The 144,179-nt window shown below is 41.9% G+C and overlaps 1 protein-coding gene across 5 annotated transcripts; it reads left to right on the top strand.

The window, feature by feature from the left end:
• The first annotated feature begins 31,296 nt into the window (after nucleotides 1-31,296).
• On the top strand, nucleotides 31,297-103,321 carry St6gal2 (ST6 beta-galactoside alpha-2,6-sialyltransferase 2). 5 transcript variants are annotated; one of them, XM_078028906.1, is made up of 6 exons: nucleotides 31,297-31,465; nucleotides 70,263-71,241; nucleotides 80,388-80,485; nucleotides 81,841-81,942; nucleotides 84,003-84,177; nucleotides 98,437-103,321. In XM_078028906.1, the coding sequence occupies exons 2-6, from the start codon at nucleotides 70,320-70,322 to the stop codon at nucleotides 98,706-98,708; spliced, it is 1,569 nt and encodes a 522-aa protein (XP_077885032.1). In that variant the 5' UTR covers nucleotides 31,297-31,465; nucleotides 70,263-70,319; the 3' UTR covers nucleotides 98,709-103,321. The 5 variants fall into 5 exon arrangements, with proteins under 5 accessions (XP_077885032.1, XP_077885028.1, XP_077885030.1 ...); XM_078028902.1 differs by lacking the exon at nucleotides 31,297-31,465 and adding an exon at nucleotides 31,746-31,885; XM_078028904.1 differs by lacking the exon at nucleotides 31,297-31,465 and adding an exon at nucleotides 31,963-32,230.
• Nucleotides 103,322-144,179: the final 40,858 nt, after the last annotated feature.

Here is a 144,179-nt window from a genome sequence, read left to right as displayed (position 1 = left end):
GTCCTCTTAGCACCCAGTGCCATTAGCTCCATTCCATAGGTGAGAGGAGTGAGACCCACGAGAATCAGTGTGTCCAGGGAAGCCAGAATCCATGTGGAGCAGGTGTCTCTTAAGAGAGCTTCCACTTGTCTTCTACATGTCCCTGAAAATCTGAGACAGTCTCAGTCTGAAGCCTTCTGCAGAGGGACTACCCTTCATCAATTCAATAAATGACACTTATGAATGGCTGTCCTTTACGAAGGCTCACTGTGTAAGACACTGCCCTGGGTGCTTCATAGGCACTACAGTTCTGCATCGCATTACTTTTCCTACATAGAAAACTGAAATCCCACAGGTTAATTAACTTACACAAGGTCACAAAGCTGCTAAACAGAGGAGACTGGCTTCACGCTCTGAGACTAAAGTCCTGCATCAAGTGTTGCATTCAGTAAGCATCACCTATGTGCACATGGCGAGGTCCGGGTCAGGTGTCAGAGATGCTCCTTGCCACAGAAGAACTAAGGATGAGTTGAGGAAGATGTACATAAACCAATAACTAAGATGCCTTGACATGGTTGTTTTAATAAAATATAGCAATAGCAAAGCACCTCATACTCAATGTGGCACTTCTGCCCCTTGAAGGGCACATAGGAAGTTAATTGGCAAAGTGATGCCAGGCCACAGGCAAATAAGGGCCTGTCATTAATAAAAACCCAGTACTACTTCTTTGGTAAGACCAAAAAATAGATGAATCTGTGGTAAATCACAATAAGAAAAAAAATGAAAAGATATGAATAATGTAAGGAATAAGAAAAGTGAGAAAACCTAAATGATTACTGTGCGTAACTTTAAATAAACACAATGACCATGTTTTAAGAAGAATACGATATTATTATTTGGAGTATTGACTACCAGATGATGTCACAACTGCAAAAGAGTTCTTTCACAAGAAAACACATTACATTACAAAGCCAAAATATTTGCACTAGCATGCACCATATCATGGTCTGGAGCAGAAATTCCTACCTCTCTCCACTTTGCCATCCTACTACCCTCCACTTCTACTGAACCTGAAGATTCACTGTTCCCAGGGCAGATGGAGATCATACCCTCATTTCAGGCAACACTTATCCTACTAAGTCACACTGGTCTCTTTCCATCTCTGTCTCACCCATTGGACGGAAGCTCATATGCACATCAACCAAGGCTCCCAGCTCCTGCACCTAACACCTGTTGAGCAGGCAGCTGAGGGGAAGCTAGGGGAAGAATGGAGCCCAACCTGCTCATGCCCAGAGAAGCTAAAGTTGCTCCCTTCCAAGTAAGCAGGGAGTCAGAGTCAGGGGTGGGACTTCGTTCCTTGCTTCCTGGTCTAGCTTTCTCTCCATCACAACACATTGCCCCAATTTAAGCAGAGACCGGTGATCCCAGTACAGACACACAGCCATCACGTCACTGAACTAGGACTCTGGCCATTTAGGTGGCCAGATTTCCTCTGAGGAGAATGGAGTTCTTTTCTACTATTTCTTTGCAAGTAATTAAGGTTCTCTATGGAGCTGATATTTATGGTGACAATGATGAGGAGACCAGGGGGACGCGGTGAACCATAGGAGATGGTAACATCAGTGATCAGTGTGAGAACTTCCCAGGTGAGGGGAATCCAGGGGCTGCACCCTGTGCTGGTGGCTGTCCCAAAAAGTCAAGGTCAAGGCCAGGTCTGCACACCTGGTTTCCCCTCTAGAATTCTCCTCTAGATGTAGCTGGTCTTCTTCTAAAGATACCTGGAAAAGGCGTCTCTCTCCTGAAAGCCTTATCGAGGTAACTTAAGATGTCCACATCAAAGGATGGTAAAGAGGTTCCCAGTCACCAGTATGCCCTGTCAAGAACTTAGAGGTTGTCACTTTCAATGTGACAACCACAAAACCCTGCAAAGTGAACATCTGCACCTTTTCTTAGATCTGTCAGGGGAGACATCACCTGAATTCTGGAAAGGCTTACAGACACACAATCAGAGCTTACCACGAGCAGAAGCTACTGGAATCACAAGCTGATAGGAAGAGTGAAACGGCGATTGATGAATTGCTGAAGCTCCATCTAAATAAAAGCTGGAGAGATAAATGTGGGCAGTCACACATTCGTCAGTTTCATTTCCAGAAAACTCATCAGATTCTTCCAGTGAAGACCGGGAGAAAGTAGCCGATTTGAAATATGCGAGAACTTTGGTCTTCTTAACAAATGCTTTTCCCAAGGGAAATTATCTCCCCCAAACCTATAAGTCATGAGGTTTTTTTAAGAGTCCGAAGGAAGGGAGCCATGCAAATCTGGCTTCTCTTGTCATTCTGTCCTACAGAAAAGAGAAGAAAGCAGAAAGCAAGGTGCCGGACCAGGGCACAGGCTCACAGAATGATTGAGACCTGATGGTGGGGTTGTAAAAGGTCTCCTCTCCACCAGCCACCTCACAGCACCTGTGTGGGTTTCAGGTATAACGACAGGGGACTGCAGACCTGGTTTAAGGGGTCTGTAAGGAAACCCAGGAAACACCACCTACCCCTGAGCTGGATAAACATAACCCTAATACCTAAAGCCATTTAGCTCAGTTCTTTCCCTGGACATAATGTGTTTGACAGTCAAAAAAAAGAATTGCAAAGCATGATGACAGACAAAAACACATTTTGAAGAGACAGGGTGTTTTAGTAAGCTTTGCAGCACTGTGGACAAAGGACCCCACAAAAACAACTTAGAGAAGGAAAAGTTTATTCTGGCTCACAGTTTCAGAGCTTCAGTCCATAGTCAGCCAACTCCATTGCTCTGGGCCTGAGAAGAGAGAGAGAGAGAGAGAGAGAGAGAGAGAGAGAGAGAGAGAGAGAGAGAGAGAAAGAGAGAGAGCGCTCAACTCACCAGTGACAAAATATAAACCTCAGACCCGTCCCCAGTGACCAGCTTCCTCCAGGCACACCCCACCTGCCCATATTCATCACTGAGTTAGTCTGTATCAGTGGACTAATGCCCTGATGGGGTTACAGTTCTCGTGATCTCATTAGTTCACTTCTGAACATTTCTTCCACTGTCTCACAGGAGCTTCTGGGAGAAACCTCATATCCAAGCCCAAACACAGGGCCAACACCAGAACAGGCTGAGACACAGGAGAAATGTAAAAAGTTCTTTGTGAATTTAAATTGATGATTGATTTGCTAAGGGCTCTCATAGGCAAGAACAGATGGGCAATGCAAGCAGGAAGATGGGAACTCTAAGAAAAAGTGGAAAAGGTGTGTTTGTCAATGAGTACATAGGTCCAAAGAAAGAGTTAGTGGGCTTTACCATATGTCAGTGGGAATTTCCCAAACTGAGAAATAAAGATGAAAGAATGAAATAAACAGAATAGAATGTTTAAGAACGATTTTAAAAAGGAGTGATCTATGCATAATGGGATACAAATATAAGAGAGAAAGGAACCTTAAAAAACACTTAAAATAATAATGTCTGACCATTTTACAAAAATAAAAACAGACATTATGCCACAGATCCGGGAAGCTTAAAGAACACCAAGCAGGATAAATATCAAAAAGCCTAGACCTATATCTCTCAAATTCAAACTGTAGAAAATCAAAGACAATAAGAAATTCTTTTTTAAAAAAAATTCAGTTGAGTGGGTGGAATACTTAACCTGTAAAGGATGGGAAGAAGATGGTACCAGAATTCTTTTCAGAAACAGTGCAGGCAGGAAGAGAGTGGCATGTAGTATTTAAAGCACTGGGAAAGACAAACCTATCACCTAGAGTTTTTCAAAATTTTCATCAAAAGTGGAGGGGAAATAAAGATAAGTGAATTTATCACCAGTAAATCTGCTTTGAAGGAAGTGTTAAAAGCAATACTTGAGAGAGAAAGAAAATTACATGGATCACTAACTCAGGTACACATAAAGGAGGCCTCTTGAGAATGAATGAATATAGATACCCCCTCCTTAGTCTTAGGTGATCTAGCAGGTAGTGTTTTTTCAAACAAAAGAAATAGCAATGATGATGATGATGATGATATACTGTTCTGGGTGATAACAGTTTGGGGATAAAATAAATGAGTGACAGAAATGTCATAAGTGTCAAGAGGAAGCATTTGAGAATTCTCAAGTAATGATGTACAGTGTTATTTGAATGAGTCGTAAATATATTTTGCCAACTGAAGGGCAATCACTTAAAATTTTTTAAATAGTATAATTGATATGCTAAGAGAAGAGAAATCGGAGTCATATAAAATCCTCATTTAAACGAAAAAATAGTGGAAGAACAACAAAGAGTAAGTATAACAAATAAAAAAACAGTTATAATCTGGTAGATGTTCATTTGACCATATGTGTAATGATTTTACATTGTTAATGGTCTAAATACACCAGTTAAAAATGGTAATCAAAACAAAATTGGCATAGCTATTAAATTCAGACAAGCAGATATCAGAACAAGAAAAATTATCAGGGGAAAAAAAGTGAAAATTACATAATGAAAAAGCAAACAACTTTCCAAGAAGACATAGTAATCCTTAATCTGTATGCACTTAACAACAGATGCAAAAACAAGGTTGAAATAAGTGAGGCAAAAATAATAATAATTACAAGGAAAATGGATGAACTCACTATTGTGACTAAAAATTTCAACATATCTCTATAGTAGCTGATAGACCAAACATACAAAAATAATCAGTAATGTTATACTTGAACTGAACAACACTACCAATCAAAGGGATTTAATTGGCTTTTATAGCATATTTCATCAAACAACAGTCAATTATACATTCTTCTCAAGCTTACATGTAACTTTCTCTAAGATTGAGGTCATCTTAATATACAAACCACACATAAAAAAATAGACATCATTTAACAATGGAATTAGAAATCTATATAAGATAGCTAGAGATCAATAAAAATAGGTCAAAAATTCCAAAACATTTGGAGATTCAACAGCCTACTTCCAAGTAAAGTATGGGTCAAAGAAGAAGTCTGAAGTTAAAAAAATATATATTTTAAATGAAAATATCATTTGTGAAATGATGTAGAATGCATAAACAGCAGTATTAAAGGGAAACATAGGATTAAATAATATGTTAGGAAAATATAATTCTGTCTATGTATAAGTATAAGAAAATATCAAATTAAATATAATATATGCAAAAGAAAAGGAATAATATAATTATATTAAAAATAATTAACTTTAAAATAAGAGAATCAGAAACAGAAAATCAATGAAAGCAACAATTCGTTTTTTTTTTAAAAATAAAATCAATTATGGCAAACCTTGAAAAAAAAAGTAAAGACACAAATCACAAGTATCAGCAATAAAAGAGGGCCTACTGATGGATAAATAGATTTTTTAAAAAAGAAACTATGTATCATATGCATATAATGGAATAGTATTCAGTCTTCAAAGGAAGAAAATCCTATTTCCTGCTACAAGATGGATGGACCTTTAAGAAGAAGTAGTTAAAAATGATAGGTGCAATAAGCCTCCTCCAGCCTCAGTACTGTCTGTCTGTCTGCCTGGCTTTCTCTATCTTTATTATTATTTATTTTTCATATTGTGGCTTGAAACCAGGGCCTTACACTTGCTAGACAAGCATCCTACCACTGAGTACTACCCCAGCCCCTTTAAGATTTTTTTTTTTTTGAGACAGGGTCTTACTCAATGGTCCAGGCTGGCCTTAAACTTGAGACCCTCCTGTCTCAGCCCCCTTCTTGTGCTGTTTCTTCAAAGCAGACGGAATTCATGAACATGAAAGATGTTCTTCCTGTACTTGAAATATCAACGACTCTTTTCATCCAGGATGGAGAAACTGAGAGTGAAGGCAAGCCTGTTAATGAACCCTTGCCTCCAAGCCTGACCTTCACTTGCTCATATCTTCTCCCCTCACTCTTCTTTATCCTATTGAGCATATATTGAGTTCCTGGCTTTAACTGCTTTTGGGGGGTTCTCATCTCCTTTTGAAGGCTCCTGTGCCACATAAAACGTCTATGACAGACATCTGTATGCTTTTCTCCTGTTAACCTCTCCCATGTCTATTTAATTCTCCTGTCCAGCTGGGACCCTAAGAGGGTGCATGTAAAGTTTGGCCTCCTGTACAAGGACATTATTCTAAGTGAAACAGACCAATGCAAAAAGACAAAGAGTGCATGGCTCCACTTACATAAGGCATCTAGAGTAGATAAATTCATAGAGACAGAAATTAGAATGTCATGGCCGGTTCCAGGGATGGGGGAGGGAAAATGGAGAGTTCCTTCTGTAAGAGGAAAATGTGGTGGAGGGCCATACACAGCAGTGCCAATACACTTCACCCCAGTACTGCACATTTAAAAGTAGGTGATACGGTAAGTTTTATGTTTTAACTAAAACTTTTGGTTGCCAAAAGTTGGGAGGGAGTGTGGAAAGGGATGAATAGCTGTAACAGAGGGGATGTTTAGGGCAGTGATATTCTGTCATAATATTATAATATCATGCATTTGTCATTATGCATTTGTCAAAATTCGAAGACTACAAAACACTGAGAGTGAACCCTTCATGTTAACAAAGGACTTTAGTTCACAATAGCATGTCTGCATTTGTTCATTAGTTATAACAAATACACCACACTAGTGCAAAACGTCAATAATAGGAGAAACTGGGGAGGAGAGGAATTACAAGGGACCTCTCTGTACTTTCTGCTCAATTTTTCTGTAAGCTAAAACTGCTCTTGAGAACAAAACCTATTAATTAAAATTGATTAGAGAAGGAAGCAAAGATACAAAGAATCTCACTTTGAATTCTGTATCTCCTTGCTGCCTTAGCTTGTCTCTCTCCCTTACTAGATCCCTAGTTTTAAAAGTTCCTCTTGGCAGTTATACTTACCTCCCCATGCATCTATGTACTATTATCTACATCTTAATTTCAGCTTTGTAGAACCTTAAAAATCACTTCATGTTGAAACCCTTGTACGAGTTTACATTTGTCTCTGCCTACATGTACTATTTTCTACTGTCTCTTTCCTAGCTGTCTGCCCCCTTTACTAGGGTTTAATGCACCCAGGGTCATAAGTGAGCACAACACTTTTGCTCCAATAATGGAATTAGCATCTCTGTAACAATGTCCGTAAGAAGATGAAATATTCCACTGTAGCAGGTTAGAAGCAGGACTTCTCAAGGGTGTCTGAGTCCCATTAGACAGAACCTGTGTTTTCTAAGTCCTAGGTAAGTTGGTGTTGGATTTTTTTTCATGACTCCTATATATAAATGTACCTGAAAATAATTTGAGGACCATGCATATTTTCAACTCTTCTCTCCCTCTGCTCCTATTTCGTATGCAGCTCTCCTTGCTCAGTTATTAACAGCACTGAATAAATGGAAAGGGGTACAGGAAAAGTCAACAGAAGAGAGGAACTCTGGTAGTGACTTTATTCACTGTGACTTTGATAACTCATACATCTTTAAATATTAGCAGGTGGTATATTTACTATGTATGTGTTTTAGCCTTTAATATATGAATACAAGTTGCTTTATTCTAAGCATAAGATCTTCCAGTTTGACCTTTTGGAGAAAAAAAACCTGTATTTCATTATAATGTCCTTTTTTCAGATTTACACAAAGAGAAAATTACTTTTAAATATTTATGCCATCATCAGATTTTCACAAATCTTTCATACAAAGCTCCCAGAACAGGAATTTATGTGGGCTATTGACCTGGGGAAGGAAGCCATTCCAACTTACTATCATCAACTGGGCAATGATACCAAGGGAGCAGGAAGAATGTTAGAATCACGGAACATGAACAGTAGTATCCTTTCTCCCCACCTGAGAGAGAGGCAATACCCAGAATCATCCCCAAAACCAGAAGAGGGGTTGGAACCAAACCCAGCTACCCTTGATACTTGACATCTCTGAATCTGCTAGTGTGTGGTTATAATGCTCCTATAACTCAACTACTAAAACCCAAGCAGCAAAAGCAATCACAGAATCAGAACGCTTTGAGCTCTTGCTTAAACAATAAATTAATTTACTATACCATGTGATGAGGAATCCAGCCCTCAGGGAGTTTGACAGTTGGCCAAGCGAGAGTCACAAGGAATTCCTCAGATTCTTCCCTCCTTTGGTCCTGCTATTTGGTGAGCTTTTGCCCTCACGATTGTCTTTTCACGGCTGAAAGGAGGCTGAAGCCCTTCTCCACCCCACGTCTTCACATAGCAACGTCGGAGGCCTGGAGAGGGCCCTTCTAGATCACCACTGTTTAATATGGAGAAAAACATTTTAGAGACCACGCCGCCACTACTGCCAACCAATGACAAATTCTTTCAGGTCTTTGGTCCACTTGAAAACTTGGTTATTTCGCTAACAATAGTATATCTGCATTTGTTCATTAGTTATAATGAACAAATGCAGATATCCTTTCTGCTGTGCTTTAAGAGTTCTATGAATAAACTGGAGACCTGTCTTTGTCAGCGTGGCGGAGATTTTGTCCCATATCCAGGGACATTGTCTCCACCGTAGCGTCACTCACAAACTGTTCTATTGACCCATCGTGTTTATTTATGGATCATGCTTTTGGCTTTGCATCTCAAACGTCATCGTTAAATTCACTAAGGCCACCTACATTTTCCCCTACATTATCACTTAGTCTTACAGTTTTTACTTTTACGGTTATGACGGTGCCATTATCTCTTACGAGTAATTGCTGTGGGAGTGGGCAAAAGTACATTTCCATTACCACAGAAATCTCTGTTGGCAAGAATAGAAGCAGCACAGTTGGTTTCAGCTATTGATTATCAAATTCATTCCAACATTGGAATCATCCCATGTATTAGGATTCCCTAAAGAAACAGGGGGAAACAGAACATACGTGAAGATTTGTTATAAAAGATGATGCATGATTAAAGAGTCAGGAGAGTCCAAAATTTGGAACATGGTCTTTCGGGCTGGAAACCCAGAAGAGTCAATGCACTTACAGCCTAAAGGCAGCTAGAGAGAAATTTCCCTCTTGTTTGGGGATGTCAATCTTTTTGTTCTGCTCAGGTCTTCAGCAGACTGAACAAGGCTAACCCACATTATGCAGGACAATTTGCTTATTCTAAATTCACTGATTTAAATGTGAACTTCATCCAAAAATATAATGACCCATCACAAGTCCACCCTTGGTATCCATTTACCTTCCTTATACCACACTTAACCTCCAAATAAAGGCAAAATCCAGGTCATACTTCAGCCTATCCTGAGCACATGAAAAGTCCTAGGGATTGTTTCCAATTCAGCGACTCCAATTCCCACAGAAAGTTCTGGCCAGTGGAGAAGAGCAGTCACAGAGCCTTCTGAGGATGCTCAGGCTCCCATGCAAGCCCATTTCTCACGGTTGTGGTGAAAGCTGTGTCTTTGGAGCCTCCCAGGAAGAATCAATGGATTTTAAATGACCATTAAAACATTCCAACCCTGTCCTTTGTTCCTTCCTCCACATTTGATCATGGTGAGTTGGGTGTTTCCATTTGCTTACTGTGGGCCACAATTGGGTCCGTGTGGGTCCTAAGGAGAATTAGCACTGTATCATACAGCATCCACCCAAGAAGAGGGCATTGAGCGTTTGCTCAGGTTAAATCTCTCAGGCAAGAAAGGCCCCTCCTGTTGTAAGGAGGCATGCTGTTGCCACTCGGGGTGAAGTATCCGCTTCTGTTCCACTAGGAGCGGGGAGACTTCTTCCACTAACAAAGAGGACTCATTTGAATTTAGGGACTCAATAATGTGAGTTCCATTAGAGTTTTTTTACTACCTACCTCTTAAAATATTTCAGACCCATTTTTCTCCAGGAGGTATGAAAACAATACAGTCATATACTTTTAAAAATGTCTACAAGGAAACAGAGGGACTGGGGTAAAAGAGACATCCTGGGAAGTCACAGTGGCCGTGTCTGTAAAGTGTGACCCCACACTCTAGCCCTTATGTAACAGGATGAGGAAAAGTCATCTTCGAGAACTGTCAGTGTAGGGCTGGGCATAGAGCTGAGTGGAAGAGCTAGTTTGATCCCCAGCACCACAAATAACAAAAGGAACTGTAAGTGGGAATGAAAAGCACGAATCCTGACATTTGACCAAAACTGGTGGTGTCAGTGCTCTCTTGGAAAGCTCACAAAACATGTACGCATGCAACCAAAATCTAACTCTTACCGTTTATAAACAAGCAGACCAGGACATTGCTTTCGCCCTGCTGCCGACACCAAGCCCCGTCAGCAAGCTGCCTGGGAAGTTCATCATGACAGTGCTGCTCAGTGTGCATAGCATCAGTGGCTCCACTTAGGCAGACAGCCCAGGTGTTCTGGGGTGCCCATGGTCATAGAAGTTACTTTCAGACTGTAAATAGTCTAAGGAAATGTAGCTTTAACAAGTGGAGAAGAGGGGCAGACGGTGGGAGTTCATTTGTAGGTCAGCTAGGGAAATATGATTTTCCTTCACTCTTTTTGTGGTCCCTGGCCCAGTCCCTGCCACCAGAATCTCTACCCAAGGCCTGTTTTCAGAAAAGGTAGCGCTTCTTGATTTTGCCTGCTCAGCACTCTTGCTCTCCTGCAGGGACCCAGATGGCTGATGGCATAGCCCTGACCTGCTGGTCTGACAGGAAGTGACCAGAGGCCTCTGACCCCTGAGGTCCTGGGGCTGACTTCATTCGATTCTTGAAGCTCTGCGCGCTGCCTGGGTGGGAAATGCTCCTCACACCAGCAGAGAACGGCAGGCACTGGAAAACTCCCCCAGGATTTGTGAGCGTTGGAGCGGACAGCGTCTTCTCAAAGAGCAGAGATAGTGAGAGAGGGAAATAAGAATAAAGAATGAAAAGGCGATTGCTTTTCTGATGTAGACTTGATTTTACTCTAATGTTAATTCTATGAAATACAACTTTAAAAAATAATAATAATAAAGCCTGCTGAAGTGGATTCAACGGTGGTCCCTAAAAATACGTGTCCGTGTCTCACCTCCTGCCACTGGAAAGCAAGCCTTTGTTTGGAAAGGTATTTGCTGATGTAATTACGCTAAGGAGCTCAAGTTGAAGTCATCCCCGATTGTCCAGGTGGGCTGCAAATCCAGTGACTGGTGTCTCTATAAGATAGAAGCAGAGGAAGGACAAACACAGAGGAGGATGCTCTGTGAAGACCGACGAAGGTGGAGATCAGAGGTATGGAGCCCAGAGGAGAAATACCTGGAGCCAGGAGAAACTGAAGGAGGGAGCAAGGGTGTCCCCCTGGAGACTAGGAAGGGGGACAGCCTTAACAAAGCCTGGACTCTGCACTTCAGACTCCCAAGACTGCAAGAAGATTAACTTCTATTATTAAAGCCTTCAAATGTGTGGCCATTCCTTACAACAGCGATAGGAAACCTAAAAGAATACTATATTAAAACTTTGGCTTCAGGAAGATGTTGTGGCTTGGTTACGAGGTGCCCCCAAAGCTCCTGTGTGAATGCAGGAATGCTCATCAGTGAAGTGGCTGGACTGTGGGAGGTGAGGCCTGATCAGTCCATCCTCCTTTGAATGACTGGGGGATGGCTGTGATCCAGTGGGGTGTGGCTGGAGAAGGTGGCTACTGAGAGTGTGCCCGGGAAGGACACATCTTCCCCTTGGCCCCTACCCCAAACCCCTCCAGCTCCCGCCTCTCCTCACCCCCATCCTGGGCACCGTGAGGGGAGCAGCTCCCCTCCGCCTCACCTTCCCCACAACAGGCCGCCTCACCTGACACCCAGAGCCATGGAGCCCGCCATCTGTGGACTGAGACCTCTGAAGCCATGAGTCCCAAACAGACTTTTCCTGTCCTTGTCGGGTATTTTGGTCACAGCAATGCAAACAGCTAACGAAAACAGAGATGTACACCTAGAACCAGTTTCTCGTTTGTATTAATTCTCTAACAATAAAATCATAGCAAATAAAATGCTTGGTATTTATCCAAAAAATACTTTCTTTCAAACTAGGCCCGATTTGAGGAAAGTCTTGGCCTGGTTTCACAGACTCGGATCCTTTTTCTGAAGTCGAAAGCCACGCTGTTTTTGAGTGCCACTAGGGGTAGCAGAGAAAGAGATTTTAAAAGGCAGTCTCTCTTCAAATGAATTTCAGACTTTCTTATGTAGGGTAGGCTGTTTGGAACCGTGTGAGTATTTGGACAGATACACTTGGGGCATTTAAAAGGGCTTTCATTGTCTGGTTCTATATTCTTACATTTCAAACCGAGATAAAACATGCAGGAAGGGTAAAATTGCTATTATCCTTCAGGAAATAGGGACACAGCCTCCTCCATACATGTAAATTGCCTCCTTCGATTTCTCCATGTTTCTCAAGCTCGCAGCAACTAAAGAGCAGAAATGGCACTTCCCTTTGATAAAGCACCATAAGGTCCCCAGCGAGGGAAGAATCCCATGCCATCATAGGGAAAATTAGACAATTATACTTCCAATTGATTCTTACAATGCCCTAATGTGGCAGTTCGATACTATTTCCTAACTCTTGACAGACGAAGAGGCAAAGTGCGAAGTGATTTCCCCCTGAACCATTCAGAGTTTCAGGAAAGAGAGACCTCTGCCTCCCGGGCACATCTGCGTGAGAATGCCATGTCCTCAGTATTAATTCACTCATCTTCATTGTTGACCCCATCAGATCCACAGAGGGGTGCTGCTCGTCCTGAGTCGAAGCCAGAAGTGGACGGGTCCCAGCACAGCTACAGAGAGCCACATATTAGTGGTTGCTGCTTGTTGTCAAGGGCACAGGAAAATCAAAGCTGGCCTTCCCTCCCACCCAGGAACGGGCAGTCACTCTCAGGATTGTTCACCAGATTCTCATTTCCCTCTGAGAATTTAACTCAGCCTGGAGAGGTGGAATATTCAATGGCTCACATCTCCGCCTGGGCTTGCCAGTGTGGTCTTAGAGAGATGAGACGTGGGGTTGGTTGCCTGAGAGAGCCTGGGGCTGTTCTGGCGGAGGACTAGAATAGGGAAACCGCTCAAAGAGGTCAAGGAAGATGCTGAAACAAGGCCTAGGGATGATCAGCGTCCCTCCTGAACAACGTTCCTGCAACGTGTACAGAGGCAAGACTCATGGGGAATGGGGTTCATCTAAAGGAGGAAAATTCTTTTCACCCAGGTATTTTATGCTGGGTACCAAAATGAGGCCATGGAGCATTATAGGTGACTTCTGGGCACCTGCTTGGTTAGTGTCACCGCTGCCCTTGGTGCTCAGCCCATAGTCCTTCAGGCTTTGTGCTGTCATACACCCGGCTGACTTCCAAATACCTTCATTTTATCCCTGTGCCTTCAAACTGGAGTGTGCCTGGCAACTGGAGCCTTCTCAGCCAGCACCAAGAGTGAGCGCTTACCCCCACCCCATGCAGCCCTTGAACAGAGACTAGCAAGATCTGGTGCGTAAATACCGCAGCTCCTTTGTACCCAGAGTGGCCCACATACTCCAGCAAATGCACGGACCAGTCATGGCTTCACAATGCGCTCTTTATTGGCTGCCTTCCTTCACCATTCCCCTTCCCCTCTGTGTTTGCTGGGATCACCTCCAAATAAACATGGACTTGTACTAAGGTCTGCTTCTGGGGAAACCAAACTAAAATGGTTGGCTTCGTGGTTTGTAACCAAAAATCTCTTCCCTGCCTAAATAACTGCTGGATTTGCATTTCCAGAGTCTTGCTCTATCCGAGTGCTTGCTAATTCATCCCCTCAACAAAGTGTCAGCCAGAATAGTTAAATGGTCTAAGGGCATGTTTTCTTTCTTGGCTTAGGATTCAACTGTTGAAACAGAAATACTTTGAGCTCTACCATGGTTAATATAGAAAGAATACGGTGCCGGGAGGCCAAGGTGGCATCAGCAAAGGCCTGGGGAAGGAACTGAACTCCCACTCCCGCCTGGTACTACCACGGAGTCCCCCGTTGTTTCCAGGTACCCACAGATGCAAGTGGAGAATGTGGATGGCCACCACCTTGGGAGTCATGAAGCGGCATTGACTTTCCTTGGTGAAATGGTGCCGTAGAAGCCCTACCAAAGTACAGGGTTTAAATCAGACCCTGAATCTTGTAATTCTCAAAATAGCTAGCTTTAAATAAAGATTATCTTGTCATAAAAAACTCCAGAGAGCTTTTAAACTAAAAGGAAACATAAATGAGACAATAGAAGCCAACCCCGAGATGGCACTGCTGTTAAAATCATCTGAGAAGAACTTAGAGCAGCCGTCTCAAAATGCTGCCATGGACAATCCAGATTTTTCAAACAGAATTTTACAACAGAACGTCTTGCAAAATAAATAGAAGACACAAAGAGCCAAATAGAAACCTTAGAACAAACCAATGGAACATCCAAAATAAAAGGCTCAGTGTTGGGATCATCAATGGAATGGAAAGGAAGGAAGAATAATCAGTAAAGTTGAAGACAGAACAACATATATTCCAAATAGGAACACTAAGGAGAGAAAATTAACAGTCAAAAGGGGAAGGAAGGAAGAAAGGAAGGTCTTTCAAGAATTTATGAGATTATGACCAAAAAAAAAATCTAATCTTTATATTTTTAGAATCCTAGCAGGAGAAAAGAAAGAAGATGTGGATGAAAATACATCCAAAGAAATGATGGCTAAAAACTTCTTGAATTTGGCAAAACCCCACAAATCTGCAGATGAAGAGGTAAGCAATCACCTGAATTCCAAAAGAGACCCATATTACAACACAATGTGATCAAACTTATGAATATAATAATAGGAGAAAAACACCTTTAAAGCAGGCAGAAAATAAATGACAGACAACCAGAAGGAAAATGATAATTAAAATGGCAGAGAATGTCTAGAAAGAAACCATGGAGTCCACAAGTAAGCGGCATGACATTTTCAATTGCTTAAAAGAAAAGCACTGCAAAGCCAGAATTCTATATTTATTAAAAATGCCCTTTAGGGATTAAGATGAAATGGGAAAGAAGTCTAAGATAATTTGCCACCAACAGATCTGTCCTGGGAAAAAAAAATGTTAAAAAAAGTGTTATAAAAAGAAGCAAAAATGAAAAAAAACTTGGAATATCAAGAAAATAAAAGATGTTAAGAGCACAAATACAAGTAACTGCAATGAACTCCTTTTCTCCTCTTGAGTTTTCTAGATAATGTTTAGTAGTTGAAGCAAGATTAAAACACTGCCTATTGTGGTTCTCAATGTATGTTTGAGTTAAGATAGTTAAAAGAAAAGGGAAAGTATATGTTTATAAAGAGAATTCATAAGTATGTATCTATAATGTGGTACCTAGAACAAACACTAAATAAGCTATAATTGAGGCAAACTCAACACTATACATAAAGTCTAAAAAACTTTCAGTAGCTCACAGAAATTAACTAAAGATAAAACAAACAAACAAAACAAAATATAAATGGTAGACTCAAAAAGATCATGATTACCTTTAAATGTAAATGGTCTAAATATACCAGTTAAAGGGCAGAGATTAAAAGAATCATTTATGCTCTTTAAGAAACTCATTGAATATAATGACAGTAACAGGCATAGTTTGATTTTTTTAAAGAGTAAAAAATAATATTCTATATAAATATTCATCAAAATATTTGGAGAAATACTACTGAATATTAGATAAAATGCCTTTCAGAGCAAAATTTAAAAAAATTATCAGGGTCAGTGGAAGACATCACATAACAATAAAAATGTCAACCAACCAAGAAAAAATAATTCCGGACACAATGGTGAATGAATGTAATCCCAGCAGCTTGGGAGGCTGAGGAAGGAGGATAGAGAGTTCAAAGTCAGCCTCAGCAATTTAGCAAGACCCTAAAAAAACTCAGTGAGACCTTGTCACTAAATAAAATACACAATAGGGCTGGGGATGTGACTCAATGGTCAAGTACTTCTGAGTTCAATCCCAGCTACCACTCTCTTAAAAAAAAAGAAGAAGAAGAAGAAGACATAGCAGTACCAAATGTGTGTGAATCAAACAAGAGGGCTGAAAATGTGTGAGCTTAACTGAAAAGAGAAACAAAGAAATTCACAAGGATAATTGGAAACGTCTCTAAAATTGATAGAGTAGTGGAACAGAAAGTCAGTAGGAACGCAGCTACACCACCAACCATCATAACCAAAATGATACTAGGCCACTTTGCCTACTAAGAGCAGAAAACACGTTTTTTCGAGCCATATTTGCAAATGTCATGATGACCTATCTATAAAAATCCCAGAATAGCTACAAAAAGCTCCTAGAACTGATAAGTGAGTTCAGTAAGATTGCAGAATAAAAAAATCGACCTACAGGAATCAATTTATTCCTATATGATAGAAATGAACTCATGAAAACTGATATTTAAAAACGGAAAAATGACAAAGACTTTAAAGGAGGTTGTATAATTAAAATCAAAAACTGCCAGTGGAAAAAAGTCAAAGAAGTTGTAGGTAAATGAAAAGACATGACTGATTCATGGATTGGAAGATTGAGCATAGGAAAGAAGTTAATCCCCTACAAACTGATATACAAAAATAACAAAATTTCCTTCAAAATCCCAGGAATAATTTTTATAGATTTAAACAAAATTGCTCATGAGTTTAAGTGGAAAAGCAAAGGAACAAGATATAAAATAACTAAAAAAATTCTGAAAATAAAGTGGGAGGAATCAATGCAATTTTGAGACTTATATAGCTACAGTAATCAAGACCATGTGGTACAGGGCATGTAAAGACATGTAGGTTGAAGCTTCAGACCAAAGAAACTAGAAATAGCCCCACATAACTACAAACAACTAATGTATCTTTTAAAATATTCTCTAGTTGTCAGATGACCTTTATTCCATTTATTTATATGTGGTGCTGAGAATTGAACCTAGTGCCTCACACATGCTAGGCAAGCGCTCTACCACTGAGCCAAACCTCAGCTCCAACTAACTAATATTTGACAAAGTTGCTAAAGCATATCAGTGCAGAAAGCAGAGTTGTTTCAACAAATGGTCTGAAGTTTTAGATATCTGTAAGCAAAACATGAACCTAGACCTAACTCAAAATCTATTTAAATGTAAAACATAGCATGCTTAAACTTTTTGAGGATATCATAGGAGAAATATTGGAGACCTAGGTCTCAGTAAAGAGTTCTAACAATAAAAACATGATACATAAAATAAAAAAATGTTGGTAAATTGAACTAAACCAAAATTTGAAACTTTTGCCAAATCCCTGTTAAGAAGACAAAAAGACAGGACAATATTACCAAATGCATCTGTGATATAGGACATTTGCCTTTGCTATATGAAGAACTCTCAAAAATCAACATTAAAAACATGATCCACTTTAGAAAAATGGTTGAAAAGCTGAAGAAATACACAGAAAATGAGCATACATGCTGATGTTCAATATCAGTAACCATTAGGAAAAATCAAATGAAGAACATGAAAAAAATCCATTCCTATGCATGTATTGAAGCAAATACAATAAAAATATGGTAACCATACCAAATGCTGGCAAGGACAAAGTTGTTGGTGGGAATGAAAAATGGTCTAGCAGCTGTCAAAGAACATGTGTTCTTTTGTGTTTGAACTATTTCACTCAGTGCTGTGAGACCTACTCCTGTTACTGCATGTAGCTTCCATTTTTTCATTTTCATTGCTGTATTATATTCCTTCTATGAATATAACATGATTTATTTACTTTGTATTATGACTGAAGGAATTTGGAATGATCCTAGTTTAGGAGAATGAAAATAATACTGCTAAAAACTCCTATTTTGTATTATTGCCATTACCAGTCTTATATTAATTTTAGTTATTCTGTTGTATAGACTAATTAAAGATAAAATTTTCATACCTCTGATTCCAAAGGAAGTTGAGCACCCTTTTATGTCTATTTGTCCATTTGTATGCCATTTTTTAAATTTTCTGTTTGTTGCTTATTGATTTGTAAATGTTGCAAGTGTCTTCTCCCATTTGGTGAAATGAATTTTCTCTTAATACAGTACTTGAATGAACACCCCACCACCATCACCATTTTTTTTTTTTGATAGGGCAGAGAAATTTCCAATCCAAGGGAAAGGAGAGACTAATGAGCTTTTTTATCTTTATTTTTAGTATTGAACCTAAGGGTGCTTAACCACTGAGGCACATACACAGCCCTCCCCCTTTTTTCTTAAAGACAGGGTCTTGCTAAGTTGCTGAGGCTGGCTTTGAACTTGTGATCCTCCTGCCTCAGCCTCCCGTGCTGGTGGAGTTACGGATGTGTGCCACTTCACCCAATGCCTGGCCCGGTGGGCTCTGTTGTTTCCATAAGAATAGTGTAGTTTTGGAAGAAGAATGAAATTTACTTGTGTAAGGGTGCTCCCTAGGTTCCACATCGGTGAACTGAGGCCACAGTAACCAGTGTCCTCAAGTTGCGGATCAGCTGTAGTGTCCACAGCAGCACTGGCCAAAGCAAACAAATGACACCTTTTGAACACAGCTGAGACCCCACCTCTCCATCCATCCCTCCCCACCCACAGGGGTCCTGGGGATAAAATGGGAATGACTGAGACAATCTAAAGCAACTACAAGTAGGGAACCACAAAAAAAAGCTGGCAAAATTCTATTTGTCACTGTTAATGGTACGAGGTTACAGCAGCCTGGGGGAAAAGAGATGGACAAAAATAAAATATCCCCGGGTTTCAGGATTCTATATCTCATGACAGAGGCGGGTCTTTTGTACTGTGATAAGTATTGACAGGAGAGCCAAAGGGAGACAAGACCAAGTTATCTAAAGTTGACTAAAGAATTCACTGCAGCTATTTGAAAAATAATGCCTATGAGTTGAAGGGGGGAATGCCTTTATTTCATTCTTAAATGCTAAAAATTTCTGAATAATGGGTGTGTCCGTCAGGCACTGCACAACTTCCTGGAGCCGTCCAGTAAGAAGGGGCCTCCACATTGTGTCGGGAAAGAGTAAGATACCAACCACTCGAGGGAGCGAGAGAAAGACTCTAAGGCAAAGCTTGTCAGACTTTCTTGGTTTACAATGCCCTCTGTGACTCAGAAATGTCTGAAGCTGCCTCTAGACCAAAACACTACTCCCACTACCAGTAATAATAACGTCCCATGTATCAGTTAGTTAAGTCCAAACAACTTCAAATGTATACATGTTTTAATGGCTTCGTGTAGTGGAGCCTCACGGTGACCCCAAAGTCAGTCCCAAGATGGTTTCGCAGATCATTCAGGGACATGGCACAGAGCAGTAAAGATGTTGTCACCTGATTCGCGATCCCAGCTCAAGTGGGACGCAGGGGTGCTCTGTCTTGTGAAAACTCACGTATTGTAAAGAAATGTCCTCTGAGTGGCTTATCTAGTGCGACATGTCCCCCATTTCTGTGCTTCTCATTTAAAATGGGCCCCTAAGCATCCTGCTGAAGAGCCGCCCAGGGTTCCTAACGGCAGGAAGGCTGTGATGTGCCCTATGGAGAAGCTTTCCGTGGGCCTGGGTTATAGAGCTGTTGCCCACGAGCAGTTCAGTGTCAACGAATCAACAACGGATCTAAATATCTTTCCACAGAAATGCACCTGAAACAAGGTTACGTGTCGAAGGTTGATGAAATGAGTCCTACGTCTCCTCACTGGTAACGGCTCAGCGTTCTCTAACGCAGTGTTCAAGGAGATGTCATAGAGCACAACTACTCCTAATAGTGAAAATCAACTACAGCTATCTGAAAAAAAAAATACATATAAGTTGAAGGGGAGAAAAACACCTTTATCTCATTCTTTAATACCCCAAATTGTATAAAACTGTGGGTGCTCGTTGGACACTGACTAGCTTCTCAAACTCGGAGTCAGAGTGGACACCACCACCTTTCTTTATGGCTTGACGGAGATTTTCACATCATGCTCTTCACCGCGATAACTCCCGGTTACAAAATTTCAAGGAGAAATGACATCATCAATAACAATGCTGCATGATCTAATGTAGAGGCTGTCAGAGTACATTATCCCACAGATAGATCAAGGGTTCTGTGCTCCTCTTAGAAATTTAAAATGTTCTGCAGCATTGCAGGAAGTTTGCTATGGTGCACTGGGTACTTCAGCATACCATTTGGGAAATTCAGTCTAATTAAAGAAAAAACAAAAACAGAGTGTAACTGAGTATTTTAAGGAATTGCTGATATGGCTATTTTACAATATGGAAAGAAACTGCATATTTATAAGAAATGGCAAAAATATAGTACAGCTGAAAATGAGTTTTGATTGGCAGATAAAGATTTTGAAGACCTCTTTGTGTGAGTCTGCTTTTTTTGTTAGTATAACAAATACCTGAGAAAATCAACTTATAGGGAAGAAAGTTTTATTTTGACTCGAAGTTTCCGATGTGTCAGTCCATGGACACCTGGACTGGCTGCTTTGGATCAGTGGCAAATACATCGCAGCAGAAGCACATGGGAGAGGGAGACTTCATCTCACGGAGGCCAGGAAACAAACACAGAGAGACAGGAAGGAGCTGTCGTCCCAATAGCTTCTTCAAGGGCCTGCCTCCTCGGTTTTTGTTCAGAAATTAGGTGTCCCCATAAGCTCATGTGTGAGATAATGCAAGAAACATAGAGATGAAATGATCGGGTTATGAGAGCTGATCCCATCAGGGATTAATCCACTTGAATGGATTAACAAGGTGGTGACTGTGGGCAGGTAGGATGTGACTGGAGGAGGGAACTCACTAAGGGCATGCCTTCCGGGTCTTTGTCCCTGGTGAGCAGAGCCCTCTCTCTGCTTCCTGGTGCCATGTCCTGAGCTGCCTCCCTCCTCCACTCCCTCCCACCAGGATGTGCTGCCTCACCTCAGACCCAGAGCAACGGCGCTGGCCACCTACAGACGGAGACCTCTGAAACCCTGAGCCCCAAATAAACTTTTCCTCCTCTGAAATTGTTCTCGTCAGGATTTTTGGTCACAGCAATGAGGACAATAAACTGACGAAAAAGTCCCAATTACCTAACTTCCTCACACTAGGCCCCACCTCTTAAAGGTCCCACCTGTCAATAGTGCCCGAGGCCTTTTGTGAACACTTTCAAACTACGGCAGCCTTTAAGAGGATTTAGCTGGGCTGGGGATGTGGCTGAAGCGGTAGTGCATGCGGCCTGGGTTCCATCCTCAGCACCACATACAAATAAAGATGTTGTGTCTGCCAAGAACTAAGACATAAATATTAAAAAGACTCTCTCTCTCAAAAAAAAAAAAAAAAGAGGATTTAGTTTTTATTCTGAAAGTAGTAGAACCAAAGAACATTTTGAAGAGGATAGGATAGATTGACATAGACTTGTTTATATGATACAGAGGTATATTTATGCACAGAAAGTTAAACTCTGTGTGTGTGTGTGTGTGTGTGTGTGTGTGTGTGTGTGTGTGTGTGTTTAGCACAATAAGGTGGTCCTGAAGGCAGGATTGAACTGGGGGGAAATTATAGGTACAAAGAAAAGAACACACACTCATTTCAGTGTAAGATAATATGAACCTGATCCAAAGCTTTAGAAGTGGGAGTATTTTAAAGAAATGACGCAGATTTAGAATTTGAAGGATTTAAATTAGACATCAGGGATACAGAGATGTGTGCCTATTCTTTGACCCCAGCTGGCCACTATGTGGAAAGCGATGCATTTAACCAGGTTTATCTTGAGCTGCCTTTAGGATTCTTTTCATTCATGTTGACTGAGAAGGATCAGTTAAAACTCAGTTTTCATGCAATCCATGTTCCAGGTCAACTTTGGCAGAGGGGTTGGAGGGGAAGGGAGGGGCATGGGGTAATTAATGGTGGTGGAATGTGATGATCATGGCTATCCAAAGTACAGGTATGACGACACGAATGGGGTGAATATACTATGTATACAACCAAAAAAAAAGAAATTCAGACAGATTTACTTTCTGTGTATAGATTCATTTAAACAAAATCGTATTTTAAAACACTTGGAAAACTCCTGTCGTACCTATTAAAACATTCTCTGATTTTTACCTTGGACAATAAATACTGCTGGTGTCCATCCCAAAGGGGCCCCAGCAAACTTCCAGCTGCCAGCAAGCTTCAGACTGCCCCAGCAACATCTAGCTGATTGGCTCCTCTGCGGTGATGTTCATTGGGCTGTTTCCCTGCCCTTCAGACTGCCAGCTGATGATTGGCTCACAGCAGCCCCAGCAACATCTAGCTGATTGGCTCCTCCACGGAGCTGCTCATTGGGGGACTTCTTTGGCTCTGCCCACGCAACCCAGCCAATCGGCCTCAGGAGCAGGAGGATTGTGGGAGGTGGAGAGGCTGGTGTGGGGGAGAGAGGCTTGTGGAAGCCGGTGGTGGCAGTTGGGCTCTGAGGGTTTTTCCCTGGAGCTGTTTTGTTTGGCGTTTGTAGTTCTAAAAATAAAGTTAGTTTCTTTTTGACAAGTGGCTCCTGATTTGTGCCAAGCCAGACTTCGGCATTCAGTGCCAAGCCATGTTCAGTACTGATGGTCTGAAGCACTGTTGCTTTCAGAGTTTGGGCACCGAATCCTAGATATTCCGGGCTCTTCTCAGATTTTGTTTTCAAGTCCAGTCTGATGAGGTCCACCCTATGTTCCTTGCTACATGCACAGGGGCAAATTTCCTAAGATGAACACACAGCTAACAGTCAGGGCTCACCCTCCCCCAGGACCCCAGGCACTGCCCATTCAAAACCGAGAAGTGGGGTGAGACTGGTGGGATCATAGGTTTGACCACAGTCAAAGCTCAGGGAGGCCCGGGTGCCCGGCAGACCTACTCGGGGTCTGGCCTGAGGTCAGTGGACATCCCAGACAGAGGTACATCATCTCCCAAGAGCCAGGCTGTGTGCCTGCTGACGAAGGCTAGGGAGACCAAGTTCACCCTTCCTGCAAGAAGCACCCCTTTGTGAGATGGCTGATGGGAAAGGAACCACAGAGAGACCAGAGAAGGAAAAGCCAGATTTTACCAGCAGAGAAAGTGTAGTTAGATGGAAGCCCAATTATGCCCAGCTGGAAAGTGAAAAGCACAGTTAGCGGTAATCATCCAGCACACACCAACAAATATTTAGAGAGCAGGGAACCCACCTGGTGACATCTTTGCCTTTATGATTTAAACAGGGGAAAGAGACTCCAAAAATATATGTGAATATACTTTAAGATACATACTTTCTTATGTCATTTAATCCATAACTAACATCAATACGGTTTCTTCCCTGCCCTCCTGATATCCTGGAATCTGCTGAAATTGGGTTTTGCTCACTCACCTTCTCAGTGAGGATTTCTCTGATTGGTCCTTTGAATAATAATAATAATAATAATAATTATTATTATTATTATTATTATTATTATTATTATTATTGTAGTAGTAGTAGTAGCAATGCCCCAAATCCAAGCAGTCTCTATTTTCGTCCCTGTTTTGGTTTTCTCTGTAGGTCTTATTATCATCTGACATACTATATAATTTTTGTATTTATTTCCTTATCATCTGTTGTTCCCCAACCTGCAGCAGAATATCAGCCCCATGGACTCTTTTGATGGTATTTTCCACTGATATAGGTGATCCTATATGTATTTATACTTATGTAATATATAACAGTATATAAGTACATATAAATAACTTACACATTTATGTGATATATGCATATTTTCTTAACCTGAAATAGGTTCTGGCATATTGAAATCACTTAATAATATTTGTCAAATATAATTGCACTTTTGTTAAATTCAACAGGAGTTAGAGGGCACTGTAAGCCATGATGGTACATTTTAAAAGGACTTAGCATGACTTGAGGTGTCACTGAATTTCCTCCAGGAGGTTGGGGGTTAGGCTGAGGTATAAAGGGTAAGAAGACATGATCTCACGGAGGCAGAGAGGATGGACACAAGGCTGAGAGCAGGATGGAGCAGGGTCCAGGTGGGAAGGCCCTGAGAAGAGGTAGCATTAGGAAAAGGCAGGAGGACCGTTTCTTGCAAGTGCTGGGGGATAATGGTAAGGGTTTTCATCAGCTAGTGAGGAAACTGAGCGGAAATGAGCCTGGTGGAGCCCGGTCTGTTGGACTAGTCTGGGATTACCACCAGCTTTTAGGACATTTTCATGGCAAAATGTACTCCCACTCTCAAATATTTGGTTCTCCAAGTATTTCATCTCAGGACTTCTTCCTACTGTTAAAACGACTGAGAATCCCACTTTTATTTATGGGGGCTATCTCTACCAACCTTCACCACATTTGAAATTAAAACTGGGGAATTTGAAACTGTTTAATTGAAAAATAAGAATAAACTAGTACATGGTAACCTAAATCGCATATTATTGTGAAAAAAGTAACTATCCTTTAAAAATGGGGTGAGATGAATTACACTGTTCCATGATCTGGCAGATTGCTTTCATATCTGGCTTGAGAGACAGATGGATTCTGATAGCTGCTTCTGTAAGCAATGAACTGGAATATCACAGGCCACCCCATCTTCAGAAAACCCCACTGTGTACTCCATAATGAGAGCGAAATATGGTAGTGGTCTCTCTTAGCCATGGAGATTATGTTCAAGACCCCCATGGATGCCTGCCTACTTACTCCCAGTACCAAACACTCCATGTAAAATGTTTTCCTATACGGACATGATAAGGTTTAATTTATAAGTTAGATATAGGAAGAGATTAACAATCATAGAAAAAATAGGATAATTATAATAAAAGTTTCTTAAGACTTATAAATTATTATTTTTCTGGAATTTTCCAATTAATATTTTTGGTTGACTGTGGATAACTGAAACCTCAGAAAACAAACCTGCAGGTAAGGGGAATGACTGTAAATAAAAACAATATTTGTGATTTCGGGAACCCTTTCTGAAAGGGTTGTAAGGCTCTCCAGTGCCCTGGGGCCACACTTGGAAGTCTTCTGCTTTCTCCTTTGGGAAGATACCTATGGAAAGCAAACCACGTGCTTGCCAACAGACCTTGCTGACGTCTTTGAATTAGGCATCACAGAGTGTTTCTATGTATATATTGCTATTTGTTTTAAGTACAATCATGTCAGGTGTGATGCCCAAGCACACACCTGTAATCCCAGCTACTCAGGATGCTGATGCAGGAGGATGGCAAGTTGCAGGTCAGCCTCAGTCACTTAGTTAGACCCTGTATCAAAAAAAAAAAAGAAAGAAAGAAAGAAAGACAGAAAGAGAGCCGGACTGGGCAACAGGCATGTACTTAAGAAGCAGAGTCCCTCCATTTAATCCCCAGTACCAAAAAAATAAAAATAAAAAAAAGTAAAATCATGAATGTATTTTTCTGTGCTTTCCTTTTACCATTTCTCAGTGACTCGATGGATAACAGCATCCTTTATAAACCATGTAAACTAGAAAGGAAAAGAAGTAAACATTTAAAAGTGCCAACCTTTTCAGAACAAATTATTCATTGTGTCTCATCAATACTGCCACTAAAAATCACAGCTGAACTGAAAGGGCAGGAGAGATTGATTCTGTCCCTCTAAGATTTTCTACATGTCACAGGATAATTAGTTCCCTTTAGCTAAGTCACTCAAAAATTTAAAATTTATTTCTTGTGCATAAAATGATATATTTAACTTATTTTGATCTTTGAGTTGAGAAGTGTATGGCTATCTAAATTGTGCCATTTAATATATAACTTACGATCAATCTCAATCATGTAAGGATACTCTTGGGAAACGTGTATTGATTCTAAAGTGTGTTAGACGAGATCTGGAAATATGTTGGGAAGAATAACTTCAGCTCAACAAGAGAAATATGACACAACTTATTACTTTTTAAAAAACTGTGTAGGTTTTCTTTTTAAAAATTGTCTACATTTTTACCTTGTATCCATGCTTCTGAAGTCTCTAAAATTAGTGCCATTATTATCCATTAGTTTTCATAACTAAAGCCATTTGGTATCATTTCTATCATTGAAAAAAATTAAATTGCCGTAGGATTTAGACTTCTGAAATAGAATGGTGTTTCCAACTCTGCAGTAATTCTGTGTCAGGACAGGCTGCTTCACCTTAGAATGATTAGTGTTTCGTGAGAGATGTATGAGAAATTGCTGGGCTAATCAAGGGAAAAATTACCCAGCAGTTGAGGTGGATTTTAATTAATTACATTGCTTGCTTGTTTGGGAGAGGTCCTTGAGAAGGTAATCCAAGAAACATCACAGACGGGCTGTTTGTTCTCTTAGGACTATTTTAAAATGGGAAATGCCTGGACTAGTCTCCAGTCCATCTCCAAACACTCCCAAGACATCTTCTGATAATTTTCTAATCAGTTTCCCTTCTGCCTGGGCAGAAAGAAACAAAGACCATCCAGATAAAAACAAGCAAAGTCTGTGTATTCAGAGCTTGCCCTAGCAAGGGAGTTGGCTACCACCACCGCTTGGGTTTGGCAGGGAGAAGAGTGAGAGAGGAGGGGAGGAAGGTTGGCTTCAGAAGGGCCCAGTGTGGGGCCTGTTGTCTGGGGAAGCCACAGGCAGGTGCACTAGAAAGGAGGACTCCTCTGTGACTGGTGGAGAGAGCACATTTGGCCTGGCCTGTTTTCTCATCTGGCAAAATTAAAAGATGATCAATGCAGGCACCTGTTCTTCAACTAACTTCTATAACTCTAGCTCCTACCATTGATTACTGGCATTGAACAAGTAGTTGCTAAGGGAAGGGATGAGGAATCAGAACATCCCTTGGTAGAAATTATCTTATGCATCTCTATTTCCCTCTCTAACTAGATTTCCTTATCTACAAAATGGGCTTACTCTCATCCTTTGAATGATAGCTACTGTTTACTGCATGAACCCCATCTGCTCACTTGGGACAGGCACTCGGAAGACATGATCTCAGGTAACCCTCCAAACAACCCTGGGACATGAAAGTCTTATTCTCATTTTACAGACAGGGAAATAGCTTCAGAGTTACCATCTTGTACTGGTTACTTGTGTTACTAGATTATGACCCAGGGCAACTCATTTCCCTTCTCTGGGACCTCTCAATATCCCCCCTCTTTAAAGTAGGGGGACAAAAACACCTGCGTCAAGGCTTGCTATGGATGGGGGAGAAGAAAAAACTCTTCCTGATGGCAAAGTGTGAAACACTAAGTGTAAAGAGAGAATCAAATTTAAAAGTCACCAGAGCTGCAGGCAGAATCACAAGTGGAGGCTACATTAGTTGAGGGGGAAGTTTGAAGAGAGAAAGTGTATCCACTTAAGTTTTGTTTTGTTTTGTTTTCCTAGAGAGGAATGACTGGTTAATTCCCAGTGTAGAAAACTGTCAGGTAGCACCTTCACCAAGCAATCAAAGTTGACCTCAGCCAGTGCAGGGGTAAATCAACGTAACAGGTCTCTTTTGAAACAGTGCATTGGGAGGGAGCTAGGGCTCTGGTCTGTGAAAAAAAATAATAAAAAGCACAACCTGAGTTTAATCTAAATCAAACTGTGTGAAAACAAAAGACAAGCCCAAAGTGAGGGACACCTGACAAAATAAATAGTTTGAATTTCTAAAATATGTCAAGGTCTTGTAAGACAAGTGCTCCAAGGAAATGTTCCAGATTAAAGATTAAAGAGACTAAAAAAGAGGCAGGACAGCCAAATATAACAGGGGATTGTGGACTGGATCCTAGACCAAGTTTTCTGTGGTTGGATATTAGCAGCACAACTGGTGATTTTAAAAAAAAAATAAAATAAACTCTGAGGTTAGATAATACTACTGTATCAATATTGTTTTCATAATTATGATAATTATGGTTATAAAAATGAATGTCCCTAATGGTAAATGCTTAAGGAGTTGACAATGCTAATTACTCGGATCTGATCATTCCATAGCATATACTTGTTGAATTGTACCCCATAAGCATGTGTAATCATTATATACAAAAAATGTTTCTTCAGAGAGACAGAATATCTCTGTTTTGAGGAATATAAAATGGAATATTTAGGAGTAAATGGGTATGATATTTGCAACTTACTTTCCAATAGAAACTCTAGAAACAATAAACCAAACACAGTAAAGTGTCAATATTTGGGGAATATGAGTGGATGGTATTATTGATGCAGTTTTTCTGTAGATTCAAAAATATTTCAAAATGAAAAGATTAAAAAAAAGGGTTAAAAAAAAGTCTTGTTATGAAGGTAAAATGTGTTCATGCCTTGAAAGGACTTGAACCATAAGCCTTAAAATATTAGTGACTAGATATAATTATCACCACCACACAATTAAGAAGTGGCAGGGCCACCTCTACTTCTATGTGGCCCTGAAGCCCTTATCCTTAACCCCTTCACATCTTCACTTCTTCTGAGTTCAGAAAACCCAATAAGACGATGGACGGAAAAGTCCATGAAAACTGAGACGTGCTGCACCTTTGTGAGTGGCTGCCATCTCAGGATTCTTGTCCCAATGATGAGATGACTTTCATCCAGACTAGGATAAGGTACTAGAGCTCAGGGAGCTCAAACTACTTCAACCAACTCACAAGATCAGCATCAAAACCCGATTCCCCAGTGAACAGCCCCATCCTTCTCAAATTGGATTGTGTGCTGCAAGGAAAAGTTTGGGAAAGGACAGCTTCTTTCACATCCTGATCTGCTCTTCTGTTCCTCTGTCTGGTGGCACTCCTTGTGGTCTCAGGCTGAGCTGAGACCCCATGACTGGCCGGAGCTGCCTCGTGTCCTTGACTGGAGCCCAGGGGTGAGGCAAGACTCAAAGCAACCTACTGCATCTCATGCCATCTCTCCTGCAGATGGCATTTTCTTACATCTGATGCTAAAAATTATCATTTTTTCTCTCCACCTGAAAAAACCCAGAAGGAAAGGTGGGAAAGGGAATCTCCGCTGGCCTAGAATCTTGGCTCCTACACACATCCAAAGACAGTTCCTGAGGCTGCTTCTTCTTAATGGTGCTATTTCCTTAATAACGTTTCCAGAGATTAACTGAATTCATTAAAAAATATATATCTATGGGTTGGCTAGAAATGAAGTGTTTCTGCTCAAACCTAGCATTGTATAACGGGACCCTAAAAGTACAGATCTGAAATTCATTTTTTTTATACAGACTTGTATATCCAAATTTGTTTCACTGAAAAACCCAGATGTAGGTGGTTTATCCCTGAGGTACTAACTTCCCAAGCAAGGGAAGATGTTGTTGTGTTTCAGTAATGCTGTGGGATGAAAATCTTAAGTTAATTAGAAGTAAAAGACATTAGTTTGGAGAAAAGGGTCCTAAAAATATATGTCAGCCCCAGTTTCCCTACCTGTAAAACAATCTCTAGGTTTATTGTAAAAGGTGAATAGCATAATGGATGAGAGAAAAAATAGGTTTCTATGAATAATATTTAAGTGAAAAAATATTCCAAAGTCAGCAATGGTGCAGTTAGGAACTATTTACCTTCCTCCCCTGACCCGCCCCAAAGGTGTCAAAGCCAGGATACTGCAATACCTGCTTTAGCTTCTCACCAATGTTGCACTTGAAGTTCCTAAACGTGGAAAGAACTTTCCCAATGACTCATGCAGATATGACGAAGGATACTGGAGAAACCCTGAGTTTTGAACAGAAAAAGGAAATGCAGGTTATTTTAAGCAAATGGATAACAGCAAGTGAGACATTTTTTAAAAATGTCTCCTATTTTTGTTTGCTTTTTAATTTTTTGTTTGCTTTTAAATTTTTTTCTAGTTTTAAAGAAAGGAATAGTATAGGGCCAGAGGAGCTCAGAATATCTCATGAAGCTGTAAAGTAATAAAAATTTAATCTGCACCTGTTTGGAGTTCCTCTGAGCAACTAAAGGGTGTCAGTGAATTCCATTTACCACTACATGTTGACAGAACCATCATCAACTTGGAGTTTTATGTATATAAACTGGCTTTTTGATTTGTTCAGGAAGTAAGTTTAAGTCAGGTGCCCCCCTTCATTTTGTACTTGCATTGTAAATAATAAACTCAATCCACTTAAAATTTCACAACAGGGATTTTCATATTTGCCTTAAGGTAGTAATTTTTCTAATTCAAAGCTAATTATTACATAGCTACTCTTATTTAACTCACTAAAATTTCTTTATGGTAGTCACCAAAGACATCGACTCATGGCATTTATGCAAAATGAATAGGAAATGTATAAAATACATATATGCTAAGAAATTAAAAATATATATTTTTTTATTTCTTGGAAAGTCTTTTAATAATAACGACTGTCATTTATTAATTACCACATTCTACAAGGCATCACATTTCAGGCTATGGCAGGCACACTATCTCTACTTCTTAAAAATCTTACAGGTAAGTAGTAGTGCACCCATTATACAGAAGAGGAAAACAAGGCCCACAGGGTTTATTATCACTTCAGTGCCCCTCTGCTGATACCGTGATTTTTTCTGCAGTATTCTGTCCTTCACCACCACTAGCTGCAAGTGTCTATCATGTCGCTGTAGGGGGGGGGTGCTTTTTGCGCCACACGGTGTATATTTCACATTTACTGGAAATAGCCTTTTTTTTTTTAATCTGCTGTTACACATGGTCTCTCCAAGCAGTTCCACAGAATTCCAAATGTCAGAAACAGTTCACACAACTGGGGAAACGCTGAGTACGCCTTTCAGTCCACACTTTTGATGGAGCCACTGCACTTTATCCAGTTGGTTTTAATTTAATTTCTGTGATGTTTCAAATTTCTTTTAACTTCTTGAGAGAGCTTTGTTCACCTACCACGGAGTCTCAGGCACACAGTAGGCACCCCATGAATTCTAAACGAACTGCATCACTTAGTTTAAATATTTCTATCTAAAAAAGAAGAAGAGGGCTTGGTTAGTTAAAGGAACATATGTGCTTCAGGGTTTTTAAATGGAACAACTGGCGAAGAATTTGTCTCTAAACGTTTGTCTTCAAGGACCTCGGGTGGGGGTTGGGGTGGGGTGGGGGGTGACTGTGCTCCCTCTGGAGATGGACACCGCGAGGCAATGTCACTAACTGGACCTGTTCCACCTGCCCTCACCCCCCCCCCCGCAGCTCCCCGGGGCCGCAGGAGAACCCGTGGGGCAGGGACAGCCGCCTCCGCCGTGGCGCTTGGGGGCCACGTTGAAGTTCAGAGGGACGCGTTTGCCAGCAGACAAAGAGCTGCGCGGTCTCGGTCCCGGGACCAGCTGCAGCTGCCTTTAGAGAATTCAAGAGCCGCGGTGACAAATGGGCATTCCGCACGCGACCAGACAGGCACACCCGAGCTGGGCTCCCCGCAGCCCGCCGGCGGGTCCAGCTGCCCAGCCCTCAGCCAGCTCTCCCGAGTGGATCCCCCCGGGACGCGCCGGGGGCCGGGCGTCTCGGACCCAAGAACTTTCCCGTCCTTCTCCGGGTGGGGGGTGATTAGGGGAAGGGTGGGAGTCTCCAGGGAGCTCCGTCACCATCCGTGGCGGGCGACCCTTCCCAGGTCCATCCTTGAGCCTCAGGCGCCTCGCGGAAGCGGCTGGGAGCTAGTGCCAGGCGGCAGCGCGGGGCTGGGCCGAGCTGGAGGAACAAAGGGAGCCAGCGGGCCCGGAGGATGCTGCGCTCCCCGACGCCCCACCCAGCCGGCTGGAGGGCGCTGCCTGGCGCGCAGGTAGCTTGGCCTTCAGCTCTGCCTTGAGCTCCAGCGAGGTGCACAAAGACTCACTTCCGTAGCGCCAGGCTCCCAGCTCCCCTCCCCGCCACTCAGAGCCCGTTGGCATTCCTGCACCCCTACTGCCATCAGGGGCCCAAGTGCTCCCCCGGGTGCCAGGCGCGGTGCCAGGCGGGGACTGTGCAGGTAACCCCCGGAGGAGCTAGGGCTGGATGGAGGCGGTGGCTGGGGAGAAACAAGCCTTTTTAGGCATCTGCGCCGCCCCACGCAGCCCAAGTCTGCAATCACTCTCTGCAAGAGGCAGGGCTCGGCGCGTAGCCCGGAGCGCCCCGCCTGTGCTCGCCGGCCGGCCGAGCTGCGGGGCCGGGGGCGCCGGGAGGAGGCAGTGTAACTTCCCAGTGCCCTGCGCCCTCCCGCTAGGTGAGCCAGGCCAAGAGGGAGGCGGAGGGAGAGAGAGGAGAGGGAGGGGGAGCCCGGGCGGGCCGAGGGGGCCGGCGGAGCTCCCGGGCGGGGCGCGGCTCAGCCTCTGCGACCGGGCCCGCAGGCGCCGCCTCGCCCCGGGGCTCCGGACCAGGGTTCTTCCAGCTGCCAGAGCCACCGGCTCCACCACCGCGCAGCCCGAACAATGAAGCGCGCGGCGTGGAGCTGAGCGCAGCCCTGCACTGGCTCTGAGGCCGATCCCCCCAACCCCCGCCGCGCCCCGCAGCTGCTGCCTCCACAGAGCCGCGCTGGCCGGGAAAGGTGATCCCGCAGGCCGCCGGGGACGTGAGTGCACGGTCGCTGTGAGCCCCTGGGTGGCACGAGGAGGTGGCGGGGGCAGCGCCAGCAAAAGGATTGGAGCCGCGCACTAGTCGCCTGCAGCCTGCAAGTTCCGTGGCGCGCGTCTGGCGCCCCCGCCCTGGGTCCGCGCTCCATAGGGCGCCCGTGTGAATGTGGGAGCGCATGGCGCGCGCGCCCGAGCGGCGGCCGGGGAATAAAATGTGAGACGCACGTCTCCGACTTCAGCATCGCGCTTCTCCGGGAGCGCCGAGGTGTGGAGGCGCGGCGTGGGGAGAAGGTTAGTGGGGGACTGCGTGGGGCTCGGGCTCTGGGTTACGTCTTTCCCGGTGTGGCTGCAGCGAGTGCGCTATTCGGCACGGAGTTGGACTTCGTCGGCAAGAAGACAGACCTGTGTGTGCGAACCGTGGAGGGTGGTTTGGGGAGAAGCAGGACATTCGGGAGAGGGTGAGTTAAGTGGAGGGTTTGCGCTTTGGGAACGCACCGACAGTTTGCCCCTGTAGCTCACTAACGGTATTTTATTTGGTTCTGGAAGGGAGTGAAGATTTTTATTGTCTTTCTCTAGCCCACCTCCATGCAAAACTGCACTCTTGAAGCTTAAAGTGTGTTCTGTTGATTTCTCGTTCTCTGTAGCTACGATGTTTAGGAGCAGAAGGGATCTTGAGAATATCCAAAGAAGCCGAGTCTTAATTCTTATATACTTGGCAAGTGGAAAACTCTGCTTTGGGATTGTTTTACTTTCCACCCGTGCACAGAGTAGATATTTGATGCATTCTTTTGAGTACGGAATGTGACATCCATCTCTTTTGGATTTGACCATGCTGGTGCTGGGAGATTGAGTGAAGTCAAAGCAAGAGATGCTTTCCAAAGAGAATTGAATAGCTGTGTTTGGAGAAGCCGTGCTTTCCAAGAATTTAAATGAGACTTTTTTTGTGATTGCCTTCCAGGTCTCTCTTCCTAGTACCATATTTGCTTTGTAGGGCAGAACTTCCAAAGCTGTTTTATAATCTGAGAAGCACTTTGGAGGCTGAGGGAATAAAGCCTAGCTGAATTTTTGTAAACCTATACTTATTGGTCATGCTGAAAATTTAGCGAGAAGTGAATCATACGTGATTGAAATCTTTGTCTCCTAGACCACTGGACGTTCCAACCGAGAAGGGATATGATAGTCCTCCACGCAAACTGTCTTCCCGGGTGGGGGAATCACTGGCAGGCTTGCAGTACATTTTTGTCTACAGTACTTATTTTCTAAAGCACATTTTTAAAACCTCATGTATGTTGTTTGATTATTAATATTTCAGAAATTGCAATAAACTTTTTTTACCATTTTGAAATATAATGTATGACTAAGAAAGAACTAAAATAAAGGGAAGTATCATCCCTTTCAAGTTTAGTCCTAACATCTCTTTTCAAAGGAAAAATGATGTGTGGCCATGAACCTCTTTTTACCCACTCCCCTTCCACCATCGTTCTTCTGTAAAATTGACAACCAAATTTTTCACAGCACTTAAAGTCATGCATTTTGTACTAATGCATTAGAAAACCCACTGGCTATGGCAATTTGGATACTGTGGCCAAAATGGAGGGGGAAAAAACTTTACTAAATGACTTGTCTTGAATTTCAAGAGATTAAAAAAAACACAGTCATGAAAGAATTCTTGATTCAATTCATAGTTTGCAATTGATAGAAATTGTAACATTTTGTGTTTTGCTTGGTGCAATTGAAGCTTCTAGAGTTTTAAGCCAAATCTCTTGTAGCTATTTTGATAGAGCCTCACCCCTTAGTTAGAGCTTAGTTCTGTGTTCCACAATTTAGAGTGCATTTGGAGACTGGTGGAAAGAGCAGAATTTGTTGCAATCTAGGAAGTAAAGGTAAAGAACTGAAGATATTTAGACTAGAGGACTTAGTTTAAGATGACTTACTATTTAAAAATGTGTGAATGATGTATTATGCAGAAAAGGGCAATTGTTTGTGGTAAGTTTCTGATGAGGATAATTAAGAGGAAAAGAGTTCACTGTGGGGCGAAAACAAAGTTGAGTCTTTTGAGCTGTTGCCAGTCTAACCAGCAACAGCAAGATTGCTGAGAAATTCTTGTACATGCTTGTTTCTAGAGCTTTTAATCCCCCCCTGCCCCCTTTCTGAGAGTCTTCTCTTTCTGAGATGATTGACATGTGTGTGTCTCTGATCAACTGCTTATTTTTCTCCTCTAGATCTAGAATTTATTCAAGCATTTTTCAAGTGCTTAAATCTTCTCTAAAATGACAAACTCATTCCTAGGCTTCTGCAGCTTCCGCTGAGGTAAATAAATCTTGAAAGAAAAACTTAAGAGATATTTGTCCTCTGGGAAACTTAATTAATTTGCAAATTGGCTGTCTCATTCATGATTCTCTGAATAAAAAATATGGTATGCATGATAATAGGAACAGTCATTTAGAAACTGCATCTTCTCCTTAAGTATACTGTATTGTGTTATTCCAGATCGATTGTTTTTCCTCCTCCTGAATATTCTGTAATATGATCTTAAAATTTAATTGCTTAAATTAAATGTTTTATTCCTTGCTTAAACATCTAATGGAAACAGATAGTGCCCTCATGGTAGGTGTATGTTCAGTTTTGATTTTTTAAGCATCGAAAGCTTAAAGCGTATCCTTTTATAGAGATCTATCGTATGAAATTCACAAATGAGTATAAAAGAAATAATTACATTGAATCAGATACTAATTTTGGATCAGGCAATTGCAGGTGCATGTTATGTAGAAATTTTCAACATTCTTAAAAACCAACTGTTGCTGTTAATGCCAGTGACTGAATGGGTTGTGGATGATGACCAACTGCTGTTAGCAGATTATCACACTTTCCATTGAATATAGCTGCCATTTTTCTGAAAGACCTCCTTACTACTTTGGAGAGATTCGTTTGTAAACATCATGAAGTACACAGTGCAAAGACAGAGGCGTTAGGGAAGATGGATTTATTATGCCTTTTACCAAATCTGAAATATATGCTGATCTGAAATTCCCAGCAACCCCTTGAATTGATAGAGATAACATTGCAGTTCAGAATATATACTTGGAACCTATCTTGTCCAGATGTTAAATGCATTTAAAGTCATGAGATATGAACTGGGCAGTCCTAAGGTTTTACAGGAGCTGGAGATGTGGTCCAGCACCAGTATCAATCAGTCCTAGCCCTTGGTTAATGCTGTTATCCTGCAGGTTCTGTGCTGTCCCATGGTCTGGGATACTTCCTGGTTTGGGGGAGGAATTGCTGTGTGGACAAAAATGATATTAGTGGGCTGCTGCCCAATCTGGGGAAGTTCTGTCTCCGCACAACTGTTCTTTGTCTGCCCTCCTGGCCTCTGCTGCCCCCTGTGGTCCTCTTTAGGGAAGAAGTCCAAATTCAAGGCACTCGTGCCTCTAAAAAGCTCGAAGGGTATGAGGGCTGGGTTTTCAGTTTTGCACTTAAAGAATAACGTGGTAAAGAAAGCTTTGGCCCCTGCAGTGACCTGCCCTGGAGGAAATCTGGGACTCAACTGGAGTTCAGTTTCCAGTACTGTAAAAAGAAGGCCTAGATTAAATCTCCAAGGCGACTTCTGGTGTAGAGATTCCTTAAGATGGATAATTGTATGTTCTGGTGCACTTAAAAGCTAATTTCCCTGCAGCCCCAGGAGAGGGTTGTAATTCAAAGAATAACAATAACAACTGATTTTCACATTTTATGCACCACACCCTGCTATTTGCTTTGCATAAATTATCTAGGTATGCTTTAGCTACCACCAGGGGAAGTATTATTATCCCCATTTTACAGGTGAGAAGGCTGAGCTTTGAGAAGGTGAAGTGCCTTCACAGAGCAGGGGATTGGACCTGGGTCTGATGTCCAGAGTGCATGCTGTTAGATGGAGATCCATTCCACAGGGGAACAGGAAACATACCCAGAGACTGGCCATGACTGAGAGCTTTCATTTATGTTTTAAACCATGGCTGAGCTTGCTGGGTGGAGAAGGTTGTGCCCAAAAGAAGGTGCAGGCAGGGGAACCTGTGTGCACTGATGGCACATGTTCATCTGCAAGCAGAAAATAGCTTGAACTGCAAGTTAAAATATGGGCTAGGAAATTTGGAATATTCATTCACTCAGTGTTAGAATGAAATTCTGACTCATATGAAAGGTGTTGTATCAGGTGAAAATTCCAAGGAAAAATTTAGGCTAGGATTTGTGAAAATCATCCATCCACTTTGAGCTATTAGATTGGTGAAGAGAGAAAACTCAGAAATTTGTCTCCTGGGACATTTAGAAATATGTTGGCTAGAGCATTAAGAGGATACACTGTAAAGGAAAATGCTTCAATCTTGATTGTAAGTCTCTGTTTTCAGAAGTAATTCACACATTAAGTTCTATTCTGCGCTGCGTCTAGTATTTGAGCCTGAAAGGTTAATGCTTTATTAAATTTCAAACAATTGGTTTTCTGTGTTCGAATTATACAAAATTTTCAAATAGAAGTTCTTGTAAGTGGGTAATTGTTGTGGTTTCTAAAATGACTTAGCTTTAAATTAAATTTGGGGAAGGGTAAATCTCTTCGATGATCCAATAACTTTCATTATTCAGAAATACATTTGAAAAGTAGCTTCCTTGAAAGCACGTTGATGACTTTTCTGAAATGTAAGAATGATATTGTGGGCTTAAAAAAAAAAAACACAAAAACCTGTATCTGTGCCTCTGACCAAAAATAGGTAGAAAAAAGTACAGTTAATATAGGATTTGTTAAATTCTGTTAATTCAATTACAAAATGGACCCGTTAATATATGATTAAGTGAATTAATTCACTTTTGCTATTGGAAGAAAGATTGCGCTGTGTAAATTATATTTCCAAACTGGCAAAAAAAATATATTCCATTTAAAATCTCCATATATAAAAGGACTGTCCTTAAAAAGATATACATGAACATTTACACACTCAGAAATACGGGAACAATAATTCCATCCAGTAATGTGTTTTTGCATTAGCAATTAGGAGTGAGAACTTGAATTAAGATACTTGAGCATTAATGGTTGGGTTGCATAGCTGTTGAGTAACAAAATCAGGCCTAGAGCACGATCCTTCTCACTGAGAGAATGTTCTTTTTCTTTTATGATTTACCTTTTTTTTTTTTTTTCTGCAATACTAGGAACAGAACTCAGGGATGTTTTACCACTGAGCTCCATCCCTGACCCTTTTCTTTTCTTATCTTAAGGCAGGTCTCATTAAGTTGGTGAGACTGGCCTTGAACTAATGATCCTCCTAACTTAGCCTCTGGAGTACCTGAGATTTTAGGCATGGGTACCGAGCCTATATTACTTATCTCTCAAAAAAAAATTGCATGCTTCGTATTCTGTGTGGCTTGTGGGACGTTAACAAAAATATTTAGGGTTTAAACTTAACTCCTACTTTCTTATAAACAGGACATAAATGGAAAAACAATTATTTTATTTATGTGAACATATATATATGAGCCTGCATATTTATCAATATGCAGGTTCTTAATAACAAATGGCGTCTTCAGGGACCTTTGGAGGTATACAGATTTTGTTGTTGTTGTTGTAAGTCTGTTTTTTGTTACTGGGGATTCAACCCAGGGGCACTTTTCCACTGAACCATATCCCCAGCCCCTTTCAGATTTTATTTTGAGATAGAGTCACACCAAGTTGCTTAGAGCCTCACTAAGTTGCTGAGTGTGATCTTGAACTCCTTGAACTCCTGCCTGGGCCTCCCCAGTCACTGCATAGGCCTGTGCCTCTGCACCTGACTACTAGAATGTTCTTCGATGCTGAGACTAGCTCCTGAGAGAGGCTGATAGGTTAACCAGGGGGCTGGACCAGGGCTGAGGTGATTCAGCTGTCTCCTGAAGAACAGATTACTCTTTGAATTTGCCCTGAATCATCGTGTCTTCTGATCTCTGTAGATAATAGTTTAAAGAAGTCAAACAGTAAGCCCAAGAATTTTACTTGTTGAAAATACTAAACTCTGTAATTCTCAAAATAATTTTTTAGTGTAGTAATATAGGAGTAAATGGCAACCGGATAAGTGCAGCATTTTAACAAAACATGTTAACACATGTGTATATAATATGTATATAACCTGTGCATAGGTCTATAATTTCAGTTTTTCAAAGGGCAGTTCCCCTTCCCTACCTTAAATCATAGTTTAGTTAGAAACATAAAAGAATTCTCTCCATCAACATCCACAATTAGTTGATGGAAGAGTTGAACTAATTAAGTAATTTGCCTGATTTAACACAGTCAGCCTCTGGTGTCTGCAGGTTCTGCATCCACGGATTCAACCGAGGGAATGGCAATATTTGAAAACTGCTGTGTCCGTACTGATCATGTAGACTCTTTTTTTCTCATCCTCATTTCCTAAACAATAAACTATAACAACTCTTTACATAGAAATTACAATGTATTAGGTATGATAGATAATCTAGAGTTGGTTTAAAGGATGTGCCAAGTTTCTATGCAAATATCATGCTATTTTATATAAGCAACCTAACTAAGCAACCAAGAATTTTTTTATCCATGGGGCTCCTAGAGCCCCTCCTTTTGGAAAACCAAGAGGGAGCGGTACTCAATATAACAACATTGGGGGGTGCCATTGAATGGATTGGTTACTTCATTAATTATTTGAGATGGCAAAGTTTCAAAAATTTATTTTTTGTATAGAAAAATGTCTATAAGATATGCTTGAAAATAACCTGACTGCTTCCCTGAGTTAAACCCAAACATTTTTATATTTTCTTCATTCTACTCTTTGTACCATAGACTGTATTATAATCATACCCTCGTAATACCCCACGTATCCCTTTGGGTACATACACAGAAAACTCAAATTTGTTTTGTTGGTTTGGAATTTTCTCCCGTACCACCTCATGACTGTTAAGTGCAGTATTAGGTGGAAAACCAGAAGTGTGTACAAGAAAAGCTTTAGGCTGTAATACATAATGTGCCTCTTAAGGAGCAGTCACAAGAATCCTACATCAAGGAATCTTCGTTGTTTCTAGTTGGGATACATAACCCAATTTGCCTGTGGACTCCAGGAGTTTAATCAAGTGCATGATGTGCGTGTTTTCCTGTGAAACCTAAACTAACTCAGACTACCCCAAGTCTCCATGTGAGTTCTTCTCTCTGTGGCCCAAATTGGATCTGTCCTGTACTCAGTGTGGACAATGATAGGTGAGTTTGTAATGCTGAAACATGAAGTGACCCTGAGAATGGCCCATTCGTTTGGTTTGGGAATCACCACATCCATGTGGAGCCTGAGCAGCATCCCCTGAATGTTGAATGTGATGCAGCCAGGTGCCAGGGTGCTACCCTCCAGGTCTCCGCTCAATCTAGGCAGCAGGAACTCGATGCAAGGCCATTTGTACCTTCGTTCACTGCTGAATTGGAAGGCATACTTACACTGATTAATTTGCTCCCCAGCGCAAGTATTTCCTATGAACCCACCTATGTTTTCCTCCCAAGTAGCAATTCAAGTTGTGTATGGGTTCAGAGGTAGGTATAGAACAGTACATCAACAACAACAACAAAAAATGTCATGTGCATCTTTGTTTTCTTGCTGTCAGTTCTTTTTATTAAATAGAAAATAAAGATTGACATTGCAATAAGGTATCTAAATACTCCTCTTGTTTATACTTTGTAGTTTCTAAATTAATCCTTTTTTTTTTTCAGAGAACACCAGGCGCTTGAATACTTTGTCATTGAACAAGACGGTCTGGAGCTCACAGACCATCCTATCATTCAGTTTGTGGGGGTAGGGGGCTGGTTTCAGTATAGCACCCTACCTCACTGTTAGCAGAATCGGCAGAGGCTCAAGTCCCTCATGTCAAATGGCATAGTGTTTGCATTTCACCTATGCACATCCTATTTTAAGTCATCTCTGGATGACTTAGAATCCCTAATACGATGTAAATGCTATGTAAATAGGTCTTACACTATATTATTTAGGGAATAAAGACAAGAAAAAGTCTTTACGTGTTCAATATAGATGTAGTTTTTTTTTTCAAATATTTTCCATCTGTGCTTGGTTGACTGTAGATATAGAATGTGCAGACACTGAGATCTGACTGCATAAAAAGTGTCTGTGTGTGTGTGTGTTATATGTAATAGATACAGATATGTGTACATATATATAGGAATGTAAAATATTCATCCACATTTACCTTCATTTAACAGTATTCTTGTCCGTTCCATATATGCTCGCCTGTCAGATTTCATCAGCGTCTGAAGTAAAAAATGTTGAAGTAGAACAGTGCCCCAACACCAACTTTGAGAATCTCAGAAGAACTTGAAGAAGCAAACTGAACCATGTCCCCAGCTTACAGATCCAACAGGCCAGGAGAAGGTACTCTAAAATGTCCAGAGATGGTCTACTAACGAGTCAGAAAAGACTGACCCGTGGGATGCTGTTCCCTGGAGGTCCTCACACCAGACATGGATGATGTCAAGTGGAACTTGGGAAGAGAAAAGAACACACAGAAGCAAATGGCCCTCACCCTCTTCCCACTTAGCATTCTTTGGGTTTCCTCCAAAAAGGCCCTTGGGACACAGACTCTCCCCCGTTCTCTCTCTGCATGTCTGCGTCAGTCATACTTCTTGTACCAACATGAGTAAGAGGGAAGCCAGGGCACCTGCTCTCTCCGCGGCTCAGGTTTACCCTGATCTGGGAGCAGCTGCAGTCATCTCCATGCATCCACAGGATGGGTTCTAAGACCTCAGTAGGTACCAGAATCCTTTGCTCAAGCGCTTTACATAAAATGTCCCTAGCGTTTGCATAGAACCTGCACGCAGCCTCCCGTACACTTTAAAGCATCTCTAAGTTACCTAGAACAATGTCAACACTGTGCGAATTCTTGATGACAGGAAAACAGGCTAGACGTGCTCAGTACATGTGATTTGGGGGGATGGGTGTCTTTGATCTGTGATTGACTGAATCTGTCAATGTGGAACCTGTGAACATGGAGGGCTGATACTTGTCTTGTTTTCAACTCTGTACCTAAACCAAAGGATTTGCTACATGGGAAAACTATTAAATCCTTTGCCAATACCAGCTTTCCGCAGATCATAGTGCATAGCTTGATGAATTTCCATAAACCAGATATACCTCTGTACCACGTCAAGAAATCAATGTTACGAGCATCGTTTATGTCATCATGTACACTTCTCTGATTGCTGTCCCCAAAAGTTAACCACTATCTTGATTTCTGACAGAAAAAATTACCTGTGTCCTTTGGTTAAAGTTTAAACAAAGTACCTTAAATTATTCAACAGATTTTTCTAGAATTCAGGCAGAGTTAACCAGGAATGAAAGTATGGGTTGTACTGTTAAAAGTCAAAAGGTTCTGTGTTTATTCATCATTGAAATTTACATGCTACATATCAACAACCCTAGACTTATTAATAACAGAAAGGCTTAGTCATTGTTGTCATTCACTGAGTTCACTATAGGTCTTTCCCATTGACTACAACCACAAGATCAAAAGTAAATTTTAAAAATTTTTTAAAGTTAGCAGATTATATTCTAAATCTTGAATACATACTTGGCCAAAATGGAAAAAAACACCAAAAAAGATGAAATTTGCTTTACTAATTGAATTAATTTCATTTGGCAACTTGTAGCCGCTGAATTATGAATTTGAAATAATTTAATATTGCAAGTAGACACTGATAGATGGATAGTTCTAGTAGTTATTTTATGTAATATTGTTAGCTTGTCTTAGGGATGTAGAGGAACTAGTTCATAAAAAAACTCAGCATGATGCAGAAGATTAAAGTCATGTTTGTAATAGGATTCCTTGGTTCTTTTATTCTCATAGAGAGATTCTACATTCCAATGTGGAATAACAAGTGAAAATCTAGACACCTAGTCCAGGCCTCTCCCATACCCCATCAGTTACCTAACTTACACTTGTGTGTGGACCCACTTTGAGAGACATTTCCACGCTACTGAAAATTCAGAGTTCAAAGGGATATAAAGAAAAAGTAGAAAATCTTAAATTAGAAAATCTTAGCAGATCATCTTAAAATTTGGTAGGAAGAAAAAGAACAAAATATGCGAACATAATTTAAGCAGCCAAAGGAATAAAAGGCAGATTCCTTAATAAAGCTCAGCTGTGCTCAGATTAGATTGCATAAATTCAGGATTTTTCCTAAAGCCAGAGGAGTTGACTTACATCAAAAGCCAGATGCAAATAATACCATTTGGTGCGGAGCAGCCTGTTTGGCAGCCAAAACTGACGGGCATTCAGGTTCTACGGTTCTGCTTCTGTCCTCTGAAGAGGAATCCGTCTCTGCTACCTGCTGCTGCCAATACCCGCTTTCCTGTAGTGTGCCCTTGGCAAATGCTACCAAGTGGCTTGGAAATAGGTGCTTAGGATGCACGTGCTTGTCCAGAGTCTCCTCCCTCATGGAGACCTTGACATTTGCAACGTCCAGAGCGAAAGTTCTGCGTGGTATGTAACAAAAGGAGCATTTTATATGAGGAATTTATTTTACATTTGTCCCCACCCAGCTTTAAAAAAAAAAACGTCGTCCATTTTTAATTCTACGTGTTTATTAGGAACTCTTGCCCTCCTCTCTGCACATCCACGGTCCTCTGTTTTGGCAAAAAGTCAGTTTCCAGGGCTGGAGATGTAGCTCAGCGGTAGAGCACTTGCCCAGCGCCACAATTTAAAAAAGAAAAGAGTTATCTTTCCAAATCCTGAGCTCCATCACGTGACATTCTCCTTAGAAACGCCCAGGTCTCCCCTGGGGCAGGAAGGACCTAGTCTGTAACTTAGAACTTCCCGTGCTCCTGGTTCCGGCTCATGGGCTCCACTTTCCTGCTGTCCTTTAAGTCACATCCACTTTCAGGCTCTCCCTGACCAGGTTGTTAAGAACCTGGCTATTTCATGGTCCCATTGCCCAACCCCCGCCAGTTCCTGTTAGTTTTTCCAGCAAGCCTTCTCCTCTATACAGGTACCTCCAGTGACTCTCTTGCTCTGCTTCCTACTCTCTCAATGGACTTCACATCCCTCTCACTCCTGCTTCACCGTGTTTCCTGCAGGCAACCCCAGGACAGTGTGCTCAGCTACTCAGCCCATGGCATACTGCTGAATTCATCAGATGCTTCACCTTTGATGAATCAATGAAGCTAAAAGCCTTATTGGATTAAAATGACAGATGTCCACTCTTTAAATGTGATTTTTAATAGGGGGAGTGGGTGGAATGTTTTCCCTTTTCTTTAGGTGGTAGTCCCATAAACATAGATCCCCAAATTCTGTTGATCCACAAATTGAACATCTTAAGGACAAGGTGCACTGCCCGGGAGGACCATTCTTACATACCTTATCTAATGCCTGAGCATTGCAGTTAATTACTTTGGAGAAACACATTTACTAGCAATGTCAGGAAATCAGCATAAACCATTCAACCTAATAATTTTTGTGACACTTGTGAATCTCACCAAGAAAAACCTGAGATCCACATTTCTTTTTATGATTATTACAAATAGGGTTGAGCCTCTTTGCAAAGCCTTCAGAACTGAAGGACATATGTAATTGGTAAATAATTAGTATATGAATTGAGTAGGATCTGTCTGTGGAGAATTTGTAAAAGCACATGGTTTCAGATTCACAAATGCGGTATCAAATCTACCAATTAGAACTACAGTCTCAGCACCTGGTGAGATAATGAGGCAGCTTCAGAGAGCGTGGGCTCAGCAGTGTTTTGTGATTGGGCTGGGTGTCTTTGTTCTTTAATCCTACCAGCCCAAGTATCATCTAAGAACAGCTGTTAGACTTTGGAAAAGGCACATCTAGACCAGGGTATACAACGTCAGCCGTCCATGAAGAATTGCAGTTGTAGGACCGCAATCACCATTTCAGTTCAGCCCTGCCACAGGTGGGAGACTGATGTCTTTTAAGTCTAACCAGTCACTATGCTGTCCCCTGTCTGCATGGATGTGACCTTATTCTGCCAATACTCCCAACCAAAGCCAGTTGCAGAAGTGAGGGGCCTTGTGAGGACAGAGACTAGTGTCCTTAAGAGTGCACAGGGAACTCTGAATACGAATCTCAGAGGACCTTCCTGGACTCCTCCTAAGTGCAGTGTGATCCCCACTGGTTTTGTTGTTTGAAATTTTGCAGTTACTCCAAGGGTCAAGTTAATACTGGGGGACATGCCTGGACCATGTCAGTGAATTGAAGTTCCTTACTAGAGTTGCCATGTCCACCCCACCACTGGTTGAAGTCAGGGACATTGAGTGATCGTCAGTGGTAAGTCACACATGGCAGGAATTTAATGAGAGCATAGGAAGTGGAGTTTAAAACAAAGAAAAAGCACCTGGAGCCCTTGAACGAACCATTTCACTGCTCCGCTTACCTTTGCCCTGGGTGCTAGGAGCTGCCTGGGGAGGAAGAGAGGGGATCCAGAGTGGGCTTCTCTGCCCGTGTAAACAATCTGGAATCCCGTTCCTTATCCAGTGCATGTTAATGACCGCCTGTGTGTTGGCTCAGCAGCGGTCACATCGACTGTCACAGTGGGATCCTTCTGTGGTCTGGTGACCCCACCACCACCACCCTGGCTGTGCCTGATCTCCAAAGGCTGTTCTCTGTAAGAAAGAAAATTTGGTCTGTCTCCTGTCAGCAGCCTGGTTGGGCTCCAGAACACTGGGTGTTGCTGTGATTCAGAGTAATAGATTAAAACAGGGAAATTTTGTGTTTCTTAATGACCTCACATTTCTGCCCACCCCCAAGCTCTCTTCATTTTCTTTATGAGTCATGCTAAGCCAGCTTAATAGGGTCTACATTGCCAGTTGGTTTCTGTGCACTTTTAATTATGTTGTTGTCCTTAACACGGTTGCTGATAGCGGGATGTGGTTAGAACAGCCTTCCTGATGACTGTGTTCCGGAACACGGATGCCAGGCGGGAAGGCCTCACCCTGTGCTAAAATCAACCCATCAACCCGAAGAGTGTTGTATTCCACAGGAAACCCATAATCACTGGATATTGGAAGTGGTTTCAAAAGAATCCCAAACTTTGGGGAGAGGGGGCTGAACGTGGCTTTTGCTTGTTTGTTGGATTTTTTTTTTCCCCCAACTGCTTTTGATTTCTTGAGAAGGTTTATTTGCTAGGCTGTGAAAGTAAATACCATTTTGTGGCTTCCTAGAAAACTGGTAATAAATAATATGGATCTAACAAGAGGTCCGGGGTTGGCCTGTTTACACTTCATGAGTTTCTGAGGTCACTGGAAACGGCAACCTTTGGGCTCTTCTCTGTGAGATGACTACTAGCCATTCAGTTCACATACCAGGAAAAAAAAATGGCCTTTCTTCACTGGGAGGGAAGAAAGACCTCCTCTTTGGAAGACTGACATCCTCTGGGCCGTCCACCCATCGCAGAGCATCTTGCCTGTCACTTTACCAGAGGTGGAAACATCTCCTCTCTGGGTCAGAGGAGTCCTGTCCCAACTGTGGCAGAGCGCAGGGTCCCGGTGACTGCATCCCTGTGAAGTTGGGCCACGCCTGGTGTAGTGGAGAGTGCCCAGCAGAGTGCGCGGTCTCCCCACCGTCTTACCTCTCTTGGGCTCAGAGGTCAAGAGCCTTTCCCGTCTGTAGTGGGTGAGGCTGGAGAGGAGGGCATGCAGTCCTGCCGAGGTGTGAGGGAGGGCTCACAGGATCCCTGGGAGCTGTCTGCCCACCCTAAGCCTCATGCTGCACCCCCAGGAGTGGAGCCTTGCTCTCAGTCAAGTTCACGAGAACAGCCGGGATTCCTTCCTGATCTGGAAGGTTCTTACTGAGACTTGAAGCCCCCTCCTTTCCAAAAGCTAGGCAGGAAACTGTTCTCAGGACCTTTCCAATGGCAGGAAAGCTGGGTGCGGTTGAGCGGACCCTAGCAGCCTCCAGTTACCACCAGCTAATCCCTCTCAGAGACCCTCAGCCGCCCACCTCAGCCTCTGGAAGGCCTCCTGACCTCCTGGGACAGCAGCAGTTGTCTCTGACTTCAAAGGGCATCAGATTTGGAGCTCCTGGGAGAAGAGATGCAAGGAGGAGACAAGATGCGCTTTGGGTTGGCAGCAGGAAATCAGCATTGTGGCTTGAGGTTGGGTTTTTTCTCTGAAGATTTGAATGGAGGAAGCCAGACTCTGCCAGAGGCCCACACCCTTGTCACACTCCTCCCTTCCTGGTGGGTTGCACCTATTCAGAAGGTGCCCTTCCTGGGTTCCTTATCTCTCCATGTCTTGTACTTGTGACCCTTCTGGTCACCAGCCCCCAATTCCAGCCTCCCTCCCTTTCAGAGTTCTTTAGATATGGGCGTTTATGTCTGCCTCCCCAGTGGCTAGCAAATTCCTCCCATAGATTCTTGTTGAATAAAAGAAACTTGATCTATAGGTTTTACAGTCTAGCGATGGTTCCTGTTTTAGTCAGCTTTTTTGCCACTGTGACAAGAACAATTGTAGAGGAGGAAAACTTCACTTGGTGCTTAGGATTTCAGAAGTCTCAATCCACCGAATTGAGGCAGAACAGCAGGGCAGAGGGTGTGGCAGATGAAAGAGCTCCGGAGTGACAATAAGGAAGCCAAAAGAGAGAGAGGTCCAGTCACCATAGACAAAAGGCAGCAGCACCCTACCAGCCCACAGTTACCACCCAGCTAATCCCTCCCAGAGGACCAGGTCACTGCTCTCCTAACTCAGTCATTTCACCTGTCAACCTTCTTGCATTGTCTCACCCTGGAGCTTTGGGGAAACACCTCTGCCTCCCCATGTGTTGGTTTTTGTTGTTGTTGTTGTTGTTTGTTTTTTATTACACACTCCAGCCACAGTTAACACTGTGGGAGCAGAAAGTGATATAAGAAGGATACATTCTGAAGTTGGAGATTTGCTTCCTAAGAACAGAAACAAGTGGACTTTCTGTAACTGTCAGGCCCCGAAGTCCAGAAGGGTGCTAGGTTTCTGGGATGGGTTGTTCTTTTTAATTTTGTTTTATGTTTTGTTTATTTGGGAGGGGTTGTTGTTGTTGCTGTTGTAAATATTGGGTTCTTTCCTCTGCTTTTTTCAACTTCTGGCCTCCAATCCCGTTTCTTGCTCATTCCTCTGTCTTTCCGACAGCACCTCGGGACTGGGCATTAACAGCCGGCCCTACGGACGTGCTGCCAGGGGCCTTCAGGGCACTTATCTTTGCTTTGGGACTTGTACACAGATATTTAGTTTATTATGTTCAGTTCTAAAAATTTATGACCTATGAAAGGGTTATTTCCAGTGTAATGGAGGTCAGAATTGGACGTTTAATCCGAAACCCATATGTCACCGAGCTGCACAACATATGAAGGCATTTTGTGACTGTAGAGGGCCGTCTTGAGGAGAGATGGGGGCTCTGGAGTCAACAGACTGAGTCAATAGACTCGTTACTCTTTTCCTCTATCTATGTGGTGGGAGGAGCCATATTCTGGGCTTCAGGTTCTCCTGTGTAAAATGAAAATGAATGATTTATTTGGTTCTTTTTCTGACAAAGAGTATTTTTTCCCCACTACTGGAGGTTAAATAAACTCGGATATGTCTGTCAGTTATTTAAAAATACATATTTTTATTTTTGAGGATCTGGCTAAGTTGTTAGTTGTCTCAAACTTGTGATCCTCCTGCCTCAGCCTCCCAAGTTGCTGGAGTTATAGGTGTGCACTGCCATGCCTGGTGACAGATAGCATTTTTAACTGCCAACCAGCACCCCTGGACGGGGCTCAAAGGTAGAACTTGCCACTGTTATTATTAGAATAATAATAGTTAAAGAAGATAGAATGGGCTACCTGTTTAGCAAATTTGCTGGGCGGATGTGGGAGGGTTCTCTTACTTAAGGAACCTTAGGAAAGCTACATAGGTTTTTTTTAGTTTGTTTTGCTCTTAGATTACAAACAATAAAATATAATGCCTTTTTCTCTGAAATAACTCACAGTTGATGTGATTTACAAACCAGACAGTGGTTCTGAGGACCTTCAGGAAGAAAGATCATAAAAGGCTTAGGGATGGGAATCCCCTGACTTTGGGCCCTTCCTGGGATTCAAGCACATGGAATTTTAATCTCCTTGTAGTGTATACAGCGCTCATCAGAGGAAGCTCTCTGAAACTAGATGCCGGCTTAGCTCTTTGCTAGTCCCCCCTTCCATCCAGCCCAGTGCTCTAAAAGATTAGATCTGCCATGAAGTTAGATAATTAAATATGGGAGGAAAAAACAGAAAGACGTTGAAGTTAAATAAAACCTGTCATCTTTTTGCTTTGGTTAAGATCCTTAGAAATGATTTTGTCACCTTTGAATTTAAAATTGTAGGCTTAGCAATGTGCCATAGGTTAACAGAGTTAGATATCCCTGCACAGAGTAAATATCTGTTCAATGAATGGAGAAAGGATAGCTGAAATGACTCAGAGAAAAGAAGGGGGGAAAGAAAGGAAAGGCAAAGGGAATAAATAATGAATTATGAGATGTCTGGATTGTCAACAGAGGACTAATGACCCCAGGTTTCAAAACTAAAGAGCCTTATTGCTTTCAGTGAGAGGCTGAATAAACTGATACCAGAGCAGAATGGCTTTGGAGCCAACCTGAGTTCAAATAAGTCCAGATACGAGGGGACGTTGTTCAAAATTAAAATGGGCCATTTTCTCCAGAAAGCAGGAAAAACATGCACTGAAATGAACTAAAAAAGTGTTGCCCTCCCTTTCCCTCCTCCCTTCTCTCCCTCACCTTGTCATGGTGTTTTGACGTCCTAAGTCAAGAAAAATTAAAATTTTTATTATTATGAATTTTACTGTTCATTTTAACCTTGTATAATGCCAGTTTTGAATGCAAATAAAAGAGCATTTAACTAGTTTTCAGAATCACTGAAATCACACTGTTCTTATCTCTTAGCTGGCACATGTGTGTTTCCTTCTTACCAGAACAGTGGAGACACTGGTTTTTTTTGTTTTGGTTTGGTTTTTTGTTTGTTTGTTTGGTTGGTTTTTCTGGCTTTCTTTTCTTCTTTCTTTTCTTTTTCTTTTTTTTAATTACACTTCTTGATCCATGAAGTGCCTACCCACAGTTTACCAGTGAGTACAACGGGCTTTTCTATAGCATCCTTTCCAGTGTGAGCAGTTGGCTAAAATAGGGAAATAAGAAAGGCTGTGAGGGCATACTTGGTCAATTTTCATGGAGCCCCCTACCCCGTTTTTTTTTGGGGGAGGGGGGGCGGTGCAGAGGATTGAACCCAGGGCCTTGTGCATGCAAGGCAAGCACTCTAGCAACTGAGCTCATCCCCAGCCCCAGCTTTTGCTTTTTTTTTTTTTAAACAGAAAGCGTGGCCTCCCAGGGTGAAGGGTTCCCCCTTGTAGTAAGGGCAACATGATTGATGACCTTGTACTGGTTTTCAGTCTTGCTGAGTTCCATGCATTGAGGCCAGACCTCCACGTGCACTGGGGCATCACCGACGCTGTTGGGCGATGCGCAGCAAGGTTCAGTGGACCTGCAGTTGCACCTTGTACCGGCACTGCATGTGCACACTCTTGTTTGCTTCATTCTCTCTCGTCCAGCCTCGCTTTGAGAACACTAAGACAAAGACAGTATTACTGGGAACTTTGAGACTTTAGAATGACAACATTAAGCCCATTAAGCCGGCCTGGTCCTTCTGAGCATGGGATTGTAGGTGATGCTAAGGTCACATGCCTGGGGCTGGGCCCTAGTGACAATCCAGTGGTATGTAGCCTCAAGGAGCCTGGGTCCTCACTGTAAAATCGAACCAACAATAATACCTAATTTGTAAACTGTTCTGTTGAAATGCAGGCAAGGTTATATTGCCCATGTAGTACTACCCTTGGTACACAGGAAGGCTTTAATAAAAGTTAGTTCCTATCAATTCTGCTACTAAGCAAATCTTCAAACATGATGGTTCTATTGTCGCAAGGCGGCCTAATGCAAATGCAAGCCAGAGTCGTTAAATGTCACTTCTAGAATTGAACAGGCTGCAAAAAACATTTTATAAGTCACAAATATATTTTATTATCTCTTTTGAAATGAGTCAGTGTCTGAACAATTGAATAAGCAAATAAAACATACTGCCTTAGAGGTTTTGGAGAACAGAGAGCCGTTTTATAAAAATACCAGGCCTGGATTCCAACCCCATGTCTCTCTCGGTGCACAATTTTTTGTCCCCTCTGTATCTCAGTTTCTTCGTGTCTAAAGAGAGAGTGTCAGATGTCTGACATGGATCAAAATTGTTACATGATCAATTTTGTCACACCGAAATCGTCCAACTAGGTTACTACCTAAAGTAAAAATGAAACCAGATACATCAATGAATGTAATAAGGATGCGATAGAGAAGAGGTACAATAAATTTTTTTTATCATTGCCACGTTTATGGGTTGAGTGCTTGTCCTTTGTTAAGAACTGTACAGCTGTCTCTACAGGAGGAGCTTTTGCTTAACAGGACTTATGCACAGATACGTATTTCAGTACTATGCATATTTCAGTACTAGGCACATGCTATTTGTTGGCCACAATTCACCCCTTAAAACTCTGAGCATTGCCAGGAATGGTGGTGCATGCCTGTAATCTCAGCAACTGGGGAGGCCGAGACAGGAGGATCACAAGTTCAAGGTTAGCATCAGGAACTTAGCAACTTAGTAAGACCTTATTTCAAAAAAATAAAAATAAAAATAAACAACAACAAAAACAATGACCAGAGATGTATCTCAGTGGTTAAGCACCCCTGGGTTCAATTCCTGATGCCGAAAAGAAAACTCTGAGCATGTATTTTCGCGTGTTTTAAGGGGCCTACATACAAAAAGCTCTCTAGGTGTCTGAAGTGCCTGGACTTAATTTTCTTATGTAGCTCGCTCAGGGTTTTCTTGATGGAGTGAAAAACTGTGGTGGGCCTGAGTTGACTTGTAGTTTTTCAGGAGTGTTCAGAGCCAATTATTCAACAGAATTAAAAGCAGAGGTTGTAAATACTCAACATTCACCCCTTACCAGTGATTTTATTTATACTGTATACGAAGGTGAGCTTTCCCAGATCTGGTCCCAGGTCTGCTCAGTGGCATCACGCTGGTATTACTGAAACGGGCTTATGGTGGAAATATTTAGACAGAATGGGCAAATGCCGGCAGTCGGGCCTCTTTCCGCACTCCTTCCCTGAGAGGCAATTGTAAAGCATTTATCAGCATGCTGCAGAGTAGGAACCGCTTTAATGTAGAAGTTCCTCTTGGAAGATTTGTTACAAGCTGTGGCTTTGTAGGCCATTACCGAACCCATCAGAGACTGGGAAAGGAGGAGAAGAGAATGAACATGCTTTGAGCATCGGTGCCTGGCAATACAATAATTGCCTTTCGTACGGAGCCCAATTAAAATCCTCTTAAAGGCAGGATAAGCTGTGTGATATCACCCTGCTCCTGTAGTAGAATAAACTGATCTGAGGTTTAATAACTTTCCCATGTTGATATACCTGATTAATGAAAAAAACAAAACAACCTATGTTGGGAATATATTTACTTGTGACTCAGATGCTTATTATCTTTGCCATATCCAGTGGAAATTGGAATACCTTTGTTTTTATATTATTGATTGATTGATTGATATTTGGCCGTGCTGGGGATAGTACCCAGGGCCTCGCACATGCTATACAAGTGCTTGCCACTAAACTAAACCTCCAGCCCCGAAATTTGAATCTATTTTGCAAAAATAACAGTGTTAGATGCTATGGTAATATTTTTTCAAGTATAATTAATACCACATTCATTCTTTCATTCGTTTATCTTTTTTTTTTTTTTTCTACATAAGATACTGGAAGTGAAATGTGCCAACCACTCATCATTTGAAGGTTCCGCCCAGGGAGGAATGGTTAGGTATGAAGTTCTGTGAAAATGCAGGAAGAGGGCAGGTGCGGTGGTGCATGCCTGTATGGCATCCCCAGTGGCTCCAAAGGCGGCTGCAGGAGGATCCCAAGCCAGCCTCAGCAATTTAGAGAGTCACTAAGCAGCTCAGTGAGACAAAATAGGGCTAGGGATGTGACTCAGTGATCGAGGGCCCCTGAGTTCAATCCCGGGTACTACCACCCCAAAAAAACAATGCAAGAAGGGACCAGGGAAAATTAGAGAGGATCAGGTAGCCCTCGCCAAGGCATGTAGGTGTGTTATTGGCGTGGCATGTGGTCTCTTTAAGTGTTGCAGGGAGAGGCAGGTTTTGGTAGAGGTGTCGAGAGATCTCAGATTGTGGTTAGACAAGGTCTCTGTGGGTAGTTTAGAATTCCAGTCAATGTGTTTAACACTGTTTCTGTGGGAAACATGCCCAGATTGCCAAACCTCCCCCAAGGAGCACCTGGAATGCAGCTGCCCTGCTTTCCAGCCTCTCCACCTTTCATTCATCCACCCACAGCCCTTTCAGGGACATGCCCTCCAATGAGAAGTTTTTAAGAGGCAGAGCATGGGCCCTGCCCTTGGACATTGTGGTTCAGTAAGACTGGAGTGAATCCAGGAGTTTGCATTTTAAACCCACAGGCTTAGAGATTCTAAGGCGGCAGCAGCAGGCACCATGCACTGGGAAATATCCTTCCATGGCTTTTGTGCCACCTTTCCAAATACAAGGAAAGGACACGCACTTAGTAATCACTCTTCCTAGCACCGCGTCACTTTCACATCTAGTCTCTGTTGATGTCCACAGACACCTTGTGAGACACTGATGACGCTTCTTAGTTTGTCGTATTGAGAACTAAAGATGACACAGGTTCATCCCAATCTGCCAGTATGTCTCCCTTGGCTCACAGAGGCACTGAGGCTGCTGCCCACCTGTTGTGTGGATACCATCTCATGGTGACCTGCTCCAGGACCAGCCTCAGAAACATGTTGCTTTAGACTGGGGGCCCTCTATGATCCCCAAAATATTTTGAACTCCATTGGAATGATCCTAGAGATTTTTACGATGTAGTCATTTTATTCTTGAGGTTTCTGGTTGCCACAACATTCTGTTTAGCTACAGAAAAGCATAGTCATATACAACTTAATGACACTCCCGTCAGCAAAAAATTGGTCTGTGTATGGGATGATGGCCCCATAAGTTCTATCACCTAGAGACATGTGGCCACCTAGTTTGCATGAGTACATGCTGTGATGGTTCCTACCGACACATTCCTTAGAACATATCCCGTCATTGACAACACGGGACTGCTCTGGAAACAGAATCCATGGTCCAGGCTACTCGGGATCATAAGATGACAAGGAGCATATTTCAAGTAGAACACAGTTCTGGGGTGGGGGGCGTATTTCAGTCCCTTTCCATCACATATTGACAGAGAACAAGGCAATGGATGTGAGCCAGGAAACCTGTATTTTCATTCTCTGTCTGCCTTCAATTTGATATCTATAGGTGACTTGCTTCATTTCTCCAGACCACAAATTCCTCATTTATAAGAAGAGAAAGTTCAAGTTCTTTTAGGATCTGTCCCAGTTTGACAAGTCTCCCAGTCTCCAGAATGGAGGGAGAAAATGCTCCCACTGATAATATGTTCTTTGACTTGCCTAAGACAAAGAAAGCATTTGTACTATTAAGCAATGGACGCATGGTTCTACAATGGTATGCATTTATTTGGTGGTTGGGAAAATACAAACTTATTTTATCTGTCAAACTCTTTAGATCTAAAACAGTCCAGCAGTTTGGTGTTTCCAGCGATTTGGTTGCACTGCCATCTCTGTCTTGACGTTTCTTCTGTGTCCTGCCTCAGCCTAGTGCCTGGGTCATTTCAGCCCAAAATACTCCCATGTTTTCACTTAGGACTGATAGTTTACTTTATTGAAATATAATTTTACTCCAATGAGAAAGGCCACCAAGCCAGAAATGAATTTTTTTGTTTGTTTGATTTTTGGTTTTGTTTGCTGCCTCCTCCTCCTCCTCCTCCTCCTCCTCCTCCTCTTCTTCTTCTTCTTCTTCTTCGTGTGTGTACACATAATACAGTATACACTCACAGTAGCTATACATGGCTTAACTTGAACTTTATATTCTGAGAAAGCAGAACATTTTTGGGGGTATTTTTTTCCTTTGAAATCAAAGTAATAGCCCTACACTGTTCAGAAATGAATTCCAGATATAGATTTTTATCCAACTCATCTGACATTTTAAAAAAATTTTAAACTGATGAATTCAGTGTTTCTGTGATAGACATCATAAACATTTTCCTTTTTCAAAAAGCAATCTGGGGAGTGTATATTTGTACTGTAGTTAATGCTGTGTTAAGTCAGTGTAATATAGCTGCTGCAAACATTTGTAGAGCAAAGGAAGAAAAGCTTTTATTTAAATCTTGCCAAGAGCAGAAATAAAATGAGCAAATGCACACTGGAGTGAGAGGCAACATAAAGACCGGTACTGTTTTATTACCGGAGTGCCGCAGCATTAGCATTTCATTGAAGTGCATGTCACATGTGGAATGATCACTAATAATTTTACAAAGTCTGAGTGTGTGGTTTATAAGAGATGTTTGTTGAGTGAACAAATGTTGGATAAGGCATTTCTTTTCTGCTACAGAGATGTCATTTACTCAGCATGGAAATTAGATGCAGACACCCTAATTGTAATATTGTTTGTATATTTACATAAGAATAAATGAACAGCTGTTTTATTTAGTTATGAAATATTCTTGGCTGACATGGGTATCTACTAAGGAGACAATGTTACTAGTTATTTTCACTAAATTATAGGATTCTTGAAAAGAAGATTGGGTTAGCGTGTGCGCGTGCATGTTGAATATCCTTCATTCCACATGCTTGGGACCAGAAGTGTTTTATATTTCAGAATTTTTTGGATTTTAGAATATTTTCATTTCTATCATGAGAAACCTTGGGAAGGGACCCAAGTCTAAACATGAAATTCATTTATGTTTTATGTTCCCCTTATACACACAGTTTGAAGGCACACTTCATGCCGTATTGGGGCTGACCACATTTCACTACATGAAGTCAGGTGTGGACTGTCCCATCCTGTGGCATGAGGTCAGCCCATTGTAGAAAGCTTTGGGTTTTGGAGCATTTTAGAATTTGAAATTTGAGATTAAGGATGCTCAACCTATATATATCTAGCTGGATAGGTATACCACTCACACACACGTACACACACACTCACAAAGATATTACTTACATATATATACATACATGTGTGTGTGTATATATACATATATATGTGTGTGTGTGTATGTGTGTATATACACACACACACACACCCCTACACACAGATACACTTCAGTGTGTGTGTGTGTGTGTAAATATATACACATAGATTAATATATACACACATCTTTATAAATGACTAGTCTATCAAGGGGTATGTCAGCAGTTTCTATGCCGTGAGTTATTTACACACTGGAAGACAGAGCTTCCCGTGGGTCAGAGAGACTTCAGAAGTAAGGGAAAAGGGCTGGGGCAGGCTGAGCAGGAGAAAACCAGGTACCTTAGTTGACATGGATATTGCTGCAGAAATCATCAGGTCTCACGTTGTGCAATGTCCTTTCAGACCCACAGCCTCCGGCACTTTCTTCTCCTCTAACGTGTTCTTTCTCTGGCCTCCTGGTGAGTTTTCAGCTCAGAGTCTGGTGAGTTAGCCATAACTTGGTCTTAGGCTCTATTCCTCCTTTAACTTCTGTCACTGACATCTCAAGAGGCAATCTGGGTTCCGAGTTTGACACTGGTGCCCACGTGCAGGTGGGATCATCCTGGGGTCCTATGGAAGTTAGCCAAACCTCTGTGCCGCCAGTCAAGGCTGGGTGGGTGGGCCTGTATTATTATTTCCCCTCTTTCTTTCTATTCCTAGACGTCACAAATTAAACTTCCAGAGGTGTACGTATGAGTTCCCACATCTTGATGGCATCTGGCTGAATTTTAGCTAAAACCATTTGTGAGGAAGGTCTTCCCTGTTAGAGATGCTGAAACCCACAGTGTTTTTTTATGTAATTGATATCATAAAGACATTGAAATTATGTCTTTAAAAGTCAGTCTCTTTCATAGAAGCCAGCATTTCCTTATCATGATATGTAAAATAGATAGCAAGCAGTTTGATCTTTATAAAGAATATGTATTAAATAACCATGAACTTATCCAGACTGCAGCATGTGGCACGTGGTTCTTAGCTGCCTGAACCCTCTACTGCTCCACTGAGGTTCCAGCTAGTTGAAATGCTTCTCTGCCGCCAAGTGCCAAGTACCTAACTCTTCACTATCTGTTCATGCCAGCTCAGTTTTTCTGTCTCCAAAAGACTTTCCCACACTCCCCAACTGGAATTATGTTCTGGTGCCTGAGAACACCTTTTTCATTTCCTTCCTGACTTCCTTCCTGGACTGGCTGAGTATGAACTAAGTGCTGGGCACTGTCCTAGGCACTGAGGATGCCATGGTCCGCAAGAAAGTCTACAACCCATTTGAGAAGAAAGGCCGTAAACAGATAATCCCATCAGGTCAGGATCAGTATCAATAATCAAAACAAAGGGGCTGGGGCTGTAGCTCAGTGGTAGAGCGCCTTCCCTGCATGCACACGTGAGGCACTGGTTTTGATCCTCAGCACCACGTAAAAATAAATAAATAAAGATACTGTGGCCAACCACAGCTAAAAAAACACATTTTTTTTATTGGTTGTTGAAAACATTACAAAGCTCATGACATATCATCTTTCATACATTTGATTCAAGGGGGTTATGAACTCCCATTTTTACCCCAAATACAAATTGCAGGATCACATCGGTTACACATTCGCATTTTTACATAATGAAGAAATCCAAACAAAGTCGTCTAAGAGGGGTAGAGAGGATAAGGGATTGTTGGAGGAGAGCCTTTCTGAAAGGTAGCATTTGAGCTGAGACTTAAGGAGGACTTCAGACCAGTTTCAAGAGGAGCACTGTCCCAGGCAGAGGGGAGCCTGTTGGAAAGCCCTGGGGCAACAGGAGTTGAATGTGCCCATGAAGCACGGAGGAAGGGGCTTGGAGTAGGGGTAAGAGATGAGGGCAAAAGGACAGGCAGAACCACACCAGGGACACCTTGGATGCCAACGCAGGAGTGTTTTAGTTTGAAGTAGAAAGAAGAACATGGAGGTTTCGGAACAGGGGTGGCACTGTTGAATTTACACTTTAAAATTGCCATGCTGCCTGGCAGGAGGGAAGCAGGAAAACCAGCTCAACGTTCTGACCCTGGAACAGAAGAGGATGCAGGGTCCACAGTGGGGCCATGGGAAAGGCCCACGGTGTCAGAGGCTAGATATTCTGGAATTGGGGCTAGAGGTTGGCACTGAATATGGGAAGAAATGGAAAAAACCCATCAAGAATAACACTAAGTTTTGACCTGGGCAGCTGGGTGAACAGCGGTGCTGTTTGCCAGACGGAGACTACAGGAGGAGAACAATGAGAATTCTGTTTGGACATTAACTTGGGGATTTCTGGGAAACATTGACATAGAGCTATCACGTAGGAAGTTTTTTTGTGGCTCTGGAGTTAAGTAGACAATCTCTGATGTACAGTAGCTCAACTTATGGTGTGACTTGTGATTTTATTACTTTACAATGGTAAGAAAGCCTATGTGCTCCATAGAAATGAAACTTTTGATTTTAAATTGGACCTTTTCTCCAGCTAGCAATATGCAATGTGATACTCTTTCATGAGCAGCAGGCCAGGACTTCCAATCAGCCACAAGATCACAGTGGTCAACAGCTGACATGCTCCAGTGTGCTGTGTTGCTGAGCTAGGGTGTGCAGTAAGTTAAATGCATTAAATGCATTTGGGGAGCTTATGATATTTTCAACTTACCATAGTTTTTTTCAGGACAGAACATAACTCCATCAGAATCAAGAAGCATCTTTCCATATAAATGTGAATGACTTCCATATACAGAAAATGCTGCACAATTATAACCATGCATTTAGGTAGCAGGTGTCTATTTTCAATTCATACCCACAAGTATTCAAGAAGTTCACCTTGAAGTTCAACTCAACCTCATCTATACTCTGAGACCTCATTCCAGAGTAATTTAACTGCTAATTCAGCCAAACCTTTTGATTGGTTAAATAGAGTTGACTTAGAGATACAGGTAACTTTGGTTTCCTGTTACCCTGTAATTCTGGGGTTTGGAGAGCCTCGTGTCATGGCAGGGGGTGGAGGTTGTCTAGGACAGGAGTTGTGTTCGCCTCCACCTGATCTCCTGCCTTCACAGGGTGGGCTGACTTTTACTGCCATGCCCAGCACACCCTTGCCTAAAAATCCCCATTAGGTCTGTGACTGTCTCTACACGGAGGTCACACATGGCTCTTCTTCTACGTCATTATGGGCACAGAAAACTCTGGTGCACACAGTCATCTGAGAGCGATGGTGTGCAGTGAAGGGCAGAATTTCTGCCAGACGTGGTCCTAGGTAAAGAGTAGAGCAAGATCCCTAATATATTCACTCCCCCAACATCTCTGGACTCTTGAGAGACACTCACCACCATCTAACTCTTCTGCTCCAGCTCCCACTCTTCTCTTCCATCAACCCAAAGGTGTTTTTTTTTAACTCTTCTTGGGCCAGAAGAAATGGGCTCAGCAAATATTCTTCCCAACTTTATTCTCCATTAAAATGTAGCTTTTGAGATTAAAAACCAAAAATTGACATAACCCATCCTCTGGTTCCCTTATGATAATTATCCTCTGAGGATGTTCTAATGTTTTTTCCCTATGGAGAGAGGAAAGGAGGAAGGTCATAAGGTAAAAGGAAATATGGTAGGGGGAAATTTAGGACTTCACCGTGTCATGCAGAACAGGTTGACTCTGAGGATGCGGAACCCACAAACATAGAGGGCTGACTGTTCTTACCATGCTCAGCATCGTCCACCTAGAATCCAACGTGTACAGGTGCTCAGATGTCTACAGAGCATAGGAATGAATGAAGCAGCAGGTGAGCGTGTAATGGGGCTGACAATTCTGTGTTTACCTGTGCACTTGCATGCATGCGCGCGCGCGCGCACACACACACACACACACACACACACACACACACACCATAGACAGAGAACCTTGAGCTCTACGGGATCAGAGAGCAAAGTGCCAAGTTCTTCTCTGAGAAGTTCCTTGGAAGTCTTATGTTGTAAATATTAAAGTTGATTTTACATTTGACTCCAAGATATGTGTGCATGTGTGCTTCGATATAGAATATCTCCCCACGTCTTCTGTTAAATCACCACCCAGGAAGACACACCTGGCCTATCTCATCATGCCTCTAGATCATGTATCCCATCACAGTGAGCAAGGTGTTCATTAACAGCTTGCAATTTTTTGTTTAATAAGAATTTGAAAGTTCCATCCTTAAAAGCAAACATCAGGAGTACTGCCACATTCTCTGAAGAGCCTTGTAAAGCAAACAACAAGCATCTTTACTTGCCCAGAAAACAATTCACAAGGCAACGATTTTGCACACGTACCTCTGCATCTGCCTAGGTGATTTTGTGTGTGTATTCCAGGGTCATCTTTGCATTCATATTTATTTTATAAACCAAAACACTGACTAAGGTTACTGTGACATAATTATTAAATCTAGATGTTGACTATTCCTCATATCATGAAAACAAATTTAAAATGTTCTAATGTTTTTTTTTTTTCCTTGACTGTTTTCAAAACCATGGGAGGTGAAGAGAGCAGACTCCATCACTGTCCTCCTCCTGTCTACCTAAAATGACACCAGGCACCCTCTGAGCTCCACTGCACATTAACAAGTGAGGCTTCCAAGGCAGCGTCACTGTGACCTAAGTCTGATTTGTTCTACTGCCTTAAAATGCTCTCAGCTCTAGTTCTGAGGATAGGGTTTAAGGAAGACTAACAATAACTGCTCACCATCTTAGCAAATGTCAGACAGATGGAGGTCAAGCTACCCTGTGTACCACTGAGGAAGCCCTGCCACGCTGTGGCCTGGGTGTGAGGAACAGATTGGATTGCCATTGCTTCCCTTCCCCCTGCACACCCCAGTCTAGACCCTGAGCCATTTGAAGGACAGTTTAGGGCTAGAGAGAGTCATACCATGATCAGTATTTCTCAGTAGACTGTGGATTCCTTTTCTGTGCAAAATATTAAGGAGTGGAAAGAGGCTGGGATGCTATTCGTAGTTGTCCCTCAACACTGGAAACAGCAGCACCAGGAAAGACCCATTGTCCTCTGCAGCTGGATTCCAGATGGTACATGTGAATGCCTAGCCCAGGTGGTATGTTTAGGTACTTATCGTCGGTGGGAGTAACAATAGGTACTCTATTTGCATTTCTTTTTTTAAAATTTGTAGTCAGCATAAGAAAGAGATACCTGCACTCCTATGCTTACTGCAATTCTGTTCACAGTAGCCAAGTTATGGAATCAACTGAGGTATCTACTGAAGGATGAATGGATAAAGATAACGACCAGTCACAGTGAACCAGTTGCCAGCCTTTGCTCATATTAAATACAACTTACAAATATTTAGTTTTTATATATAATTTCTGATCATTAAAATGTTTATAAATGTATTTTTACCAAAGAGATGCAATTCATTATGATAAAGTATTGCAGAGTAAACTTTTTCTTTTGTAACAAAAAATGTGGTATATATATTTATATAGATAGATACATACATACGTACATACATATACACAATGCAATATTCTTGAGCTACAGAAAAGAATGAAATCCTGTCGTGTGCTGCAAAATGGTCATTAATAGACATAGAAGACAAATGCCCCATGTTCTCTCTTATATATTGAAGTTGATCTCAGAGCAGAAGAGAGTGGAATAGTGATTACTAGAGAAGGGAACAGAGGGGACAGAGGCCATTAGATACAGGTACCAACTTAGAGTTAGGAGTAATAAGTTCCACTGCTCTACAGCCCAGGAGAGGGACGTTCACAATAACCTATTATATGTCACATGAAGAGCTAGAAGAGAGTAGCTCAAAAGGCTCCAAACCTAGAGAATTGGTAAAGTGATGGAAATGCTAATTCCCCTGATTAGATCAGCACAGGTTGTAGTAGAAGGTCACATTGTACTTCATAAATATGTATAATATCATGTTAAGTAGGAAGAAAAATTAAAACTAAAAAATGCAGGTTTTTCTGTAACAACTCTATGAGGCTGGGATGTTCTTCATTTGACAGAAGATGAAGCTGAGGTCAGAGGACAGAAACTTGCCCAAGTTCACATGGATCGGGAGAGCCAGGGTCTGGAGCCTTGTGCCCCATAAGCTCAGTTTTTCTCTGCTTTCAGTGATGGTGCTATAAAGTTATTTTCTTGGCTAATAATGTTAGCTCATGAAAGCTTTAACTAAATAATATGTTCACCTTATGTCTCACTTTACTCGATCAGCAGGAGTTGTAACTTAAGGGACTTTGGAAATAGATAAATACAGAATTAATGGTTATCAATTAATGCTTTCTTATTTTTATGACTTTTTACAACTTTTCTTACAATTTCACTTTTTCAAGTTTTGTCAAATATCTTAAGTATGCAGTGAAACTAGTTTAATAAAGAAGTTTATATACCTAGATTTAGGGCCTATTAATATTTTTTTTCATATTTACTTTAGATCCTTTCATTTATTTTCCTTTTTTAAAATGTATTTGTTCTTTTTAGATGTACATGACAGTAGAGTGTATTTTGACATATTGTACATACACGGAGTATAACCCATTCTAATTAGGATCCCATTTGTGTGGGCATACCTAATGTGGAGTTACACTGGTCATGTGTTCATGTATGAACACAGGAAAGTTATGTCTGATTTGTTCTACTGTCTTTCCTATTCCCATCCCCCATCCCTTCTCTTCCTTCCTCTTTGTCTAATCCAGTGAACTTCTGTTCTTCCTTCTCCACTCCCTTATTGGTGGGCATCCACATATCAGAGACAATATTCAGCCTTTTGGTGGGGGGATTGGCTTATTTCATTTAGGATGACAGTCTCCAGTTCCATCTATTTACAAGTAAATGCCATAATTTCATTCTTCTTTATGGATGCGTAATATTTCATTGTGCATATGTACCACATTTTCTTTATCCATTCATTGAAGAGCATTTAGAGAATTGATAAGAGAATCCACCATCTGTTGGTTCCATACCAGTCAGAATGTCAGTTATCAAGAAAACAAGTAATAATGTTGGTGAGGATGTGGGGGAAAAGGTAAACTCTTACATTGCTGGTGGAACTGAAAATTGGTGCAAACACTATGGAAAGCAGTATGGAGATTCCTCAGGAAACTTGGAATGGAACCACCATTTGACCCAGCTATTCCCCTGGTTGGTTTAAACCCAAAAGACTCAAAATCAGCATACTATAGTGATGCAGCCACATCAATGTTTACAGCAGCTCAGTTCATCAGAGCTAAGCTATGGAACCAACCCAGACTCTTTCTTTTTAAGAAAAGAAATACTTTTGCACCGACGCATGCATCCTGCTTCCCTCCCACCCATCAAAATCTTTTTACTCCTTCCTCAGAGGTAGCTACTAGGTAAGTTTCTACTATGTTCTGAAAGTTTACATAAATGGCCCAAATTTGTGTGTTTGCTTTTTCAGCTTCTATTTTCCCCTCAGGATTATTTCTAAAATTAGCTCGAGGATATGGAGCTAAGACACTTAGCTTTTGTTTTCTTTTTAAATTTATTTAGTTTTATGCATCTCTTTCCACATGAAACTTTTTCCAGCATTAGAAACAGATGCCCCATGTGGGGTCTTTGAAGTCTCCTGGAAAGATGTCCCTAAGCCCACTTTTCTTCTCTGAGAGAAATTTTTGTGATCAGATCTACAGTATCCTTTTTGTTCATGCCTTTGTGGCTCAAACATTTCAACCTTAATTTCCCCCCAATCTCAATCAGTTCCCCACCCCTAAAGCATCAGGTGATATATGTCCAGACTTACCTTTGGCTTAAAATTTATTTGTTGAATTATAGCGGCTTGAATTATAATAAGCTGATTAGCACAATAAATCCGTTAGAAGACACTTATCAGCCACGCAGTCTAGGACAGGTTGAATTTTTAGGACTGAAATACCAGAGAGACGTCTTTACTTAGATTAATTTAGTGTTTATTAGCTTGAGTCAGGCGCTAGTGTTTATCTAAGCGGGGACATGTCCATTTAGGGTCATTTGAAAGGAGAGATGCTTAGTGGTAGGACTTCAAGTGTGTGCACATGGCGCCAAAGCAAACACAGTGAAGTCCATGCTTGTGATGCTACTTTTTCTACGTTTACAAAATTGCAGAACCTGGACTGAAAAATGATATCAACTGAGTTCTCGCTTCAGGTGGAGCTAAACATGTCCCACTTTTCACGACTCCTTCAATTCATAAAGCAGTGATGATTGAAGCACTGTTATGACTCAACATTTGATAACGAAACTGAGGCTCCAAGGGCTCATCCACACAGCACCCTGTGTGACCACTAGGCTTCCTAGTGCTTTTGCTCCTCTGCCTTTGCTCCTCCTGATGGTTATTGTCATCTGGATCACTCTACAACACCAAAGCCCCGCAGCCCTGACTCCCTGCTGGAGTGGAGCAGCATTCCTTCATCATCCCATACCCACCCAGGGCCAGCCCATGGTGAAGCCCTATCTGGGCTAGGATTCTCCATGGCTTCTTAAATGGCGGCCTCTGCTGGCACAGAAGCCCCCTTGTCAGAGCCACCAATACTTTGACCCCACAGCCCACTTGTCTTTTAAGAATCCGAGCTGACCTTTCAAGACTCAAGGGCAGGTCTGCACCTTTCCGTCTTCTTGACAATTCCATGTGAGGGCCAAAGCGAATATGTCACTCCAGCCATGAGTCTGGGCATCACATGGGTATGAAGTGTAAATATTTGAATGCTAATTATCGGAAAACAAACAGGACGCCACGTCCAAAGCAGATGAATGCTGTCGCGGGAAGCCAGCAGACCCTGGCTGGCAGGCAGCTTGTGTTGTCTCTGCACAACCAATGACAGACGTCTGGCATCGTTTCCACCTCCCCTTCCCCCTTCGGAATGCCGTCCAGAGTGACTCACATGTGTGAGTCTTTGCCTTTTGAACCATTTCCCATCTGCCTGCCTCTTGAGCAAAACCCCCATACCGTGGAAATTACTTGAGCCCAGAAAGACCATGCCATCATCCTGTAGGAGCAGCCCACCCTTGTCCATCCAACCTGAGCCTGCTACATCATGCCTGTGTACACTCTCAACCCAGGAACATTTGGCCCAGGTGTTGCACTGGTTTGAAATAACCAATCCCGCTTCCATACTGATGCATCCATATCCGACTCTAGACTTCCTCTTCATCAAAGCACTTCTGCATTGCTTATTTCTCCTGCATGCATTCAGTAGTCCTGGAACTCAATAACAATGCAGTGACTCACGTTGCCTTCCCTCCTGGCTGGCACAGTGCAGTGACCACAGGCCTTGAAGCCTGCAGCCTCCCTGGAAATGTGTGTGGATTGGCAACCCATTGTGATGAGGCAAAGTCCACTTGGGGGGTGTCCCCAGACGTAAGGTATCTCCAGTGAATGCCAGAACATGGAGCCTGGAGCCGGAGCCTCCCTGGGAAAATGAGTTACTCCAGCAAATAAGAACAGGGATGTCCAGGGTGGATGTGAGGGGATGAACTGGTCTGGGTAGCTTAGGGAACTCGCCTGAAGTTAGACACGGTAGTTCATGGCAGAAAGGAAAAGAACTCGTTAAAATTGTAAAGTTGAGCCACGCAATGTGGTGCATGCCTACAATCCCAGCAATTCAGGAGACTAAGGCAGGAGGATCACAATTTATCATCCAGCCTCAGCAATTTGTCAAGGCCCTAAGCAATTGAGTGAGACCCTGTCTCAAAATGAAAACTAAAAAAGATGTGGCTCAGTGATAAAGCACTGCTGAGTTAAAGTTAAATCCCCAGTATTTATTAAATCTCTAGTATAATTAATACACACACACACACACACACACACACAGATACAAAATTGATGGTTGCTGTACCTAGCAATGGCAATGAAAAAAAAAAAAAGTAGCTTTGGACAAAAAAATCTAGGAAAGAATGAATTTTTTGGAGCTTCATTTTTTTTGTATGCTAGATGGCAACGGTGATGTTTACTAAAGAGCTTATTGTAAACTAAACTGAAATGAACTGAAACGTGACAATGCTTGTGAGGTGCTTGGTATTAACCTGGCACACACTGGGCATTTGGTAAATGGCAGCCTCTGATCACTGCTGCTAGTTCACCCCACAGCCCCCTGACTAGTACTGCGGCTGCTGTTGAGAATACAAACCTAGCCATCCAGCAAGCCTGCCATCCCACTTTCCATGACCTCACTGTACCTAGAGATGCCCAAACCCTCCTGCCAGGCTGAGAAGAGCAGCAGACTAGACGCAGCCTCCCTCCCAACCCAGCCAGGAGCCCACGTGTAGGCAATCCCAGGGCCATACACTCCCCAGTTTATGGCATTACTTTCAATCATTTATTTCACTTATTTCAGAAATACTGATTGGAACCTTTCTACAGCCCAACTTACTCTGGTGGCTCCAGGAGCCTCTGGGAGCCCGAGGGCGTCTCTGTTGTAGCAAGCTCGCGGATCTGAAGCTGTGGTCCCAGTGTTCTAAACCTACGCCTTTGCCTAGCAAGGTCCTTGGAGTCTGTCAGTCCTAGTAGAACTCTTCCTAGCCCACAGATCATGGAAGCCACATCCATTTGGAGTCACACAGCCCTGGGTGACAAAGAGGAGGCCCCAGTTGCCATGGGACTGCCTTTCCTGGGACAAAGGCCTGACAAATCCTGCTCCCTAGAGAAGGAGCCTGGGGTCCCACCACCACAGTGCCCCACTGACCCGGCTGGCCTTTTCTTTCTCCTCTGCTGGACATTAGCTTAAGAATGGAACGGGGCTGAGCAGAATGAATGAGGGAGTGGACTGGACTTAGCGTTCTGCCTTTAGCAGCATGAAAATGTCCTTCTATTATGAAAAATGGAAAAAGGGAAGAGTCCATTGTAAAAGGGGACGGCGAGGTGGTGATGAGATAGAATTCCAGTGGGGGAGGATCTTCCTCTCACACAGACTGAGCGTTTTCTCAGATATGTGACAAGAGCTAATTTTAGAAAAATGATTCTTGAAAGAAAATGACTCCCGAAGGCTATTAAGCTACAAGAATGTCTCACTATAGCTCACACACTAAATCTTTATTATTTCAACATTAAAATAAAAACTTAGCTTTGAGATTAGTGCAGACATCTCTCTCTCTCTCTCTCTCTCTCTCTCTCTCTCTCTCTCTCTCTCTCTCACACACACACACACACACACACATACACACACATTGATGTTTCTCAGACCCACAGAAAAACCTGGCAAGCTGGCGTTTATAGCAGACACATCAAAGTGTGCTTAAAAAAAAAAAAAGAATCCATTCAAGAAAACTGGCGATAAAACTTGTCAACCGCAGGGCTTGAGAGGGACATCATTAAAGCAGAAAGGCCTAGAATTAACCTCTCTCTGCCCTTGAACAAAATAAGAAGTTAGCAGCATTAACCTAAGCTGCATTGTAATGTTTGTCTGCGGCAGTGTTTACATTTCATAATTTCATCTGACAACTTGTGATAAATTGTGCCTTTTGGAAAATGTGATTTCTTTCAGAACAATTGGAAGGAGCATTTAAACACTCTTTTGTACTAGTCTTGAGTATCCATGAGGGACTGCGACTCACTCCTTTGTTTGGGAATTAGTATGGAAGATACGGGCACCCACCAACCTTCCTGGGCAAGCAGAACAGTTAAAATAATTTGCAGCAGTGGGGGCACTTTTGATTTGGCCTGCAAAAATAGAAGTTTCCTAGAGGGTTGGCGAGAAAGAGAACAGAAGTAGGAGAAAGAGTGGGAATGGGAAAAAGTGGTGCCAACCGGCTGAGAACATCCACTGGGAATCCAAACCTTCCCACTGCCAGGTAATCACGTCGGAATTGCTGTGGGAAGGAAGAGAAAGCCACACCGCATCTGGTTTGTGTATAATCTTGCCAAAGCTCTTCCCAGGGGAAAACTGGCAACAAGTCCGCAGCCTTAGTCACTTAAACCACAAAGCACACGTGAAGGTCTGATTAGGGAGCACTTTTCCATCGGCGTCTGGGGACAGATGATTTGCCTGATGGGCCTCTAACACGTCCCCGATGCCATTTATTTCACACCAGCTAATGATGGCACATAGCAGTGAGTCTAACAGACGACTTTGTTTGAGCTATGTCATTACGATATTTCAGATGCACTGTATTGGGGGAAAATATGCTTTCTATTGCTTAGCCAAACCTCCCTTTCTTTCTATTAGGCTGTGTTTTTCTTTCAAGGAAAAGCACGATGCAGGGTTTTCACAGTGATGACGTCTCCTACCTCTCTACCCTGGATTTGTTACCAATAATGCTGATGGCGGAGACCCACGACACTTAGAGTGATTTCTGTAGCATTTTGCTAGCAGAGTACTTGAGATTTAATCATTTTGGAAAATGTTCTCTTAATTAGCAACAGAAGGTTTGAAGCTACAGAAGTTGCAGCAAAGGCTTTTAGATTATTAAAAGTTGAAGTCTAATCACGAATGAGAGCAGCAACCCCACTCCTTTCTGTAATTACTGTGGGAGCCACGTGTGTCTCACCTGGGGGAGCAGCAGCCTTTTGCAGTGGGATCCTCATGCCGTTGTGGGGCTCCGAGGGCTGCTTGGATCCCACCTCTTCCCACTTCCAGGCAGAGAGAACGAACTGTCATGGAGTCCTGTCCTTCCCTTTTTGTATGTCCCAGATCCTCCCGTTCTCCCTCACCATCATGTCTGCCATCATCCCCCTTGACACGCAAGGCTTCCCATGTCTGCAGCTCGGAGCTAGGTGTTTTTGCATAATGAACTCAGTATCTGATCATCTGAAACTTTTTGTGAAATTTAGCGGGTTCAGCGCAGCTTCCTGACACCCCTAAGGGCGACATTAATTCATCTTTGCGGGAGGGAGGCCCTGGCCCTGCAGCCAGAAGTGTCTCTTTCCCAATAGCTGAAGGCTTCCTTTTCCTTCCTGCACACCCCTCCACTCAGCACACACCTCGCCTTTGTGTATTTTAAAAATATTCTCTCAAGCTGATGCTGAAATAAGGAACTTCTGTTTCCCACTCTGAAATTGCCCACTGAGCACTGTTCCTCGGTGCAGGGAAATTAGGAAATGATAATTCCCAACCAGAAGCAGAAAGACAGCCATTTAAAGGAAGGACTGCAGAATTGGTGGCAAAGAATTTGGCTCTTTCCCTGGGTTCCTGTCCTGGAGCTTCTGAAACTTGAATTTTCCTAAGCAATAGGAGGTGATTCACACAGCATCCCCATGGGGACGGATCACCTGAAACATCATTACAAAGTTGGGAATTTGGGAATCTCAAGAAGAAGAGGGTTGATGGAGATTGAGTTCAGTCACATGGCCAACAGTTCAATCCGTTATGCTCATGTAATAAAACCTCAATTAAAAGCTCTGGAACCAAGGCTTAGTGGAGCTTTCCGGTTGGTGAACATTTCAATGTGCCAGGAAGGAAACACGCGGATTCCACAGGAGAGGGTTTGGAAACTTTGAATTCCCTCCAGATATCACCCTATATGCATCTGTATGATAAACTATAACCATGAGTACAGCACTTGTCTGACTTCAGTTAGTCTTTCAAATAGAGTACCAGATTTGATGGGTAACTCCAGATTGGTAGCTGAAACACAAGAAGTGTGGGTAACACAGGTGGCATCCAAAGTGAGGACAGTCTTGTGTATGACTGAACTTTGGGGACTTCAGAATGCTAGTGTCAGTTTATTGCAATGCACACAACTGCAATGTGAGCAGAGCAATTGTTATTAAAGGTAATTTTTCCAATTCTATTAGATATCTTGAAATACTGGAAACAAGTTCTAGATCTTCCCACTGTGCATTACAGCTTGAATCACTGTCTCCTGAGTTAGGCAGGTAATGTAGAAGTTGCCCCAGACTGCACATTAGCAAACTGCTCATTACCAGTTGCCAAAGTGATGCATACAGAACTGGTGAGTAAGCACTTAGAAACTTGGACAGATATTAGACTTTGCCATGACATTCAGGCATGGAAAGAAATATAAATATACCAGACAGTGACAATTTGGGGGAAAAATGATCCTTTACCACAGATAGTTTGAGGAGCCTAATTTAGAAAATATAACTTCAGTTGGTATGAGCAGATGGAGTCAGAATTTAGTGTTAAAAGTGTGAACCTTACATCAACCAGATGGGTATGTAATATCTGCTGCGGGCTATCTCTGTGGTTTTGAGAGTTGCTTAGCCTTGCTGGGCCTTAGCTTCGTCATTTAGTACATGGATATAGCAATATTTCCTAACTTACTAGGTACTAAAAAGACCAAATGAGATCATCCAGGACACATGCTAAGTAGAGAGGCCAGCACAAATCAAGCTAACTGCTGGTATTTCTTCACTGCTCACTGCTTGGCATTGGTGATTCTGACTTGCTGTAGAAGTAGGAGGATGTTATCTGTTGAAATCAACATACTCTGGCGTGACATTCATCCAGAGACCCCAGGGTCACTGAGGCATTTCCCTATTTAGTGCCATACATGGTACGTTCCAGGCAGCCTTCCAGGACCAGGAGACTGTGAGGAATCAAATACAGTTGTCACCCCTTAGAAGTGCTCAGCATACCTGGTGTACAATATATGTGCGTGAGCCTTTAGCAGACTGATAGGCAGATAAGAACAGGCCAACGATACTTCACTCTTCTGCATGGCTCCACAAAATTGGGATCCTATCAACTCAGATGCAGGGGCGTTTTGCTGGAGTATCCGACTGTGTTGAGGCAAATGCATCCCTGAGACGCCTGGGATGGCGCACGGTTCTGGACTGAGGTGGTGAGGCAAGTCAGGGATAGACAGAACCCCTGGATTTAGTGAAGCTCCCAAAGGGTTCTGATTTCTGATGCCCCTGTCAGTCCCCCTCCCTGCCAACAACAATGCCCAGGTTAGTTTGTCACCAGCCCCACACTGACTAACTGTGGCTCCCGGCTGTGTTTCAGGCTCTTCCCACGTCCCAGTGCTTCTGAACACCGAGGTGCTGACCCCAGAGACCTGCCATGAAACCACACTTGAAGCAATGGCGACAACGAATGCTCTTTGGAATATTTGCGTGGGGGCTACTCTTTTTGGTGATTTTCATCTACTTCACTGACAGCAACCCTGCTGAGCCAGTGCCCAGCACCTTCCCCTTCCTCGAGACCCGAGGGCTGCTGCCCATCCAGGGCAAGCAGCGGGTCATCATGGGCGCCATGCACGAGCCCTCCTCGCCCAGGAGTTTGGATGCAGACAAGGTGCTGCCAGGTGGAGACCCTGCTGCCTCCTTTCACACAGGTCCAGTGGACCCGCAGAAATGGGCTCAGGCCCAAGACGGGTTTGAAAATGAAGAGTTCTTTCCATCGCAGGTGGGGAGGAAGTCCCAAAGTGCTTTCTACCCGGAGGACGACGACTACTTTTTTGCTGCGGGTCAGCCAGGGTGGCCCAGCCACACGCAGGGGACATGGGGATTCCCCTCCCCCGGGGAGTCGTCGCAGCAGGAGACCGTCCAGAGGAGACTTCCGAAGAAGAGGCACCGGCGGCAGGGGAAAGGCCCCGCGTGGGAGGAGCGCGAGGCTGGCGACAGGCTGTACGCCTCCATGTCCAGGGCTTTCCTGTACCGCCTTTGGAAGGGGACTGTCTCCTCCAAAATGCTGAACCCGCGCCTGCAGAAGGCCATGCGGGATTACCTGGCCGCCAACAAGCACGGCGTGCGCTTCCGCGGGCGGCGGGAGGCGCGGCGGAGCAGGGCCGAGCTGCTGTGCGCGCTGCGCCGCGTGCGCGTGCGGACCCTGGACGGCACCGAGGCGCCCTTCTCGGCCTTGGGCTGGCGGCAGCTGGTGCCCGCGGTGCCCCTGGGCCAGCTGCACCCCCGCGGCCTGCACAGCTGTGCCGTGGTCATGTCCGCGGGCGCCATCCTCAACTCCTCGTTGGGGGAGGAAATAGGTGGGTCTCACCCTGGGGAGGCCCGTCACCCCATCTCGAGCCGGTGGGGAATGGGGGCCTGGTTCTTTCTGTGCGCACCTCCGGGCTGTTACTGGTGGGAAAGGCTGGGGGTGTGCACTGATGTTTCCAACTTTAGCGGAAGAGCCTACAAAGGGTTTTCCCTGGTTGGGACCAAAAGAGACTGGTCCAGCAGAGCTCTTCTGGAGCAGGACCCTAGGGATTCTAGGGGGGCTGGAAGGATGTTCCTCCTATAGCTAGTGCCGGTGGGGATGGAAGGCAACCCTCCGGGTGCCCTGTGTCGCTTCTCACTGCCGGTATCTCAAAAATTGTTCCCACAGAAACCACAGTTCCTGCAAAGACCAGGGCAGGCCATTGGGTGGCTGGAGTAGGGGGAGGAACAAAAGGTCTCCACTCTGGTTCTTAAAAAGCAGGAGATCACCCAGTCAGGTGTGTCCCCTGCTGAGAGGAGACTTGATGACAATTTTGATTACTTCAGGAACCAAATCCAAGTCCATGGGCTCTGCAGAACACCTACAGCTGTTGAGTACATGTTCCCACAGGAAACTGACCTCTTCTGTTTGCACAGTAAACATGAGCACGGTAGGCACAAGCCCAGCCTTCCTGTCATGACCGGTGCACACAGTAGGGGCCTTGTCCAGAATGGTCAATAGCCTGCCTATACCTGGACTTCTATCTTCCCTGCCAGTCTGTGTTTGAACCCATGTCAGGAGCCCTGGAGCACAGGTACTTGGTAGCTCCTGTATTGGGGTGCTTAAGAACAACAGAAGGATATAGCGAGACACTGATAGATTTATTTTAAGGGCTTGGCTCAGTGATTGTAGGGGCTGGACAATTTGAGGTCTACAGGGCATGCCAACTGGTGGGACGCTGAGACAGGGTTTCAGTGTTGTATTCTCGAGGCAGAAGTCATTCCTCAGGACTTCTTTGGTCTCCACTTTTGTTCTTAAAGCCTTCAACGGATTGTATAAGGCCCATCTACTATGTGGAGAGTGATCTGCTTTCCTCAAACTATACTGATTGAAAAGTTAATCACATCTGGAAAGTACCTTCACAGTGATATGTACACTGCTGTTCCAAACCAGCAGCATGGTGGCCTAGCCAAGCTGACGCACATCATTAAGCATCCTCCCTCCCTATCAGTCTTCAAGTAAAATATCGGTGCTTGTATATCTCTTGGTTGCAGAAAGTAGGGTAGGGCTGAAGTACCTCTCCTCCCACAGAGTCTAGGCTCTACGCTGCGTAGGCTGGGACTGGATCGCCACAGAATTCTCCATTTGCTCTGGGCTGCATTCATTTCCCCATCTTTCTCAGTCTCTCTCGTCCCTTCTTGCCAGAGATCTGTTCTTTTCTGTTACTGGTGTCCTCCTCTCCCTCAGCAATTCTGGATCCCTTTGCTCCCCAGACTTCTCTCTCTGGTCAGGCTAATTCTATTGCCGCACCAGTAAGCAAGCAGCTTGGCCCTTTAGGTGATTTTATTCATTTAACAGACGTGTGTTTTGCCCCTCCTGAATGTGTGGCTCTGCACTAGGTACAGGAGGCCAGTGTGGCTCAGCCCCAAGTCCAGAAGTGAAACAAGCACATCTATGCATTCTCACTGCAGTTGGTCTTGGATCATAACTTGTCTGGAAGTGACATTCAGAGGGCGTTGCTCCCTCGTTACAAAGAAATAATAGTGGTTTCCTGGCTTCATTTGAAGCAGGTCCCTCAGTCGTCCTGTGTCCTTGAAGAGTGACTGGTATTGCAGAGCTGTCTTAGATAAGCGATGCCACTGTAGGAAGGCTTAAAAACCCAGACCTCAGCTCAGAAGTCCTTGGGAGTGAGGCTCAGTGGGATTTTTTTTTTAAGTTAAAAAAAAAAAATCCAAGACAACAAATATGGGCTTGTGGTCTTGGGTCCCTGGTCTATTCCAGCAGGCTCATAACAACACTGTCCATGTGTCACATAAGCTTGTAGCCAAAGCCAGAGCAGAGCAGCCTGCAATTTATTAAGAAAGAGCACTGGTTTAGAGGCCCCTGGGGTGGAATAACACCACAGTTCTTCCTCATTTCCGAGGACCAATATTAATAATGCAGAGGAGGAATTTAAGTATTACGCTTTGAAGCAGGCAGTAACTTGCTTCTGGTTTTGCTTTGTTTTAAACACCTCTGCATCGTAAATACTTAGTATTTGGATTGCTCTCGCGTGCCAGAGAGAATTCCCTTGCTCTTTATTTCTGCATAAATATTCCTGACCAGGGCCTCTTAAACTCTACCCAGAATTTGAAAGAGAAGATGAAAGACATTGGGAAGTCCGTGTTTCTGAAAAACATGAGACGCCGGAGTTACATATTTGTTAGTTTCCAGCATTCAAATCTTATTTTATGTTGTGCGCTCTTAGAGGCAGCTTTATGGTTAGAATTGTAAAATCACAAATGAAGAACATGCCCGGACATTTTTTTTTAATTGTCTTTCTTGTTTTATCTAGGTTCCTTTGACTCAGATTTTGTACCTACACATTTTAGGACAAGAAGTCAGAGTGCCACTCTATTTTGGAAAAACAAAGTCTTTCATCCTTATGAGCTGGCGTCTCAGCCAGCGTATGAGCTGTATCTGCCAGGTGCTGACCTCTCTCCTACCTGCTCACCTGAAGGTCTCACTGAAAAATGCATATGCTCACAAATGGTCTCATGATGAGCCAAATTCACACAGCACATTCCTTCTGCCACCTGGGAATAATTGGGGCATGCTGTCGCTAAACTCAGGTTGGCCCCTCAGTAATTGCTTGTGAGTTGGCTAAGTGGAAATCAAAAGACTCATGAAAGTCTTCTGCGTGATCTGATGAAAAATTGAAAGCAGAGCTGGAGAGTAGCCAGAGAAGTCTGTGTTAAGTAGCCCCAGGGCCCCTCCAGGCTGAGGACCCCAGTACTCAACAGCTCCTTCCATCCTTCCAGTTACACCTGGGGTCTGCTGATTGGCTGCCCTTGGGCTCCCCTGGTGTTTGTTCCATGGCCAGTACAGTCCTGTCCTCCACACGCTCAGACCCTAGTGACTGTTTTTGCTCAGAGGGAGATGTAGCCGTTGTAAACAGGTCCACTTTGAACATCCTAGGGAAAAGAAACATCCGCTGTTTTGGAAACATGGAACAGTCTTTCCTAGAGTCCTGAGATGGTCTTTGGTCACTCCTACATATCAGCAGTGATAATAGGCTAGTGATGTCACCACTAGGACTGTTGTGGGACACACCACAGAGGACAGGTCTATTATGGATGAACAGAGATGGCCTTGGTGTGGCAGACCAAGGTCTGCATATTTGAATGTTGAATGCTAATGGCAGGTGGGTGGGAAGTGGGAGAGAAGAGATGGGGGTGTGTGGAGGGTAGAGTTTGGAATGTGGTATGTCCTGTTAACTTCAAGAAGACATTTCACGTAGTCATTCAGCAAGCATTAGTTATCGATTGACCACCAAATCTCTGCCAGGTCCTCTGCTAGACACAGATGAAAGGCACAGACTCAGCCCTCGAATTCTCTGTCAGAGAAGTCTAGACTGTACATAGACAATTCCAACATCCTGGGAATAGGACAGGGAGATAAGTAGATCAGGAGGCTAGAAATGTTAGTGGAGTCCTAACCCACCCTGAGGCCTGAGGGCTGGGTGGGCAGAGAGACCATGGTAAGAAGAAATGCCCAGAGAGGCAAATCTGGGCTGAAGGTTCAGTAATAGGTGCCACTCGAGATTGTTCACTAGGAACAAGGACCCATTCTAATGCTCTTTCTCTGTTGACCATTAGAACCCTTACAACTCGGAGTAATAGGTAGATGCAGTTATTCCCACCTGACTGATAAGGAAATGGGGTGCCTAGATCACGTGGGCAGAGCCTGGAGTCAGCCCTCCATGTGGACTACAGGAGCTTCAGCTCTCACCCTGCACACCAGGGGCAGAGGTCATCCCACCAGGGAAGCAGAGGTAGATTCTCACTTTATTAGAGCATGTCAGATTTCTGTCCCTGTGACAAATACCTGAGATGAACACTTAGAAGCAGTAAAGTTTTATTTGGGCTGATGGTTTCAAGGGTTTCAATCCATGGTCAGTTGGTCTGTTGCTTTGGGGTCTTTTATGAAGCAGCATGTCATGGGGCGGGGGGTGCCGGAGGGTGCTCACCTCAGGCAGCCAGAGAGCAGAGGGAGATGGGAGAGGCCAGCCGCTCCGGCTCCTCTTCAAGGGCACACCCCCAGTGGCCTAACTCCCTTTTACTAAGCCCAAACTTCCCTGCACTTCCCCAGAGCCTGGTGTTTTGGTCAGCGTTTGTGTTGCTGAGACCAAAACACCTGACAAGAGCAGTTATTAGAGGAAAAGTTTATCTGGGCCCATGGTCTCAGAGGTTCAGTCCTTGGTTGGCCAACCTCGTATCTCTGCGCCCAAGGTGCGGCAGGACAGCATGGCAGGAGGAGGTGGCAGAGGAAAGCAGCCCAGGACATGACAGCCGGAAAGTAGAGAGAGCTCTGCTCACCAGGGACAATATACGGACCCCAAAGGCACACCCCAGTGACTACCTCCTCCAGCCATCTCTCCTGCCTGGGCAATCCACATCAGTGGATTAATCCACTTTTAAGTCACAACTCTCATAATCCAGTCACTTCACCTCTGAATGTTCTTGGGTTGTCTCACATATGATCTTTTGGAAGATACCCCATATCCAAGCCATCTCAGCTGGGGACAAAGCCTTTAGCACGGTGGTGGGCCTTTAGGAGACGGTTATCCCAACCCTAACAAGAAAAATCAACCTACACCCTGGATTTGGTGGCACCAGGAAAGTAAGAGATGAGGGGATCCTGCCAGCGGAGAGACCAGGGCAGTGCGAATCAGGAGATGAATCAGGCCTTCGCCCCAGTCCTGGCAGGCATTTCCCAGGGACTGAAGACTTGTTCTCTCTCACTATTTCCAGTTTTTGCTTTCTGGTCGGTGGGTCAGGGGGAAGAGGGGAGGATGCAGAGCCCGGGCCAGGGAAAGGCAGTGACTTGGTGCTGGTGGCCTCCTGGCCTGGCAAGCAGGAGTGATCCTTTCAGTGTGTGCACGTGGCCAGGCCCTGTTCCTAACATCAGCACAGCCCTGCTGGGGCCCGGACGTGCCTTCTCTAGAAATGAGGCTTTCCTCGATTGCCCTCGTGCCTGCCGTCTGCTCCGTTTCTCCTTTTTAAAATCGGAATGGACAGCTCGGGTTCTTAGGTGCTTCACCGACATCACCGAGGCAGCGTGCAGCCAGGCCTATGTGAGGAGGCCCTCCTGGCTCTGCCTCCATCGTGCCCGTCTAGTCCTGCTCACTGACAGCTTCCACCAGCTGCAGCAGCAGCTCCGTCAGCCCCGCCTCTGCCTGGTGAAGCTGTTGGAAGGCTCGGAACACAGCTCCACACAGGGCCATCGACGGACAGTGACATGCCGGGAGCCTTTCAAGGGTGTCGTGATCCATGTGGAATTAGTACTCGATTCATTTGAAAAGCTCCCACCACTTGGGACCCTGGGGCTGCTCATCTGACCCGGGGGCTGTGTCGAGGGCGGGCAGCCTGGAGTCCTGGGAGGGCTGTGGTCTCAGTGAGTCACAGTCCCTCCCTGGCCTGTCCCCACGGGGCTGCTCACTGTCTGGCGTCCCCTCTTATGTCCTACCTTCTCAGGGAAGTGCCACAGGTCATCGCTTCTAACAATTCCACCTTGGAATCCGATTTTAATTGGAAATGTGCAGATACTTTGGCATCCTCTATACAGAGCATAGATTCCCTCGGTCATAGATTGATAGACATTTTTTAAGACCCACGTAGGGTCCCCGGGTCCTTTTAGTGGTCCAGAAGTTAAAAATATTATATAACAACTTTGATGTTTGCATGGACCAAGCAAAGGCAATGATGGATAAAACTACTGGCTTTTTAGTACAAATTGAGGTAGGAGCACCCAACAATAGTCATCATCAGACTTTTTTTTTTTTTTACCACTAAGTATCATTTTCAAGGGCAGGTTTCACTTCTGGTTGGCCTCAATGAAGAAATCAAAATAGTTGATTTTGTGAAATCTCAGCTTTTGAGTGCCTTCATTTTTCAGATCCTGCGTAACCAAGTGGGAAGCGAAAGAAAACACTTCTGCATATCAGTGGCATGCAAAGGCACTGTGGCATCGTGTTGAGCTGAACTAGCCACATGAAATACAGTGTGTAGTTAAAAAAAATTACTGACAGACATACTTTAATTATTCATACTTGGATATTTGACAGATGTTTTCTCAAAAAGGAATTAAGGGAGACTGTCACCTTTAGGAAAAATAATGGACAATATTTGTTGCAGATGATAGGATTTAAGCTTTCAACTCACGTTTCGACAATACTTGAAAACGAATGAGATCCATAGTGGTTAATCAATGTGATTTTTTGATACTTTATAATAAAATGCACCAATATTTGGAAGATCTGCCTGACTTTTTTAGCAGAGAATTTTCAGATGATCGTTACATGATATAACAAAGTCATGTGTGAATAAAGGACCCCCTCAAGAATAAATAGACTGATGGATTATAGTGTGTCAGAATTTATTGGACTCTTGGATTTGCACCTATTTGAATTTTTTAGAAGTAGATTTTTGGAAGCCTATCTTAAAACACACTTGTTCTGAGAGGATTCCTATGAAGACTGCCGGGGTTAAGGAGGCAGACATAACTAATTCTGGAGTCATGAATTTATTAGGAAAAAAACAACTCATTGATGTGTTTCAGTTTCCACACTGTAACCAACCATTAACCAATCAGCACTTGAGAAGTTCTGATGAAGTTTTAAAGAAAAATATCTGCAGTTCTCTGGAAGGATTCTTAAAATACCCTTCCCTTCTTCAATAAAGTATCTAAGTCTTCATATACTGTGGCTAAAACAACGTATTGAAAGAGATTGTCTCTTCTAAAAGCCAGACAATGAAGGTTTTAAAACATTCAAAATATTGTCAGCCTTCTCACTACTTTTGTTCTAAAAATAGAGTTATTTTGTTTAAAAAATATTATTTTAATATAAACTAATAGACACTTAAAATTTTCTGCTCTACTTTCTTATGCAGAAAATAGGTTACAAATAATTTTCTTTAAGAGGTACTGGTACTAAAATGTGAATTCTACTGCTGTGAGTCCATTCATTTTTTTCTAGCTAAAGTATCATTTGGTTTTCTATGCCAATACATCATTTAGTAAAAATAAGAAAGCAATTCAGAACAGAAAAATATCAACAAGTGCTTAAAATTGTAAGGAAAAAATTAAATTTTAATTGGAAGTGTTCTGATTTTTTGACCTCATTTATACAAAACATAGATTCCCTCAGTTCCAGAGATGAATAAGCTTTATTTTTTTCCCTAAGGAGTCAGAGAATAAACATTTCAGGCATTGTGGGCCATATGGCCACTTTACAGCTTACTAACAGAATTGTCCTGCAGGCCATACACGTTGACTCTTGCAAATTTTCCCCTAAAAGAATACTGGAGGGTTTCTAAAATGGCATAACCGGGTGTGCTTTATGCATTCCCTGTGATAACCTTGGTACTCAAAACTGGAATCCCAATTCTTTTGCATTCAGGACTTGCTAATAAAGGCACCTACGATAGCCTTGTCTTAATGGGAGCATCTCTGGTAGTTTCTGCTCTTCAAGGAAGAGGAACGTGTCCAAGAAGAGCAGAGCATAATCCAACCACAGGAGGCCCGCTGCCTCCGTTTCTGGGTGGGGTGTCGTCACAGTAAATGCCATGCCCTCACGTCCACAAGGCACTTGAACATACAGAAATACACGACCCCACCTCTCACCCTCACAAACAGGCAACGTCATTGCTGCAAGCTAAACTTGGAAATTGCATGGGAGGGTTGAAGCTAGAGCAGCCCTCAGAAATTCCATTATTGCTCACATGCTCTGGTTTTGGGGGGGGGTTTTAGAGATGCATGTGTCCATAGCCTGCCTTAAGTGAGGGGCATTCCCCATTTCCACCCTTAGTTAGATGAGCCCCTCTGTCCTCCCCTCTTCCTCTGTGCCTTCATTCTCAGCCTCCATGATTTGGGAGCCTTATTTTCATCCAGCAACTCTTTGCCCAAGATTCAGAGAACTGAACAGAGAGTCTGGCTGCCAGGTTGAATGAAGGGAGATGGAGACTGATGTTTAAGGGCAAGCATGGTGGTCCACAGTGTCCCGTTTCAGAGAATAAGGAGGCTGGCCGGTGGTGACATTGGTTTCCAGGGCTGCACCGTCAGTCGAGCCATGGCTTTGAGAACACGGAAGACGCAGGTTGCTCTCACATGGGTCTGTTGACTTCAGCAGCCTTCCAGTATGAAGGCTGCATGGAAATCAGGGTCGGTTTTCTTTTAAGCAGAAACCTTTACCAAAAGGTAGCAAGGTGGAATTGGATGCTGCGGCTTTCGCCCTGGGAGAGGTGCCCTTGATCTTTGTGAAGGCAGTAGCGTTAGATGCAGTTCTTTATCACCATAACCAACTTCAGGGGTCCACAGGTAGTAAGAAGCCCAGGACCAGCAGACCCTGAGCAGCCCGTACCTGCTCCTGTAGATCCACCTTCCAAATGGCTTGGAACCTTTGGGGGAATGGCTGCATAAAGTGCGTCACTTGTAAAGAATGTGAAAAGAAAACAAGCATTGAATATAACAGGATCACCTGTAATTGAGTACACACACACTCACACACACACACACCCAAACATGTCACTTAACGTGTCACATGTCGCTTAACGGGAATACACTCAGAAAAAAAAATGATTCATTAGGCAATTTCAACATTGTGTGAACATCATAGAATATACTTACATAAACTAAGATAGTCACAAATGTCACCAGGCAACCTAATCTGCATGGGACCTCTGTTTTATACATGATCCATTATTGACTCACATGCCATGATGCAGTGTGTGATGGCATGTATATCTCCATGTTGGTCTCCCTAGCCAAGATGACATCATAAATCAGCAGTAAATTATCTGAAAAATGTGTGTATGGATATGTTAATTTTACTAGTGGTGTCTGATTAGTTTCGGGTATTGAAAGATTTATTTAAATATTTTCCCTAGATGGTGTATTTTTTTAAGATAATGTATTCTATAGAAAGAAAAAGCAAGCTTGTTATTTATGTACCCTTAGATTCTCATGATGCAGTTTTGAGATTTAATTCTGCTCCTACACGTGGTTATGAGAGAGATGTTGGAAATAAAACCACTGTGCGCATCATTAACTCCCAGGTAAGATGGATGGAGTTTTTCACAGGGGTACCTTCTGTAGGTAAATAATTTAACTGGATGAGTGAACAGAAATGATCTGGTTGTCCATAACCATGATACTTGCTTATTTTTGTGGGTCTTGTAATTATAAAAATTAATGATGAAAAAAGCAGAGAAACAAGAATTTAGATGTGAATTATGACAAGGAAGAAATAAGTAAGATCAAAGGACAAATCAGAATAGATATAGAAATAGAATTTTTTGTAATCATAGACTTACCATATTCCACTTTGTGAGCTGAGAAAAGGCAACTCAGCTTAAAAGAAATCATGGCAATGAAGGTCATGGAGAAAAACAAAGGCACAAAATCTGAGGGTCTCTATTTTATCTTTGAAACTTGAGTTTGTTATTTGAAAATTTAAAAGCTGAAAATGAGTTGTTTAATGGAAAATGAAAATACCTCTTTTCTTCATGTTCTTAATAAGAATGTCTTCCAAATTTATGGCAAAATTACTCTCAGAACAAACTACAAGAATTTCTAGAGTTTCAAAAAATAGGTAGAAAAAATATGAGGTGATAAGTGATTTATGGAAAATTGCTTGCAGAACAAACGATTAGCTCTGTGTACAGTTCACTGCACCAGGCAGCCTGCAGCGAGGTAAGAAACAATTACCATATTTCCTTAATTCAGAGATATCATTGGCTGTAAGATCCACAACTCGTTTAATAACAAGTCCTCAGAGAAGAAGAGATAAATCCGACCGAATTAAAATACATGCTGCCTGTAAGATAATCCTAACCGCAGACACATTAAAATATTAAAAAAGTGCATTTTAATAATGGTAAAAAAAAATTGCCTCTTAAAATTGAGGGGGGAAAAAAACCAGAATTTTCCCCCAAAATGATAGTTTTTATAAAAAGATGATTGGCAGCTGAAATTGACGAATTCAACCGGAGCCAGATAGGGCCACAGAGGGAGGACTGTGGCTGGCGCTCTGGAGGCTGCTTCGTAACTCAGCTCATTCACACCCACACTGTGTCTGAATTACATGTGGAGGCTATTAGAGAGAGGGTCGGGGACTTGAATTAGCCGGGAGTTCTGTGTTCCAGGGGCTAGAGCTCAGGCCACTAGCTATGGTGCTAGTGGTGCTAGTGCTGAAAAATGTAAACTGATATATTTTTCTCATTTCCCTAAACATTCTTTAAGTGCCTGAGTGTGCGATAGAAGCCTCTGTCCCTCTCCCAAAGGCAAATAGAAAGCCGTTTTCTCCTTGCTCTGGAACCCTCTTTTAAATTTTGAGCTCTTTTTTAAAAATATGCTTTTGAAGTAGTAAACACTGGCTGCATTTGAACTTTTTTTCCCTATGTGCTTGCAGATTCTGACCAACCCCAGTCATAACTTCATTGAAAGTTCTTTGTATAAAGACGTCATTTTGGTGGCCTGGGACCCAGCTCCTTATTCTGCAAATCTTAACCTGGTAAGTGTTTCCCTGATGCCCTGACCCCCGTGTTCAGACAGGGCCTCGGACTGATAAATGATGGGAGCAGGTCAAGAATTGCAGTCAACAGAATGAAATTGATCATGGGTCCTAACTGAGCACATAGGTGTGCACACATGTTGATGCCCAGGTATGGCAGTACACTTGAACGTTATCCGTCAAATGCTAAACTGCTTTTGTTCTAGAGGAATGGAAGAAAGATGTACATATCTAAAGGCTCAGAAATTCCTAGCTGTACTGAAGGTTGGGCTGATTAAACTTACACTGGTTCTAATGTGACCGGAAGACATCCCCCTCAGAGTGGTTGCAAGACCTTTGGAAATAAATTAAAAGTGGTTGGCAAGAAAATCTAAATTTTGTGCATCCACAGCTCATTGTTATTCAAATGGAGCCTGTTCCAGGTTTTCCTTGAGTGTTCCTCTTTGCCTTCTGCTTCTGAACCTGTTAAATTTTATGCAATAGAGCTGAAACAAGTTTATTGCTAGTCATCAAAATATAAGCAGTCTGCATTTGGGACCTTCTGGCAAATCATCATCTACCTAAGCAAACAGCTAGCCACTTTTAATGGAGCTTTGAATGAAAAACTAGTGAGCTTCTTTTTTAGTGAGGGTTGGAAAAGGTGGACAATGTTTAGCCTAGCAAGGTATGTTATCAACTATGCAAATGTCTTTAACTCGTTTTTGCCATGACCAGAGAGCCTGCAACTTCCTTAACCCATTGTGTTATCATTTAGATGTGCGACACCTGTAAAAAGTTAACTGTAGCATATAATATATAATTATATAATAAATCATGTGATTGAATAATAAAAACACTAATGGGAAGAATATGACTATATTATAGTATAATAATGTTAGTTAATATTAATTAATGTAAGTATCATCTTCTGATTTCCAACCTGTTTTAATGTACCCATTTAATTTCATTGAAATATTCACAAAATTGAAAACTTGGGACTTAATTCATAAAGATGAATGTGGAGGCCAGGTAGTGAGGGCTCTAACAGGTAACATTCTAAGAAAGCTATCCAAGACAGAATGGCTCTGTCCTGAAGGAGTGTGGGTCACCATCCATCTCAAGACTGAGGCTCAACATTGATTGCCACCACATCTTAATAATAGGTGCAAATCAGAATCACCTGCAGAAAAAAATTTTCAAAATCTGTCCATGAGACCCCCAATTTAAAACCACAGAAATGTTTCAGCTTTGGACAATGACTTGGGATCTTCCTATACCCCCATGGTATACCCATGGCATCTACTTGAAAGTGAGCACAGTGCTCTCAGGGCCCTTCGAGCTAAGCCTTTTCCCACACATCTTCTCCAAGCTGCATTTTATGGTGGCACCTGACACACTTCTGAAGATCCTTTTTAATCCAACCTTACTGCTTGTTTTTCATACAGTATACCTACAATAAGTGCAAATGCACATTCTCATGAATATTAACAAATGTATGCACTCATGTACCCACCATCATAATCAAGAAAGGGAACAGTTCCATCACCCCAAGAGTTCCCATGTCACTCCATCCCAGTCAGTCTTCGCATCCCTGCTCCTGGGCCCTGGGGGCCATGGTCCACTTTTTCACTATAGATAAAATTGGGAAAATTTATTTTTTGAAACACACTATTCATGACAAAGATCAGCAAACTATGGCTGGCTAAATCTGGCAACCACCTATCTTAATCAATGCTACCATTAGCACTTAGTAATAGCCACAGAGACCACTCACAGAGTTTCAGGTGTTTATCATCTGACCCTTTGCAAAAGCCTAACAACCCCTGATTTATCTTTTTTTTTCTCTCATTTTGTTAAAAAGCAAAGCATCATCTCTGCCAGAGCTAGAACCCTGGTCTTGCTTCATACTTGTCCCTTAGGAAGTATCTATAACCATGATAAGTCACGGTCCTCCATGCTCCCTCTATCTCCAACCTGGACCCTCAGCATCTACATCCACTTGCTTGCATGCTGTTCTGTCTCCTTTTTACACTGTAGTTCCCTGTGCTTGATTGTGTGTGTGTGTGTGTGTTTTTCCTTAGTGGTACAAGAAGCCAGATTACAACCTATTCACGCCATATATTCAACACCGTCAGAGAAATCCAACGCAACCATTTTACATACTTCATCCTAAATTTATATGGCAGCTTTGGGACATTATCCAGGAGAATACCAAGGAGAAGATTCAGCCAAACCCTCCATCTTCTGGTTTCATTGGTATGTGTATATTAAAAATTGTAATAATTGGGCAGGACCTCGTATTCAATAAACATAGTCAGGTTATATAGTAGAGCAATTAACAGGTGTATTTAGAGATTAGGCCAAGGAAATGAGAAATACTCTTTTCCAGTTATCTATTACCATATAAACAAACACCTCCAACATTTCAGCATGGGCCAGCCTGGATGATTTTCTGTTCCATACAGTGTTGATGGAGTCACCTGGTACTCAATGCTTTGTGGAATAGTTGCACTTACAGGTCTAGCCCCTTGGCAGGGAGAGCTAAAACCAGACCCCAGCTGGGACTGTTGAGCATGAGCCTGCATTCTCTTTCATGGTGGTCCCAAGGTAACTAGAATTCTTAAAACGGCAGCCCAAGATCCTAGGGAGAGTGTTCTAAAAGACAGGAAACAGAGGTTGTCACGTTCTTAAAGGCAATGCCCGGAGACTTGCACCATGTCATGGGTGCTATTCGGTTGATCAGAGCCATCTCAGAGTTTACCAAGTTCATGGGGAAGCAACATAGACCCTACCCCTTGGTGAGAGGCAATTGAAACATGTCCAGGAATTTATGAGTCTCTTTAATTCACTACTCACCCCCATTCAGTTGCTTATGGGGTGCCAGACCGAGGAGCTGAATTTGTGACCCTAAGACAGTACAGTGTATTTTAAGGTTACTGGTAGGTAAGAGCTTTGATGAGACTAGTTTTAGTATCACATAGAGTTCTCTTAACTGGAGAGTCCACTAGCTCTAATCCAAGAATGGATTTATATATATCAAGATAATCACACTTAGCCTATATATTTTCAGCCAGGTGTTAGACCTCAAAATTTGTGGTTTTGCTCCATTTCTTTATGTTTCAGCTTATCACCAATTACTTATTTGATTTTATCCAAGTTGTCAATATTGAGGCATATCTTAGATCCCCAAAGTGATAGGAAGACTACAGGAAAACCAAAGGATATTGGTTTTGTTGCTATCCCAATTTCAATGAATTTACCTCGCTGATCCACCCTTGGGCTACGCAAAGGTCCCTATGAATAGAAGAGAGATTTAGGGAGATAATGCTTGTTTGGTTATGAATGCAGGATACACATATATCTGGAAGCAAGGCTTTCAGGCCTGCACATTTTGGAGTGGGTTTATACTATTGTGATAATGTGAAATGTTTTACGTAGGACTCCAGAAGAAAAATTTACAATAGGACTGCATATTATTTTCCTTAAGTCTTATTTTTCCCCCTTCTTTAAAGCCATGTTTGAAACTCTTTGTTTCCAAATCACCCATGAAATTCCAAATTCTTTATCTTTTGTGTAGTTTCATAGGATCCTTTTGATTTAGGAGAGAAAGTATTATCTGGTTTGTCAGCAAAGGGTAAACAGGATAGAGTAATGCTTGGACAGCATAATAGAATGTGGCACAAGTTTTATAAAGGCTTCTTTTCATGTTGTCACCTTGAATTTGTGTGAATAATGATTAGGACAAAAGGGGGGACTGTCCGATATAATTATTATTGACATGTAGTTTTAAAAATTCAAAAGTTATGTTGTTGTTGGCAAGAAAAGTACTTGCCCACACATTTTGTTGAAGGACATCATGCCACATAGGACCAGCTTCCTTTGATTGCTATTTACCTAGAGTCTAGAGCTTGCAAAGACTCATGATCACCTTTAAGGCTTCCTTTGCATGAAAAGGAAATTGCAATTCAATGTCTTTGCAAGACTGTAGGTCAGGGATACCTAAGTGTGAGTTTCAATCCTTCTATGCCACTTGCTAGTTTTCTGACTTTGGTGAAGTTGCTTCATTCTTTGTTCTTTGATATCCTCAGGCAAGGAACAGGAATAATAATAATAATAATAAAATCTTTAGACGGATAAGGTATCTTGACAATTTACAATCATTATTATTTTCTAGCACTGCCTCATCCAATACAGCAGCTATTAGCCACATGTGACTATTTAAATCTCAATTAATTCAAATTAGACAAGAGGATAAATTGTTTCTGAGCCCCAGTAGCTCCATTTCAAATTCTCAACCACGTGTTCTTGGTGGCTTGCATATCAGACAGTGCGCATAGAGAACTCTGCCGTTGTCACAGAAAGTTGTGCAGGGCAGCAATGTTACGTTTTACCAATGAAAGAAAAACAGCAAGTTGATAAGTTCCCACTCATCAGGCTGTGCTGTAGGGGCGGGATTGAAGATACAATAGAAGCCATAGTCTGACTTTGTTAAATTCCCCTCCTCCTCTTGAGCCTCACCATGGTTGTGTGAGAGCTCTCACTAAGGATGGGCAGGAGAGGCAGCCTGGGTGAGCTTTAACAGCACCCTCTGAGTAAGTTCCCTGATGCTGTTGTAGTCTTTGTTCTCCTCTTTGGTCTTGATCAGAAACAGGCTGAGAGCCACAGTCTGTTTTATCATTTATGTGACATTTTCAATAGCAGTTGAATGATGTCACCCACATCTCAATCTGTCTGCCATAACAACTTTTTTTTAAAAAAGATCAATGAGTTTTGTTTTTTTTTAATCAAAAAGTATTTTCCACAAGCCTCTTCACGTTTGAAGGTCACGTTGAAAAGTATTGACCTGTTGTCTCAGTAGTCATCATATCCAAGCATTCTCACCTCTAACATCCGCTTCTAAACAAAAGAACCCATGGTAGAGCTATTAGGAGGGATCAGAATGTTTGCACAGTCCAACACTGTGCCCTTGGTACACAGGTCGCCAGGCCAGGGTGGGCCCTTGTCCACAGAACAGCTTGGCAGCGTCCCTCACCTCCTGCTGGACCCACCCACATAGGTCTTTGCTCCAGATAAAGCTGTGAGAATTACTTTCTTCACTGACATGTTCATTCAGGTGTGAAAAATTATCTCTGATTTGGTGACTTATATTTCCAAACCTATCGCCTGCATTTTCTTATATGCTTTTAGGGATATAAGAATGTGAAATAAAGGAGCTCTAAAAGTTGGCTGTTTTGAACATGAAAGACATTTCTTTTTATGGAAATGGATTCAATAGGGAAGTTAGGTTCCCAGAGAGATGCCCCTTAAATGTAGTGTGATTGGTACTGTTCAAGAGGCTCAATTCATCGAGAAAGGAGTCATCCACCAAGTGGATACTAATTGAGCACCTCCTGTGTACCAAGCAAAGGTCCTGCCCACTTGGAACATGCAGTGAAGTGGAGGAGGTGGGGACTATGATGCACAGGTATGTGTGCATAAACGAAAGGTAATTACAAACTGTGACAAATGCATTGAAAGGAGCAGGATGCGAAAAGGGCTGGGCAGTATCTACTCTGGCCACCACTGTGTTTTTATTCTCAGTCTGGCAAATAGTTGAAAAACAAAATGAAGTAAGTACAGTTGGCCCTCCTCATCTGTGGGTTGCACACCTGTGGATTTAACCATCCATGAATGCATGTTATAGTTCCGTGATTCTCAAAGGTTATCATGCATCACGGTTGCCCATGATGTGTATTCTTTTCACTGCAAAGCAAAACTTAGCTACTAAAAACAATAAGCATGTGTCACCTTTACAGAGTTTCTGTAGGTCAGGAATCCAGGAGCTGATTGACTGGATTATTCTGGTTTGTAAAGTCTCATGAGGTTACAATTGAGCCCTCTGGACCATGCTGGATGGTCTGTGCTTCCAAAATGGTTTGTTGGTAGGGCTGTTGACTGGAGGCCTCAGTTCCTTACTCCACCAGGCTGCTTGGGCACCCTTATAACATGGTGCTGGCTTCCCAAGAGCAGGGAGTCTGAGAGAAAGAGCAAAGAGGAAGTAACAGTGTTTTTATGATGCCATAAACCATCAGATTTGTTATATGCTATTCATTAAATAAGTCAGCTCCCTCGTGGGAAGAAAACTACATGGAGGCATGATTAGCGGGCAGAAACCATTCAGAGCCAATTTTGAGGGTGTCTATGACAGCTTTTTAAACCAAATTACTCAGTGATTCTGAGTAGGTGGAGGTGGTGAGAATTTTCATTTCCAACAAGTTTTCAACTGGTGATGATGCTAGTCCTAAGACCACACTTTGGAAACGATGCCTTGAGCTTTTTAAAAATCTCAGAACACTAGTGCATATTGGTATATGTTCCAACAAATATGCACTGGCCTCAGTGAGAGGACTCAGGATTCCCGCTCATCACTTACTCATACTGATCACGTCTTTGTTACAATGTTGAAACACAAGTGGAATGATTATTTTTATTTGTGTTTAGTTAAAACAATGTTATTAAAAATTATATTATTATTATATATTTATTATTATATTAACAATGTTATTATTAAGACAATATTATTAAAAATATAACATTGATCTTTGTCTTTGAAATTGTGTAGCATTAAACCCTACATTCCAGATTTTTAACTACAAATGCAATTATGCATTTCATTTCTTTTGAAGACATAGCCATAAAATTTACTGCCATTACTAATAAACAGATTTTATGTTCTTAAAAATTATTGTGAAGTGACATACATAATAGCTGCTTGTAAATGTCATTTTTTAAAGTGAACTTCTGTTTGTTTCTATATCCCGTTTTATTGGGAATACTGATTAATGGGTTATAAGTTAGGAAATCTACTCCCATTGATTTCAGAAAACCATCCTCTCCATAACATTTGGTGGGATGATTTGGTGCAATGAACTACATGTTTACATCCTCTCTAAATTCATATGGCAAAATCCTCACCTTCTATATGAGTCAGTTTTCATCACTTTCCAAATACCAGACAAGAACAATCTAGAATAAGAAAAGTTTCTTTCAGGCTCACAGTTTGAGGCTCGGTCCATGGTTGGCCTCCTCCATTGCTCTGTGCCTGAGTGAGGCAGAACATAATGGCAGAAGGGGACAATGTGGCAGAGGAAAGAGTGAAGAGCCAGGGACAAAATATTCCCAAGGGCATGCCCCAGTGAGCTCCTTACTCCAGCATGCTCCACCTGCCTACAGTTACCAAGTTTGTCCATTCAAATTGTTAATCCATCAATTGGATTAATCCACTGATATTAGTGGATGAGGTCACAGCTTTCACAATCTGATCATTTCACCTCTGAACATTGCTACATTGGATATCATGTTTCCAACACATGGGTTGTCCAGGGAACCCTTCACACTCAAGCCATAACAACCCCCGCAAAGTGATGGTGGTCCCAGGTTGGGTCTTTGGGAGTGATTAGGTTAGGAAGGTTTAGCCATCGTGGTTGGAATTAATGCTCTCATATAAGAGGCTCCCAAAGGTTCATTAACCTCTGCCACCATGTGCAGATGCACCGAAAAGAGCCATCCTTGAGCCAGGAAGCAAAGCCCTCGTTAGACACTGAATCTACTAATGCTTTGATCTTGGTCTCCTCAGCCTCTGTCACTCAATTTTGGAGCAGCCTGAATTGACTACTAAGACATTTCATCCAATACCTTCTATTCTAGAAGGCTAACGTTGTTTTTACACCTTCCTTAGCAAACCCTAGCCCACTACCAACTGTCTCCTTGATGGCTTGCAAACCATGTGGTTATGCCTTGTCGGATTAGGGTGTGTGTGCGTGTGTGTGTGTGTGTGTGTGTGTGTGTGTGTGTGTGTGTGTGTCTGCTGGGAGAAAAGGAAGCAATAAATGTTGAAGAGAAAAAGAGTTTAGAAGGAATTTCTGCTGGGTGCATCAGTCTGCGTGTTTCTTCATTAGTGGGAGTGGAGATGTTTGGGCATCAGAATTGATCTCAGTACCCTAGGGCAGGGTTAAGTCTTTCCTCTGCTGCAGAACATGTATAGTATCATTCCCAAAGAGGAATAAAATCAGATTTCCTAGTGAAATCAAATTTGGACAGAAATACTTTGTTTGCAACTAAATAAATTCTTATGTTATCTGAAAATTATTATAAGTTTCCTTTTCTGCTTCAAGAGAAACAACAAAAGTTGTAGGATTTGAAGAACACATTAATCATGTGATGGAAGAAAAATCTCAATACCTTTTCATCAAAATTTATTGTTGGGAAAACATCTCTTTTCAGAAGCTTGTAATTCACATAGGAATTTATCAAATCTTATATGTAATTTAGTATGCTTTTAAAATAATAACTGAATTAGAGAATGTGTGTGAACCATTAAATTTTTGCATAATACAAACCTATATTTATTTTAAATGAATTCTCCCTTTATACATTCACTTTAGTATTAATAAGATACTCATTAAAATTTTAATATCTATAATGTACACTTAAGTTAGTTCTTTCAAATTTCTAAAATGATATTTTAAAATCATGTTTTCTACTTTTTTAAACATTGAGACCCTATTATTGCTAAGCAAACCTGCAAAATGTTTTGAAAAATCACGATTAAGAAATGAATATTCATTGAACTTAAACATGGAAACCTAACTCAAAATGTTGCACATTGATTACTGATCATTATTTTTCAAGACATTTTTAAATAACTTTTCATATGCATTTTGACCTTCAGTAATAAGGTAAGTGAAATATGACTTAAGTTTTTAAGAAATCCCATAATATTAACATGTAAGTTTGGGGAGGTTTACAGATTTTTTTTTTTTTTAATCCATACAAAGATTGTGGTCCAAGGCCTAACCAAACCCTAGAGAAGAGAATGACTATCTTGGCTCAATAGCTTTTCTTTGGAACTTATTTTTTATTTTATTTATTTATTTATTTTGGAGGTGCTGGGGATTGAACCCATGGCCTTGTGCATGCTAGGCAAGCACTCTACTGACTGAGCTAGATCCCCAGCCCTCTTTGCAACTTTTTTGAGGAATCTCCTAGAACTTTGTAGTCTTTCTAAAAAGCAAGGCAGTAAGTTTATTAACTAAATGTTTAAACATTTTTAAATACGAAATAACCCACACACACTTCCTGGAACTGCCATCTTGGTTTTCTTTTGTTATGTCTTCCAAGTCTTGACCACATTGAGGTGTTAACACTGGTATGATGACCTCACCCTGTCTCAGCAAGCGACACCACAGAACAAACACACAGTAAATGTGTGTTGAGCAAATGAGTGAAGCAGAGAGTGTGAGGGTGAGGGCTTTCTCTTGAATTCTTAACTTCCATGCATAGGATGGCCCCCTCCTCAATCTATCACTTGGCATGTGCATTGTGATTAACACCGTGAACTCTCAAGAATCAAATCTTGGCCCAAAGAGCAGTTTGAGCTTGAGCAAGCTACTTACCATCTCTAAACCCCAGTTAATTGGCTTATAACTCAAACAGTCCTTTTAACCTTGGGTTTTTTATGTGACTGATCACAATAACTAATATTCACTGTTTACTATGGTTGTGATGTGTCTTATCTAAAACTTTATGCTGGGTCAAATAAGACTGTATTTCCAAGCAGCATATTCATTAAAGGCTTATAATCAAGGTGAATATAGACTCTGGTTTCCTTTGCTATTACAGAGGATGTATATAATTATATCAGATAGGTATATCATAATTTATGCCTCTCTTTAGTTGTTGAATATTTTGGTTGACATATCATCAAACAATTATGTTGATGAGTCACTACTATATTCATCTACTAACACATACTTTGTAAGTTTATTTTATATATATATGACATCTAAAATTTTCTTTCCTTCAAGCTGATTCCTTAAAATAAATTCCTAGAAGTACTAATATTGGAGCAAAGGTTATGGCATTTTGATGATTGTGGCGAAGTGCTGACTAATAATCACTTTCCTAATGACTAACTAGTTGAATTTCTATATCAGAGTCCGTATCTGTCCTCACAATTCACAGAAAGAAATAACGAGTAGATGGCACTGGAGATGTATTCTACATACTATTCCCTTCTCTAAAGGGATTCATACACCTACTGGGATGCACAAGTATCTTGAAAATTAAAAGGATGTAGCAAGGTAATTTAGATGAGGACTGGTTTCTTTGAAGCATAGTAATTTTTTCAGTTTAAGTTCCTTACCCTCAGACAGTTAGCAGCTACTTGTTCACATATGAGGAGCATTTCTCTATTTCATCCCTAGTTGCCTACTAGAGACTTTTACCATGTTATTTGGTGCGATGAAGTCATTTTGATTCTGCTTCAGCCTAACTGAGTAAAGAATGATATACCTGGAATCCCACGGCTTCTCTTTTGCCATCATAATATTAGATAATTTTATAGAAGATGAGTGAGCTCACCTTGGGTCAGAAAGCCTGGCTAACATTTGCTACCTACATACAGAAGGTATCCAGGCAAACCAGGGGGTACCACGAGACAGACAGCCCGGCCTCCCATGCAACATGCACATAGACATGGAGCTTGTTTAGAATGTACAGTTGCCAATTTTTTATAATAGAAAACATGAACACCCTCACTCTCTTTTGCAAAGCCAGCCTCTACTGATTATATTGTAAGTAATAGTTCTGAAATTCACAGAGGCAAACACTATAATTTCAGGCTATTTAATATATACACAAGAATAATATGCCTAACAAGTCATAACTTCCTTTCTTTCCAATTTTATATTGCATTTTGGGATCTAATTTTCCAATATATCATCCAAACTCAGAGTGTTAACACAAAATAATAAGCCACTTAATGTCCTTTTTTGTGTGTGTGATTGCGTAAAATGTGCCACAAATTTGTTTGATTAGGAACAACAATGCATTTTTCTGTAAATAATGAATCAAATAATACAATATAAACAAGCTAAAAACTGGCCTTCCAGTATTATTTTTACATTTTTATTTCCTTTAATGAGTTAGATGCTTTTTAAATTTTTATTTTACTGCATCAAGTTCAAATTCTCAAACCATCTTTTAATTACAAATATTTTCTAGAAATGTCACTTATAAAGTCACTTATTTTATTGAAAGAATATTAAGTGTGGCTCTCATAGTTTCTAACTTTATGATCAAATCTATGGAGAAATCACAAAACATCTGCTAGATTTCCAATCACCTGGCACATTTAATATACTTAGCCTCTCACCTTTACCACTCACTCAGAAAACTGTTTTGCAATGAACCATCAGTCTTTCTCAGAAATGCCCAGTTTACATCACATATGAATTTTGTTCAACTGTTTATTAGAATTGATTTAAGATAATATTATCTCCTGTTACTTGAAATATGTTCTTTTTATACACATAGCTCATTTTGTTATTTGATGAAATAATATTTTCATCAAGGAGAAAATTCCATTATTCTTAATGATTTGGGATGCTATTTTAAATATGCAGCCAAGTAAAAATCAACTTAATTTTTCTGTAAGTACAATTAAGCTCAATGATTGTACCAGATTCTGGTAAAATACAAAATATATCTCTATTTGCAAATAGAGATTTGCAGAGAACCTTATTCATTCAGAATTTGTGATAATCTGACCATGGGTTCAAGAGTGCTATTTAATCCAGGTTTTAAAGCAAATAAATGAGTGTCCACTTGCTTATTGTGCTGAAATCATATAACATGACATTTTATTAAGAACAGTTGAAAAGCATTTTAATTGGTTTGATAATTATGTTGCATGACACAATATTTAAAAGCACAGTTTGGCAAATGAATGCCTCCTGAGCCATGATTGCCTAGAAAATACAATATTTTTTCTTCAAATTAATCCCTTGTATGGACTCATCTGTAAAAATTGGCCATATAAAAACTTAATATTAGTTGAATTCTGCTTAAAGATCTTAAATAGGTGGCTGAGTGCCCATTTGACTGGCTTGAAAAAAATATACTAAAAAGTATTTAAGTGTTCATTTGCCTTTCAAAAAGTCCAATTCCATGTTGAAAGCAGTAAAACTTTGTTAGTGATAAAAGCAGTTAATTTTTTGGTAGTTGGTAAACAACATTATTTAACATAAAATCTCTTAAGTGATTTTTAGAGTTGTTTTTTACTGAATTGCATGATATGTGGTGATTTGTATTCTCCTTGCATTTTAGATAATCCTGAGCCAATATTAAAGAGGAAATGAAAAAAGAAGTCAATAACATTTTTAGCCTAACCAGATGTGAATTCCCCTTGTCAGTCTAGCATGGGGAAATGATTATGAAGTAAGGTGATATTTTGAATTTAGGCATATATGGTATCAGTGCAGGAAAAAACAAAATTAACCTGGCAGACTTGGCTGCTTATCCTTAGGAAGACCTGCTTATAAGTTTAACCCTTGGCTGGCTTCTAGGAACTAGGCATTCAGAAAAGTTCCATGCCTGTTACATGCAAGAAAATGGGTTATGCTGGACATTTACTTTCCTTCTAAGAGATTAAAATCTTGTTTATGTGCCAGGCTGAGATTGCTTGTATGACAAGCTCCCAGTAAAAACTCTGTATACCAAATCTCTGACAAGCTTCCCTGGTTGGCCATAATTCATGTATTGTTGTTCGAGTCATTTGGGGGTGCTGTAATAGAAATAACATAGACTGTGCGTCATAAGCAATAGAAATTTCTCTTCTCATGGTTCTGGAGACCAGGAAGTCCAAGATCAAGGTATGAACCAATTTGGCTGCTGGTGTGGGCAACCTTGTTTGGTTAGTTGGTGTGGGTAACCTCTTCTTGCTGTGTCCTCACGTGGCATCATAGGAAGGGATCCTCTCTGATGTGTCTTCTCATAAGGACATTAATTCCATTCAGGAGGACCCCACTTTCATGATCTAATTGCCCCCAGAGGCCCTACCTCTTAATTCACATAAAGGATTAGGATTTGCACAGATGAACTCAAGAGGGACGAGGAGTAGACGTCACGGCTCACTGTTGGAGGAATTGAGTCCATCCCGTGTGATTTCCTGGGAAGAGGGTTCTGGAAGCTTGCTCCTAGTTTCCCCTTGGCTTCCTGCCATGCACCTTTACCTTTGCTGACTTTGTGTTGTACTCTTTGTCCTAATAAAACATAGTCACAAGTATGGCTGTGTGCCGAGTGCTGTGGGTCTTCCTGGCAGATCATCAAACTTAGGGGTGTGTGGGGGACTCCCCACACAGTACGTTTTCAGGGGTAATTTAAAGACCATTTGAAAGCCGTATGCTATTGGTATTTATGTCATTTGTGGATGATGAGGCTCAGCATTCTAGCACTTCCCAAGAGATGCTGATGGTAGTAATCAAACGTTTTTCTCAGCATGACAAGTAGAATACTTTCTCCAGATATCCTAAGACTGGTTGTAGGCTGGCCCCTGTCTTTAATTTAAAGATGAGTTCTTTAGTTTAATATTTTAAAAGAAAGTTTCTCTAAATTCCCAATGATTTGCCCTGTGCCTAGCTTGATAAATGTTGAAGTTAATTGAAGATGACTCCAATAACTCTTGAAGGCTCCGCTCTTCCCCAATTCAGTCCTGTCTGCCTGCAGTATCCCCTCCCCACCTGCTCCTTAGCACTCATACTCTGAACCATGTAAGCACTATTACACACTTCCAGACATTTACATCTAGTAAGTTTCTTCAGTAGAAACTTAGTAAAGTTTCAAGAAATTTATTCTTCAGGTTTTTATGTATTGCTATGTATAATTAACAGCTCTTAGGAAAACTGATGTACAGATTTAACCACATCTAATAATTATTTTCAGTATTTATTAAATGACAGAATCTGAATCTAAATGATTAATGGCATCCTTAAGAAAAATAAAAAGCCAAGTATGCATATACCAAATGAACTAACCATGATGATGGAAAATTTTTAAATGTTAAAGAGTACCTTCCCCTTTGGAACCATAATTCTCTTTGTCCACCTTTCATCTGTATCCAATGAGTTGCAAAACGGTTTTTTAACTTCCTTTTGAAGGTGCTTTCATACCAATTCCAGTATCCAGTATACTACTGCTGACTGCCATTTAAAGACTCTGGGAAGATTCTACTATTAATGAAATTTTAGAATGCTCTCAGCTGAGGTTCAGAATAACACAAAGCCACAAGTTCATATGGAAAAACAAAGTGAAATGGGAAAGCATTGTTGCAAATTCACCACCAGAGAGGTAAAACTCAGGAAGAATTATGCAGATAACTCAGGACACTTTCTTAACCTCTGTTGACTTTCAGTTTGGACAGATTGTGAACAAACTGAAAAATTCTTCCATTTGTGAAGCTCTTGAAGTTATTTTAAGGTATGAAGTATTTATAAAAGAAAATCATATGTGTACTTACTATATTGAAAACATAACTTTTATTCTAGTCTTATGGGATATGTGATTTGAAATGTAGCAATTAGCTAGCAACAAGAATAATAATTTTCTCTAGAAAACTTTTTAGAATAAAATTCAAGTATCCAGTAACTTTGAGACCAAGACAAGAACAAGGCCATCTTGAGAAACTACCAAAGATTCTTCTTACTGGGATTTGGGTAGCAGTTCACTTCTAAATTAGCTGTCCACATGCAGGATGTCTGACTACCTATGATAGCTCAGAGATCCTATTTTTCAGCCTGGTCCTCAAAGCTTGGTTGGAAGACAAGCACGGTCCAGAAATGTGTGTTATTGGACTACAACTAGATTAATGTAGAAATTGAAAGTCTTTAGAAACTTATAGCAACTCAGCCTAGTCATGGCATCCAAATAAATGATCATTTTTCTAGGTAATTCATCTATAATTTACAAATGTATTCATCTGTGATGGATTATCACTATATATAATTTAGGATTTTTTTAAAAAATCAATTCCTATACACCAACACAAACAATGGAACCCACATTTGGGGGATGAGGATAAATCCCAGCAACTGCATTTTAACAAGCTGCCCAAGTCATTCTTTTTCATTCTCAAATTTGAACACTGCTACTTTAGGAAGAGAGCCAACTGCATGATTGATGTATTTTTCTAAGCATGACATTGTCTTTTGGACCCAGCCCGTTTAAGAACCAGAGATGCAAAGGTCACAACTGACACAGAATTGACCCTAGTCCCCCCAGATGCAGTTATGTCAGTGGCTCGTAGAAACATCCAGGTAACAGACACCTGTGGTTCCTGGGTATGATTCTATTGCCAGTTTATAAGATGCCTTTGTGCAAAAGTTGTCCTTGAAGCCACCTCATGACATTGTGCAGGGAAAATGTAATAAATACAGTCATCCTTAAGTGTCTGTGGGGAATTGGTTCCAGGATCTCCCTTACACCACAGTTGATGGATGCTCAAATACCTACACACAATGACACAGCATTTGCATATGATCTAGGCACATGCTCCTGTATGCTTTTAGCCATCTCTAGAATACTTAAAATACCTAATGAAATGTAAGTGCCAAATAAGTAGTTGTTATACTGTATTGTTTAGGGAATAATGGTGAGATAAAAGGCCGGTGCATGTTCAGTACAGATGCATGTTTTTCTAGAATGTTTTTGGTTGGGTCTGCCAATGTGGAGCTCTGGAACACTGAAGGGTTGCATGTGTATCAATCAATGATGCTTGTGATAGGAAGAGCAGTCCCTTAGTGGTTCCCTGGATGCAGCCAGCACAGTGTATGCATGCCCAGGCGAAGGAGAACAGCCAGTCTTGTGGTAAAATATAGTCCCAATTAGAAAGCATCAAAGCTATCCAGCTCCATAAACATGGACCTGGGAAAACTCCACTTCCAGAGAGTATGTACATCAGACTAGGGATAAAGGGAGATTTCAATTCCCTGGGCAGATGAGCTTCCTCACTCACCTTGTCAACTCTTCATAGATGATTTTTTACACAAGGGAGAAAAAAAATCATAGATTATCATTGCCAAGTAGGAGGGAGAGTTTTGTATGTGTTGGTGCCCATATATCAGGTATCCAGCAAGCACCAATTCCTTGCTCTCAGTTGACCCTACCTCAATCACAGTAGCTTGGGGCTGGCCCAACAGAAGATTTGCAGCTGAAAAGTAGGTTTTCTGTGAAATAAGAAAGGAAACTGGGAGTCCTGGGAGGAAACAGAGAGGAAATGATCAGTAACTTGGAAGGTTTTTTAAATTTCTTTTTGTTCTGTGGAACTCAGAGTCTCATGCATGGTACCCAAGTGCTTTACCACTGAACTACATCCCTAGCCCTTTTTTTAGTTTTTAATTTTGATACAGGGTCTCGTAGGCTGACTCCAAACTTGCAATCTTCCTGCCTCGGCTTCCTGAGTATCTGGGATTACAGGTGGGCGCCACGATAACCAACTTCAGGGTTCCATCTTCCTATGCCTCAGCACACCACGGGCTACATGTATTCCGTTTAGTGGAAGCTGTAGCATTGCAGGTGTAAAGAGAGCAAGTGCAGAGCAGATGTTTCTTGCCAGTCAGCCACATCAGTCATTACCACTCCCCGCAAAATGGTCTCTTTGACTTAGTTCTTCACGGAGTTCTAATTTTCTTTCCACGTCAGGAATCCTCATCATGATGTCCATGTGCAGAGAAGTACACGTGTACGAATATATCCCGTCTGTCCGGCAGACGGAGCTTTGCCACTACCACGAGCTGTACTACGATGCAGCCTGCACCCTGGGAGCCTACCACCCGCTGCTCTACGAGAAACTCCTGGTGCAGCGCCTGAACACGGGCACCCAGGCGGATTTGCATCGCAAGGGCAAGGTGGTCCTGCCCGGTTTCCAGGCTGTGCACTGCCCTGCACCCAAACCCATCAATGCACACTCTTAAAAGTGACTCTTGAGAATCAATGTGCAATAAGGTACTACTGTTGTCCTCGCAGTCACAAAAGAATACTTGAAACTAGATTTTAGACAATGTAGTATTGAGTCTTTAAACTGTAATGTAGTGGTGACCCTGAGAATTCTTCTCTTTCTAAAGCCATCGAGTATTTATTACTGCTTTGAATATAGAGATGGAATTTAAAAAAAATACTCGAGAAAGATGCAAAAAAAAAAAAAGAATATATGAAAAGAAAACAGATGTATAACCATGGGTATGATACCTCCAAAAAGGCTGGGCTTTTCTTAAGCCAGTGGTGCCCTTTGTCAGGGTGGGTAATGAAATGGTTTCTATCTAGAAATATCCAAATTGAGGTCTAGTACCTAGCGTGTCGCGTATCTATGTTTCCATCCTTAAGTTTCCTGGATTTTGTGATGAATGCCTGAAATATCACTCAGATGTTTTATCTTGGCAGCAAAAAATCCCCCGTGTATCTGATCAGGTGCACAAGTTTCCAACCTTTGTGTCCCCCATCTCCTCTTTGCGTTGTCCACTGAATGCTTTGCACTGTGCGTATCAGGACAGTTTCTAAAACCATAAATCATCCGTCCTGAGCAGTCCAAGGAAATGCCCCACCCCCGAGAGCACCCAGACAGGCCTTTTGTTTCCCTGCAAGGCTTGGTTTCACTCAGACAACATCACTGGCAAGTCCACACAGTCACGAGGCTGCGCAGGCAGCAGGACAGGACATTCCTCAGCTTCAGCTCTTCAACCTTGTGCCTCCAGGCCTGCAGGCCCACCCCACAGCTCTTGGGTAGCAGGTGACTTATGTGACAATTGGTACAACCTGGCAGGAGAAGCCAGGGGACAGACTTGTTCCTTCCAAGCTGGACAGGACTGTGGCGCCACCAGCCCGGGCTGTGGGGGACGCATGCCTGTCTCTTTTATACAGATTTCTTGCAGGTTTATATCAGCTGTTGGAAACTTGACAGTGACGTACTCTAAATTTTCACTGATTCTTTGTACTGACAGACATTTAAAAAATCCGATCCTTGTTTTCACCAGTATGTTTGATGTCAACAGCATGACAAAGCCATATTATTAAATAAAATTGTGTGAAAGCATGGCTTTTTAACAGCAAGGAAAAAAATATTTTCAGATGGAAATGCAATTAGGGGAAAATTTTCACCCCAATGTGGTAGCTATATTCAGGTTTTTAAATCTCAACTTGTGTCACTGATACATGATTATTATTATTCTTATTTTGGTATGAAGATAGTACAATAGAAACATTTTGGGATACCTTAATTAAACATGCTATTATTTCAACATTAAAAGGAAAACTATCTCAGTGGTACAGTTAAAACTCGTTGGCAATGACAGAAGCTTAATTGAATATTATTTCCCTTGCAGAGTCCTTGAATGTCAGGAGAGTTTAGTGGAAGAGGTTTTTTTGTTTGTTTCAGGATTGGTTTGTTCCAGAATGCTCTCGGGACTGCTTTCTTGAGCAAGAGTGGTTTACAGACACTGACAGCTTCTGTTTAGTTATTCTACTCAGCAGAAAGCAAGTTGGATAACAGACATCCCCTGTGGCTTATTACAGTAACAAAGTGGGAGTAATTGAAAACTTTGAGTCCTGACAATATCTAGTAAAAGTCCATTTTGAGAGCCCTGTTCCTAGTCTATGAGAAGGGAGAGATGGTTCTTCTGTGTGCTCACTTACATCTCGGTAGACGTGGTCCTGCCGTGTTTCCGATTTCCCAGAAGGTCTCGGCCTCATCCCCGTTTACGTGTGTAACAGCTTCGGTAACTCTAGAATGCAACGAGAAAGTCACAATGTGGGACAAGTGTTTCCTCCTGGAATCCTTGGATTTTCCAAGCCTTCCAAGTTTTTCCATGTTTCCATGTTCCACAACTATTAAAGTTCTTTTCACAGAGCTCTAATGGATTCACTTACGGGCATCCATATTATCCAGGACACCCTGTCTTGGGTGACATGGGATGATAGCTAGAGAATAATGTATCGGGATCAACATAAATATTCGTGTCCAAAAGCCCCAGAAAACACTTTAAAGATTTTTAAATAGCATTCTGTTACGGCATGTGTACTTTTAAAAGGGCACTTTCATGAAGGTTACAAGAAAGACTGGAGAGCATAAAGGAAACTTAATTAAGATTTTTGAATTTATTATGGCCCTAAAGACTCTTGGGGATCAGAGTCTGTTAAACATTCAGAAAGTGTGATACACATATTAATATAGTGTTGGCTGGGCATTCCTCTATTTAAAAGTTTATATTGTTTAAATTCCCCAAATGTTACACAGCGACAGTTAATGAAGGCTGCTTTCAGTAGTAGCTGAATGGGCCCTAAGTGGCAGTATTTTGCCAGATATTTATTAAATTTACATACCATGCTTAGGAACTCCCATAAACAGAGTCGCGGCCTTTCTGTGGAGTAGTTACAGTAAACGGAACCCCACCTCTGTCAGAAATCTGTCCTCTTTTTGGAAGGAAAGCTGGTTAAATCGTCATGGTGCAATCTGAAGCTATCAGGGGGTTCTTTGTCTACGCTCAGGACTAAGATGTCACATTTCTTGGCATTTCAAGACAGTGTCCCTCTATCTCTTGTTGTCACTTTTGTAAAGAAACAAATGTTGACCAAGAATGACAATTCAAACACATCTAGGTTCCCCATATTTTTTTCTCCAGTTGATCAGGTGAGGCAGGAGGACAGTGTGTAACAAGTGTGTCATTCTCAATCCTGGATTGTTCCCACGGAATACCAGTGATGGGCCTCGTCCCTGACGTCCCCTCCACGTTCTTACGGGGCTGCTTCTGCGGAGAACTTTGTGCTCAGGACCAAGAGATGGTCGATTAAAAGCTGCGTGTCAGCCTCAGGGCTGTGCTTCACCAGGCAGTGCAGAGGTTTTGACACATCTTTGCATCACTGTGTCTTTCCTGGTCTCCCTGGACACAGAGCTCAAAAAATAGCACTTCCATGTGTCTCATCTGCTTGGTCCCTCAGCCACTTTATCAATCCTGGACTCTCCGGTGGTCTTCTGTCATTATAGCCATAACATGTGGGCAAAAGCAACACTAAGATGATCCTTCACTTTTTCAAAATCGGGAAATCCAAGGAACTGGATAACTCTAAGATGAGTTTATGAGCCAGTTCATTCTGCCGGAACAGGTTATATCTTATGTTCTTGATGGGCCCTTCTGGGAGTAAGGAACCCTGTGTCTACTGAACTAATTAGGTGCTGTTTGGGTGCATAAGGTGGGATCAGTCTTAGATGAGTGACAACATTTCGTATGCACCAATGACACAAGCAAATTTCTCCAGGTTTTCTTATAAGTCAACACACAGTGCATGTGGTCAGGTTACCTGATCTCCCCTGCTTGGCTGTGGGAAAGACAGAGAAAGGGCATGGAGGGGGGAATTATCAACAGGTGCATGGTTGAATACATAGGACACTAGACTCAGATTGTGTTCTGTCATGTTGTCTGTTTGGATTTCTGACTTTTTGATGATTTAGGTCTCTAACCCTGTGGTTACACACCCAAATCAAAGCAGCTCCATTTAGAAATCAATTGCTTAGTTAAAATGTGCCTGAGTTTAAACTTGTTTTTTATACTCTGGATATTTCCATTGTGAAATGATTCTGCATGTTTCTGTCGGGCATTATTTAAACACTTGGTAAATGAATGGTCTTTTTCTGACATAACATGGAAGTTCTGATTCTTGTTTTATTAAAATGAATAAAGGATTTTAGTGAGAAAAAATAATCTGACATATTCTCTACAAGTTTAGGCTAATGAAATTTGAAGAATTAAAGACACTGATATAGTTCTTAGTATAAAAGTGTGCATGTAGATATAGTTATATAATTGTATATATACATATCTACACACATGGTTGGTTTTATAGTCTTTTTCATTAATCTTTATGATGAATCTTATTTTAATTATGAAAACACCAATTTTTTAAGAGAAGGAAGCAAATGTTTTATGTCCTTCTCTTAAAAAAAAAAATTACTCCCCTACCTACCCACCCAGACATACACACTCACATTCTGCACATTTTGACAATATTAAAAGAATAACAGAAATATTTCAAAGGCATAATGATGGTAGAAGCACTACATTAATACAGAATTCTAGTCACAAGCCTGATTTAATTCTGAACTTTGAAGAGTTTGCCTGTAATAGCTCATGGCTTTTACAAGATTAGGGGGAGAAACATTTATTGGTTCCAAGGAATGTCTTCTATAGCTAAATTTCAAATAAATAAACTGCATTGGTAATGTTAAAATCTAACATTCGTAACACACATCCCATTTTGTTCTAGATAAAATGCTTATAAAATCCTTCCAGTGGAAACCAGTGAACTTTTTTAACAGGTTTGGGAATTTTTTTGTATGATGATTTTTAAAAACTAAATGTGTACTCTTCAAACTAATTAAGGCCTGAGGTTTTCCAGGAGTTGCATTTTAAAAAAAAAAAAAGTGTTTGTACACATTTTAACACTTTGATATTTTATATTTTGGTTTTGTATATTTTTATGTATACACAGTGTACAGACTTTTTCTTGTAAATAAAACACACTTTTCATTTGTCTAGAAGTTTCTCTGTTTTTATTTGTAGAAGTCACACATGGAAATGACTAAGTGGCAAAATAATGAGCAAAAGAAAAGTCACCCAAAGCTGAAATCTAATTAGAAGACTGGATGGCCAAAGAAGTAACAGCCCCTGCCTTCCAACTAGAAATATCAGCACAGCCTGACCCGGAGCCAGAGTGGGTGGAGGGTTCTTCCAGGGTTTAACTGTCACATGCAGGAAAATGAAGTGGCAAAATCAAGTGGGAAAGACAGATTTTCAGCAAACCCATCCTGATGTTACCTTAGTCTCCTAGCTTTTTGTTGAACTTATTGCACTGATTAACTTATTACTCTTCCCCAGTGTGCCAGTGATTTAGGTTGAAGAAAACATAAACAAGTTATCAGAGAAATGATTAAAGACAGTTGAGACACCTTCCACCCACCAAGATGTCAAATTAGCCTGGGTGTTTTTGTACTTACCCCAGACAGGGAAAATGGGTTAACTGGATTTCTGGAAGGAGATCCTCAGTCATTTGTACTTTTTTTAGTTAGAATGTGTAGGAATCCTCATCTGGGAAGGCTTCAGGTTCAGATGTCAACAGCTGGGGACTCCGGAAGACACTGGTGGTCAGGGATGGTTGTACTGAATCCCCAGGACTCCCGCCACCCCGCAGGATGACAGCTTCCTTCTAGGTAAACGGGGGCCGGCTGGCCATGCCGGGAAGAGTCAAAGGACGCTGGTCTATGCCCAGTGGGCACGCAGGATGAGCAGACCGGGGCACACGGAGGGGCACACACGGAAGGCTGTCCCTGGAGATCTGAATAGTGAATTCTGGGAGGATTAAGGGTAAAGAAGAGAAATCCTGTTAGATAGGTCGTGCTCACAGCAGTAAAGGAGGAAGCAGAGATTTCCTCCACTTAGACAGTGTATTTTAACTATCCACATTCCCCCAAAAGCAAAATTCAAATTTTGAATTTGGAAGTCTTCCAGGGCTAGCACTCTGCATTCACATCCTCTTTCTCTCAATGCTGGGCAGTGGCAGTCAGCAGCATCTCCCTGTTAGTCCCCACTCCCTACCCTGATGAGAAACTGCCCTGCAGTGCGTTGTGTGCTAACGTAGGATGTGCGCAAGTTACATGGATTCAGTGCATCTGCACCTTAGGAAGAGAGTTAGTGGGGGTGAAGACCTGGGCAGGGAAAGGAAGTCCAAAGAGAGAAGCAATGAAAATAAATGCCACCGGGTGTCTGATGTCATTTACATTTTAAAGTCATTAATTCAGAAATAAAAACACTCCAGCACCCAGTGACCAACGCCTGTAGTCCCAGCAGCTCCAGACACTGAAACAGGAGGATCAAGAGTTCAAAGCCAGCGGACTAGGGTTGTGGTTCAGTGGTGGAGCGCTTACCTAGCATGTGTGAGGCACTGGGTTTGATCCTCAGGGCTACATAAAAATAAATAAAGGTTTTGTTGCTGTTGTTGTTGTTTTTAAGAGCTCAAGCCAGAGTCAGCAAAAGTGAGATACTAAGCAGCTCAGTGAGACTCTGTCTCTAAATAAAATACAAAATAGGGCTGGGGATGTGGCTCAGTGGTCAAGTGTCCCTGAGTTCAATCCCTGGTACCAAAAAATAAAATAAAATAAAATAACTACTCCAGCAACCAAAGTCACACCCAGTTTATCTAGTCAAATGGCGCCAGTGCAATGCCAGGTCAATCCAGGTGCACAGGATGTGATGGGAGTGAGCAGGGATTGGCCAACCCCCGTCCAGGGACTAACTTTGTGAATAAAGTTTTATTGGAACACAGACCTGCTCATTCACCTCCACTGCTGAGACCGCTTCCATGATGCAAAGGCAGAGTTGAACCGTCAGGACTGGGATCAGGTCATCTCCCAAGCCTAAAATATTGATGAGCTGACCCTTCACACAAAATGTTCATTGACCCCTGTCATGAATCCAGTGTGTGGAGAACCACGTGGACTAGCCCGTGGCAGATGGTGTGCATGTGCTTCTCATAAAATCACTTTAGAAGGTAGGCGTTCTATTAGCTCCCAGAAAGTTGGGGTCAGAGAGGTTAAGTCATCAGCCTGTCTTCACACAGGCAGGGAATGACAGAGTCAGGCTTGCAGTCCTTGTCTGACTCCAAAACCCACGTTCAGAGCCAGGGTGTTAGTTTTTTAAGCAGCCCCTCTCTGAGCTTCTGCCCTAATCCTCAAAAATCCCACACCCCAACAAACTCCAAGCACCCAGATTTTGGAGGCGAATTATATAGTTATATCCTGCACCGTGACATTTTAATCAACTAGGTGCGCAATAGGCTGTGCTATTTAGGTTTGCTCAAGCATACTCTGTGATCACACAAAGAAGAAATCAGAGCTGGGCTCGTGGCTCAGCTGTAGAGAGCTCACCCAGCACGTGCGAAGCTCTGGGTTTGAGCCTCAGCACCACATAGAGATGAATAAATAAAATAAAGGTATTGTGTCCAATATGACACAGATATAGATACAACAATGCATTTCTCCATCCACACCTTTGTCATTAAGCCACACGTAACTGGTGTCTTGACTATTATGAGAAATTATGCTTTGAAATTTGTTGAGCAGCTGACTTTTCCAAAGGCTTTTTCCAGTACTCAGATCCCCAGAGCACTGAAATACATCTAGCACTCCTTGTGCCAGTCAGGTACGATTTTTACTTTGTTCTAAGAAGCCAGCCTCTCTGACTGTCAGCCCAGCGACCGAGCACCATAGCGATTCACAAGCTTCTCCAGGAATATTGTGCAAGTCGTGGAATTCTGTGTGAGAAATACAGCAATCACAAGATGCTTTTCTGTTCAACAAATCTCAAGAAAAATGGTGATTATTTTTATCAGAGACCATTATTTCCTCACACTGTTCCTTTTGATGATCAGTTTGCTTATATGCAGTTCCTGACCTAGTATACAGTGGGCAGGCCAGAGGCGTGAACTGCCCAGAGAAGGAAATCGAGAGCCTGGTAAGGTGAAGCATGGAGTCAGGCGTGCTAGGGAGAGAGAGAGTGCTCAGCTTCAATCTGATCACTATATACTATGTGCATGTATGGAATTATCATACACTGCTCCATAAAAACATACAAGTATTATGTGTTAATTAAAAAATCAAGAAAGAAACTTAAAAAAAACAAGACTGGAGATGTTCTTCAGTGGTAGATTGCTTGCCTAGCATTTTTAACACCCTGGGTTTGATCCCCAATAATAAATAAATAGCCATGTTCATCTTATTCCAAGCAGTCCAAGACATCATTAAGTATAAAATGCACCATTCATTTGCATCCCTCCACAAAGAAATGTGCTATGATTAAACAACATGATTTGTTTACATCCCAGATGTGCACAGTGAAACACAATTGCTTTGAGCCACACGTGGATATCGAACTTTTGAAATATGCCTATCCCTGAATTGAGGCGTAAAGAGTGAAATACACACTGGAGTTCGAAACTTTGGAAAGGTGAATGTAATCTATCTCAATAGTTCTTTTTTTTTTTCAAATTAATTACCTTTCAAACTAATATTTTACATATATTTGTTTAAATAAAAATATTAAGTTAAATTTCAACATTTCCTTTGGCCTGTTTTAACATGCTCACTAGAAGACTTAAAATTGCATCAATGGAACAAAATAGAGAAACTGGAAGTTAACCCACGTATCTACAGTCACCTGATCTTCAACAAAGGTGCTACGAACATACATGGGAGAAAGGACAGTTTCCTAAGTAAATGGTGATGGGAAAATTGGATATCCACATGCAGAAGAATGAAACTAGAACCCTGATTTTCATTATATGTGAAACAACTGAAAATAGATTAAAAACTTAAATGTATAACCAATGTGATTCTGCAATCTGTACACGTGGAAAAATAAGAATTCACAATCCATTTGAATCAAATGTATGATATGTCAAGATCATTGTAATGTTTTAAGCAACTAATAAAAAAGAAAAAAGAAAAGGTAAAAAAACTTAAATGTAAGAAATGAAACTACTAGAAGAAAACAGAGGAAATGATTCAGGACAATGGAATGATTGCAATGATTTTTTTAAAATATCCCAAAAATCACAGGAAATAAAAGCAAAAATAGATAGGGTTACATTAAACTAAAAATCTTCTGCACAACAAAAGAAGCAACAGAGTGAAGAAACAACCTATGATATGGGAGAAAATGTCTATAAAGTATACATCTGTCAAGGGTTAGATATCCAGAATACATAAGTCACTCAAAGGATTCAATACCAAAATAAATGAATAATCTGACTTTTAAAAATGGTCAGTAGACCTAAAAAAGACATTTCTCAAAAGAAGCTATACAAATGGACAAAATGTATATGAAAAAATGTTCAGTGTCACCAACCATCAGAGAAATACAAATCAAAATCACAATAAGTGTAACCTTACTCTAGTAGGAATGGCTATTATCAAAAGGACAAAGAGGGGCTGGGGTTGTGGCTCAGCAGTAGAGTGCTACCTAGCACAGACAAGGAGCTGGGTTCCATCCTCAGCACCAAATGAAAATAAATAAATAAAATAAAGGTATTATGTCCAACTACAACTAGGAAAAAATATTTTTTTTAAAAAAAAGGACAAAGATAACAAGTGCTGATAAGGACGTGGGTAGTGGGTGAAACACCTTACGCACTGTTGACCGTAATGCAGATTAATGCAGCCATTATGGGAAACAGTTCTAGAGGTTCCTCAAAGAACTAAAAACAGGCCTACCATGTGTAGGACCCAGCAGCTCCATTAGGTATAATTGATTATATGCCCAAAGGAATTCAAACAGGCGTGTTGAAGACACACCTGCACTCACGTGTATATTGTAGCACTGTTCACAAGAGCCAGAAAATGGAAACAACATAAATGCCTATCAACAAATTAACAGATAAGGAAAATGTGGTACCTATACACAATAGAAAACTATTCAGCCATACAAAGGGCAAAATCCTATCATTTGCAACAACTTGGCTGGTACTAGAAGACTTTATGTTAAGTGAAATAAGTCAGGCACAGAAAGTCAAATACCACATGATCTCACTCATGTGGAATCTAAAAAAGTTAATTTCATGAAAATTGAGTGATATGGTGATTGTCAGAAGCCAAGGGAGAGCAGCAACAGAGAGCAATGGGAAAGGTTGGTCAATGGGTACTAAACTATAGTTGGAGAAATGAGTTCTTCTGCACAGAAGTCATGATAAAATACCATTATCTTAAAAAAAAAAAGCCCAGGAGAAAGTATTGGTGAATATCCTCATCACAAAGACAAAATAAGTGCTTAATAAGGTAGATATATGTACCTTGATTTTAACAGATTTTTCATTACATATCACCCTGGGATTTACAGAAAAGCACATTATAGGGGAAACTCATCATTTAGGTATTCGGAAAACATTCGTATTCAGATTCTTTCTCTTCTGAATTGCTTTTAGAAGGAGTCATTAACTTCTATGACTTTCCACCCCCAAATTGTCTCCTGCATCAGAAACAATAGCAATGCACACTTTTGAAGCGTGCTCACTGTTGTCCTCAGGATTTTCTTCCAAGCTACTAATATGTTCTGCAATTCTAATGTCCACAAGTAGGCAAGACAAATTCTAATGCTGATGAGAAAAGAGTGACTGTAAGATGCATTTCAATTTCAGAAATGTTTACATGTGAGGGGGGAAAAATGAAGCTTGGTATTGATGAAAAACAGTATTTCTGATCCAGTGTGAAGTTGTTCCCATTTTTTTCCCCCAGAGTTGTTTTTATATTATGGGCTGCAGCAGCACTTCTGGTACGGCAGAGTAAGGCCTTCTAAAAATACACACACACACACACACACACACACACACACACACACACACCAAAACAGAAAAAAAAAATGCCAACAAGAATGTTTGAAACTAAGAATTTCAGACCCTTGGAGATTTAACTAAGGGCTTTAAATAATCCAATTCAAAAAAAAAGAAGTGGTTCTCCATTAAAATAGGCCACTCTGTTCAATTTTAATTTGCCCTGTTCTCATGCCTTTCTCCCCAACTCCCTGAGAATCTTATACGTCAAAAGCTTGACCACTCTGATAGCCATGAAAAACAGAAGGCTGGCCCTGGAGGGGTCGGAGCAGCTTTGAAGTCTCCTGAAATCCTTGGAGAACTGTTTTGCAGCTCACTAAAAGGTTCTATTCTGTTATTAGAGTTGTTTTATCTGACTCAGCTTATTCGAGGCCAACAGCTTTATACCCACGGTGTTTGTTGAAAACCATCAGTAGCAATTATTTATCCTCAGCTGCTTAACATAATGATACTCCTTGGTAACAAGGAGGCTGACCAAAAGAAATTGTAAGAAAAACAATTTAGTCTTAGTAGGCTTTGAAAAGTTCTGATATATTCCTGTGAATCTAAAGGCCATGAGTGTGCACATGTCCAGGGAAGTGTGATTTCACATCTGATTGACTTGATATCAGACACATTCCTGCACACAGATACCCACTCCTCATCAGTTATACCCCGCTCCATGGAAGAAAAAGAATGAATCAAAAGAAAGCCCAGATTTTTGACCCTCCAAAGAGAACTGCATCTTAATCCCTAACTCCATACACAAAAATTAAATCAAAACAGATTATAGAACCAAATGTAACCATTAAAGCAATAAAATCCTTGGAATAAAACAAAAGCAAATCTTCATGATTTTGGATTGGGCAATGTTTTTTAGATATGACACCTGAGCCCAAGTGACAAGAAAAAAATAGACAAACTGAACATCATCAGAATTAAAAACTTCTGTGCTTCAAAGAACACCACCAAAGAAGTGAAAAGCCACAGAACGGGAGGAAACACTGGCAAATCACATATCTGATACAGATAAAAAAAAACTCCTAAAACTCAACAATAAATAGTCAAGAATCCCAAATAGATGTTTCTACAAAGAAGATATAAAATGGACATAATGTACAGGAGAAGAATCTCAACATCATTATGCATTGTGGAAATGTCAATCAACATCACAATGAGATGCCACCTTACACCCTCCAACATGGCAGAATCAGAAAACAGACATAAAAAGTGTTGATGTGGAGAAACTGGAACCCTCATATGTTGCTTGTGGGTATTTTTTTAAGTGTATCTGCTTAGGAAAATAGTTTTGCTATTCCTCTAAAATTTAGAGATCCAGTTACCATATGACTCAACCATTCCATCCTAGGTATAGATGCTTGTGGTAGGCAGAATGACGGCCCTCCAAAGATAACTTCATCTTAGTCCCTAAGAACTTTGAATGTGCTATGTTAGAGGGCAAAGGGAAATTAAGACTGTGGATTGAATCAGCAGACCACGAAGTAGTGATATTATCCTGGGTTGTGTGGGCAGGCTGCACAACAGAACCACAGCGGTCCTTAAAGGGAGGGGCAAGTAGCAGAACCAGAGGAGGGCAGAAGACAAATGTCTCTTCCCAATGTTGCTGGCTTTGAGGATAGAAAAAGAGAAAAGGCAACAGCTTCTAGAAACTGGAAAGGGCAATGTCAACAAAGTCTTCCCTAGTGTCTCCAGGAAAGAATGAAGCTCTGTAGACACCTTGATCGGTGAGATCCATGCCAGACTTTCAAAAAGCAGAACTTAAGAAAAGCAAGTTGTGTTGTTTTAAGCCAATTACTATTGTTTATAGTGATCTGTGACCGCATCCTTGGAAAACTAGTACAACATCCAAGATAATTATCAACATGTATCTACAAAAAATGGAATCCAGACGTCCATAGCAGACTTACTCATAGTAGCCCCAAAAGTAAATAACTCAAATGTTCTTACCAATAATTGGATAAATTAATTGTGGATAATCCATATCATGGAACCTTTTCCATTAAGAGGAATGCAATACTGATAAATGCTACAACATGAATGAAGCTTGAAAACTTTATGAGAAGAAAAAAAATTAGCCATAGCACAAATATTATTTTACCATTTATATGAAATGTCCAGAATAGGAAAACCCACAGACAGAAAATAGTAATTGCCAAGGACTGGGAAGAGGACAGGGTCACATGTGACTGCTAAAATGCATGAGGCTTATTTTTGGAGTATTTTAATGGTGATGATTGCACAAACCTGTCAATATCCTCGAAACCCCTGAATCGTGCACTTTATATAGGCAAATTCTGTAGGAAGAGGATTGCCGCCTCCTTCCTCAGCCTCGGGGGCTCTGAACGCTGGCTCTGTCTCACTGTTCTGTTTCCCTTTGGGGCTCTTAGTTCACGGCCACACCTTCCTGCAGCATTCACAGAGTGTGCTGCCCAGGAGGCCAGCACTGCTGCATCGCTTGCTGCCTTCTCTGCTTCCCCAGGACAAGCAAGTCCTATGCTACCTGCTTGGGAATCTTCCAAACCACCTTGGGATCCTTTCACTGCCCGGACCTTGGCTTCTGAGTGTGGTGGGGAGGAGCCGGATCACAATCTTTTCTCTGGGCCCCCAGCACCTACCTCTCTGGATTCCTCTCCTGTTTGGTTTTCACCCCCATCCTGGAGAATTTTTAGACAAGCTGGGCACGGATTAAAAACCGGCTCTTCCTGATGGTAATTGTTTTTTCAAATCTTCTGTTTTAAAATGGAATTGAGCCAGGTGCAGTGGCACACGCCTGTAATCCCAGTGGCTCAGGAGGCTGAAGCCAGAGGATTGCAGGTCCAAAGCCAGCCTCTGCAATTTAATGAGAACCTCTCTCTCAAAATAAAAAATAAAAAGGGTTGGGGATGTGGCTCAGTGGTTCAGAACCTCTGAGTTTAATACCCAAGTACCAAAAAAAAAAAAATGTGGCTAAGAAAATGAAGAAACCAGATCAAGGGAACCACACACCAACAAGACATACAATTATAAATATATATATACCCCAAACAATGGGGCATCTATGTTCACCAAACAAATTCTTCTCAAGAGTCAAATTGACCACAACATGATAATCTTGGGTGACTTTAACACATCTCTTTCACCACTGGATTGATCTTCCAAAAAAAAGTTGAATAAAGAAACTATAGATCTCAATAATACAATCAGTAACTTTGACTTAACTGACATACATAGAATATTTCATCCTTCAACAAGCAAATACATTTCTTCTCAGCAGCACATGGATCCTTCTCTAAAATAGATCATATAATATGCCACAAAGCAACTCTCAGAAAATGCAAACAAGTAGAGATACTACCCTGAATTTTATCAGACCATAATGGAATGAAATTAGAAATCAGTGACAAAATAAAAACCACTCCAACACCTGAAGACTAAACAATATGCTACTGAACAAACAATGGGTTGCAAAGGACATCAAGGAGGAGATTAAAACATTCTTTGAGGTAAATGAGAACATGAACACAACATATCAACATCCCTGGGACACTACAAAAGCAGTTCTAAGAGTAAAAGCTCATTGCATGGAGTTCATTCCTTAAAAGAAGAAAAAGTCAACAAATAAATAACCTAACATTACATCTCAAAATTCCAGAAAAAGAGTAACAAATCAACACCAGAAGCAGTAGAAGGCAGGAAATAATTAAAATTAGAGCTGAAATCAATGCAATAGAAACACAAGAAACAATTGAACAAAAAAATTGATGAAACAACAAGTTGGTTCTTTGAAAAAATAAATAAACCCTTAGCTACACAAACAAAGAGAAGGAGAGAGAAAAATTACTAACATACATGATGAAAAAGGTAATATCACAACAGACACTGCAGAAATTCAGAGGATAATAGAAATTATTTTTGAAAACTTGTACTCCAATAAAACAGAAAATATTGAAGGCATCAACAAATTTCTTAACTCTTATGATTTGCCCAATTGAATCAGATGATACACACAATTTAAACAGACCAATAACACGTGATAAAATAGAAGGTGCCATCAGAAGCCTACCAACAGAGAAAAGCACAGGATTGGATGATTACACAGGCAAGTTCTACAAGACCCTTAAAGAAGATTTAATACCAATACTCTTCATTTTATTTCAGGAAATAGAAAAAGAGGGAACACTTCCAAACACATTCTATGAAGCCAATATCACTCTGATTCAAAATCCAGACAGACACCTCAAAGAAAGAAAACTTCAGACCAATATCTCTAATGAACATAGATGCAAAAATTCTCAATAAAATTCTGACAAATCGAATACAAAAATATATCAAAAAGATCATGCATCACGATCAAGTGGGATTCATCACAGGGATACAAGTTTGGTTCAACATATGGAAACCAAAAATATAGTTCATCACATCAGTAGCCTCAAAGATAAGAATCATATGATCATCTCAATAGATGCAGAAAAAGCATTTGACAAAATACAACATCCATTCATGTTCAAAACCCTAGAAAAACTAGGGATCACAGGAACATACCTCAATATCGTAAAGGCTATCTATGCTAAGCCCCAGGCCAACATCATTCCAAATGGAGAAAAATTAAAGGGATTCCCTCTAAAAATTGGAACAAGACAGGGATGCTCTCTTTCACCACTTCTATTCAACATAGTTCTTGAAACACTGGCCAGAGCAATTAGACAGATGAGAGAAATCAAAGGGATATGTAGAGGAAAGGAAGAACTTAAATTAGCACTATTTGCTGATGATTTGATTCTATATCTTGAAGACCCAAAAAGTTCCACCAGAAAACTTCTAGAACTAGTAAATGAATTCATCAAAGTAGCAGGATACAAAATCAACACCCACAAATCAAAGGGCATTTCTGTACATCAGTGACAAATCCTCCGAAAGGGAAATGAGGAAAAGTACCCCATTTACAATATCCTCAAAAAAAAAAAAAAGGATAAAATATTTGGGAATCAACTTAATGAAAGAGGTGCAAGATCTATACAATGAAAACTACAGAAGCCTAAAGAAAAAAATCAAAAAAGATCTTAGAAGATGGAAAGATCTACCTTGTTCTTGGATAGGCAGAATTAACATTATCAAAATGACCATACTTTAAGGTCTGGTATAGTGATGCCACCTGCTTCACTGTTGCTGCTAAGGATTGCTTTAGCTATTCTGGGTCTCTTATTTTTCCAGATGAATTTCATGATTGCTTTTTCTATTTCTGTGAGGAATGCCATTGGGATTTTGATTTTAATTTTGCATTAAATCTGTATAGTGCCTTTGGTAGTATGGTCATTTTGATAATATTAATCCTGCCTATCCAAGAGCAAGGTAGATCTTTCCATCTTCTAAGGTCTTCTTTTATTTCTTTCTTTAGGCTTCTGTAGTTTTCATTGTATAGATCTTTCACCTCTTTCATTAAGTTGATTCCCAATTATCTTTTTTTTTGAGGATATTGTAAATGGGGTAGTTTTCCTCATTTCCCTTTCGGAGGATTTGTCACTGATGTACAGAAATGCCCTTTGATTTGTGGGTGTTGATTTTGTATCCTGCTACTTTGATGAATTCATTTACTAGTTCTAGAAGTTTTCTGGTGGAACTTTTTGGGTCTTCAAGATATAGAATCAAATCATCAGCAAATAGTGCTAATTTAAGTTCTTCCTTTCCTCTACATATCCCTTTGATTTCTCTCATCTGTCTAATTGCTCTGGCCAGTGTTTCAAGAACTATGTTGAATAGAAGTGGTGAAAGAGAGCATCCCTGTCTTGTTCCAATTTTTAGAGGGAATCCCTTTAATTTTTCTCCATTTGGAATGATGTTGGCCTGGGGCTTAGCATAGATAGCCTTTACGATATTGAGGTATGTTCCTGTGATCCCTAGTTTTTCTAGGGTTTTGAACATGAATGGATGTTGTATTTTGTCAAATGCTTTTTCTGCATCTATTGAGATGATCATATGATTCTTATCTTTGAGTCTATTGATGTGATGAATTACATTTATTGATTTCATATGTTGAACCAACCTTGCGTCCCTAGGATAAATCCCACTTGATCATGGTTCACAATCTTTTTGATATGTTTTTGTATTCTATTTGCCAGAATTTTATTGAGAATTTTTGCATCTATCTTCATTAGAGATATTGGTCTGAAATTTTCTTTTTTTGATGTGTCTTTGCCTGATTTCGGGATCAGGGTGATATTGGACTCACAGAATGAGTTTGGAAGTGCTGTCTCTTTTTCTATTTCCTGAAATAAATTGTAGAGTATTGGTATTAGTTCTTCTTTAAAGGTCTTGTAGCAAAATACTTAAAAACAGCATACTATAGGGACACAGCTACATCAATGTTTATAGCAGCACAATTCACAATAGCTAAAGTGTGGAGCCAATCTAGTTGCCCTTCAGTGGATGAATGGATAAAAATAAATGTGGCCTATATACACAATGGAATTTTACTCAACAATAAAATAGAATAAAATCATGGCATTTGCAGGTAAATGGATGGCATTGGAGAAGATAATGCTAAGTGAAGTTAGCCAATCCCAAAAAGACAAATGCCAAATGTTTTCTCTGATATAAGGTGACTGACTCATAGTGGGGTAGGGAGGCGGAGCATGGGAGGAACAGACAAACTCTGGATAAGGCATGGGGGTGTGAGAGGAAGGGAGGGGGCATGAGGTTAAAAGTGACGGTGGAAGGTGATGGCCATCATTATCCAAAGCACATGTATGAAGACACAAATTGGTGTGAATATACTTTATATACAACCAGAGATATGCAAAGTTGTGCCCTATATGTATAATATGAATTGTAATGCATTCTGCTATCTTATATAAAAAAATTAATAAAAAAATTTTTTTAAGAAAATGAAGAAACCAAAAATCTGATTCTTAAATCCCTTGCCTTGGGCTGGGATTGTGGCTCACTTGCCTTGCACACAGGAGGCACTGGGTTTGATACTCAGAACCACATAAAAATAAACAAACAAAATAAAGATATTGTGTCCATGTATAACTAAATATATATATATTTTTTAAAAAATCCCTTTCCTGAGAAATAGTGGTAATGTGCCATGAAACCCGGGCCACAGAAGAAACATGGGTGTTGGGAATTAGGGCAAGAATCCTAAAATGGCTATTTCATGGTATCATAACCCACTCAATGCACAAGATGTCCAAGCAAGAAGGTGAAAATCAGAGATTTTTCATGGTTGGAGAACCTGCTTCTTATCCATATGTGGTTTTCTAAGAGTCATCAACACCTGAAAGTTTTGGAGACACTTTAAAGTAATGACATGTTGAATTTATCTCACATGCTAGAAAAGTTTTCTTTCTAGCAATCTGCCTTTCCTATGTGTCCAAATAAGAATTGTAACTACAGGGGTCCCTGAAGACCAACAGAGCAAATTTCTGAGCTAAGAATGATAATTTATTCCTCAGGTTCACCATTTCTTTTCATATACGATTTGCTTTTTAATTTATCTTTTTTGTGGGGCGGGAATCATTAGTAGAAAAGCCATGCGAGGATCCAAAGGTTTAGGAGAAAACTGTGGACAGTACATTTTACATTGAGGAAAATCTATCGATTATCAAGTTTTTCTTACTGGAAATTAGGGAGTGACTGCCACATTAGTAAAGTAGACTGTTGCTGTAACAACTCCCAGTTTTGGTTTTTGCTTACATGATAGCTCTTGGGGTATTTAGCCAACATCCTTCTGTGTGGTTAATAGAGAAACCTGCTTCTCCTTCGAGGATTCTGGAGCCCTCCACTGCAGCCTCTGCATGGGCCACAGATTGAGGAGAGACAGCTTGCAGCTTCTCCAGCCTGAAGATGGTGTGGTGTGTAGGACTGTGGCCCACAGTCCCCTATCCTGAAATTCAACAAAAGCCCCTACCTAATTGTGAAGATTAAGGCTTTTAACGATAAGAGCTAACATTTATTAAGCACTTCATTCTGTCCAATGTCCCGCCTTAACACACCCCATTTATTCATTAATTCATTTTATAGAGGAAGCACCATGAATTTTTGCATTTGGCAGATGAGAAAACTGAGACACAGAAAACTAACTCAATTAAGGTCAGAGAGCAACAATTGGCAGAGCCAGGATCCAAACCCACAGCTGGTCCCACCGCTCTTATTCTCTTGGTTATGCTACTGCTGTGTTACGATTATTAAAAGGAGCCACTGTAGCCAGGCATGGTGGCCCTGCGACATGGGAAGCTAAGGCAGGGGGATCACGAGTTTGAGGCTAGGTTCAGCAACTTAGCAAGGCCCTAAGCGACTTAGTGAGACCCTGTCTGTAAACAAAAAATAAAAAGGGCTGGGGATGTGGCTCAGTGGTGAAGCACCTCTGGGTTCGATCCCTAATATTAAAAAAAAAAAAAAAAAAGAACCACTACAAAGCCATATTAGCTGCCAGCATATTTCTTAGTGACCTTACAATACCAAAATTTCATACTTAAAAACTAGTCATTCTCACCCTTCCCCAAAGTAAAGATGCCTAGAGACAGAAATTAACAGAGCAACATGTTAATACATGTGATCCCAGCAACTCGGGAGGCTGAGACAAAAATACTGAAAGTTCAAGGCCAGCCTGGGCAACTCAGCAAGACCCTGTTCCAAAATAACCCCCAAAACACCACACACACACACACAGAAAACTATAAAAGGGTAGGGATATAGCTCAGTAGGTAAGTGCCACTATGCTCAATCCCCAGGTCCCACAAACCACCAGAAGCTTAGCATCAAAATGTCAAGACTGGACACCCATTATGTAGCAGATAAATCACCAACATTCCGCATTAATTCTCACAACATCCTTGGATTTGGATGTTAACCGCCCATTTGATAGACAAGGAAATTGAGTCTCTAGGAGGCTCTGACTTGACTAAGACCACTGTGAATGAAACAGGATTGGGCCAAGTCTTTGTGCCCAGTTTGTCATTTTCCATCCTACTTTCTGTCTATAGAACAAAGTTAAAGGCAAGTATAAACTCCGGGACTTGCCTACTTCAAAACCATGGAAGCTTCTGTGGTCAATTATAAGATTTCCAAGGAACTAGTGTCTAGCTCCTGAGTGTCCTAACTTTAATGAAAGCGCAGAGCCTGAAGGGAACCCCAGGCAGCCCAGAAGCCATGATTACCTAATATTAAGGAAAACAAGTAGGAGAGAAAATTGTATCCATGCTATAATTTCTCTTTCCCATCTATACACACACACACACACACACACACACACACACACACACTACTTGTAAGTTTATGCATATGCAGTCGGTCCTCCATAACTGGGGGGTTCCTGGTTAATGCATTCAATTAATCACAGATAAAAAGTATTTTTAAAATAATGTGTCTGTACCAAACATATACAGACAGACATTTTTTTACATAATTATTCCCTAAACAACCCATTATAACAACTATCTACATGACATATGATAAATACATGGGATATGCATAGCTTGTATACAAATATTAGGCCTTTTTATATGAGGGACTTGAACATTCCTGAATTTTGGTATCCAGAGGAATTCTGGAACTTATTACCTGTGGATGCCAAATGATAACTGAATATATGTATATGGGGCATGAATAGATATGACTTAAAATCTTTTAAAATGACTAGATAATTACAGCAATAGTGATTAGCTCTGGGTGGTGGGGAAACAGATGTTCTCTATCTTTTCCTAATACTTCATATCACACGTTATTAAAGGATCCATAAGTATGATTTTAAAAAGCAAATTTAAAAATTATTTGGGAGGCCTTGTGGTCTAGGGGAAAGAACATGGGCTTTGATGAATGGTGTGGGCGATCAGAGAAGAAAACCCATGTTTTGGTTAGCTTTTCCATTGCTGTGGCCAAAAGACCTGACAAGAACAACCTAGAGAATAAGGTTATTTTGGCTGATGGTTTCAGAGGTGTGGTCCATAGCTGTCTGACTCCATAGCTCTGGGCCCAGGAAGAGGCAGAATATCATGGTTGAGGGCACGGCAGAGGAAAGCACCTCAGGATGTGATAGCCAGGGAACAGTGCTCTGCTCCCCAGGGTCAAAAACATAAACCCAAAGGCAGAGCCTCAGTGACACACCTTACCTGCCGACAGTTATCACTCCATATCAGTGGGTTAATCCACTGATAGATCACTCTTCTTATAATCTGATCATTTTACCTCTAAAAAATGCACATTTTTTACACACGAGCTTTTGAGGGACATCTCAGATCTAAACCACAACCACCCATATCTTTTTTTGTTCACTCGTTTTTTAATTCAAAAAATGTGATAGGGAGCTGCTTTAGATTGAATATGGAATCTTGCCTCAGGACCATGTATCAGAGGCTTGATCACAAACCTGTGGCACTATTAAGAGGTGGTGGAACCTCTAGGAAGTGGGATTTAATTGGAGGAAGTTCGGTCACTGGGGGCACGTCCTCAAAAGAGATATTGTACTCCAGCACCTCCCTCCCTCCCTCCCTCCTTCTCTCTCTCTCTCCTCTCTCTCTCTCTCTCTCTCTCTCTCTCTCTCTCTCTCTCTCTCTCTGTCTCTCCCTCCCCTCTCTCTCTCTCTCCCTCCCTCCCTCCCTCCCTTCCTCCTCCTCCTCCTCCTCCTCCTCCTCCTCCTTCTTCTCCTCCTCCTCCTCCTCCTCCTTCTTCTTCTTCCTCTCTCTCTCTCTCTCTGTCTCTCTCTCTCTCTCTGTCTCTCTCTCTCTCTGTCTCTCTCTGTCTCTCTCTCTCTCTGTCTCTCTCTCTGTCTCTCCCTCCCCTCTCTCTCTGTCTCTCTCTCTCTCTGTCTCTCTCTCTCTCTGTCTCTCCCTCCCCCCTCTCTCTCTCTCCCTCTCTCTCTCTCTCTCTGTCTCTCCCTCTCCCTCTCCCTCTCTCTCTCTCTCTCTCTCTCTCTCCCTCCCTCCCTCCCTCCCTCCCTCCTTCTCTCTCTCTCTCTCTCTCTCTCTCTCTCTCCCTCCCCTCTCTCTCTCCCTCTCTCTCCCTCTCTCCCCCCTTGCTGACTGCCATGAGCTGAACAGGCGCTCTTCCACCACATCCTCTCACCACAATGCACTATATTGCCATGGGCCCAAAGTGGCAGGACCAAGTGCCCATGAGTTGATCTCTGAATGTTCCAAAATAAACCTTTCCTCCTTAAAAGTTAATGTATTTCAGGTCTTTGTTACAGTGACAGGAAGTTGAATAACACAGACAGGACCAGAGTTCCAGATATCTATGGCTGTACAGGTTGGCATAGCACCCAGTGCCCAGCAACATCGATGAACAAATAACCCACCCCTTACTATAATATAAGCACCTGGAATCACCTTATGGAGCAGAAAGCCCCAGTTCCATCCCTGTCTTCCAAAGTAGCTATGCGGCCTTGTGTACATTACTGATTCTCTCTGAGGTTGCTTCCTCATGTGTATAATAGAGATAATAACAGTACCTACTCACTGAAATATTGCCATTATTAATTTAGACAGTGCATGTAAATTATTTAACACAGCCTGACACCTAGTGAATATGAATTGTCGGTGATATTATTATTATTATATTTTGATCTCTCTGGTCTAATATATCTAAATAATTAATATAAGAGAACACTGATGGATGCTAAATATTGCAGATGGTTGCTTCTTCTAAAAAGTTTTACCTGTTTAACTTTTAAAGGTAAAATAAAATAAGTTTTTGTGAAGATTTGTTTTCAAAGGTCCCTAAACAAAACTCTGCAACAATCCCCTTTCACAACATAACAAAACACAGGTATCTTCAAACATTGCTTTCTCTTATTCCTGTCCCCTATTTCCATGTGAAGATTCTGCACCTGCAGTTAGGAGGTATATGATATATTGCCCCAAAGAAGGGGTTAGATACATCTCAATGAATCTTTCCAGAATCTTCACAAACACTCCTAGACAAAACAAAGAGAGAAGAGGAAGCATGTTGTAAACAGCACAATTGCTATTTGTTTTCCTCACAGCTTTTCACCCTACATGAGCCCTATTTGATACTGTTCTATTATCAATTGCTGCCTAGCAAACTGTCATGGCTGGAAACAGGAGCCGTGAATTATTATGGCTCCCATTTCCAGGGGTTGGTTGGGCAGTTTCTTCATCCATTTCTCTTGGGCACATTGCTGGGCTACATTCAGCTGGAGAGTTGCTTGGTGGGTGGCTGGAGGTGGTCTCACTCACACACCTGATGGGTGGCACTGGCTGTCAGGTGGCTCACCTCCTTTCTCCTCCAGAGCGTTGCCTGGGCAGCAATGAGCTGAAGCGGTTCCCTTGCAGGTGACCTCTAGGCAGATTGCTACAAGGACAAAGGGGCAAGTGGAGCTCTTGAGGCTTAGGCTGAGAGCTCACACGTATTCTATGTGTTGAAGCAAGGAGCAGGGGAGATGGCTACCGCAGAGATAGGAGGAGAGCAGAGTGGCACTTGCAAAAGGACCCGCAGCTGGAAAGAGGAGAACTTAGCACACCGAATAACTTCCCACACCGAGTGTGAGCTCTCACCTCTTCAAGCCGTCACTCTTGCCTAAAGCATTGAATTTTCCCATAAATTGATCCAATTTAGAAACCAAGGTTGTCCTCTGTTTTCTGATGCTCCTACAGAATACCACAATCCTGATGATCTATGAAGAAAAAATTTATTTTTCACAGTTTTGGAGACTGGGAATTTTGAAATCAAGGAGCTGGCACCTGGGAGGGAGTTTCTGATGCATCACAACAGGTGGAGAGGGAATCGCGTGGTGAGAAAGCACCCATGAGCGGGGGCACAGCAGGAGAGAATTCCCTTTTATAACGAGGTCACTGTCACCATAGCTGACCCATTCCGTAAGGATGGCATTGGTCTGTCTGTGAGGGTTGAACCCTCTGGACCTAATCACCTCTTATAGACCCTACTTCCCAACACCATCCCAAGGACAATTACGTTTCAACATGAGTAACAGTACTACCCTCCCACAGGTAAAGTCAATCGATGCTCTTGCTCAGCACAGTCTTGCTATCACTAAGGCCGCACCCCACGGTCTCTTTTACAAGACGGAAAAGCCATGCATCTCATTTACCCAGAAATCTCAGCCTCCTCTAGCTCTGGATAAGGGTCTGCCAATCAGAGGTACTAGGGAGATTTGGAAGGAGAAACAGAATAAAGAGCCATCCATCTCTGGAGGTGGCTCAGGGCAGCTCTGTGAGCAGACGTGAAATTCTCAGCCGCTTCCCAGGAAGCCCTCCAGACCCACCTGCTTCGTTGCCTCCGTGAAGAGAGGTGGTGGGGACTTGCCAGACACTGGAGAATTACGGTGGCATCCTGGGGAGTGTTGATGAGTCACACTCTGGTGTGCCAGCCTGAGATCGCTGGTGGCAGCGTCCCTGGCCTTCATTTGCATAGGTGAGCCTGTAGTTGTATAAGCCGTTATCTCCTTACAGTAAGGACTCTGAACCTTTCCTTGGCACATGGCACACCTTTTGTTTTTCCATATAAATGCTGATGGAGACAATTTGGGGTACCAGATTATTCCTCAGACCTAACTAGATTAGAAAGTAGTCGTGACCTTACTGCCAGGGAAACGGGATGCTCCCCATCCGTGGCAAAGCTCCAAGTTCTCAACTGTGGATGCCTGGAAGCAAACACTAGAAGGTCAAGGCTGGAAAGATTGAGTGGCTGCTCCATGGAACGTTCTGACTGTAAAGGAGGAGTTCAAAGAAAGTGGGGCTTAATGGCTCTTTCCCACTGTGCTGGAAACGTGGAAGAAAGGAAGTGATAGCGCAAAGCCTTCTGTCTTTGTCTCAAGGAATGTGTGAGGAAGAGGGCGCTTCTTTGGCTTTTTAAAAGAGAGACCTTATTTCTCACAGTTAAACTGTCAAGATTTAGGAGAACTAACTCAATGTCGAATCCTGACTGAATTATGACGTAAATTGAAACGACAGCCTCACCAGGTCTCTTATATCATATCAGGAATTGGATAAGGGAAAGACTAATCCCCAAAACTGAAGTTGAATTATTAGGAAGGATTCCTATGATTCTGAAGACTTTGAATCCCATCATTTTTGACTCTCCTAACAAGCTCCCTTGCCAGAGGCGCCATCCTCCCCAGGTGGAGGAGGTGAGCTCACCTCCTCTTCCTTAAAGGCCCTGTGATGACCAACCTGAGGATGAGTCACTGCAGGGAGGTGGTGCTGACTCGACCCAGACCTCTCCACTACCTCTCAGTGTTTTCCTGTCTGTGCGTGGAGTCCGAGAACAGCTGTGGACTCCCTGGGCCACAGCAGAGACACATACCCGATCCATTCTAAAAGAAGGTTCAATATAGGTCAAGAATTTTATAAAATGTTGCTAGGTTATTTTGAGTATAACCTAAACAGGATTATAGACTTGGGGGGCGTTTTAGTCAACTTTTGCACTGCTATAGCCAAAAGACCAGAAGAGAACAATTTTAGAGGAGGAAAAGTTGATTTGGGGGCTTCTGGTTTCAGAGGTCTCAGACCATAAATGGCCAGCTCTATTCCTCAGGGCCCGAGGTGACGCAAAATATTATGGAAGAGAGGTATGGTGGCCAGATTCAGTGGCACGTGCCTGTAATCCTAGCATCCTGTAGGGCTGAGGCAGGAGAATCATGAGTTTAAATCTAGCTACAGTAAAAGTTGCTTTTAGCAACTCAGTGAGATCCTGTCTTAATAAAATGCAGAATGGGGCTGGGGATGGGGCTCAATGGTTGAGTGCCTCTGAGTTCAATCCCCGGTACCAAAAAAGTTTACAAGATGAGTATAGTGCAAAAAAGTAACTGGGAACACGACATCAGGAAGCAAAGTGAGAGACAGCTTCCCCCATCATGGTCAAAGTAGCCACATCAGAGTCATGTCCCAGGGACCCGCCCCTCCAGCCTGTCTAACTACAGTCACCACCCAGTTAATCCCTATCAGGGGATTAGTGCATGAATCATGGTAAAACCCACAACCCAGTCATTTCGCCTCTAAACTTTCTTGCATTGTCTCACACATGAGCTTTGGGGGGACATCTCAGATCCAAACCATAACAGGGAGCACATTGACTGCACTGTTCCAATCTCTTTCCCAAGCTACCCATCAGGTTCCACATTTGAGAGCTCCATCGTTAGAGAAGGCTCTGCAGCCTCTCCAGCCTGCTAGACAGATGTTCTGGACAGGGGCTGCGTCTCCCTGCAGATCCAGAGTGGTCTCTGCTGTGGTCTGATTAGGAGGTATCCCTAAGAACTTATGATGATTAGATTATGAGAGCTGTGACCTAATCAGTGACTTAATTTATTTGATGGATTGATAATTTGAAAGGACTACTGTACTGGGTAATAACTGTAGGCAGGTAGAGTGGGGCTGGAAGAAGCAGGTCAATGGGAGCCAGTCTCTGGGGTGTATGTTTTGTTCTTTGCACCTCTTGCTCTCTGCTCCCAGGCTCCCATGAGGTGAGCTTTCCTCTGCCATGTCCTTCTGTCATAATGTTCTCAAGCCCAGAGCAACGGAGTCAGCTAACTATAAACTGAAACTCTAAAACCATGTACCCCCCCCCCAAAAAAAAATCTTTCTCTCCTTTAAGTTGGTCTTATTGGCTATTTGGGTCACTGCACTGAAAAGCTGATTAGCACAGTCTCCCTGAGAGGAGATCACATGTAAATGGTCCCTTGGGATTTTGGAGCAAATTTATTTTCTCCTTCTGGCAACTTCTGTCCTTGCTTACTGCTGGGCCATGGGAGCTCCTATGTGTGCAAGATGCATATTAGTAGCTAATTGTTCTCTAGGTCACTGAACCACAAAGCTGGGTGTGGGCAGCAGCTGTCCATCAGCCAGGGAAACCAGTAGGTGAAAAGTTGTTAAAAGCAAGAGTAAGTCTGTGTACCTCCTCTTCTTACACTGATGCCTTCTCTCACCCCACACTGTGTTCCAAGGGACCAGGTGACCAAGTATAAAAACGCATAGACCTGGTTTTCAGATGATTCTGCATGTTATGCCGCCACATTCAAAAGTGAACAGCCGAAACTCTGCAGCCCCACAAGGGAGTGACCTCAAGGGTAGTAGGAAGGGAGAGCTCCCATGATTGTCCACTGTGCCTGCCAGGAGAGATGACAGCTGTACCCAAATGCACTGATGGAGAGACTATGGCTCATGGTTTTGCAGGATGTTCAGGGACTTTGGAGGAATCTGAATGAAAAAAAAATCAATCGGTTTCTCTGGGAAAACAGTACTTGAATGGACCTTTCTAAAGTCACAGAGTGTGAGGATGTTGGTCCCTTGGGAATTTTCCCCAACAGTAATTAGAGTGACTTTCATCCAGCATCAGGATAGGATTGCCCCGTCTGTAAATGTCCGTTGTTCTCTCAGTCACCTCCCCAAAAGCTTGCTCAGTCGATTTATGAGCAAAGGGATCATACTGCCAGGTGTGACGGTGTGGCAAGGCATACCTGGCAGCATGAGCTGGGATCCTGGCACAGCAGAGGGCACCAGGAAGCCTTGTACTTCAGTGACATTCTTCATGGCAGACAACTGGACATCCAAAAGGGTACACTGGACCCCTCCCATCATGGGAAGTAGGATGTGGAAGGGATGCATCTTCGCTGAATTACCACTCTGAAGATAAATTTGCATTTCCTGCCTGCAATAGAATAGTTCCCTCTTATATGAGGGGGTGTGTTCTTAGACCCCTCCCCCAGTGGATGCCTGAAAACCAGATAGCTCTGAATTCTCAGTGTGCAACATTTATTTCTATACATCCATACATTCACTTAATGCCTTTTGCATCTTAACTAAGCACTTACCATGCACTGTGACTGTAAAATTTGCAGTTTGAGGTATAAAATTAGCATGGATTTCTTTCTCCTTCACAATTTCACAGATAGCAGACTTATTCTTACTGTAGATCTTAGCAACCTCAGTATAAGTTTTTTTTTTCTTGCCTTATTAAGAACTTTCACCTTTTCACTTAAAGCAAGCATTTTACAGCTTTTCTTTGGCAGAACCAAATTGCTGGTAACACTATTCTTCTGCTTCTGGACCATTATTAAGTACAATAAGTGTTACTGAACAAAATCACGATGATACTGTGAGGGTATATCTGATAACAGAGACATGAAGAATGGGTGGGTGACATACACAGTGAGAACATTATGGACAAAGGGGAGACCCACATTCTGGGCAGGATAGAGTGGGATGGTGCAAGATTTCATTTTACTACTAAGAATGGAGTGCAACTTAAAATTTATGAATTATTTCTGAAATTTTCCATTTAATATTTTTGAAACATGGTTGACTGCAAGTAACTGAAACCACAAATAAAAGGAGATAGCTATACTTCTGTCAGCTCCCCTATCCATGGACTTTTAGAAGACCTCATCCACTGTCATACCATTCCACAGGACAGAAAGTGTGGTAATGAGCCTACACCCATAGATTCCACTGATTTTATAACATTCCCTTTCACTACAAATTACAGCATGAAAAGGCTAACAGTAATGTGGTATAAATCCTGACCAGTAACTAGTGTAAGTTGTCATTTTTCCCATAGCTAGAATACATGGGTCAAGAAACTTTACAAAAACCACTAGCAAAATCTTGGCTCCATCTTTCTGCCTCACTAATCTCTCATGTGGTCATGTAACTCACTAATGCCAAAGGAACACAATGCGTGTGTGTGTGTGTGTGTGTGTGTGTGTGTGTGTGTGTGTATCTCCAAGATATGCATTTTTTTTTTCAAATACCTTTCTTTGCTTATTAGAGCCATTCAGCCTTTGAAGGACAGGGCAGAATTTTATTATCTTTCATAAAAAGTTATTCTTATAATCAAAGAAAACCTAGACAATTAACCCACCACGTCTGAATTTGAATTTGAAATTCCTTCTTGACAGTGGATTCTAGGACATCTCTGTGAAGTGGTTGCCGATCTCTTGGGTGGGTAACCACAACTCATCTCTCGTCCATATTCCTTCTCTTCCCATTTACCTTACAGGAGCCCCCAAGTGTACAATCTGCCACAACTCAGTGGTGAAACATTTATTGTGTTCAATTAAATTCTTATTGAGAATGATGGAAGTGCTAATGGGATATGCATGCAAGATCAAGCCTTGACATTTTGATTTATTTCTTGCGGGCTTGGGGCAGTGGAAAAGAACACAGGACTGCTAAAGAGTTAGGTGTGCTGCTGCCACAGTGCCCAGGGAAGTTAACAGGACAGCGACAATGCCCACTGACCCTGGAGTTGCTAACAGGAAGAAATGGGATTAAAAACCTCCGGCATCCAAATGTCACATATGTAATTCTTTTCCCAAAGGAGTGGGTTGGTAGATTATTAAGTTCCCCACATCTTGGTTGTAGGCAATGCTGCAGAAGGGTAGAGGAATAGCTGGGTGTGAGTGAGATGCTTTGGTGAAGATAAACCTCCTCTTCCCAGTCCTTGCCTCACAAAGATAAACAACGGAAACAAAATGCCAAAGCTCTAGAGAGGAAAAAAAATCATTAGAAATCTTTAATCCTATCCCAGGGTGCTAAAAACAAGCCTCTCTTTCCTTATTATGGTAGATATTATTAGATGCTCTCCAAAATCTAGGTTTTTCTGTTCTCTGGAAATTAAAAATCACTTTTCTTCACATGTCTGAGAACAAGAAGTAGGCATCATACATCCTGATTGGGGAATGGCAAAGAGTGGGGAGAATTGTGTGACCGAGAGGGATAGGTTCTAGCAGTGAAACTCAAGCTGTAGTTGGTTGGAAAGTCACCAGGCATGAACACTTTTCCATAGGCCTTGACTTGAGGAGATATGGCAAGACTTCGTTTCCCAGCCTCTTTTGCAGTTGTCCGTGGTCAATATGAGCAGTGGTGGTATCTACCACATCTAGCCTGTCCCCTGCAAACCTTCCACAAGTACTTCTCCATATTTCCCTCCTCCAGGACCTATGGCAAAGGCCAAGTGATCTTAGGAAGTCACACACCGAAAGCAGAGCCTCCATCCCTCACTTCACAGGTAGGAATAGCTTCCCTTATGGCAAGTCAAAACACTTTATGAAAGTATTGATTAACTTATTTAAAGTAGTCCCAGTACTTACAGTACCAGGGAATGTTTGGGAATAGGCCAGAATAATGCTGTGTGCCGCTTTCTACTAGTGCATTTAATAATGCATTACAAGAAAGAGATGAATTCAGGTGTATCTGATCAGTTTGCAAGCAGAAATATGGGGGAGTAGAGGATATGCATAAATTTAAGGACTCCTGGGACTAAAATATATAAAGACCTCAAAAGTTTTTTAAAAAAAAATAACTGAAAAGTGTTTTGAGCATTGGTGACCCATGCAGTTTTTTGGTTTTTTTGTTTTGTTTTGTTTTTTGGTTTTTTTTGGTTTTTTTAGGTAAATAAAAACTGACTCATCCCTGTGGCTAGTATCAGATCAAGGGTCTGTGGAATCTGGAAAGGAAAATGCTAATTACATCTAGGAGAAGTCTTGGGTCCCTCAAAAAGAACAGAGTGGAATCACATGGATCAGAAGGAAGCCTGCAGAGACTGGAGAGAATTGCCAAAGAGGCTAGACCAACAAGATGACCCATTGTCTGTAATATCAGAGATGCTAGGTGAGAGTTGGCATCAACAAGAACAACCCAAAACCCCCAGAACAAAAACCTTTGATGGTTTGAGCCTTATTAAATCTTTGTACTTCTAAAACTTATATGAGCAGGAAGTGGCTATTAAAGTTCACAATCCCCCAAAAGGGTATCCTAACATCCTAATAAAGTTCCCTTCACCTGTGAACATAGAAAAAAAAAGGAATCACAGGAGTCAATGGACTGGGCAGTTCCTTCTAGACCAAAGAGGAATGTCAATCTAGAGAGCAACAGAGAGACATTCCCCAAAGAATAATGATGTTATTTGGCAATGGGAATGTATGCACTATAGTAAACTGTGGGCGTATTCAAAGAGGATGGGACAAGGAGAAGTGTGAAGAGGGGTGTGGGGAGATTTGCATAAAATGCTTGGATACATTGGTTTTGGATGTTAGAGTAGGTAGGTAGACAGGAGCAGGGGATGGGGGAGGGAGAACAGGGCTCACTCCATCTAGAGTGGTGAAAGAGCACTCTGTCTCAGGTAATAGAGAATCCTGGCCAGGGACCCCTTCCTTCACAGTCAGATACACCTTCTTAAAACTAAATAATAATAATAATAATAATGATTTTAAGGGATTTTCAACTTTGGAGAATGAAGCGGAGCACTATCATTTGGGTGATCCCAGTTTCACTGTAAAATCATTTACTCTGTGGCTTTGACCTCCCCAACCTCCATGGGTTTCTCTTGGGTACTGATGGGAAGTTTTCCAGCTTGGCGACATCAGCACAGATGCACTAAGCCACGGCAGGAAATCGCAGGAACTTCCCCCAGTACATAATGCATAAGCAGGGAAAGCTTCCAAGGCCATCTATATAAACCTGCCACCTGGAAACCCCAGGCTGAAATCTTGCTTTTTAAGAACGAAGACCCATCGTCTGTAAGATTAGAGATGCTAGGTGAGAGTTGGCATGAGCTCATGGGAGGAGATGCCTTTCTGCCAACATCTTGTCTGAATTGCTGTAGACTTAAAGTATGTTAAAGATAAACTTTGATCCACAAAACTGACAAGCATGAGAAGCATTGGGTGTGCAGAGTGGGACAACATCTTTCAGGGGGCCTCTAGGAAGTTCTTGAAAGTGCTGGGGTTGTAGCTCAGTGGTAGAGCGCTCGCCTTGCATGTGTGAGGCACTGGGTTTGATCTCCAGCACCACGCAAAAATAAAGGTATTATGTCCATCTACAACTAAAAAAATATTTTTAAAAATTAGAATTGCTCTTATTAAAAAAAAAAAAAAGGAAGAAAGAAATTTCTGGAGAAAATACTTATCAAAGACAGGCATGAGCCGTCACTGCATTACTTCCCAGCTCCAATTTCGTCTAGGTCTGGCAAGAAGGATTCCATCTTGGTATCATCGGCTTTCACAGGAGAACATGCATTTGGTCAGGGAATCTTACCCCATATCAGAATAGGGTCTCGCGTCACCCTTCTGCATTGCTATGGATGTGTGACTGCTGTAGGCATCAAAGTCTTCCCTTTGCAAATGCAGGGGTCCTAATGTGGTTTTCTTATCCCTGTTTCATCCCTGGGAGTGAGTGTGGGGGGTGGGAGAGATCAGACAGGGTAGGAAGAGGACAGCTTGTCTTTTAGTTGGTCAAACCATACAGAACTGTATTCAGGCCTGATAGGGTGCCCTGTACATTACCTGGACTTCTGAGAATTTAATCTGGATGCAGCAGCTGGATAGATTTTTAAATTATACCCATGATGGAAGAGAGTCAGTGTGTTCTGAATAGGAAGAAGTACATGAACAGATATTCGGGGTGCGGAAAGATGGACTGGGATAGAGATCGCCTCACACCAAACTTCCTGCTCTATCCCGCCTTTTGGAAACTTAGCTAGGCAATATTCTCTGGCTTATTTTACAATTAGGTGGGACAATGAGATGGAGTCAGGGGATTGGGACTGGAGATGATGGATACAAGTTCCCCAGATGTCCCATCGGTGCTTCATTGTGATGCTCCAGGGCAACTCTGGGAGTCCACAAGGGCAAGAGCGGTTTCCACCAAGCTCCCCAACAATCTAAACTACTCAGAACTACAATGTGAGCAAGAAATGAACTTAGGTTGGTTTTGAGCCAGTAGGTATTGGGGTGGTTGATTTGTCATCCCAACTAACATCGCCCTAAATAACATGCCGAGCATCTTTTCCGTGTTCGCGGTTCCCTGAACCACTAGTCAACATTCAACGTGAATACGCAGTCGATTACACTTTTACCAGTACTTAGAAGGCTTCCTTCTCCGCTTAAATGACCCCCTCATGTTCCAGTACCTAAAACTGCTCTTTTGGAACCATTTTCTTCCGTTTACTATCTCTTTGACCTTAGGCAAAGCAGTTAAACGCCGTCTCAAGGTTCTCTGTTGTAATAGGGGGATAATAACGTGACTACCCTGCGTGGTTCTGTGAGGAATGAATGAGAGAGGCCCCACCCATATTGAGCCCAGGGCCTGGCACAGAAAACCTGTAAGAGGGAAAAAGCTTTCTTCTCCCCCTCCTTAGTTTCAGTAGTTGGGGAGTGTGAATTCACCTGACAAAAGATTAACAGGAGAAAAGACTGCATATTTATTAATGTTAAATTTCACATTTTTTACACACATGGGGGCTTCACAGAAGAGAAGGAAAAACCCAAAGAAGGTTAGATTTGAGGGCTAACGTGCCATTTTAACAAATGATCACAAATTATGGAGAAGTAACTAAAAGGAAAGAGGGTTTGAGCTTCTGGGGACATTGAATTATGGGAACATGATTAGGAAGTATCTGGAGGAAATTAAAGGCTGGTGAGGGTTAATAATGATGCTCACTCATACAAATGCAAGGCAGACTCGCCTGGTGCTGGTTCTCTGTCTCTGGTGATGACGGTTGCTCTTCCCCTCCTGGAACAGAAGTGAGTAACTTATGCCACCTTCACAATGGTAAATTCATGCCCTGTTTTAGGCAGGAAAGAGGAGGGCAGAGATCTTTTCCTGCATTGATGGTTCTCAATTGCCTTCAACTCGAACTAATCCTTATGCCAAAGTGGTATTTTGTGGGTAGCAGGTTCTGGATCCCTTCAGAGGTGATCAGTCAATACTGAGATTTGTGTTGTTATCTGGCTGAGGCACATATTCACTTGAAAATCTTCTTGGTTTGATTTCTGAGAGTAAACACCTTCTAAGGGTGAAATGAGGGATGCCCTTCCATGCGCCTGAGTGGAGTGATGGAAGCCTAGACGGGGAGGTTCTGGGTCAAGGACTGAGCCTGGACTTGAACCTGTGATTCCCAGGAGGCCTTGGGCACACTATAAGCAAAAGGCACCTGTGTCAGGATCCCATGACAGACCCAGCCAGGTGTGAGGAAGTGATCGCCTCTGATAATTTCTTCATATACAGTGGACACCTGGCAGTAGAGGAGGAGCTGAGAAAACTTGATTTTGAAATAAATGGTCTTAAAGGAGTGGTCATGGGAAAGTCAGTTTGAAAAGCAAATAAAGTATCTAAATAAGAACTGCTTGGAAACAGTAGTAGGTTGGACGCTGCACTGATGTGACACAGCAGCAGGAGACATCGATGGACCGTGTGAATGACCAGGGATACTTGACCTAGTATTTGAAGGCATTCTGAAGAGTGAGGGTTCTCAGAACCACCCAGTTCCACCAACTGCCAGATACAGAAGTTTGAGACCAAAAAAATCCATGTAGCTTGTCATGAGAAGCCACATCTGCATCCTCAGCCATACTCCCCAGAGCTCTGTAAGAGAAGGTTTGCTTCAGATTCATCTCCCTGGTCTCCTCTAGGGTATCTGCCAAAGTGTTTTGCATAGGGTCCTCGGGCCACCCACATCATAACACAGGTACCTAGGCCACCTCCCCAGACTCCCGAATTAAATCCCTGGTGGAGGAGCCCGGAATGGTATTGTTTACAGGCCTCTGTGTGATCATTACCCCTAACACTGTGAGCTACTTGCCTATCTATACAATAAATGTCAGTTTTCTTTCCCCGTGTTTTTAAAAAGCACTTGAAAACAGTCCTGCCTCTGGAGAATTAGCTTCCAACTCTTACAAAGCTGGATAGTCGAAGGAAATTACAATTGGATCGTTTATTTGCATATAAATATCTGCTATAATCTGAATGTCTATATCCCCCAAAACCGTGGTTTGAAATCCTCATTATCAATACGGTGATATTAGAAGGAGGGGTCTTTGGGAGAGACTCAGGTCAGGAGGGCAGAGTCCTCATGAATGACGTTGTGCCTTTATAAAAGAGACCAGAGAGCTCACCGCTCCCACCCCAGGAGAACACAGTGAGAAAGGGGGATCTCTGAAAAAAGAAGCGGACCCTCGCCAGACAGTGAATCCGCCACTACCTTAATCTTGGATATCCCAGCCTCAGGGAGAGTGGGAAAGAAGTTTCTATTGTTTGTAAACCACCCAGTTTGTGGTTTTTATTTTGTTATAGTGGATTAAATGGATTAAAACAATCCCTCTGCCCTGGCCATGTTTCCAAAAGATCTGTGTTTGGTTATTTCTTTTCTTTTATGCAGCTCCTTCAACAAATGATCTAAGCATCCTTTATGGGCTTGGTTCATTAACTTTGTATCTTCACTGCCCAGCATACAAAGGGTACACAATGAGCGCTTATTGTAGCATGTTGAGAGTTAAAGTAAGTCTCATAGTAGAGTCTCAGTTTCACTTATTGCCAAAGTTTTATTCATCAGAACTTTCCTGTAGGAAAAGTTGAGCAGCTTTATTCTTTATTATGAAATAGCATTGTTCTTGGTGTTCTCTCCATGTACTTCATTAATCACTTTGACTGTAATATATAATTATAAGAACAAGCTTTGCATTCATATGAGCACTAGCTGCATATATACGTGTCTAATAAGAAAAGTCACAACTTATAAAGATAGGAGAAAAAATACCTAAATTTCTGAGAAGATTTTATTTGCCAGTTATGAAATGTATCCCAATTAAAATTCTAAGTTTTGATCATTCAGTCTATTAACTTAAAATAATTCTTAGTAGGATATTGGTTTTCATCAATCACAATGAGGAGGAAAACATCGGGAAAAGAAAATAATCATCAACATTGAACAGACCAAAAAAAATTTTAAGTGGATTCTTTTGTGATGTATTTATATTAAAAAAAAATAGAGCTTGAACCATGTACCAGGTATTAGTCTCTTAAAGGAGGGGAAGGCAAAGTCTGTGCTCTTTGGACATCTTACAGGAGAAATGTAAATATGTGTGAACAAACAGTTGTTGTTCAGTGGACTGTCTCTGGTTCTCTCATTCTCGATAACCCCATGGTGGTCAATAGCATGAGTCCAGGAGAAATGAGAGAACACAGTGAGAAAGTACCCTGGGGTGAGTTAGGAAGGAAAGGAGGGAGGGAGGAAGGAAGGAAAAAAGAAGAGTTAGAGAACACCCATGTGCCACACTGTGAGTGGAGCAGAGGACAGAGTCTGGCCAATGCCTGGTGCCTAAGAAGGACTCATGGCTGTCTATTTGTCTGCAGCCCAGGGAACCAAAGTCCCAATATGAGTGCCATGACAGATGAGGTGCCCAACTAGAGAGCCTGTCTGCACTGGCTACTGTGATGACGATTCATTTCCCAGGCCTGCTTCAACAGGACCAGTGCAGGGGACAGTTCCAACACTATGAGAGCATTAGCGGGGTACTGCTGAAGCCCCCTCAGACTCTTCCACTGTTAGAGAGAGAGCATACTCCTGGCACCGACTTTTCAGGTCGTAGTGCTGAGTGAACCTTGGTAAACTGCCGGCAGCCAGCAGTCAACAAGCAGGGGTCACCTTCTTTATCTCCCTGCTGACCGTTAGAGAATCTGCCCCTGCTCAAAAGAAAGATTCTTAATTCTTTCCCATGAAAACTGCACTTCAGTAGCAGCCCCGTTGAACTAAAGGCATCTCAGGGCTTAATTTAAAGAGAAAATAAGGCTTCCTCAGTAATTAACCAAAAAAGAGACAAGATGTCTTAGAAGAGAGATTCGAATTATCCCAATACTGGAGTTCATAGGAATGATTTTTTTTTTCATTTCTCCCTAGAGGTTATGTTGATCTGGCAAATTAGTAGTGTGCCTCAGCTCATTGGTATTCTTCACCAAGAACTTCAGCTGCCAAATAAAAGGAGGTGACTATAGAAATAAGACTGCACCACACCTCCTTCCCCCGAGGTTTCCCAGGGCCTGTTTGATCTATGCACGCTTCCCTTTCTCAGCCCGATGATTCCTAAGCACTCATCCATGAATCCCTGCTGCCAGGGGAAAAAGCAAAGTAGATAGTAGGCCTAATGTTCACACCAGAAGTAAGAAAGGCAAGGAGTCATCTCTGAAGGAGTGGCCATAAACATCCAAGAGACTAGCCAGTGTGGGGAAAAAGACCCACAGAGACCCAATCACAGCAATTACAGTGCTCCTGTCACCTCAGCACCATGCCCAGGACACCTGACCGCCTGTCCAGCCTTCATTGACCCATTCATTCATATTAGATGCTGCATGGGCATCTACCAGGCTTCAGGCACTCCAACACACGTTAGCGGTACAGACACAAGTAAGGCCATGTGTCGTTAGGTGAGGTGTTCCCCGTCTCCAGTCTCTCACACCTCCACCCACCTCTTTTCAGAGCTCAGTTATGAATTCTATCTTTATTATCCCTTGGGTAATGATTTTTTTAAGTTACTGTGCCCTTTCCATTTTCTTCTGGACCAACTTAACAGACATTTCAAATAATAGATGTTCCAAATACAACTTTTAATACAAATTTATGTAAATTATAATGGCTTCATATACAGTTTCCTAGAATGAAATTTTATCTAAATATTAACAATTAACTAAATAGTTTCTTCAGCCTCTGCTTCTGGACTTGCAATGCTTTCTTGACAGCATACTTGGATAGTGCTTACTTGGACATTTAATGGATATCTCAAAGTTAATAGGTCCAAGATTGAGCTTGTAATCATGTTCCCTAAACCCTCCCAAAGACTTCCCATCTTGATAAATACAGAGTTTCTCTTCCGTTTGCTGAGTACAATGAAGTGTCTTTCACTCTTCTCTTTCTCTTTCACTCTCATATCCAATCCATACATAATTTGGGTTAATCTTCTACCTGTGTTAAATCCTGAAGATCAACACTATGGTAAGCTACTGAGAAACCGATGTGACTCCATTTTTGAAAATAAATAAACAACAGCAGCTTCTACTTCAAGCCTGTCCTAAGGAAGCAGGAGTGACCCTTGTCCTTGGAAAAACCCACAGAGCACTCCTAAGCACACACCCACCTGCTGAGTTGTTTGTCTGTAAATAACAGGAGAGGTCTGCGGTGCCAGGTGTCCCTGATTCAGTCAGGCTAGGTGAGCACCCATAGCAACCCCCTAGCAACCACCAATCAGCATGAGACAGGGAAAATACCTGGGATGCCAGATGACCCCCCAGTAGTTTATGGTGGTTGAGAACATGTTGGCAAACCATGTAGTTCAGCACGTACACCCCTCATGGCTTAAACCAATCATTTCAAAGGAACCCCCCTCTTGTACTAACCAATCCCCCCTCCCCAACTTGTCCCCGCCAGTGAATGTGCTAATCAATGTGAAGAGTTATTGTTTGATTTTCCCGCGGTATGGAATGATTTGCTGTGTGATGTTGTGACACGTAGAGTATCCCCCCAAAACCTATGAAATCTCACTGAACAAAGGACCGGGACTCACTCCCTGGGACCGATGCGTCAGGAACAGTTGTCAGTCAGGCTGGAGCTTGCAATAAAGACTCTTGTGTGACTGCATCGGATTCGGCTCCTGGAGGTCTACTGGGGTCCCATGAATCTGGCATAACATCACCAGCCTCCCTTTGGGTGAATATTGAAGTAAACTACTAACTGGTTTCCCTGCTTTTCTCCTGGCTTCCCTTCTGTTTAATAACTTGGAAAAACATGGTTCTAAACCTGGCTTTGGAGAGGCATTCAAACAATGCTTGTTTATTGATTTAAAAATGATAGGAATCTTTCATAATTTATCAGCCAACATTCCTATCATGTGGCTTTAGTATACCTCTGGTACATCAGCCGGATGGTTTCTTCCTGGAACTTCGATACAGAAGAATTCAACAAAGAAGATCCTGCAATGCTTTGTACTTAATTTCTGCCATCTCACTACCACATTCATTAACTACATCTAATGTACTCTTGTCTTACTCCATTTCCAGTTGCTATCACAGAACACCTGAAACTGGGTAACTTATAAAGGAAAGAGGTTCTATTTGCCTCATGGTTCTGGAAGCCCAAGAGCATACTACCATTTTCTGCTGGGTGTCTAGTGAGGACTTCATGGTGGAAAATGGAAAGACATGGATGAAAGAGAGGGAGGGTACAAAGAAACTGATCCAATTTATAACAACCTTGTCCTGTAAGAACAATATATCTCTGGTAGAACTAAAAAAGACACTAATCCTTTTTGACTGTCTCACCTCCAAAAACTGCTACTCGATGTGAGTTTTGGTAGAGGCAAACTTCCTCTAGACAATTTCAGCTTCCTCCTTAGGTGATGAGCTGGTCCACTCTCTCAAAAGAAGATGGATCCACGCAGTGGAGGGTGCCATGTCCTTCTCAGCCAACCCTCCTGTGCTCCGGCACAGACAACCCCATAGATCGCAGCCCTACCATGTGAATTCTCTCATCTGCTGCTGCTGTGAGCTGCACACTGGCAAGAAGCCTTCCCTGTTTTCTGGCTCACTGATTTCCCCATTTCATTTCATCTTCTCCTCCTCCTTTCCTGGGGCTCTTTGGTCCCCAGCCTCCACGCTCTATAACTGAGTGCTATTACCTAACTCAGTGGTGGCCCTTGGAGGAACTAGAGGCATGGCACACAGCTGCAATGAAGCTGTAACACCTGTCTCTGTTCTTGCCATTACCTTCATGCCAAGAAGGAATGGTTTTTAAGGGATTAACAAGGGACGCTGAGAATTAAGGAAAGTTAATAAATATGTGTGAATTTGTTTTCTGTTAGAATTTACAGCTTATAGGAATAACGCTGGGTACTTTATATGAAGGCACAAAAGAAAAAGAAAGAAATCATTTACCAACTTCCCAGGAGCCAATTTTCAAGATTCTTTAAAACGACATTATTTCTTCAAGTAAAGTGTTAAAGTTTAACAAAGATGATACTCTTTATAAAATGCCTACTCTTAAATCTTGTGCACTCCATTGTTTGTATTTTTTAATGAAACGCCTAGAATTATAATAAAGTTCATTAGTCCTCCCCTTATCTTCAGGAAATAGTTCCAAGATTCCCAGGGTGTGTCTGGAAACATGGAATGTACAGACATATATAAAATATACATTTTAATTTTTTCCTGGGCATATATATCTATGATAAATTTTACTTTTATAAATCAGGCATAGTATGAGTTAATAATAACTAATAATAAAATATAACAATATACTATAATAAAATTACCAGAATCACTTCTCTTGTGATTTGGGGCCATTATCAAGTAAAATAAGAATAACTTGAATATAAGTACCATGATACCATGTCAGGTGCTCTGATACCTGAGAAGGATACCAAAAGACTGATAAGTGAGTAATGTAGACAGTGTGGATGCACTAGACAAAGTGAGGAATTACACACAGAAGCAACCATGTGTAATTTAAAATCCACCCATTTATTTTTTTTTTTAATTTTCCACTTAATACATTCACACCACAGTTCACCACGGATAACTGAAACCGTAAGTCATGGTTTGAACGTCGCCCCAAAGCTCATGTGTGGGACAATGCAAGAATGTTCAGAGGTGAAATGATTCGATTGTGAAATTTGTAACTAATTAGTGTATTAACACTCTGCTGGGTTAACTAGGTAGTAACTGTAAGCAAATGGGATGTGGTCAGAGGAGGTAGGTCACTGGGGATGTGCTTTTGGGTTTACATTTTGTCCTCAGTGAGAGGAGTGCTCCTCCCCTTTCTCTCTATCTCTACCATACCCTGACCTTCTTTTCTTTACCACCTCCTTCTGCCATGATATTCTGCCTCACATTGGGCCCAGAGATGTGGAGTCATCTGGCTATGGACTGAGACCACTGAACCCATGAGCCAAATAAACTCTTCTTCCTCCAAAATTGTTCTTATCAGCTACAAAACATTCAAACAACAACAACAACAACAACAACAAACTGACTAAAACAATTTGTACCAACAAGTGGAGGGGGGGGTCTTTTCTGTAACTAACCTAACCATGTATGTGGTTCAAAAGCTTTGGAACCAGTTTGCAGGGAGAGAAATTTTGAAAGGTTTAGAGATGCAAACTGGAAATTATTTGGAACATTGAAAGTAGAGCTTACTGGGCAATTTCTGGTGGGAACTTGGAAGACTTGATAAGACTATGGACAGTAAAGACTGGGCTCATGCTGTTTCACAGGAGGAGAAATCTCTTGAAAATTGACTAGAAGCCATTCATGCTATGTTCTGGCAAAGAAGTTGTCTACATTTTGCCCATGAGACTTTCTGTGAGACATCACTTAAAAGTGATGGACAAATAATCTGGTGGAAGAAAGTTCAAAGCAGCACAGCATTCAGGCCACTACGTGGATATTGCTGGCTCTTTTTTTAGCCAAGTTTACTATGATAATCAGGAACAGAAAGCAGAGCAGAAAGATGTGGAAAAACTTGCAGTTTGGCCAGAAGAGAGTTAATATGGCTATTAAGGAAGGTGCATGCTGAGAATCTGCCTTGAGCCTCAGGAGATTTTCGATTTGGACTTTTGGGTGATATTGAAACTGTTCAGAGTACGAGGACTCTTGGAAATAGATTAAATGTATTTTTCATTGTAAAAAGGGCATAAGCTTTGGGGGACCAGGGCAGAATGTTATGGTTTGGTTATGTGGTGTCCCCCAAAAGCTCATGTGTGAGACAATGCAAGAACATTCACAGTGAGATAATTAGGAAACTTGTAACCTGATCAGTGCATTAAGCTGCTTTTCTCCACCATGCCTATCCAACAGGATGTTCTGCCTCACCTCCAGCTCACAGTAATGGAGTCGTCTGATTCCGATGGAGACCTCTGAAACTGTGAGCACCAAGTAAACTTTTCCTCCTCTAAAAATTGCTTTTGTCCAGTCCTTTGGTCATAGCAACAAATAATCTCACTAACTACTAGAATAGGTTTCCTTTTTTGTTTATTTTATTTTATTTCTTGAGACAATGCCTTGCTGGGTTGTCTAAACTGGGATTCTCTTCCTTCAGCATCTTGTGTAGCTGTAATTACAGGTGTGCACTGCCTGCATCCAGGTGTAAGTTTTTGGGTTATACAGTTGCACAGTTTTGTAAAAAATACACATTCTTTTTATGTAAATTTTCACTATAGTGGACTCTAAGTAATGATTCAAGAAAAATTTCCTCTGCCTCTTGGTTTCCTTGCTGGGCACCTGCAAATTTAACTGACAGATTAGCAGAGGAAAGGGATGCAAATGTTATTAATATTTTACCTGGAATACAGATTTTATTATTATTATTCTTTCATAGGTATTCACAGAAAATGAAAGAAGCTTAAAGAAGTGGTTAAATTAAGGAACTTATATACCACTTCAATGAAGTAAAGGGGGTTTGGACTTACAGCAGTGACAAATCATGGGAAAGTGACTAGGAAACATGGGGAGAACTCACTTTTCCAATTAGATTATTTTAGTAAGTTACGCAAACTCAGTCTCCATTGAAAAGAGTTGCTCCTCTCTTCCTGATGGGAGAAAGAGGAGCACCTTCACAGAGGCACATGTAGGCTACAGAAGGAAGGGAAGAAAACTTGTACTGCGTCTCATGATTCTCAGTGACCTTTGGCTAAAAATAACCCTAAGGCTAAAGTGGCATATTTCGGGGCGGCGTATCTTGAGCCTCTTCAACATGTACACTAAAGTATTTAGAGGAACTCTGTGAATTGTGGAATTTAAATGCATTGGAAATAAGTTGGATTGGTGACTGGATGGAGGATTTGACAAATTCATGAATAATTTTTTTTTAAATAATGTAAAAGATTAGTGGTAGAATCTAGGTCCTGTGTATTCATTGTGAAATGATTTCAACTTTGCTAAATATTTGCAGATTTTCATAATGAAGGGCTTGGGATCACCCAGTGTCCTTTGGTAGAGCCTCCACTGTCCAGAGAATGACAATCTTTTGGTAAGTTTGCCCCTTTTGCAGGATCCGATATGCCCATCCCATGAATTCCCCCACAAATTTGTCTTCTGAAGAATTCTGCATTTCTAGAGACTGACATTGTCCCTCAGACCTCTGACTTGAATTCCCTGCTTCAGCTGAATTCCCATCCACTCCTTAATACCTGTGGTATAACTCCACGTCACAGAGGGCTAGAACTAGCGCCTCGCCTTTGATTTTCCTTGAAAACCTCTGAGCAGACTTCTCCAAAATTCAAGAACAACAAAGAAGCTTCCTATCTCCTAACTAGAAAGCAACATAACTGAGTATCACGCATTCCTACTTTTAAGAAATGGCCTCTGCTCTTCCTGTCAATCTGGGCTCCGTGCTGAGCCCGTAAGGTAGCTCTCCAGCCCTGGGGTTTGCCACCCTCTCTCTCTCTCTCTTTTCAGACCTTGTTCTGTGGCCTTTTTCTTTAAAAGGCTTCATCTGCTCAGCATGGCCTTTTGAGATTCATGTCTCATTCCCCTAAGGATACATCAAAATAATTTGTGTAATAAATAACTATTTTCTCCCTAGAGGAACTCTGTGCAGTGGAAGTAGAGCATGAACCTCAGAGCTAATTTTAAATTTGCTATTAGCTCATTAAAAAATAAAGACAAACAGGTGAAATCACTTTTATAATATATCTTCTTCAACTGGATGCATCCAAAATAGAGTCATTTCAAGAAAAAAGAATTAGGATGTGCTATTCCAAACGTGTCACACTTCAGCACATTGACTGATTGGAGCTGAGAGAAACTGCAGACAGAGAGCTCTCTGCTCTCCACATTTCCACCTAAAAGCAGGGTGTAAATATCCCCCCTTTCACGTACCCACCTTTATCCCTGAGACAGCAAGCCAGGACCAAGATGGGTCTGCATAAACGCATCTGACTAAGTAACCCTGACATTCCACTGGTCCCTCCCCCGTTTCCCAATTTCTCATCAGCCCTAGAAGCCCCAACTTCCTTTTTTCTGTCTGGTCCCTTCTTTATAACTTATCACTTTCAGTTAACATGGCATCTAAACCCCCCAGATCTGACTGCTTCTTCAGATTTTAGTTCCTTTTCAGTGAAGTCCCTAAGAAGATGAAAACTAGCATCAATAAAGTGTGCATGCCTTTTCTCTCCTGGTTTTTGTTGTTGTTGTTGTAGTTTTTGCCTGTTTAGTTCACAGACCCCAGACACTGAATGTAAGAGGTAGGAGAAACGTTTTTCCCCTTATATCAACATATGGCAAACATAAAAATAATTTATATATATAAATTATTGAGATGCTTCATATTATTTTTGAAAGTTTTCTTTTCTTCCTTTACTAAATGTTGAAAATACCATACCATGTATCTTACCATACCATGGTTAGCTCATTGTAACTAACCACACTGGCAGATGTGACCATAGCTACCAAATGGTACCATGGAGCTCTAGAAAAATTCTCCCTTAGTGTGTGTGTGTGTGTGTGTGTGTGTGTGTGTGAGAGAGAGAGAGAGAGAGAGAGAGAGAGAGAGAGAGAGATTCCTATTACATGGACACAGAAAATAAGTAGGATAAGTGGACACCTACTATTCCAAGAAAAAAAGCATAATCAGAATCCCTCGTGTGTTTAGGAAAACTCTCCTCTTTCGTCCTCTGTTCAAAAGTTTCTGGGTGGGCTGTTGTGGGCAAACGCACATGAGAGCCATGGAACCTCACTCAGAGGAGGGGGATTCACCCCCAACCTGCCAATCCTTAAAATGCAACATTATCATCTCACCCCTGGTGAAGCCAAGGGACCCCAAAAAAGAAATCTGGCATCCAAGGGCAGCAGGGAGCCCCACAGTTCACCTATCCAGAGGAAAGGAACGCCGAGAATGGGCTGAGGCTCCACCTCAGGGCCTGGACTGTGGACAGAAAAACTCATTCTGCTTACAGCATGTGGCAATGCTGGGAGTGCTGGGAGCTTTCCTTGAGGGAAGTGTGTGTGTATGTGTGTGTGTGTGTGTGTGTGCGCACACGTGTATGTGTGTATGTGTGTGTGCACACACGTGTATGTGTATGTGTGTGTGTGCATGTGCACACACGCATGCACATGCACACTCAGTTTGAAAATGCCGCTTAATTACAAAACTACCCTCGTGGAGAATAAGTCCTGGTGTCACGTGGTCACCAGAGTCCTTGGGGGCTAGAGGCTTTGTTTGGACAGAGCCTCGAGAAGTCCCTGGAGGCCAGTGACAGCAGTGCAGACCTCTGCACCTGAAAATGCTTCGTGGGTGGGAAAGCCCCGTGGTGACAGAAACCTGGACTTTGGGGACAAGACGGCACAGCCCAGCGATGGACGCGGATGCTCAGCCCAGCAGGACAGGGCCTCCTCACACACCTCCTGGGAGACAGAATCCCTGGCCTCCCTCCGACCCTGGGGAGCCTGCACTGGACAGGGCCTCTGGGAGAGTCTGCTCCAGTGGAGGCCCCGGCTTTCTCCCAGGAGGACACGAGAGACCATAACTGATCTCCCAGGTTGTGTAGCACACAGGGAGGGGGTCGGGGAGGAGCCTTCTCTTGGGCTTGGCAAGGTGCATCCGAAGCGTTACATTTGGGTAATATGTACAATATGGACTGACGTGCGCCCCCGGTCTGTAAAATGGAGCAAATCTGCTGCAGGATTAACAATAACATTATTCCACACTTGAAATGGAAATGCCAAGGGTACAGATATTGAAGGCAAAGCCAGGTGTGGTAACGTGTACCTGTAGTGCCAGCTACTCAGGAGTCTGAGGCAGGAGGAGGATGGCTCAAGAATTTGAGGTCAACCTGGGCAGCATAGCAAGACCCTCCCTTAAAAAATACATATATGGAAGATGAAAAAAATCACACATATATTTATATTTATTATTAATTGGCCAGGAATTGGATTTTGTTCTTGGATGTTGTGGGTTGAGCAGGGCAGGTTCTAGGCAACGTGAGAGTCAAGCTAGGCTTGAAGGATGGAGCCTTATGAAACACAGTGGTGGAGACAGAGACGTTCAGAGAATAGGGGAGCACTGACTGACCGTGGTCACCTGCCCAGGGACACACAGGGATCATTTGACTATGTGTCTTCTCCCACAGAGACCACAGACCCCTGACTTCTAAGTGACAGATTACCAGGAGATAAGGGAAGCATCAGGTATTTTTTTCCACCTTTTTATTGGCGCACTATAATTATAGACAATGGTGGTATCCTTTGATACATACTCATACATGCGCACAATATAACAATCACGATCAATTTTATTCCCCAATACCTCTC

This window comes from Ictidomys tridecemlineatus, chromosome 12 (assembly GCF_052094955.1).
Source record: "Ictidomys tridecemlineatus isolate mIctTri1 chromosome 12, mIctTri1.hap1, whole genome shotgun sequence".
Taxonomy (NCBI): domain Eukaryota; kingdom Metazoa; phylum Chordata; class Mammalia; order Rodentia; family Sciuridae; genus Ictidomys; species Ictidomys tridecemlineatus.
This window is presented reverse-complemented; position numbering and strand designations above follow the sequence as displayed.

What these genes read in the sequence shown, in the direction of transcription:
- St6gal2 (XM_078028906.1), top strand. Translation starts at nt 70,320, where the DNA reads ATGAAACCACACTTGAAGCAATGGCGACAACGAATGCTCTTTGGAATA. An exon ending in TGCGCATCATTAACTCCCAG is followed by an intron (nt 80,486 to 81,840) that starts GTAAGATGGATG and finishes ATGTGCTTGCAG; the next exon opens with ATTCTGACCAACCCCAGTCA. An exon ending in ATTCTGCAAATCTTAACCTG is followed by an intron (nt 81,943 to 84,002) that starts GTAAGTGTTTCC and finishes GTTTTTCCTTAG; the next exon opens with TGGTACAAGAAGCCAGATTA.